This window comes from Ascaphus truei, chromosome 4, assembly GCF_040206685.1.
Source record: "Ascaphus truei isolate aAscTru1 chromosome 4, aAscTru1.hap1, whole genome shotgun sequence".
NCBI classification, from domain to species: Eukaryota; Metazoa; Chordata; class Amphibia; order Anura; family Ascaphidae; genus Ascaphus; species Ascaphus truei.
The window spans coordinates 328,129,031-328,273,209 of record NC_134486.1 but is presented as its reverse complement, the minus strand read 5'-3'; the positions used below and the strand labels follow the sequence as shown (position 1 = coordinate 328,273,209).

Below are 144,179 nucleotides of genomic sequence, written 5' to 3'. Positions count from 1 at the left end.
CTCCAGGTGATTCCCACGGGTGTCCGTGGTCCCCAATGTGGTCCAAGGGTGGTCCCCGCTGGTGTATGGGGGCCCTCAGGTTGTTCCCATGGGATTCTGGAGGCCCTCGGTCGGTTATATCCCCAATCTGATTGGCTGTAGTAGACCATGTGACTCCCTTTGGATGACGTCACATCCTTTCTCACAAAAACTCAGTCACATGGTCTAATACAGCCAATCAGATTGGGGATATAGTTCCCACGATCTGATTGGCTCAAGTACCATGTGGCGGCGGCCATCTTGCTTTTGATGACAGGGAAAGGAAGCACAGCCATTCTGATTGGCGGGCTTCATTTCCTTTACATGACGTCACAAAAAAAATCACATGGTTTTCACTGGCCAATCAGAGCCATGGGAACCATTTGATGAAAATGTGATTTCATAGGACTATAAAGCTTATGTCGCCTCATTTTTAGACCAAGAAGCCGAGGAGGAAGGATCTCCTGTACCAAGAGGAGGACAAGGATGTGCCAGACGAAGATACAGATGAAGACCCCAGAAGACCCAAGAAAGTGACGAATTGGATTACAAATTACAGAAGAAGGAAAAGAAAGATGACAAAGACTTGGGGATTTTTTTTTTTACCTGGTTCCTTTTGTGCATTGGTTCGAGAGCATGCGGTGTCCCCGGGATTCGGAGGATGAAGTAATCTAAAGGTAAGTAAAAATATGCAATGTATGTTATTTTTCTTTTACAGGTTTTTTTATTTTTATTATAATTTAATTTTGTTTGATGCCCATTCATTGCCCCTGTATTTATGTATGTATCTATGGATATACATACATACTGTATATACAGGGACAATCAATGGGTGTTTGTGCAAATGCTTGTTTTTATGTATTTTAAATGTAGTTTGTTTGTTTGTTTGTTTAGAAATGTTTAGGCAATTTACTTTTTATTTTTATTGAGTAAGTAATTTTTTGTGGGTTTTCAATAGTTTATTTCTGGGGGGGTGCTTGCTTTTTAATAGTGGTTTTTTTTGGTAGTTAGATTTTGTCTGATGGTGGTTACTTTGAGCTTTCATTTATTTCATAATGGTTTTGTTTTGGTGTTTTAATTGAGAATTGTGGAATTTATTTTAGATTGGATTAATTGATTGGTGGTAATTTAGATCTGTTTACATCTTTATTTCTTTTTCATTTCTGATTGTTTGGATGGAATTGGATCTTGTTTGTGATTGTGTATTTTATTTTGACCATTGACTGGTATAGTTGTAAATGATGCACAGATTATATGGGCATCATTTACCCACTGTGCCATTCAATTATTTTATTGGCATTTGTTATCTATTTAATTGGCTATGTGGTGTACTTTATTTTGCTATGTGCTGTTTGATTTTGCTATATGCTGTGTTTGATTTTGCTGTTTAATGATTTTTATTTGGCTACTGTATGTAATGTTTTTAATTTGGCTATTTTTTGATTTATATTTGGCTATGTAATGTGTTTTATTTGGGCCTGATTTTTTTAATCCTTCCACATTTCTTGATATATTGGTAAATCATGAACATATTATATGGGCATGATGTACCTATGAATGGGTCAAGGGTGGGTATAGTGGGTCCGGGGTAGGTGGTTTGGCCTCCTGGGTGGGTAGCGGGGCAGGGTGGGTTAACCCATTAATTACTATAGCGTTTATTAACCGCTAAGGTGATTAAGGGGCATGGGGCCATTATAATGTATTTATTATGTATTCTTGCTGACATCGGAGGACAGGGACCTGCAGTAAGCTGACGAGGATGCCTATCATAATGCCAGGGGTTTGTAGAACGGTTTTTATTTACTTTATTTATACTTGCTAATGTTGTGATTAATAATGGGCAAATAATCTATTATCCATATCTGGATAATAGTTATTTTGCCCATTATTGTACTGCATGTGTTTGGTGGTGGGGGGGGTGATTTAAATGTAGGCCATGGGGACCCCGGACGCCCACGGGGCCCACCCGAGGACCTCCGGACGCCTACAGGTGCTACCTGAGGACCAACGGTGGACACCGGCGGGGAAGAACCGGGGGCCCCACAGCTGTGGGGGCCCCGCAGACCGGCAGGGACCACCCAAGGGCCCCAGACACCTGTGGGAACAACCCGAGGGCCCCCAAACACCAGTGGGGATGACCCGGGGACCCCCAGACACCCGCGGGAACCACCTGTTGACCCCATTAGGGCCCACGGACACCCGCAGGTACCACCTGGATGTCCACGGAGCCTAGCGGGCACCACTGGGAGGCCCCCATACACCTGTGGGCACCCCCTGGGGTGCACTGTGGGGCCTGCAGACACCTGTCGGGACCACCTGGGACCCCTGGCAGCATGGGGTATTAATCCTGTATGTAAAATAATAAATAATGGATATATGGGGGGGGCACAGGAGGTGGGTTGTGTATGGTTGTTTATTAAATATTGTAATGGTTTATTGGGGGGCTAAAAGGTAGGTAGTGGGGCTGTTGTGTGTATTGTTTTTATTGTGGGTAGCAGGGGTGGGTGAAGGGGGTATTGGCCCCAATGATGGGTGTTTATGCCTACCGTGTGGTAGCGGGAGGGGTTAACACCTTCATTACCTTAGCGGTATTAACCACAAAGGTAATGAAGGGGTTAAGTCCGCCCTCAATCCCCCGCAAGGCCTAAACACCCACCAAGGGCCAAATACCACCTTCACCCACCCCTTTACCCACAATAAACATGGCACAGGTTGTTAACCCTTCATTGCTTTAGCGGTTAGCCTATAAGGTAATGAAGTTGCCTGTAAATGCATTTTTCATGCATCAGATTCATGCTGGGGGGCTCCGGTGGTAATATTAATGGGTATCAGCTCCGGAGACCCCCGGCATCAATCCGATGCAGGAGAAAGGCCTGATTTTTTCTAAGTGCCGTCTTGCCGCTTATCGGCTGCTTCTCCCCACCTTCTTGCCAACTTTTTGTGGCGGGACGATTGGGAGAGGAATTCGTCATTCTAGAGCGGCGATCAGCTGATCGGGGCTACTAGAATACAGGGAGTTGGAAAAGCTGGCGATGAGAGGCGAAAAATGGCTTATCGCCGAGCGGACAACGTTTTTTTTTCCGGCAAAAAAAGGCGATTTTTGTTCTTATCGCCAGCTTATCAGGGCTTATTGAATGGCAGTAGGCTTTTTTTTGCGAGAAGCTGGCGATAAGGGGCTTATCGGCGCTTACTGCATGAGGCCCTGTGCATTTATTTATCGCACACTAAGACATGAGACCAAAAATGGTATTCACTAAGAAAGAAGGCCATTTTTATTCAGGCCGATAGAATGTTTTTTGTATCAGTGCTATCACGCTATAAATCCTATAGCGCGATAAGTGATTGCAGCCTCGAACAGCTGCATGGAGGTGCTGCGTCTCCACCCACGGCTCTTACAGGTGATCGTGCAATAAAAATAGGTATTTTGATAATAGTGTGTGATTTCAGCCTGGGGACATGGTCAGCTCCAGAGATCTGTGTTCTCTTGGTCAGTCTCTCCTGGGAGACTCAAGAACCTCTGCTCTGTCTCCAAAGTTCAGCTCACACGTGAGCTAAGGAGTCACTTCCTGTCTCAAAGGCAGGCTTTTTCTACCACCTGTAATCAGGCAGGTGGTGTTAGTTAATTTGCTACCAGCAGTTAACCACCACACTGCTGGATTAGAGGCACATTTGTGAACAGGGATAAGTCCCCTGTTACATACCTCCCCTGTTTGTGGGAAGCTCGGGCTTACCACGGCCAAAGCCCATCCTTCCACTCTCATTCGAGATCTTTCTGTGACTTAAATGAGAGTGGATGGAGGAAGAGAACCCTCTGTCCAGCTGGGATTGGAGCCCTTTCTCCAGTTTATTTTTGTCTCCTCCCGAAGGTGCTTGAGATCAGCACTCCTCAGTCGCTCGAGGAGGACTTTTTCCAAGTACAGTCTTTTTTCTACATGCGCGGTCATGAGATTTCCCTCGCGTCGGGTGCTCGTCTTATTGTAGGCAGACTGTATAGCAGCAGTTGCAGAGCATTTAAAAACAGCCCTTTGAGTTTTCTGCTCTTGAAGCTGTCTCTCTGCCCTTTTCCCACTCAATGGGGTTGCTAGATCAGCCTCTTTGAGATTAAGTTGCAATTCCATACCCACTTCCAGAGAATGTCCCATCTTTTCAGCTTCATCAGCTAAGGATTCTTCTGGTTTTAATTCAGCACGTGTACCTTCTTTTGTTACCTGTTGGGTGGCTGAAGGTTTTGCTAGTGCTTGTTTAGGTGGTTCAAATTTTGCAACCTTGTCTTTCAGATGAGAGGTATTCCCAGCTCTCACTGTACCCTTGTCTTCATGGGTTTTTGAGGCTGTGGGATACTGACGCTTAGTCAGGGTCAATACTTGTCCTTGTAGGACTGTAATCTCATCCGCGAGAGATCCCTGTTTTTTGAGTGCGTCTTGCAAGTCTCTTCTCAGGGAATTTATCTGCACGCTTTGCTTTCTCTGAGCTTGCTTCCACATTTTTATTGCATTGTGAAGCACTAGGAATTTCTTTGCTCGGGCCACAGTTACTTGTTTCAGTTTCTGGACCTTCTTGTGCTCCCTTTTGTGCCGGGTCACCTGGGTTCTAAGCTTGGCCTCTAGCGATGCTTTGGTGATGCTCAGGGTAGCCTTCAGTTTCTCATGCTGCTTTGTGGGGACATACTGGGTCATCAGACGTTCCTGCAGCACTTGAATTTCTTTAACAGCCTGCAGATTGTCTTCCTGCAGAGTTCACTGCTTCTACTGTGCCTTCTCGAGGTGCGTACACAGACCTTGCAGTTGGTTCTGCAGTCGGTGCTCTGCTTCAAACTTCTCACCTTCTAAAAGTCTATTTATTTCTTTAAGCTCGTGCAGCTTTTCATTTTTTTCCTTGACGTCGTTTGTCAAATTAAAATGTTCTTCTTTGAGTTTTAAGTTTTTTCTTTGTAATCTTAAATGTTCTCCTTTTCAGTCTCTTTACTATTCAGAGCCTCTTTGCAGTCCTCCTTCCATTTACGCACATCTGCTTTGAGAATGACAGTCTCCTGGCGTGAGACATCCTTCTCTAGGTTGAGGGTCTGAAGCTCCTTCTGGGAGACTTGGAGATTTGTATTAAGATTGACAATCGTTTCTTTAGAAATGTCCAGCTCCTCAGTGAGACTGTGTAGTTCCTTTCTGGAAACTTCCAGGTCTGTGCGGCAGCTGTTGGTCTCATGATGTGAGGCATCCAGTGCTCTGCGGAGTGTCTGAACCTCTTTCTGAGATACGTCCACCTCTATCCGGACACTGTTGACCTCCTGTTGTGAGGCATTCAGCTCTATGCGAAGAGTGTGAACCTCTTGCTGGAAGACTGTCATCTGCTTCAGTGCCTCCTCATACTTCCGCTTTAGCGTAGCCACCATTTTATCAGATTGGCTCTGCTTTTCATCTATGGCGGAAATAGTAGCATTTGCAGTATCTAGCTCAGTCTTGAGATCGTCCAATTCTGTCCCGGCTAAAGAGTACATTGCGAGCACATATTTCTGTAGCTTCACGTTATTTTTCTGTAGCTCTGTGTAACCATCTTCCTTTTGTTTCAATTGTTCACGGAGCATATCACAGTCATGCCTGGCATTTTTCAGGGCATCTTCAGGGCTGGTCAAGGGATCGTCATTCACTGGTTCCGGCTCCACTTCCCTGGGATGGTTGGTTGAGGGTTCCTCACTGTTGGCACCGGACAGACACTTCTTTGGGGTACACGACTTCTGCCTTGGGCCCTCTGGATATTCGGTTAACCGCGGGACGAATTCTACATTTTCTCTAGGCTGCAGGGCAACTCGCCCCCCCTTTTTCTCCACAGGATCTGCGGACGTGTCTGTTCCTTCCACGGTATGTGAAGAACCGCTTTTCTTTTTCTTTTTCCGCCTTTTTGTTTTGGATGACTCCGTCCCATCAGGAATACTGGGGTCTCCCTTATTTGAAATTTTAGCAGCGTCACTGGATCCACCCGGCTTTTCTTGCAACTGTAATAGCTGACGGAAATATTCGGTGATCCACTGCTCCCGCGCTGTCTCCTGCTGATCATATTCGCCATCAAAGGGAGCGGTCTTTTCTGTTCGTGCCGAGTTCAGGACCCCCACCATTCTTGGGGTGTTTTGTGGGTGTGACTCGGTTTGGGTTCCCCGTAAGAGATGTCTTCCTCTTTATTGGACTGGAAGGGCCACTCTTCCATGGGGTAGGGTTCATTACAGGAACGCTGCATCTTGTCCTCCATTTTTAGGCTATCAGGTGTAATTTTCTTCCTGACCTCAGGAGGTGCTATTGCAGCTGTTGCCACTGTATTTGCTAGAACCCCCAATTGTGGTAGTCCAACAGGTGGGCATATTTTGCTTGTAGAGGTCGTAGCTCTCACAGGCATCTCTGTAGACTTTTCTTTCTTGGGTAATTTTTACAATATCAGCAGTACTGTGCATGCATTTTCTCTTATCGGGTATACAAGATGTGCAGTTGCTAGGTAAAAACGTCTATTTGCTTTACACCATTTACTTGCTAGGTATAATCTCTCATTAGGTATGCTGAATGTGTAGTTGCTAGGTAAAAACTTCTGTTTGCTTTACAACATTTACTTGCTAGGTACAATTCCTCCGCTTCAGCAACAGAATTTGGTTTTCTGCTTGAGTTCAGTAATTTTCAGTCTCATCCTTGGGTATTATGGCATTCACACTTCACACTTTGGGTGTCTTGTTTTGCTCCCAAGATATATAGGCAGACTTTTTTTACTTGCAAATTAAAAAAACATTCTTTGCAGTGGAATATTTCTTTCACTCCAGGCAGGGTGACTCAACACTCAGCAATTGGCTTTGTAATACCTTTTACACAGTTCAGCAATCCCTTTTTCCCCTCTAGGGCAATTTTACACTCAGCAAATTCCCCTGCTTCAGCACAGTCTTACATCAATTTTTCACACTTTTCTGCATATACTCCATTCACAGCTGGTAGTCCTATGCGATGTGGCAACCTTTATTTGCAAAATCAGTACCGTTCGTGGGTCACCATCTGTATTCACTGCTTCAGCAAAACTTTTGAAAACAACAAACACCTATCCCTTTTTAAGGGCTGACTCACTTCTTGAACCCTGACTATGGCTGGAAGGCAAAACCCCTATTTCAATGACCATATTACACTTTGTGATAGGCAAATAAGGTTTAGCTGCTTCAGCAGTCTCTCTCCTCTTGGGATTGGGGAAAAGAGTCCATCTGTGGTTTCAGTGCAGTGGTGTGTATCACTTTAACTCTGGTCTCTGCTGCCTGAGAGTTTTTTTTTTTTTTAAGTCGCTCAGACTGTTTGTAGGCAAAAAGCATAAAAAATTCACAGAAAAAATCTCCGGTCCTTTCTAACTTCAAAGACGACCTCTCATCCCACTTCTGACACCATATGTAGACGGACGTTCACAGAGGTACACAATTGGAGACTTTTTAAGGTGAAATTATAACGAGGCTTTATTGTGCCTTTTCCTTAACATCAGGAAACCATCCAAACAAGGGGGAAACAAAGCTTCTATTCACTTGGGAGTGGTTCTAGTGAAATACTATGCAATTCACAAATCCCTTAGATAAGCATGTCTCCCAACCCCAAACACATAGCATGAAATGAACAGATATAAAAAGTCTTGTAATAAAAGTCTTATCTGTTCCTTGCTGTAGAGTAAGCTTCTCTGCTCTCCTGGAACCGCACCCGTGTGTGCACAGAAAATGTCAGCATCCAGGTTTAGAAGTTTCCCCTGTGTCTTGGAAGCAGCTCTTCTGTGTCTTCTGGCAGAGCTCAAGACATGGTCAGCTCCAGAGATCTGTGTTCTCTTGGTCAGTCTCTCCTGGGAGACTCAAGAACCTCTGCTCTATCTCCAAAGTTCAGTTCACACGTGAGCTAAGGAGTCACTTCCTGTCTCAAAGGCAGGCTTTTTCTACCACCTGTAATCAGGCAGGTGGTGTTAGTTAATTTGCTACCAGCAGTTAACCACCACACTGCTGGATTAGAGGCACATTTGTGAATAGGGATAAGTCCCCTGTTACAGGGAGCAAGGGGTCTCCTGAGCTGAACGCATTGATTTAAGCCTCGGGGACCCTCTGCTTCCCGAGTTACAGGCCCTGGTATGGGATGCCGGTATCTCCTCCATTATTTAAAACCCCCAGTCATGTGACGCGGCCGATTAAAAAATGGCTGCAATACCGGCATACCAGGGCCTGTAACATGGGAAGCAGGGGGTCCCTGAGACTGAAATCAAAGCAGTTCCATTCCGGAGGCCCACCTCCCGCACACTATTGATAAAAATGACATTAAAGCAGATTCATTACCATGGCGGCTATCCACTACGGCAACGTAGGGGTTAAAGCACAATAGCACCAATCAGATCGGGAGATGTATATCCCCAATCTGATTGGTTGTGGGAAACCATGTGACAGAGTCAATTATTGGAAAGGATGTGACGTCATCCAAAGGGAGTGACATCACATCCTTTCCAATATTTGACTCTGTCACATGGTTGACTACAACCAATCAGAGTGGGGATATACATCACACAATCTGATTGGTTGAAGTAACAAGTGACGGAAGCCCTCTTAGTTTTGGTGACGTCAACTTAACGGGAAAGGAGGCACAGCCTTTCTGATTGGCTGGCTTCACTCCTTTTAATTGACGTCACATCCTAAAAAAAAAAAAATTGTCACATGGTTATCCCAGCCAATCAGATTGGAACCATTTCTGACTCAAATGTAACATCACAGGTCTTATATACGGCCTGTACGCTCATTTGATGCCCGGAAGGGAAGGAGCAACAGCTCCTCAATATTGGATTACAATGGGTACGACATGCAGAAACAGAAGAAGAAGATGCAGAAGCAGAAGAAGAAAAAAAAGATACAGAAGAAGAAGATACAGAAGAAGAAGAAAGACCCCCGATTTGGATTACAATTAACAGATGAAGAAAAGAAAGAAGAAGAAAACAACTTACTGTATCTGAGGACCTGGCTTTGTTCGAGAAATTCCTGAGACCCCGGAAATGGGGGGGTGAAGACATCTAAAAGGTAAGAAAAAATATTGAATGTACTGTATGTTATGTAATTTTGCATGTTTTGTCATTGTATTTTTTTTTCCATTGCCCATTGATTGCAAAAATATTTATGTATGCCCCTTTAGGGCTATACATACATACAGTGACAAGCAATGCCTTTTTTGGGAAAAAAATAGGTATTTATCTCAATGTATTGCACTTTTTTTTTTCGCCACAGGATTGGTACCACAAGCCAGTGGGGACCACCCGAGGACCCCCTGGACACCCAGACACCTGCAGAGACCACCTGGAGGACTCCAGACATTTGCGGGACCACCCGAGGACCCCCGGACACCGATGGGACCACCTTGAGACCCCCAGACACCCGTGGTGACCACCTGAGGACCCTCGGACACCGGCAGGGACCACCCAGAGACGCCACTGGCCTCAGGATTAGATACCAGTGCTGGAAAAAAAAACATGCTTTTATGCATGTCTTAATCTTGTTTGTGCCAGGCTTTAGCTGGTGAAAACATATGGCGAACTTTTATACAACAATAAATTTATCACAGCTTTGTGAATAGCTGTTACTGGCAACAAACGGTGCTTTTGCCTTTTTTTTGCCTATTGGACGACTTTTTTGTCTCTGACTGTTTAGGGACGTAAAAAAGCCATTATAGCGCGCTACTGCACTGTTATCACTGCTTTGTGAATAGCAGATCAGGCAGTAGCGCGCTATAAGGGAATTTATCACCCACTAAACCACTTATCACTGCTTTGTGAATAGGCCCCAAAGTCTGGATCAGCCTGCAGCCTCTTCCGCTGTTCGTGTGTCTGAACTGTATTCAATACATTTCATGCTGATCCCTGAAGAGGTTCCCTCCTGTGGTTGCAAATGTGGTGGAAGAAGACCTCAGTTACAGTGGCGACCAACTTTATTCGAAGTTGGCTAGTTCCGCGAATTTCGGAATATCCCGGTGATGTGCGGTTTAGTAACGTTTTCTCCCGGAGTGTATTGCGTTATTTCGCACCCGTGATTTAAGCATTTTATTCCCGCTGGCTGCAATACTGCAATGCCATGTAAAAATGCATGGGGGCGTTTGCGAGCTGTTGTCTCTGAAGTCTAAAGCCTTCGCGGTTCAACCTACAGTACACAGTCTGTGCGTGCGCGCGCAGTATATAGTAAAATTGCATATTTAATTTTATTTTAAAGTACAGTACTGTACTGTACATGCTCGGACCCTGTTGGGGTGAAGTGAGGGGGTTCCTAACATCTGGGGGAAAATGAATTTTAATTCTATGGTGAGTACTGTCTTGTTGCGGTATTATTTTGGTGGGGCTGGCTGGATACTTCTTTAGGGGGCTGACCATTACTGTACATTAAAACTTTTCTTTTTGTTTTTTCTCAGAAAAGAAAACGGCTAATGGGGGGATTTCGATGGATAATATTGTACTGTATGCTGATGTTTTCCGGCCGTACAGTGTACTGTGTAATAAACCCGAATAAATAAAACTATGCATTTATTCTACATGTTCAGTATCGTTTCATTATTTGTCTTCTACAGTATACTGTACAATGCTATACAGTGCCTAACATCTGGGGGCAAAAATAATTTTATTCCTAGGTGCCCTAGAACAGAAGTTCCCACGCCAATTGCCCGTGAACTTGACCGCGGCCCTAAGTAGTTCCCACGCCAATTGCGCGAATATAATGTAAAATAACCCGTTCTGTGGGTCTGAGCGGGTTGAAATTTACCTGGTCCTCATGCGGGAGGACCCTTGCCATAGTGGCAAAATATCAGCCTTCCAAGACCCCCGAAACCGGAGATACAAAAAGACAGTTTAAAAGCACATTACCAAAGTGGCTTTTTTTCTGCCATGCAAGTCAATGGCAGAAACTTAAACTTTAACATCACCCTGACTCCGTTCTGTTGCCACGAGAGGGTCGCAATTTGCCATGCAATCCTGCCGCAACTAGGACTACATGGTCACCGAATCTGAGCCCTCTAGGTCGAACAGAACCGGAGTTGTGGGTTCCAAGTTTCTGCTCATTCTGACTTAGCCGGTTCAAAGCTTTCTCCGCCATTGCGCTCAATGATAGGACCCTCCTCGCTGGCGTGACCCTTTCTCGCCGCCATTACTGCTCGGACCCTGTTGGGGTCAAGTGAGGGGGTTCCTAACATCTAGGGGCAAAATGAATTTTATTTCTAGGCGCCCTAGAACAGAAGTTCCCACGCCAATTGACCTAGTTCCCACGCCAATTGCCGTAGTTCCTACGCCAATTGCGCGACCAGGCAGTAAAAAAACAGTGCAGCAAGCCTCGACATTTGTTACACAGGCAAAGGAGCAAATGGAGACAATGTGAGGCAATTCAACATGTTCTTTTATTGGTGGAGGTCAGTACAAAAACATTTATTTACAAATACTGTACAATGTTGAAACATTTAAAGTGCACAGCAATTCTAACCATCAACACACAATAATACATACTGCAGCCTTTATTAAATTCTTCTGCCACAAAACATTTTTGGTGCATGGGGCAAAGGGAGTTAAAGTGACTTGATTTTTATGTACTGTATTTGGGGGTTGTCTTTGGGGGTTTATTCATCAAATTATTATGATGAACTGCCTTTTGAAATGACACTGCTGTTAACTATTTCAGCCACACACCTCCAGAGTTTTTAATCCCTCCATAGCCAAGCGTCAATCGGCTGAGTCACCCTAGCCTACCATCCCCCTCTCCCCACTGGGTCGTTGATCTTCTGCATATTGCCATTGTGTTCTTAATCCGCCCATAGCCGAGCTACAAACACTCAGCACGCCTGCGTCTAATCACACCATCCCCCTCCCCCAACCCTTAGAGGCCTGTTGTTTGAATGGTAATGCTTTGGAAAACCCCCTGTCGAATTTGAAATGTAAATCTGATGTGCACAGCACTGTGAGAATTGAGAGTACACTGAGACAGTATTTCATCAGGGTGTGAAAATATTTGTCAGTCACTATGGTTTACAGTCACATGTTTTTAATACAATACAGTACATTCTTTAATATCTTTAAAATAAAAATATATAAATCCTGGTAAAATATTTTATAAATAAACAAATAAATAAAATAATTCATTGGTGCACTGTAGGGGTGGCTGTCAATGATTATGATTCACAGGAAAGTGAATAAATATTTATTTTATTTTATCAGGAACCAAAAAATATAAATATAAAAATAATCAGGAATAATACATACAGTAATGCAGTCTTTATTAAGTTATTTTGGCAGCTTGAAATTGGATAACCATTTGGAAAACCTTTTGTAAAACATGGGGAAACATGAGTAATGCACATTTATAAGAATATTATTTAAAACTACAGTATATACAGTACAGTACTGTAATGTACAGTACTGTATAATATACTGTACTGTATATACTGTATAGTAAAATTATTTTTTCTTTAGTCTTTATCTTTTCCTCATTCTGTCTGCAGTACAGTACTGTAGTTCATTGAGAGAGGAGAGGTTTTGTGTACATCATTGCTGCTGTTTATATACTGTACATTTGACTGTACAAGCAGATTTGACTGGACACAACGCCCCCATCCCCCTAGGCCACCGTTTTTCCTGGAACGACAAGAAAACCAAAAATTAGTGCAGTTACTGTACTGTATTATGGCAGAACTACTGTAGGTGGCTGGTGCAGCTTTCTCTGGAAAGAAAAAAATGGGGCAGTTTGTAGGCAGTTACTGTAGTACTGTCAAACTAGTGTACTGTATACTGTACTGGAACTACTGTATACTCTGACTACTGTTAAATTCTATGTACTGTAACCTGATGGCTGATGCTGCTCTCTCTGTAAAGAAAAAACTAACTACTGTATACAGTACTCTTACTATCTGGAAAGAAAAAATCTGTGCCATACTTACCTGTAACATACTGTACTTACAATACTACAGCACAGTACTACTTTCCTGATGCTTGCCCATTACGCGCGATGACAATGGGCAACACAGTGGCAATATGGTCTATATATTTATTACATCGTTCCAAAAACTCAGTATGCCTTTCAACAACTCGTCCTTTTTGGAGGGTTTCGCCACTTTCCGGATATGGTCCTTCAGCTGATGCCAGACCATTTCGATCAGATTGAAGTCTGGCGACCTGTCATTGGAAAGAAAGGACAATTGGTTTAAGAGCTAAAAACAGTGGGGAACAAAAATGGGATACGGTCTACTGCACTTACTCCGCTGGCGTCTTCACCCAGTTGATGCCGCGCTCAAGGATATGCGCCGTTGACGCAGTGTGCTTGGGATCGTTGTCCTGGTAGAAGCGGTGACCATTGGGGAAGTCGCGTGTGATGTATTGCACTATCTCGGGCACAATGTTGTCTTGGAAGAAAGCTTTATTCATGATTCCTATAGCAAGAAAAGAAAAGTGCTCAAAAAACTGCACAATAGTACAGTACAGTGCATACGGTAAGGCAACACTAGTCAAGTACAGTGCATTAGGCGACATTATATTTGATAAATTTTACCTTCAAAGATGACAATGCATCCAGGTCAACACCTAGAGATGGCACCCCACACATGCAGCTTCACAGGGTGTTTTGGCCGTGGCTTCAAAGATAAGCGGCCTTTTTTGTGGAACGCAAATCTTGCAAATCTCTCCAGCGACACAGTAGACTCATCAGTGAAGATGCAATCCTGGAATGTCTCCCCGTTGTCGATCCATGCCTGGGCCTGGACCACTCTTTTGATTTTGTTTGTGTCCCGTATCATGGGGTACGCTCTGTAATGACAAGGAAAAATTTTTAGCGGCACAGTGCAGTACAGTTTGCTAAACAACACTTTTACCTCCTGTACTGTCCAGTACTAACCTCACACGTCCATATTTCCATCCAATGCTGCGTCTCATCTTCTTTATGCTGCTCTCAGATACAGTCAGATTGTACTTTTCCTGCAGAGTGTTTTTAACCCTTAATGCACTCCTCTCATCATTCTCCTCACTTATTTTGTCCACCAGAACAGTTGTCTCCCTACAATGTAAAGAAATTATATTGTTTTATTAATATGCAGCAATATAAAATGTATGTAACAAAATAAATATACTGTTGTAATATAAATATACAGTACATCCTATACAGCATATACCATTGTAAGATTAATTGAAATATACAAAAAATGTATACTGCTGTACTATAAATATAAATAGACAAAATATATATACTGTTGTACTATAAATATTAATATGCAAAATAAATATACTGTTGTAATATAAATATAAATATACAGTACATCCTATACAGTATATACCGTTGTAAGATTAATTGAAATATACAAAAAATGTATACTGCTGTACTATAAATATAAATAGACAAAATATATATACTGTTGTACTATAAATATTAATATGCAAAATAAATATACTGTTGTAATATAAATATACAGTACATCCTATACAGTATATACCGTTGTAAGATTAATTGAAATATACAAAAAATGTATACTGCTGTACTATAAATATAAATAGACAAACTACTGTATGTTGTAATATAAATCAACAGAAATAACAACAGTATTAATGTAGATACAGAACTGTACTGTAGATGTACAGTACAGTTTTCTATATTTTTTTTTTGTTAAGTTTTATAAATATACTTATGCGTTTGTTACCCTTGGTGCCTTTTTCCGGTCTCTGTTTTTTCCTTGTGCATGATAGCTCACGGTGTTTAATGGCACAACGAGGCCAGAAGTAGCTAACCAGCATTGGATAGTAGCAATTCGGTGTCCGCTTGTGTACATCTCCTTAATTCACATGCTGAGATCCTTTGAAATCTTTTTAACAGGCATTGCTGCGAGTGGAAAGAAATACAAACACAAGAATGTATATTCGATGTTTAGTCAATGTGTATTCTATGTGCAGTCAATACACAAAATGGATGGAGTATTTATACGGTAATGACTCACACGCCCACTTTCAACACCTGTACCTGGCCGCCATGCATAAAAGGTCACACACTTTGCATAGGCCACCACCCCATGATCTTTATCTGTACTTGCCCTTTTCCAGATACTGTACTGCATTGTGCCACCTGCTTCCATGGAGCATCCCCGGTTCTATGGACGCAAGAACCCTCTCACCTCTGCCGTGCCTGTCATGCTGAAAAAGTGAAAGGCAGGAGCCGTTTCCACGCCAAGGGCAAAGCGACAGGCTAAGGCCAATAAAGAAAACCTTCTGCTGACCCCAAAGGTTAAGGGTTTTCTTAGACGTAAGCCTCATTATGTGAAGAAGATATACGGTGATGTACTCTCGACGCAGAACGAATGGCAGCCAACCCATCGGACCCGCAGACCACTTCCTCCCATATGCTTCGACGACTCTGCTGTAGCTGTCCCGGAAATCTTCATCCCGTCTTCTCCACCCCCATCTTCTCCGGTTCCATCTGACGACGGGTCACTGTCTCCTTTGCGCTTAGACGACTCTGCTTCTCGCCCGGAAATCCAAAGGTCACCTTCTCCATCCCTCTTCGACGACGCTGCCGCTTCTCCTCTACCGGGTATCCACAGGTCACCTTCTCCACTCTCCATCGATGCCGCTTCTGTCCATGGAACCCCCATCTCATCCTCCGTTGCACCCATTTCCCCAGATGTCCAGACGCCATGCACAAGAAGCAGCTTGTTGGACCGGATGCTGAATGGGATAAGTGTGGATCTCCCCGGGAATTCTATTGTGCTGGCAAAGATAGATCTGCTTCTGGAGACCATGTTAAATGTGGAGCAACGGATGCTACAAATGGAGCAACGGATGGATCAACGGATGGAGAAGATAGAGGCTGACATTGCGGGCATACATTATTTGCTCGGTGCTAATGCCCCTGTTTCCCCGACGCCGGAGCAGGAGGGTGACATGGATGTGATGAATGGGACCTTCGACCCCCTTCCATCACCAAGCGCCCCCCCTCCACCACAAGATGTAGTGTACATGTATGCCGTTGAGGAGGACATGACAACCCCGTCAAGACCACGCCAGGAGACAACACGGCGACCACGACCGTCCCAGACATCCTACCATCGCCCGTCGCCACAAGCACACCCGTTCCCAAAAGACCTACAACCGCTCGCATCGAAACAGTGCCCGACATCACCCTGTGCGATCTGCCACCGGGGCTCAGGGAGAAGTATAGGGTGATGAGTGCTGGTGCACCCCACAAGTATGCCTTGATCATTTTTAAGCACCATGTTCCCTACACGTTGTACTGCGAGTGGGTGTTCAAAGTGAACTACAAAGGAAATCGCGTTAAAAAGGCCCTTCCTGCCAATTTAAGGAAAAACATTGTGGAAGAAATGCGGCGCTTTTATACAGTTACAGATCCTGTAATGAAAGGCGTTAGAGACTGCATTAATGGCGTTTTGCGCCATGCAAGGAATCGGCCATGGCTGGACAATGTGGAGGACTGTCAGTGAGACCATACTGTTGTGCTGAACTGTATTGTACTGTACATGTTTTGCCCTACAGTACCTGCTGTACTTAAACAAAGGAGATGTTGTTGTGTGTTTTTTTTCACAGGACATGCACAACTCCAGTCTCTGAGGGCCGCAAACAGGCATGGTTTTCAACATTGCCCTGAAAACCTGCCCTGTTTGCTGCCCTCTAGGACTGAACTGGTGCAGGTCTGACTGACAGTGTTGCGCACCATCCCACTGTACTGTTCTGTATACAGTACTGGGTTTCTTTAATAAAGGAGATGTTACTTAAAATGGCACTTTAAGTCCCTTTGCCCCATGCACCAAAAATGTTTTGTGGCAGAAGAATTTATTAAAGGCTGCAGTATGTATTATTGTGTGTTGATGGTTAGAATTGCTGTGCACTTTAAATGTTTCAACATTGTACAGTATTTGTAAATAAATGGTTCTGTACTGACTCCACCAATAAAAGAACATGTTGAATTGCCTCACAATGTTTCCATTTGCTCCTTTGCCAGTGTAACAAATGTCGAGGCTTGCTGCACTGTTTTTTTACTGCCTGGTCGCGCAATTGGCGTAGGAACTACGGCAATTGGCGTGGGAACTAGGTCAATTGGCGTGGGAACTTCTGTTCTAGGGCGCCTAGAAATAAAATTCATTTTGCCCCAACAGGGTCCGAGCAGTAATGGCGGCGAGAAAGGGTCACGCCGGCGAGGAGTGTCCTACCATTGAGCGCAATGGCGGAGAAAGCTTTGAACCGGCTAAGTCAGAATGAGCAGAAACCTGGAACCTACAACTCCAGTTCTGTTCGACCTAGGGGGCTCAGATTCGGTGACCATGTAGTCCTAGTTGCGGCAGGATTGCATGGCAAATTGCGACCCTCTCGTGGCAACAGAACGGAGTCAGGGTGATGTTAAAGTTTAGGTTTCTGCCATTGACTTGCATGGCAGAAAAAAAGCCACTTTGGTAATGTGCTTTTAAACTGTCTTTTTGTATCTCCGGTTTCGGGGGTCTTGGAAGGCTGATATTTTGCCACTATGGCAAGGGTCCTCCCGCATGAGGACCAGGTAAATTTCAACCCGCTCAGACCCACAGAACGGGTTATTTTACATTATATTCGCGCAATTGGCGTGGGAACTACTTAGGGCCGCGGTCAAGTTCACGGGCAATTGGCGTGGGAACTTCTGTTCTAAGGCATCTAGGAATAAAATTATTTTTGCCCCCAGATGTTAGGCACTGTATAGCACTGTACAGTATACTGTAGAAGACAAATAATGAAACGACACTGAACATGTAGAATAAATGCATAGTTTTATTTATTCAGGTTTATTACACAGTATACTGTACGGCCGGAAAACATCAGCATACAGTACAATATTATCCATCGAAATCCCCCCATTAGCCGTTTTCTTTTCTGAGAAAAAACAAAAAGAAAAGTTTTAATGTACAGTAATGGTCAGCCCCCTAAAGAAGTACCCAGCCAGCCCCACCAAAATAATACGGCAACAAGACAGTACTCACCATTGAATTTCCCATTCAGCTTGCGCCGGCGCCGGTCCACTGCCAGTCCAGCTTTCTTCATCATCCACGTCGATAGTTGGCAGTGGGACTAGTCCACCTGTAGTCAGCAGGTGAGGCTGGAAATCGCTTAGGTACATGCAAGCTTCATCAAAACTGCACGCCAAATCCAGCTCAGCCTCAAGCTCAGGGTTGTCACTGACAGTGGGACCGTCATTGGAAGCCGGTGCTGGTGCTGGTGCATTGCTTGGCAGCGACTGTCGCTTCTTAGTTGGTTTTAACACGACCCTTTGCCTTTTGCCGCCTCCATGATCATAGATACGGGAAAAATCCGGTGATACACACCAATACCCTCCAACAAATTGGGGCTCAATATGGTGAAAACAGTGGTCACTACATAACCTTTTCCTTACTGCACGCTTCCACGTATGAGAAGTTGGCGAAAATTTGTAAAAGTCATAGTTTTCGATAAAATACTGATAAATTTGAGCAACTGTTGCCATCTTATCCTCTGTTGCATTAATCGCGGCCCATATCAAATACGCATAACTTCTGTCAGGTTTCTGGAAAGCGGGCTGCACTTGAACACTCATGGTGGGTCTCTGCAGAATAGTGTAACACAAACTGAAACTGGTCTTTGTCTTTCTTTAATATGAAAAGCCTAAATTGATACATTTTTGCAACCTCTTCCTTCAGTCTCAAGGCCAAGGCCAAGTTACAATAGCACACTGTGGTACAGTATCTTTTTTAAACGAAACACCTGCAAGCCGACACATTACTGATTCGGCGCATTACAATTCATGAATTTCTGGCATCTGGCGGACACGCGAAGCATTGCAGCCTATTAAAATCCGAACCATTATCAATAAACACATCAACCGCGCGTCAGCCGGGCATGACCCTGGCTGGGAGCCCGGCATGCTCCGGGTGAACAGCGTGGCATTCCAGGAACATGCCAGGTACAAGCCGGTGATTACTTCGAATAAAAGCTGACGCTGCTGTAAATACCATGAGTCTTCTTTTTTTTTTAAATCAAAATCTCTGAGCTGCAAAACTGGAGCAAAAGCAACCTGTAGGATTTTTTTATTTGACAAATCTGGTGCTGTTTTTTGTCCCTGTTCTTGTGAGGTTTCGCTATCCTGGCGGTCGCAGACCATCTCCTCATCCCAACAAACCTTCCATGACGGATACCCAGGATGCGCGGTTTCGTGGTCCCAGTACGCGCACACTCTGATCTCCCGCCTGCGGATTCAGATCCCGCCCCCATCTGTCACACGACATGTACGTTCGGCCAGCCTCCCCGCTGACGCGCGAGTCAAGCTCCGCCCCCGCTCTGGGGAAAGTCAGGATCGCTTTCGGAATGACGCACGTTCTCGGTTCCGCCCCTTGACCTCTGTAACGCGCGCGGGTCGGCGCGCGACTGGTCCCGCCTCCTCTTCTCCCAGGAATCGGTGTGGGAGTGACGGTCGCTCTAAACTCCGCCCCCTGGCCTCCGTGACGCGCGTGGGACGGTGCACGAGCAGTTTCAGCTTCATCCCCGATCAGGCTGCATTATAGGGCACACCTGTGTGCACCAGCAGCCAATCGGTTCTTATTTCCTGGTTCCGCCCTGGCTGGCTATTGGAGGCTCCTCCTATTTATACCCTCAGTCTGCTACCATTCCTGGCTGAGCATAGTCATTGTGACGCCGTGCCTTGCCACATCCTTGTTCCTGAATCCTTGCCTTGCCTTGTATGCTGATTAACTCTTGTTGTATGAACCCTGCTAGCACTTTGGACCCCGCATCTCTCCACTCCTGATCCGGCTTGTACGACCATTCTCCTGTCTCTAGTCCTAACCTTGGCTAAGTACTCCAACGATCCGACACTCTCCAATCCTGAACCTGGCTACGAACTACGACGATCCAAAACTCTCCGCTCCTGAACCTGGCAAGTACCTTAACCATTCTCCAATCTATAACCCTGACCTGGCTTGAACGACTACTCTACATCCTAGGCACGCTCGCGTGGCTATGGGTCGGCGTTATCCAATCACCTACCTCAGCACCGTGGTCGCGCTTAGTTTGTGGTGAGCTACGCGTTACAGTATGTGTGTACATGCTACCCGCTATTACACCCCCTGCAAGGCCATCCTTTTTTACCGTCCCCCAATAACAGAGCACCTTCACATAGAGAAGCACTCTCTCACCACACATTACCATCTGCAAGTACCCTTTATATAGGGTGACCAGATTTTGAAAATAAAAACCGGGACACACAAAAAAATTATTAATACAACAAATAACATTACTAAAAATGAATATTATAATGATATTTATCTAATAGTGACACCATTGATGCTGTATTATTCACTCTACCTCTTCCCCTTCTCTCTCTACCTTCTCCCCCAGCAGGGCCGCCAACAGAAATCATGCCCCCCCCCCAAAGAAAATGTAATCGCCCAACCAAAAAATCTACTCGCCACCTAGCCCCGCACCTAGCTCCACACCTTAAAAAAAGAAATTTAATAAATTCCTAGTTAGAAATAATAACAGGATTCATTTTTTACATAACAGTTTATTTATTGTATTACACTTATACTTGACTACAATTAGTCTGTTACATAGTTACGTGTGTGTGTGTGTGTGTGTGTGTGTGTGTGTCGGACGACCTCACTAATCGAACAAAACTAAAAAAGCCAGATGTGAATGATTCTGAACCATTAACCAGTGTCTGGATGCCCCTCTTCACAATTTCTAAAGCAGCAATCCTGCCTGGGATCTTACCTGATCCGTAGTCCCTCAAGGTACTATACTAGAGGGGAGGTGTTCCCTACCTGTCTTCTGATGTCTCCTGTGTGAAACTTGAGGGTAAGAACTGGAAGAAAGCAGTATAGGTTATTTTGGTGTTGGTATATGGCAGTTAAGATAAGACAGAGGGAGAGGGTGAGGGAGAGAGGGTGAGGGAGAGAGGGTGAGGGAGAGAGGGTGAGAGGGTGAGAGGGAGGGTGAGAGAGAGAGAGAGAGAGAGAGAGAGAGAGAGAGAGGGTGACAGAGAGAGAGAGAGTGAGAGAGAGAGGGTGACAGAGAGAGAGAGAGTGAGAGAGAGAGGGTGACAGAGAGAGAGAGAGTGAGAGAGAGAGGGTGACAGAGAGAGAGAGAGAGAGAGGGTGACAGAGAGAGAGAGAGAGAGGGTGACAGAGAGAGAGAGAGAGAGGGTGACAGAGAGAGAGAGGGTGTGAGGATTCGGGGATTGCGTCCCTTGCGACGCGGCTCCTCCTCTCTACATAATAGTACTGCAGCGGCTGCTGCCCACGATCTGCCCCCCCGCTTGTGCGCGCACCCCCGCTGTTTACAGAGCGTGTGCGCACCCGCTCCTCTTCTACCAGGTCACAGACCTTAGCTCCGCCCCCTCGGTCACGCCGCGCCTCCGCTGCGCGCGGCGTGCACGAGTGATGTCGCGCAACGAGCCCCAGCTGCGAGTCAAGATTGCTCTGAGCCCTCTGTCACCTGCAGCCTATCCTTTGCATCTGCAGAGGCTCTGCCTCCACTCCGCCCCCTCTCCTACTGGTTCCTGTCTCCTATAAGAAACTTCCTCTTCCTGTCATACCTTGCTGAACATAACTTTGTGTAGCCTTTGCGTGTGCCTGTCTTGTCCAGCCCAGTCTTGTCTTGTTCTCTGCAGTTAACCTCTCGTGTACCGACCTGGCTTTGCATTTGGATTCTCTCTGGCTCTTGACCCCTGGCATACGGATAACGACGACGAGTACCTCTCCAACCCCAGACCACAGGCTTACAGACTCCAACTACGTGTACCACTCCAACCCACGGACCCCGGCAAGTATTGGATTAACCCTTTCTACATACCCAGACCCAGCAACGCTGCAAACCACCTTCTGGGCTCGCCCCCTGCTACTGTGGGTGTGTGGCACAGTCCTTCCCACCTCAGTGCCGGGGTCAGGTCTTGTTTGTGGGCTCGCGCAAGCGTTACAGAGAGAGAGGGTGACAAAGAGAGAGAGCGAGAGGGGTGACACAGAGAGAGAGGGTGACAGAGACAGAGAGTGCCAGAGAGTGCCAGAGGGTGACAGAGAGAGAGAGAGAGAGGGGGTAACAGAGACTGAAACACACACACACTCTCTCTGCCACTGATACACACATTCTCTGCCACTGATACACAAACACACAAAGTGGACTACGAGAGGCAGTGACGGATGTGAGTGACAGGACAGGGGGCGGGGGGAAGAGAGGAAAGGCCGGCGATCAGAGCAGGCAGCTCCCTGCCTCCCCCTGCACCCACCGCCCGCCAGCAACCGCGCATCACCACTGCCTGCCCCTGCGCCCATCTCCCGCACCAAGGGAACCTGGGGGGAAGGGAGTGCCAGGAGGCAAAGGTACAGGGTACAACCAGGGTACAACCCCCCACCCCCTACCACTTCCTATCACCCCTGGCTGGGACCCGGGGCAGATGGGGGGTGACACCGCGCAGCCACCAGAGGACAGAGGAGCGGGAAGACAGAGGAGCGAGAAGACAGACACACACCCTCACCCACCGTGTGCTCTGTACAAAGCGGAAGCCCCGCCCCCGGCATCCTCTGACCTGCAACCAATCCCCTGCAGCCCGGCCGGCATTCTAAGCCCCGCCCCCCGGCATCCTCCTTCATCCAATCCAGTATTTCCTACTCAAAAGGCCCGCCCCCCGGCAGCATACATTCACATATAAAAAACCTCCCGCATCCTCCTCACCGCCGCCGCCGCCTCATCTAGATACCGGGACCACGGCCAAAACCCGGGACATTTCCGGGACAGACCGGCAACCGGGACAGGACAGAAAGAACGGGACTGTCCCGGCAAAACCGGGACATCTGGTCACCCTACCTTTATATTTGTTTTTGACTCCCCCATTAAAGTTGAAGAAAATAAAAGTTCTCTGTGTGCTCTCAAAAGGGGATGAGTTAAACCACTGGACTCACTCACATGCCACATGTGATCCTGGTTCCAGAAGAATGATAAAAACAATACACCAGAACTTATTGCTGAAGTTTAATATGTCGAAAGTGATAGGTTAAAAAGACTTTTGGTTTTGAGAAAAGTGCAAGAAGAATGTATTTTCCCCAACATTGATACTGCATATTAGAAACCATGGATTAAAAATTAAATACTGTCTGTCATAGTGCTGTCCAATGCAATAAAATAAAAATCCCTGAAGTATTTATAGTTTACGTTGATTTATTCTTATCACCCTTCAGCGGGTTCTCTGAAACAGTGATCCGTGTACCAGTAGCAATTCCCAAACTATTTAGTGGAGTTCCACAAAACTATTCAACATTTTCCCAAAACAGTTTAATATATAACCACTCTCCCTTCTTTTCTCTGATTTTCGTTTCATATGTTCCTATCCTGCCTCAGTTTTTCAGCTGGGAGGTCTGTAGCAAATATAGACCTCCTTTTTGTTTTAATACTGTTGTGATTACAAATGACAAAGCTGCAAATGCAGACTTCCTTTCTTCTGCTCTTAGTGAGAAGTATACCAAAATATATGAAACAAACAAATTGGGTATTAAAGTGCTAGTCCAATGTTATGAATATAATTCATTACATCCTGTAAAAAGTGCCACTAAAGGAAAAAATAAATATATATAAATGAATTATGAAGTCTTGTGGTTGAGGAGGAGGGAGCAAAGGGCTGGATGTGAGAATTTCCTGTGTAAATTCCCCAGTCAGTGTTTAATGCTCCTCCTCTCATCAGCGTGTGATTAATATAGGTGGGGATCACCGCTCTCCTCCACTTCTCTCAGACAGCTCGGCTCTCTGCTAAGCAGTAGCAGCAGCACTCAGGAGGCCAGTGTGCGGCCTGGGGCTCAGCTGCCACCGCAGTGTCATGAGAGTCCCTGTGCACAGGCAGCTGCAGTGCTAGCAGCAGAGCGCCCAGGGGCTCCCCACCAGTCCTGAGCTACAGACACCCGCTGTGCCAATGGGGAACCTGCTGAACGGAGTCAGCTTCAAGGAGCCCACCACCGTGGAGGACTGCGACTCCACCTGGGAGAGCGACTCCGGGGGCGAAGAAGAGGGGGAAGGAGAGGGGGCAGAGGAGGACATGGAAGGGAAGCAGCTGCAGCAGCAGCAGGAGGAGGAGGAGGAGGAGAAGGAGGACGGCGGTGGGAAAGATATGGGTGGTCTGTCAGAGGGAGCAGAGGGGAAACCCACCCCAGAGACAGAGCAGGTACAGTACAGACTGTCAACCACCATGTGCAAACCTTGCAAGCACCCCGTGCCAGGTGTGTGTAATATGTATGTATACAGTGTGTGTATGTATGTATATACTGTATATTTTTTTATTATTATTGTCTGACGGCTTAGTTAGTGCTGTCTTTGCTATCATTGGAGCTCAGTGGTAATGCATTTATGTAGGAAATGTTATAGCATACAAAATATAAACGATTGGCTTTCTGATCCTGTGCCTCTGTAGTGTGGAGCAATATGGTCCCCCACCAGAACAAACAATATACTAAATACGGTAGGTACGGTATGTGTAGGATGCAGGACGTGTGATGTAATAAACTCTTGGTTTGTAAGCTCCCCGGGGCAGAGATTTCCTTTCCTGTTGTCTGATTTTATGTTTGTTGCACTAATTGTGTATTTTAATTCCCCCGTATTATAACTTTTGTAAAGCGATGCGTACTTTGTTGGCGCTATACAGTTAAGAATATACTGTACCTGCACAAATTATTAGTAGATTATTATTGTACATGATCAGTGTCCTGTATTTGCAGCACTTATTTAACATTGAAACTCAATGCAGTTCGCTTGTGTTGTGTGAAATAACTGCAGATTTTTTTTTATAATTGTATTTTTATTCCGGGTAACATTAGCACCACAAATATGGGGATCAGGTTGTTGATGTGCTAGATGGGTGACGTTTTATCATTTGTAGTGGTACTGTAACTGCTTAAAGCATTACGGCAAATTGTATATGTATACAAATTGCTTTACATCTACAGATATACATAGAGTATACCTGGATTTAAATGGGTTATGAAGTCACTAGATGGCTCCAGATGATCAATTACCGGCACAAACCGGGCTTGTTCTTGTACATCTCCAATCTCGATTCATTTTATCTGAAGGGTTGCCAACACTGATGCAAATAAGGGACAGAAAAGTCCAAAAAATGAGATCTTGTATAGACTGCCTGTGATCTGGTGCCTTATCTTTAGATGGGTACATGGTGACCAAGACCAGCTCCTGTTCACAGTCTGGATGCTGCATGCAGCGAGGAGATAGATAGGGGAGTGGGTGGGAGGTGTAGTAGAGTGATAAGGCAGGAACATGCCAACACAACATAGGGAATGTAATGCAATTATTGTATGGCAGGTCTCATGAAATACAGTAGCTCTTCTCTGTTTGTTTAACCTCATTTGTAAATGGAGAGCAATTTTTTTTTCTTCCCATCTTCTACAGTAGATATCTTCTTAGCCTCTTTGAATGCATAGTTCGGTAATAATTACCGAAGGTGGAGGAGTTTAACTCACCAAGTAATGCTCTGTCCTTAGAAAGGATTATTACTATTATAGGCTAGATATTATATTTTGTGCTTGACATGATTTTAGAATTCTGGATAAGAAATGCCGCATTCTGTTGCTGCCGGACCCTCAGCACTGAAAAATGTAAGAAACATAAAAACTTGCTCTCTAAGGGGGTTATTAATTAAACTGTGATAGTGTGAATTGGGGCACTATCGTACAGAACTCCGATTGACTTCAATGGCAGCTTCTGTGTGATCTGTGTCCTTTTTGGCACTCACAGTTGATAATTAACCCCATTAGGGCCTTGTACACTGAAGCGGCCATTTGGACCGTTGTCAGCTGAAATGGGGAATTTCGTCCAAAAATTGCCCTATTGGCCACTTCAGTGAATATAGCATAAGCCCTTAGTGTGGTACCTTTTAATAGTTCACAACCTACAATGAATTTATATTTTCCCCCAGGGTCATTGCTGAGACTTTCATTAAACTTTTTTAATTTGGATCAATGCAATAGATATTATTTTTCCTCTATTTCCATTTTTAATAGAAATAAATATTTGAGGAATCTTTCATTAGTACACATGATAGAATTATATACTGTAAATGCAAAAAAGGTTTGCTCCTACTTTAAAACCATACTGTCTACAGACTCTACACCAGGCCTGCACAACTCGTAAAGCGAGAAGGGCCGAAATGCTCCAAGGAAAAAAAATTTGGGCCGCACGGGTAAAATCATCATCATCATCATCATCATCATCATCATCATCATCATCATCATCTCTCCTCCAGCACCTCTCATCATCATCCTCATATCTCCCCCAGAACCCCTCACTATCAACCTTTGCGATACTCCCCATCTATCTCTCATACCCCCATCTCTCCCCCTCACCCACACACATAATAACCCCCTGCACACCACACACATAATACCCCCCTGCACACCACACACATAATACCCCCCTGCACACCATACACATAATACCCCCCCTGCACCTCACATCCTTTCCCCCCCCTGCACCTCACACCACTCTCCCCCCCTGCACCTCCAATCACCCCCCTGCACCTCCAATCACCCCCTGCACCTCCAATTACCCCCCCTGCACCTCCAATTACCCCCCCTGCACCTCCAATCACCCCCCTGCACCTCCAATCACCCCCCCTGCACCTCCAATCACCCCCCCCTGCACCTCCAATCACCCCCCCCCCCCTGCACCTCCAATCACCCCCCCCTGCACCTCCAATCACCCCCCCCTGCACCTCCAATCACCCCCCCCTGCACCTCCAATCACCTACCCTGCACCTCCAATCACCCCCCCTGCACCTCCAATCACCCCCCCTGCACCTCCAATCACCCCCCTGCACCTCCAAAACCCCCCCCCCCTACACCTCCAAAACCTCCCCCCCCTGCACCTCCAATCACCCCCCCTGCACCTCCAATCACCCCCCCTGCACCTCCAATCACCCCCCCTGCACCTCCAATCACCCCCCCTGCACCTCCAATCACCCCCCCTGCACCTCCAATCACCCCCCCTGCACCTCCAATCACCCCCCCTGCACCTCACATCACCCTTCCTGCACCTCAACTCACTGCACCTCACCTGCACCTCACCTCAATGCACCTCACCCCCCTGCACCTCACCTCAATGCACCTCACCCCCCTGCACCTCACCTCACCCCCCAGAACCTCACCTCCCTGCACCTCACCCCCCCTGCACCTCACCTCAATGCAGCTCACATCACCCCCGGGACCGCGGGGAATCACCGCCATTTTTTTTTTTTTTTAAAGTTTTTTTTTTTTTTTAAATCTTATCAAGGGCCGCACAGAGAGGCCGGGCGGGCCGTATGTTGTGCAGCCCTGCTCTACACCATCACAAAAGTTCATTTTTTCCCGCCCATAATACCTTTTATTGGAAATCACAAGATTTATAAATTATTAGTCATCTTAAAATAATTAATTGGTCCTTTTTTAGATGTCTTGCCATATATACCACATGTAGCTTGTTCTTAATTATACTTTTTTCTATTTTAATATATGGTAACTCCTGGATGACCTGCTTTTGGAGCTGATGATGTCATTTAGATTGTAAGCTCTCCGTCGGGAATTTCCTTTCCTGCTGTCTAATTTTGTGTGTTGTACATATTGTACTATAATTCCCTGTAACGTATTGTGTCTTTTTTTTTTTTTGTAAAGTGCTGAGTATACTGTGGGTATTATCAGGCACTCATCGAAGTAAAGCAATTACAGGTAAACCTCTCTGCAGAGGAGACAAAGCGATAACCCCCTGATTAAATCATGCACAGTATTGGCAGGCTTTACAGACTATCTGTAATAATAGTGCATGTTTTAATGCTCTGCATGTAGCTTTCAGAAAACTAAGCACTGTACATGTTGAGGCTCCACATATTTTTCGTGATTTAACAGCATCTTCAGTGCAAATTTATATAAAAACACAAATCCAAGGGGAGTTCATTTGGATCGGCCTGACTCGAATGGTCTTTCCACTGTAAGAAGTAGAGATACAAAGCAAATAATTGCGTTAACCATAGTAATGTTTCAGAAACATTTAAGGATTATGTAGGCTTAGTATTTTAAAAAAGAGAAGTGGTGTGTGGAATATTTTTTCTGATTTAATCCTCTTTATAATAAGTATGACAAAAAAAAGATACAACAGGAAAATAAGTGCGTATTTGTCACAGGTCCCCTAATTGACATGTATATTAAAGATTACATACATAACCCCCTATGGGATTACAATTCCTGTTTGTTTATGAGGTTAATTTTGGTTGTTATTGCGCAAAGCAATAACCCTTTGGTAAATGTTGCAGTTAGAGAAACTGCCAGTTTGACTCCACCCACATTCTAGAAGGTGCCCACTCTGTCATCCAGAGTGGGCGTAGGTTGTCTTTGGTGTCAAATGACGCTGCAGGGTCACGTGCCATCGCCATGGCAACGTGACGTCACCCATGTCGCCGACGACAAAGTAAGGGACGTTGCAGAGGCCTCATGCGATCCTCTCTCTCTCTCTCTCTCTCTCTCTCTCTCTCTCTCTCTCTCTCTCTCTCTCTCTCTCTCTCTCTCTCTCTCTCTCTCTCTCTCTCCAGAACACCTCCAATGTAACCATGGTGACCTGTTACGCCACCATGGCCTATCAATATTGGTGGTGGGGGTCTAAAGCCTTAGACCCCAGGACGATCCCACATTGCAACAGGGAGTTTGTTCAGTGTGTAAATGTATGGAGTCCCTTTTATTATTTTCAGTATGTCGGGTATGTGCACTTTTAGTGGTAGGTCCACTGATAATAATTTTATAAGACGACTAAAGCCGTGTAGACCTTCCTGGACCAACTGTGTTGGATCCAGGGAAGTATTCACCATGAAGACCTGTCTGTAGTATGTAGCCATGTGTAAGATTGGTGTACATATCTCTTTCTCATGCTGGCAGTAAACCTGGTAAGTATGCAGGATTGCCAGCAACAATCAATGGAGGTTTGCCCTCAAACCCTGGTGAGGTTTCATATATCCCCAAAGGAAGTGACAACATGCAATGTGCCCCCACTTAGTGGTACAGAGCAGGTTTGTTCTCTGGGGGGTGATATAAGACACAGCACTGCCTAAAGTTAGAAGTTCAGTTTCCTGTTGTTGTGCTGCCTCTGTTCAGTGAGAGGCACGGGAAGGTTTGCAACAGTGTTGCAGTGTCTCTTGTTAGCGGTGAGCATACGCAGCACATTGGGCAGAGTTAGAGGAGCTGACAGACAGAGCAGCTCAAGAGAGAGATGCAGAGGTAGAGAGAGGAGCTTACAGCAGACAGAGAAGCTGGGGAATCTCTCTGAGAGGATAGGTGGAAAGCAGCTCTATTAGGGAGAAGGGACCTTCCTAATGGAGTGCTGCACAGAGATGAGCGGCTGAGTTGCTATCTGTGGACCATCTCCCTGCGGAAGCATAGATCCTGATGAGGTGGAGGCGCTGCACATGATGTAAGTAGGACTCGCACCCACTACCTCAGCTACCTGTCCTGATGACATCCCCTAATACCATCAAGCGGGAGACTCAGGAGTCCTGTTACTTGCAGGTGCACCACCATACACGATCACGTAATGGGGACCGGTTAGACCACACGGGCCAATGTGAGATTGGGGGGGTCAGACAAGGGGGTCCACCCGTTACAAGTAAATAAAGAATGTCAAGTTATTGTTCAATTAAAAGTCTCTGGCGCCCTTTATCATCTCAACATCTACTTCAAAGCCTACACATCCTGCCTGCTGGACACCAGTCCTGAGATCAAGTTAAAGAGTCCAGTGCACAACACCTGCACTTCTATATTCACTTGTGCAACCACCCCCTTTTGAGCCGGGTAAGGAGAGGGGTACAGTACATACATACTGTACAATACATACATATATCAGGGGTTCCTATAGATCTGAAATTCTCTATTTATAGCTCCGTAGACCTTCAGTTTCTTACATAGGTATTTTTAGTAGTTTGTCGTCCCTCCCCTTTCCTGGGGACACAAAATGACCAACATGAAGCTGCAATGGATGATGTTGCAGTTTCCTATTGGATGACTGCCGGTGCCATCTTTCCTAATCAGGAAGTACACAGGCAGCTAAAACTGTCAGTATCTCTGGAATCGTGGTAGGTGTTGCCAGGGCTGGAAATAAAACAATCCAGCTTTGGAGGACCCCTGGTTCCAAGTGTGTGTGTGTGTGTGTGTGTGTGTGTGTGTGTGTGTGTGTGTGTGTGTGTGTGTGTGTGTGTGTGTGTGTGATACAAGTGATAAAGAATATCACTTGTGAGCAGATTCATATGTCTTAGACAGGTCTGCAACCCTGCCTTTCAACCATTATCTCCAAGCATACAGTGCTCCCACTGCAGCAAGGGATTCTGGGAAATGACATGCAAATGAGCACACCATGTGTCACTTTTTGCCTGGAATATCCATTCACGTGGAGCCCATTTAAGCTGATGCATCGTCATCCACACAGCTTTTAAACACAGCATGGGACTAGCAAAGCCGGTATAAACCACTCAGCAGGTTTCAACCTTGATGGGTATCATCAGTGTGAGGTTGGTTTATACTTGCCTTGAAATATTTATAGGCTGGGAAGGTTTACCATATGCATTTTAAGTTACTGCAGTGGGAGCACTGTATGCTTGGTGATAATGGTTGAAAGTCAGGGTTGCAGACCTGTCTAAGACATATGAATGTGCTCACAAGTGATATTCTTTATTGGCTATATGCTAACGGTGGAGGTTCTATCTATCTATCTATCTATCTATCTATCTATCTATCTATCTATCTATCTACTTTAAAGTCTCTGCATTTTCTGTATGTTTTGGGTACAGAACTTCTGGTTTTGGTGCAACTGTTTCAAATAACTGAATTACAGATACATTAAGGTGTATTGTGCTACATAGTATAGCACACTATAGGTAAGAGTCTAAATGTCAGCATCTATTATGGTGGTGTTGTTCAGGGGAGCGCAAACTTTTGAAGCTGCGCCCCCCTGCCTGGCCTTCCCCGGTCTCGCAGCCCCTCTCCTACCTGCCAGCTGCGTCAATTGACGATCCGGGGTCACGTGACCTACGGCATCATTTGCCGGCGGTCACATGACCCCACGTTGCCATGGAGACACGTCTGAATCCCGGAAAGTGTTACTGTTGCAGAGGCCTCACGCGATCCCTGGCATTTAATTTAAATGCCTTGGGGAGGAGCGCGGGACCTGCAACAGTAATACAGTACTTACCGAGATTCAGACGTGTCTCCATCTGCAACCGCCCATGCCCCCCCAGACAAATCTCCCGCCCCCCAGTTTGTGCACCCCTGGTGTAGTAACTAGAATTACCTTTGCTATGCTTCAGTGCAAAATCTAGTGAGTGAGACTAATAGTTGTGAAGCCCCCTTTCCCCCCCCCTTAAGTGATAGTGGGGTGGGTAGGTGTTTCTGACTACTCCTCTGTGTGGTGCGATACCTGTTTGGTAACCAGGAGAGCTGAGCTTCCGCCTTGGGGAACCTGGGGTATGTGTATTATGAGTAACCCTGTACTCGGTGCAGCGCCTCCACCTGCGATTGTTCCCAGCAAAGCGGGGATTGTTCCTCGCAGGACACCTACGAATAACCAGCACACCGTTCGTATAATAACCAACACCTTTACTTGTGCACACATGAACCATGTAACAGTAAAAGAATAACGGGTGTCCCTCTCTAGAGGAGACACTGAATATTGCGTCTCGCAGGACGCTTCCCCCTACACCGGGTGATCCCACCTCGTGTCCAATGATCCCCACACAATGTCCCGCACTCTTTCAGAGAGAGGATATGTGTGACTGCGCAGTCACTGAACTAATTGTATTGTTAGTGCACTTGTAGAAAAGGGGGGGTTACCTGGAGGTGCTCGGGCCTGCAACAGAACTTCGCAAAGGTTCGATGGACGGAAGGAACACAGGAACTACCATCTGGGGCGATCCCACCCGGATAGCCTCGGCAACAACGATGAGGATCGATGCCCAACCCTCTGGATGGACACACAACTTCTGATGAGTCCCTACTTGACTCAATGACCTAGGATGATGCTCGCTGTACTATAGGCCGTCCGTACAGCACAGCAACCTTGAAGGGCTTCAGGGGAAAACTCCTATGGGCCCTACGGGGAACCTGTCCTATGCAAGTGGGTCCTTGGCCCCCTGCACCCGCACTATCTCTTCCCGTACCGGCCACGTGCCCTCTGCCTCACTCCTACCTAACCATTTGCATCCCTGCAGCAACGCACTGCAACCTTGAATGGTGATCTCTTGTCAGCCCTCACAGCACTGACCGCTGTGACCTGACAAGAATGCACCCACGCACGAACCTAAGGGCAAGGTCCCTAACTTGGGGTCGTCCCTTATCACTTACCCACTAACCTGTGGGGAGTTGGGGCCTATCTGGGACCTGGGGGCCCTTACCTGGTACAGAAGCCACCACTTGCTCACTGCACCCTTCCTTCACCTTCCTATTCCCAGCTTCAAGTAGTGCCCACACAATGTATCTATCTCCCTCCTTGCTTCTGCAGAGTCATCCTCCAGCCCTATTGGCTCCCTGGGGTCATGTGGCTCTGCCCCTATGCACCCTGGGGGCTGACACTCCTGCACTGCGCATGCGCAAGCTATTTGGGGCCTCCCGCGCTAGCTGGGTCCTGCGCATGCGCAAACAGTATTAACAATGGCGACGCCCTGCTCCTCGAGCCGCCAGGACCCTCGCGACGCGACCGCGGCCTTAGCAATGGCCCGATCGTGTCCCCGGCAACCGGCCTGCTCGCATAGATAGCGCGCTACTCTCTGCTCCGGCCCCCACCTTTGGAAGCAGCCGTCGGGTCCGTCGATGGCTCCGGCGGCACCCGCGACCACGCTGCTCCAAGGGAGGGGGGTCTCTAGGAGCTGCTGGAGACCAGGGCTACACTTGGAAGACAGATATTGCATTGCTGGGATTGGGGAAGGCTTTTGAAAGACATCTTTCAGATAGATGTACAGAAATAGAGAGAGTGCCACCTGCAATACATTGATTTGAACAGTGTGTGAAGTCTGCAAAGAAAATAAATAGCGGTTTAACTCACTAGGCTATTTAGCTATCTGTAAAGTTTCAACATATAACAACTATTCAACATTGACTTTCAGAATCTGGCAGCTTAGCACAGTATGTCAAAATACTTCTTTAAATCTCTTATATCAGTAGCTGGGCAACAGGTACTGAGAAAGTGGAAATGGGGTTTCATCACTATGAAGTGCCCTGTGACTTTGTTTGTGAGATTTTTAACAAGCTATAGTATGCCGTCTGAAGTGATTCTGGCGGTTTATGGGGTAGGATTCTGAAGATGGAACGGAAAGAGTGAAGAATGCCTCTCATAGGAAATAGGCATTGACAACGGCAAATGACTTGTAAGGGAAATGAAAAGAAAAGTTAAATCAGTTCTGGATATTTGAAGAGTTCCTTTTTTTTTTTTTTAAACAACTTTTCGGAAGGAAATGCCACATTTTCAGCCCCATGTATGTGGCGCAATTAAATATTAGGGAAGTGTATTAGGTTCATTTATAAAAAAGCTAAAACCCCAGGACCCCAGGTTCTCATCTTTCACGTAGTTTTATTTAACTCGGTCCCTCATAGATCTCAGTTACAAAATATTCCTAAAGGTTTTTTCTCCTGCGGGAGATGCTCTGTCTGTAAATATTCTAAATCTATAAAGAAAATCTCAAGTGGTGATGTCAACCATCGTGTTGGAAGTTTCATTAATTGTCATACTAGTCACGTAATTTATCATCTTCAATGTGGTTTTAAAATGTCTTACATAGGTCGCACTATCAGACCATTGAGACTCAGAATTCAAGAACATATTAGACTTATTGTCAAAAAAGATTTGTCACACCCTGTGTCACGTCATTTTTCATCTTGTCCTCAGGGGGACATTGCTAAGTTTACTTTTTCTGGGTTAGAACATGTGAGTGTACATCCTAGAGGAGGTGATAGATTGCTTAAACTTAATATGAGAGAAATGTTTTGGATTTATGCTATGAACACTTTATGTCCTACCGGCATTAACGTGGAGTGGGACCTTAAACATTTTCTAGTTTAAAGAGGAAATATCTTTATTTTATTTCACATTTTTGTATTTATTTAGATGTGTATTATTTATTTTTTTCTTTATTATTTACATTATTATATTGATAGTTTGCACTTATTTTTCTATATTTTTATATGTTTACTATTTTTATTTATTTGATTACCGATGGCGATTTCTATATTATAGTTTCTATGGATATATTGTTATTTCTAATAATTTTATTATATATTATTGGGTTTGATTATGTATTTTTCTTCTAATTTCCAATTTTTTATTTTTTATTTTCATATTGTAATAGATTTATTTAAATGTATAATCTTTCTTTGTTACATTTATTTTTTAGTTACATGTTAATGTTGCCTCTTTTGCTACAGTGATACTGGTTCTTTATATAACATGTTGATTATTTACATGCTAATTCAACATGGTTATATTTGTTTTTAATTTTTATGTTTGATTCGTCTGTTTTTAACATGTGTTTTCAACTGCTTTGTATATAGTCCACAGTGAGCCTTGATATGTGATTACCTATATTGGGTTTAAATACTGATGTGCCTCCATGGAAGCAATCAGTTGATTATTCAGCAGGCGTGTTTATTTTTGCATACCCTATCGAATGCCTCTAATTAGAGCTTTAGGTTCACTATATAAGCTTCACTGTGGGCTAGACCAGTCACTCTTTGACAAAGTCCTATTGGTGGACAAAACGCGTCAGAGGTTTTCTCTGAAGCAGAAGGATTAATGTGAATGCACTTAATAAACAACCTTTTCTCTTGATTGCGCTTGGATACCAGTTTTTGTACCCCTGCGGTAGCTGTGAACCGCCTGAACCTTTTCCTCTACTTACCATTATACCTGTCTGGAGCACGCTTCTCAGCGCACCTGATCAGCATCTCCGTTTCTATTATCCTGAGGACTGAACTTGACGAGTCAAGATTGTGAGTACTCCTGTCTTTCTGAGAGTCTGTGACTGTGTATGAGACGCCGGGTTTAGTGAGGCAGTGGCGGAGAGTAGTTGCGGTTAGCCGCAATATACTGTAGTTCCACGCAGGGAACACTGCTTTTCTGCTTCATCTTTTCTCCTTACCACACTCTAGCCCCTTCCTGTTGGTCAGTCTTGGGTACACAGATTCACTCACTCACTCACTCACTCCTTTACTTATTTATTTTATTATCTGGACACTGATCACGAGCACTATTTGGAGTCATTTACATATTTGTCATGGAACAGAAATACCCCTGTCTGCCTTTTCTGTTCAACCCCCCTCTCCCTTGGCAGTTCTGCTTGCTAGCTGTACGTGGATTTACTTTCCTTGCAGTTACTCCTAGTGCAGATGGAATGGATACATTAAGTAGCCTTTTTCCTTCCAAGCTGTCACACCCCTGGTTGCTCTGGCAACATCTCCAGTCCTCCAGTTAATGGACTTTACCATTTTCTCCCCTGTCTTTTTGCTGACAGTAGTGCAGTCTCACTCCATTTTAGTGTGACCCTTGCCCCTCACTTCCTTTTCCACCATTACCTCTGGATGAGTGAGCACTGCTGTAAACTCCTGTATGGTAGGATTATCTTTTCACCTGCCGTTAACTACCAAGCACACACAGAGAGACACTATCCCAAAATCTACATCTCTACACAAGTACCTGTTTTTTACCCTGCTTTCCACAAATAAAGTAAAGAAAAGAAACAGACTTGTTGTGCTTGGAAAAGAGGGCCGAGTTGACACTATCTGGGCTAAATCATCTACATATGACCCTGGCTTTCAGAATAATATTCATTATTGGGATACATTGTGGATTATATGTGCACGATCAGTTACTTGGAGTTTACTCCTTTTTTTTTTTTATCTTTCAAGTGTATACATCAGTTATACATAATACTATAATGTTTTTCTTGTGGAACACTGACGGTGTATGGAGTACGGTACATCCAATTTTGCAGGCACATTGAGGCCCGGCCCCATAGAGCTAACAATGTAGCTGTTGTGGCTGAGGCACAAAGAGATTTAGTGGCTTGCCCAATTTCAGAAAGAGCCGGCTCCAGGAAAGCTACAGTAACTGGGTTAACCTGCTTCAAACGCACGGACATGACCACCAAGCTAATCTATCAGACCTTACATTTATACTCTCATCGTTGTAAAAACTAAAGACTTGTTTGTATTGTGCACCACTTCAGTAATGTCATGCAGTGGTTGAATTAAGCTTTTTTTTTACCCCCTTTTCTTCATACAGTACTGTATTATTTAGACATGCTCACGAGGGCATGTCATATATACATTTCGTAGAGTAATGTGGTGTTAGTACACATTCCTAACAAAGGCATATTTCTTTGCTTGTGTCTGATTCTATGCAATGACCAGATATAAAAGCCACATAAATTGCAAATATAAATGCTGTACCTGATCCATAAATTTAGAGCATAAAAAGGCATTCGAGAGGGGGGGAAAAGAAATCGGTCTCACTGTCACCGTCTGTTGAATTACACAAACTGCTAGTGTTAGCTGTAGTGCGCTAGTAAAACTGTCGAGCATTTCAGCAGCAATGACTAATCGTTTTAGTTTTATTACTAATATATAAAACGTATTGGTATGAGAATACTGCGCAGCACATGTTCACACAACACAGCAGACAAGTGCTCTGAGCCCTGCGTTTTTGTTTTGAAAACATCTTCAGTGTCCTGACCTTCTCCTCGCTAACCTTGACTGAACTTCTGCTCCATCACTCGTTTCTCCCAAGAGGGCATATGACATGCACATATCCTCTTTCTGCACTACATATTTCTCTCCTCGTTATCACATTGCTCTTCTGTTATCAACATTTACAGTATATATGCCACCACCAGTCGAAGACTGAGCCTCTGATTGAGCCACCTGTGCTGAAGCAGGGATATCTTGAAAACTTGACCAGTTGGGCTGAAGCTGAGCACCCCTATTTTAGTGCACCCTAAAGCCCCATGGGTTGCCTTGATCTGCTTTCAAACAATTCCTGAAGTTTGATAGAAAAAACAATGTTCTTCCTTTTTTTTTTTTTTTTTTAAGTTAAACAAACTTTTCTCACTTTCGCCTAGAATCTCGGGAAGTCAGGCTTTCATGCTGCAAGTTACACGTACATAGCACTCACTAAAGTTGTCGCTGACAGTGTTTAAGTCCCTTGTCCTCCTGGAATGCTCCTCACGTTTTCATGCTGTTGATCATTTTTATTTTCTCTTGACACCACCTTCCACCCGAGTCTGTAAACATGGTAGGTCAGCATTACAGTTTTTGTACCTGCAAAGGGGCCATGCCTTGGTGGGGCTGCAAGGTTAAAATGAAAAAAAAAATCAGTGAGCAGCAAGTGCAGGGTTTAAATGGCCTGCCCGAGTATCCCCCCTCTCCTCATTGGCACGTGTGCGCAAATCCTGCAACCCTCGTGGTGAGGGGGCGGGGGGGGGGGGGAGAGCCAGCTCGCAGGCACAACAGCCTATATGTGGGCTACGGCCCATGCAGGCCTCTGCCTTAGTTAACGCTTTGGCCAAAGAGTTTAACTAAATGACACTTATAACAAGACAGACAAGTATTTAACTATATTATTTGTCACATTGGATATAACATTGGAGATTGTCTTTTGTTCTATACATTTGGTCACAAACCCAATTTGTCCTTTTGACACAACTATATATGGTATGGTGGACTCAAAGCTTGCAGGGATTTTGTGTGTGTGTGTGTGTGTCAGCATCACCATTCTCCTCTCATGTTCATACCATAGGAAATTCCTCATGTATGATCCACAATACACCGTAATTAACATACCCAGTGTCTTTTTTTGCATCTTATTCCCGCAATATTTCCCAACTCTTGTCAATTCCTATTTGGTGACCTTCCTGCGTCTTTATTTTCTGCAGTTTATATTATATAAATATCTGTTGATGTCTTGCATGCATTTTTTTTTTTTTTATAACTCTCATTTTTATTTGGTATTACAGAGCATACATAATATCACCACCTATTGGCATACGTTACAGAATACCCAATTTTGTCATCAAAACAGTGACACGTAGACAGGACATGAGACAGACGTAACAAACCACACGTAAACCACATCACTAAGACGGACAGGACAAACTAGACTGGGGTGAGACACATTAGGGTGGGTGGGGGTGGGGGGCACCTGTAACTGCTGCATCGGAGCGGAGGATCTGCTATTAGCTCTATGTGTACGCTAGGGTGTGTTGTGGATATCCCGGTGGTTCTATGTTCTCCGTCGCTATGTCATCATCTCGTCTGGTCTGCTTTGTCCAAGGAGAACGCATTTATCTATATTAATGCAAAATTGTGGCGGCGTCCACCCCCGGGATGTCTGTTTGGGCCAGCCATGGGGCCCATACGTTTAGAAATTTGGAGCCAGAGTCGTTGATCCAACTCGTCAACTGTTCCATCTGGCAGACATGCCAGATTCTGTTCCTGATTTTAGCTATAGTGGGTAATTCCTGTTGTCTCCATACTGCTGCGATCTCACACCTCGTGGCGGTTGCGAAATGTGCAACCAATTTGAGTGTCGCGTTAGACACGTCCTGAGGCCGTCTGCCCACGAGGAACAGCCACGGGTCCAGGGGGATCTCCAAGTTGAGGATTCTTTCTAGCCAATCTCTAATAGATTCCCAAATCGGGACCACTTTCGGGCAAGACCACAGCATATGTTTTAAATCAGCTGTTTCCCCACACTGTTTTGGGCAGAGCGGGGAATAGCTCTTGATAAATTTAGATAATTTCAATGGGGTATGGTACCACCGCATTAGGACTTTATATGCGTTCTCCTTCAACGTGGCACAATTGAGCATGCATTTTTAAGGTTATTTTAACCCACCTTCAAGGCATTACATTCCTCTGCCTTCCCTTGAATCTAATTTTTGACACTTGACACTTTCTAGCCACTGTTGTCAGTCAATCGTTCTAAATAAGTGCAAATATTTGACATAGTACAAAGTAAAAAAAAAAAAATCGTGTGTGTGCTGAGCACGCGCATTTTAAGTGAAACTTCTTTGTCTTTGGTCACTGTTTTTTGTCACAAATATTGCATTTGTGATGGTGATATTTTTTTATTAAAATTCTAAACAATGTCCGTGGCAAAACGCAAAGAAGTTTGACTTGGAACGCGCGTGCTCGGCACACCTGTTTTAGCTATTTGCACTTATTTAGTTATACTCGGTGCTTGACAAATCGCCCAAAAATCTACTCGCCGAACCAAAAAAAATCTACTCGCCACCTAGCCTCGCCCCACTTTTAAAAAATTGAATAAATTCCTAATTAGAAGTGTGTGTGACTAGTCTGGGTGGGTGACTGGCTTTGACTGACTGCCTTGGTGGCCCCAATACATTTTTAAAAGACCTCCACCACCCCAATAAGCACCCAAGGAGAGTGGGAAGCCCTGCGCGCACCAACCGCCGGACTTTGTCTTCGCTCCCCCCCCCCCCGGAGGGGAATGCGCTGGGTCCAGCACCCACCTGCCAACTTTGCCCCCCCCGCCCCCATGCGCCTAGCTCCCGGGCCGCAGCCATGTGAAGCGGGGGGGAAGCGCCAACGCGTCTGACCTAGAGCTGTCAGCCAGCCTTTCTTCCCTGCTCCCATCTCCCTGCCCGTGTGGGCGCCATGTGAATGTGGGACAGAGGGGAAGCGCCTGGCAAGCCCGCACCCACAAACCTTGCTCCCCTCCGCGCAGCAGCCATGGGAACCGGGGGAGGCCAGTTTCACCCCCCCACCCACCCCGCGCCCTCCCGAGCCTACCTCCCACCCTGGGCAACAGCCGCAGGGAAAGCGCCAACGCGCCTGACCCAGAGCTGTCAGCCGGCCCTTCTTACCTGCTCCCATCTCCCTGCCCATGCGGGTGCCAACGGAACGTGGAACGGATGGGAAGCACCTGGCGAGCCCGCACCTGCCAACATTTTTCACCCCGCGGGACCCCCGATTCGCGCCCTCCCTCCCCCCCCCCCCCGAGCAGCAGTAGCGGGGATCAGGGGCAGGGGGGTATAGAGAGACAATAAAATAAGGGAAGACGAAGCTTGCTCTGAATCGTTTGGCTGGCTGCACGCCAAAAATAAAAAGTCCTGGGAGCACGCCAACACGCCCAATCAGGTAGGTGGATTTTTTATTTATTTATTTTTTTCTCCAGGCGCAAGCAGGGGAATTAAGAGAACCACCGCACGGATCGCCAGTGGGCAAAAAAAAACGGATTTGTCGAGCACTGGTTATACTAAGTGTGTGTGTGTGTGTGTCTGCGCCTGCCTCTGGGTGCCTCTGTCTCCCAAGTGCAGAGTCCAGTTCCCACTGCGCATATGCGCCAGACTCTGACCGCCACTGCGCATGTGTGCCAGAATCCGGTCGCCACTGCACATGTGGCAAGATCAGCCAGTGTTTTTTTGCGCAACGGCAACGTTTTCCCCATGAAAAACCCTGTAGGCACCAGCAAAGAAATTTAACTTCAAAAAGACAATCCCATATCGAGACTATTCCCCCAACTCGTTTTGTGTGCACTGCTCATACACTAAATCTTTTCCAAAACTTCCAACTCTACTGCCATCTCTCCCCTAAAACATTGTTTTCCCTCAGTGTTCCTGGAAACTCACACTCTGTATAGTATTTGCCAAGCACCTTGTCTCACTACCGTAAAATCAAATCTGAAAACGCACTTTCTAAATGAAACATTTCAATAGCCTGTTCTCATGATCACTGTACTCTTTCATTTTGGAAAGTACTGTGGGTTCTATATAGGAAACAAATGTAGCCATACCTGGCTTGGCTATTGGTCTGCCCTCCCTGACATGTGTTTCCTGGTAACAATGCGGGCAGTGTCAGGACTAATCCAGGGATTTTCCTCACAGTAAGCGGCTTCCTTGAGTGACGGGGGAGGGGGTGGGCCAAGGCCTGTGTTCTGCCTAATTCTGGGCTCAGACCTTGTTCCTTTCTCCTTTGTACTTAAGGGGCTGCACTACTACTAAATTTAGCCAGTGTGTCTCTTCCCTTGAAAGAGAAAGGTAGTCACGCAGAGGCGTGCTGGGATCTGACACCTACTGTCCCGCCCCTTTGGCGGGTGAGGAGTGCTACCTTTCCCTTGTCTATTAGGGAGTCGGGGAAGAGCAAGGACTGCCCCGGGTGCCCTTGGCCTTGGGTGGATGTCCAGGGACCATCCAGAAGGTGAAGCCCATGGAGTGTATTCTGTATCCGATGTATGCTGTACAGAGGCAATAAAGTGTTCCTGTGTTCAATTATACTCCTGCCAGGGTGTGCAATCTGGGGGAGTGGAAGTAAGTTCTCCTGCGGGGATTGCCTTCACATCTGCTGGAGCCTGCAAGAGATTGAGGCGCTGTACCTAAAGAGATAAAGACCGGTAATGTACCCCAGAAGCCTGTCCTGTTCTTATTTGACTGCTGATTGAAAACCAGAGACGAACATGAAACACAGACAGAGCTCAATGCACATCCAGCGAAACTTCATACACGGTACAGTGCCTAAATATACATGTATTGATATCTATTAAATAAAATGGTCTTTTAGCGTGTATGAAGTTTCGCTGGATGTGCATTGAGCTCTGTCTGTGTTTCATGTTCGTCTCTGGTTTTAAATGTATATTGCCATGCTCAGTAGCACTCCTCTGTGACACTTATATGCTTATATATATATGTTGTGGCTATTTTGGGGGTTCAATATGAGCTTGTGGGTGTTCTATATGTTTTACTGCTGATTTGGTCAACTTTATACACCCAAGGCAAAGCCTAGAATGGTTAAATGTTGATTTGATGTGGTCATGCAGACCACCAGTTTCTGATTATGTAGGAAAGAAACTAATTTTAGATTGCTGCTCAAATACCAAGAGACCTGCAATGTAAACCATATTGCAGAAACTGCTGGTTCAGACAAAATAACTTACATCAATTTGCTTTGTGTCTAGGGAATAGAGAAATTGTTTATTACAGTAGATCGAGCAGATTAGGTATGGGAGTACTGTATTTGGATCACATTGATATAATAGCACAACAGTTGCAGATAAAGTATAAAATAAATTTGGCACTATAAGCTAGAGGTGGGGCATTGAGAATATCCCATTCACAAATGTTCTAGCAATAATTTGTACAATATTTATAAAAGATATGAATACTGTATTTAGAAAATTACTGCAAAACCAAGAATGGAAACATGATAAATAATATTGCCACATGACAGCTATACAGTAATACCTGTACTCATCAGTCTCCGAATCTGCTTCAGTTAACCAATCACTGTCTGACGTGACAATGGGCCAGCTGCAGACAGGTAGTATCATGCAAATGATCACACAGCAAGTGTGTCACTTTTACCTTATGTTGGAGATGTGTGCAGAGGTTTTTAGCACACAAGATGTTTTTAAGGTGAAATAAAAAAAGAGCCTTTTTGCACCACAACTTTCAAAACATAAAATAGCTTTCACCAGCAAAACAGTGTTACAGGGAAACAAAAACAACCTAGCTCCTATTGGGATCTCTGACTAGACAGCATAGTCCCTTTGTACAGGTTGGGGGGAGGGGGGCGGGAGGGAGGCTAAGCCCCTTACCAACAACAAATATATCAAACTTGGTAATATGCAAGTCTTTACCTTCGGGACCTCCGGCTTCCTCCTCGGCTGGGGTGAGGGTGTCCCCAGATCAGAGATCGCTTGATGTTGCTATCAAGCAGGCTTTTAAAGGCCTAATGAGGAGAGGTGAGGAGATCAACGAAGACACCCTGCTTTAGAATTAACCTCCTCGGTGCTGTATTAGCTTATGCAAGCAGGTTTCCCTGTCTCCCTACCTAAGAAAGGATCCACACTCTTGCACTTTCCTCTCCCCTCTATGTGAAAGCTGGTACTTTAACATATTTAAATCCCCCTCCCTTGTCACGCAAGCCGAATCAGCCATGGCGTCCTACTGGCGTGTGTATGCAGGAGATTGAAACCCCACTTTGTTTATTGCTGCTACCTTTACAGGTATGTACCTCAAAAAAACCAACGGCATTCTAGTGGTGAAATTAATGCAGCTCAGTCTTGAGGAACCCCATGCTTCCCGTCTGTGTAAAAACTGAGGAGGATCAAAATAAAAATAGAGCAGGTGGGCCTCCTTCTTTTAAAGGAGCACTAATGGCGACGACATTTTTTAAATATTTTTTTAAATAGCTGATTTCAGCTCAAGGGACCCCCTGCTCCCCGAGATACTTCCTCCATAAGTGCTGTCTGTATTTCTACGCAGTTTAAATCGCCCACATCACGTGAGCTAATAGGAAGAAACTAGGGATAACGTTATGGTTTCCTATTGGACCGTAGGACACCGGACCTTTAAACCGCCAGATTGAACTCCTACCGGCAGCACCTAGGTACAGTAAGTATCTCGGGAACCAGGGATTCCCGGATCTCAAATAAACGTGGTTCAGCTGCTTTAAACCTTGGTTATGGAAGATCCAGAATAAGGGGACCCATTCAAAGACAGCTGTTTTTATGTCCCTTTGAGCTCATCAGTGTGAGCTTTGTCTGTGATTCTGCATTGTGAAACAGGTGCTGGTTGCAAAAAACACAATAGAGTTTGTTAAAAATGGGACTAATGATATATTATAATTCATAGCCAAACAGGGCATGAAATGTATGTATATATACATATCTCGAGATATCGATATAGATACACACAGCCGAACCCCGTTATAACGCGGTGCTCGGGGTCCACATAATGAGACCACGCTATAACCGGTTATAATATATATATTTCACTGTTGGGCTGTTATTGGTCAGAGAAGGGTCATGTGACCCTCCTCGGCGCGAGGAAGTCAAATTGCCGCGCACGTGTTCGCAGCCTGATGAAGCAGGGAGAGGAGAGAGCTGCAGATGCCGGGTAAGCCAAAGTATTGAATGTTATTTAAAACAACAACAAAAACCCTTGGAGTTGTTTATAAATCGGGAGCTTATAAAGGAAGAAATCGCAGGGCACTGTATAAATCGGGAGCCGCACTCAGACCGCGTTATATGCGAATCCGCGTTGTAGCGTATCGCGCTGTAACGGAGTTGAGCTAGATAGGTGTGTGTGTGTTGTGGTTATGTGTGTGTGTGTATATATATATATACACACACACACATATAATTTTTTTTTTTTTTTTTTACTGCGCATATACCTCTCAGAATCTCAAGGGAGGAGTGTTAAGTATGTAGTTTAGTCAGCAGCAGATTTCCGTCGCTCCTAGGCACTAACCTGGTGCCACCTCCTCCATGTTGCCGCCCTCTGTCTTTGAAATCACAGCGTCAAATGACACTGCAGATGTCACTAGCGTGACGTCACATAGCTTCTCGTTGCCATGACTTGATTTGACTCCGCTGCGCAACGAGTATCCATGTGACGTCGCAGTGTCATTTGACGCTGCAGAAAAAAGGTGGAGGCAGGAGAAAGGTGGTGGCGGGAGCAGGTAAGGAACTTCCCATCAGGGCCGAGGTTGTGAGGTTGATGAGTTGCAAAACAGCTACTGACACTGGTAAGTTGAACCATAAGACACCATGTATTGGAGGTATCGTGGGGTCTGTAAAAATGATGTATACCTGGAAATTCTCCCAGCCCCTCAAACACATCTTTGTATACAGTAGTTAATGTAGCTGATCTTTAGTGGTGGGTGCACCCTTAGTGACTTTTCTTACTAAATCTAGCTACACACAGGCTTGCTTTCCTAAAAAAGTAACCTCTGAAACATCTCTAACAAGGTTCAAGGCAGCCATTTTGTGGTGAGCTTGTGTGTAGCGTTTGCCCTTGTTTGTGTTGGGAAACCTGGCAATAAGTCGTCCCTCTGCACTACGGCAGGGGCCTCATGGTGGGTGCGAGCCTCTCTCTCCCCCCCCCCCCCCATTCCCCCACTGCAGGACGTTCTGCATTGCCTCCCTATGCTCCGGGGGGGGGATGTAATATGGAAGGGAGGTTATATGTATAGAATGCGCTAGAAGGCTGAGTTTTTTTTTTTAAATAAAGGAAATAAATAGAATTTATAAAGAATTAAATTATCATCATGATAATAAAAAAAAATGGGGGGGGGGTCGATACTAATATGTATTTCGTTATAGGATTTTTTGCAGCAATAGGCTGGTGGTGGGCCTGCCAGGCTCGGTGAGGCACACCTGGTATGGTGAGTAGTGGAAGTCACGAGCCACGTAAATACCGTTGGGGCTCTGTACTACAGTCGGCCTGGCAGGTGGTAAAAAAGAGTTTATAAAACTCAGGTTAAAATATAAATAAAGCTGTGGCCTTGTTATTCCCCAAACACAACGTGTCTGTCATTATTTGGGGGGAGGGGACAGGTGGGCTCCTAACGCGCCATGATTTTTAAAAATACATTTATTACACTCTGCACCATATGCAGGACATGCTTTAGGGTGGTGTTTTCTACCACATCAGCTGCATGGACTTTTATAAGACAATGGGTTAGTTGCTCACTTGCAACTGATTCACCTGCGTGTACTGTGCTACATGCTTTCTCTTTGAGTTTTGCATTGCATGTATGCTATTTTCTATGGAGGTACCAACCATAGCTAGGTTATGTATGTATGTATGTATGTCTTTATTTGTATAGCGCCATTAATGTACATAGCGCTTCACAGCAGTAATAGTTACAATCATATAAATAACACATAAGAAATAACACAAAGGGAAGAAGTGCTTCAGACTTAAGTAAGTTCAGACTTAAAGGGTTACCAGGTGTCCGGTTTTGAACCGGACAGACCGGTATTTTGCCCCTCTGTCTGGTAAAAAACGAGCGATTAATACAGGACGTGTGTGTCTCTGGTATTCTCTCTCTTTGGACATGCGGCAGGCAGTGCGGAGGGTGGCCGGGTGCAGGGTGCCCGCTCTTAACTCTGACTGAGAAGCAAAAGTGGAGCAATGGAGCCATCTCCCGCAGGCCGCAGCGTCTGGTAACCAAGGCAATGGAGCCACGCGGCATCATCCTCCCCCCCCCCTCTCGCTCAGCAAAAGAGAAGACTGACCAAGGGGAGGGCTCCACGTCATTACGGAGCGTGCACAGCCCCCCCATCTTAATGCTGGGAAATGTATTTTCCTTCCAGCTTTACCTGTGGGAGGGGAGAGAAGAGCTCCACTGTGTGTCTCCAGCCTCCAAAGAAAGCTCTGAGATGTATATAGTGCCACTGTCTGCCAGAAGGACCTCCACAAGTAAGACAACATTAGGGGGAGAGGATGAGGAAGGAGCAGGAGGGGGTTGTGGTTAGGGAAGAGGAGTGTTGAGGGAGGGGGGAAGTGGTTAGGAAGGAGGAAAAGGCGGGAGGGTGGTGGTTAGGAAGGAGAAGGCGGGGGGGGGGTGGTGAGGGAAGAGGAGTGTTGAGGGAGGGGGGTGGTGGTTAGGAAGGAGGAAAAGGCGGGAGGGTGGTGGTTAGGAAGGAGAAGGCGGGGGGGTGGTGAGGGAAGAGAAAGGGGGTTGTGGTGATGAGAGGAGGGGGGGGGGTGAGAAGATGAGGGGCGTGCAACAATCTTGGAAGTAGTGGGAGAGGAGCATTAAGGTCAGTTGTTCGCCATGTATGTTTGCAGGTATGTTATTTCTAAATCTCACTCCAAATTTGCACCATTTCATATTCTATTTTGTAAAATCCCCAAACCCCTCTCCAGAATTTTTTACGAAATAGAATATGAAATGGTGCAAATTGGTGCAAACTTGGAGTGAAATGTAGAAAAATGACGTAACGTTCTGATCATTTATAAATAACATACCTCCCAACCGACTTCCGAGCGAGCCGTATTTTTCACCATTGTGTCCCGTATTTTTGGAGAAGCCACCTGGCAACCCTATTAGCTATGGGTTGAGTCCTCATGATTTCCTTTGAACATTTCAGTGGCTTTTTCTAAAGTTAGATCTGTGGCTTCCAGCAATTTATCTACTACACTGTATACTAAAAACAATCTTGCCTGTGTAGCCCTTGTACCCCCCCTCCCCCTAAGGGAGATTGAGGTGAGGTATGCTTCTCTAGCTACTTTCAGGTGTGGTGCCGTACTGTACCTGTGTGGCAAGAGAAGGGCTGAGTGCTCTGCGGTGTTGTGGGGAGAACAGGTAGGACAGGTTTTCAGGGTACCTTAGTTCTTTGGTGCAGTGCCTCCTGTCCGCATGGATCCTCTGGATAGCAGTAGGATGGCCCAGACTGACTCTTTCAGCTCAAGACAGTGAATCACACTTCTTTATAGTTCAATTGTATTTATTGCAGTTAGATCAGATGTGCAGAGCAGAGGCATTCTTCTCCTAGCTTCCCCTAATGAAGGTGCACTGATTAGGGCTTGAGGCCCAGACCAGGCCTTCAGGACTCCTCCTCTGTCACCTAGTGAGACAGAGGGTAGCTGTATTCACTCCGCAGGGGGAGGAAAGAGAGACACCCACTTTAGGAAAGTGCCAGTATATATAGCCTTGAGTTTGTTTGTAACCCTGCCCCTTAACAGAGCAGGTTGAATACTGATAGGTCATCACATCCTATGTGTGACCCAATCAGTATCCTTGCCTCAGGCTAACACTTTCTGGCTGTTGCAGATCCCACCCTTGGATACCTACAATTGTATCCAATGCTGCAAAAAGCATACAATGCCTTAGAGAAGGAATTAAGCCATCCACTGCCTGCACCTAACAGGTCTTACACTGGTAGGGCCCAGGAAAAGGCATAGCTGGGAGGCTATGCTACACCTGTCAGGCACTTTTTCTGATCTTTAAACTCAGAGTGAGCTGCTCTTTCCTTTAATTCAGTGACACATTTGGCTATGCCCTGGCTTTCCTCATAGGTGTGAGTCCTAAACTGGTGCCTTTCAAAAACATTTATTTTGGGTTCAAAATATGCTTTTAAATGCCTGCATCACTGTTGGAAGTGTATTTGCTGCAGCCTCTTGCTGTGTAAGGCTGCACTTATATTGCTGGCGGCAGCGACGCGATGTCGTGTCAAAACAAATGCATTGCTGCCGTCGCTTGCGCTTATAGTAAGTGAGACGGCTTGGTCGCTATTGCTGGAAGTCATCTCAATTTGATTTTTCCAGCGATCCTAGCCTGACGGCGCCGTTGCGTCGCCGGCACAATAAGCATTGCCTATTGCTCATTGTATTATATACCTCAAGTGCCTCACCCCCAATGGAATGTTTTTATAATACTGTGCAGTATTTGGCTTTTCATTCAGTCCTGCTGCCGTGATGTATAAATGTAATTTTTGTGACCATCTGCGCCAATTCTCCGCCAGATTTCCGGTCATGCACACAGCCTGGGGAGGTCTAAAGTGTTCCATGTTGTATGCACTGTTGGACGCTTAGCTGCTGTATCAATCAGTAACAGGGTGTCATTACTCACAAGTACACAGATGGATGTTGACGTCAGGCCCTCTGTCTTATCCAGAGGAAGACTGCTCACTCAGCTCATCCGCATATAAACACTGGCTACTGGGAAGTCTTTTCCAGGCCTCTGTAGCAAAGAGCATGTGTAGGGAAACCTTACTTCTGAGACCAAGTTAAGTATGTAGTTTAGCATTAAACCTTCTGATCTTTCTGGCTGTTTCTCGGGGACACGTCCGCATACTAGGAGCCTGTTACTTCTTAAACTGTGTTGTAAATCAAACACTACATGCAGACTGCTTGCTATCATAGTGTTGTTGAGACTGCAGCCATAATAGAACTCAATAGTTTCCACTTTCAAATTTCAGATTTCCTGGTCAAGATCAAATTTCCTGTTGAAATTTCCGTGTCCAAAAAGACGACGAGCAGTAGATTTAATAGCAGTTTAAACTTGTAGGAGGACAAGAGATGCCTCTCTGTGATTTCATGCTTTCTATCTGTTCTAAACGTGTGTGTGTGTGTGTGTGTGTGTGTGTGTGTGTGTGTGTGTGTGTGTGTGTGTTCTAACTTAAAAAGTGAGTGGCATGCTAGTGCAAGCCCCATCTCATTATGGTGACATATAATAAATATATCATGGAGCATAGGGCATTTTCATTTCGTGGTGGAGTACGCATTATGGGCAGCCGCAAAAGTTAGGGCTACACAAAGTGCTGCGCTCCACAGAAGTTACCTGGCATTGCACCAATACCGTCGGATTACATTCCGTGTATGCACCATTTCAAAATATATAAACAGACCGCACTGTACACCAGAACATACTATATAACCTGACAGTATAAGTAGGAGGGTAGGGAAAGAGGGTGTGACACATGGGGGAGGGTTATAGGGGTGACAGGAGGGGGGCATTGTGGGACAAGGGGGGATGACAATGGGGAGGGGCGGCGAGAGGTTGACGGGGGAAGAGTGGAATGGCAGGGGGGAGTGGTGTCTGGGGGGCAGTGGCGGACAAGGAGGGATGACAGGAAGGGGCAGGTGGAAACCAGGGGGGTGTTCCTACCTTGCTCTCTAGCCACAGCCAGCACCTCATGGAGCTCTCAGCAGGGTTTAAACTCGCATAGGGACTGTGTATGAGTATAATGTTGATGATTTTATTTATTTATTATCGGTCACAGTAATGCACATTAAAACATTTTTAAACCACTGCCTGTCAAGTTTCAAATTCTCTGGACATTATCATGAAAAGGTGTGTACTACCTACAACAAATGTAATACTGTATTTTCATGTTTACACACACATGTAAAGGCATGCGCACATGCAGACACGCTCAACAGTAAGTAAACACACGTTCACACACGCTGAGTAAAAATACTTACTCCAAGTGTGTGAGGCTGAATAAGTAAAATAACAGCACATAATAATAGCATGTTCTTATATAGCGCTGATAGTTTTACGTAGCGCTTTACAGAGACATTTTGCTGGTACAGGTCCCTGCCCCGTGGAGCTTACAATCTATGTTTTTTGGTGCCTGAGGCACAGGAAAAAAAAGTAACTTGCCCAAGGTCACAAGGAGCCGACACTCGGAATTGAATCAGGCTCCCTTGCCTCACACTCAGTGCCAGTCAGTGTCCTTCTCCCCAGCATTTCTGTTTTTTGTAGGGATGAGGAAAAATATTTCTCTAGAAATTCAAAAGTCGCAATAGTCCGAGAAGAATTATAAAGCAGTTTGTTATGGAATCTGTGGTTGGCGTTTTTGGGAATCCCTGCCAAAGTGCTTTTACGTAATTCTGTCTAAAACTGGACGCTAGTGGAGTATTTCAGGGTGAAAAAGAGGAAAAATGTGAACAATAAAAAGTGTGTCTGCACCCCTAACATCAATAGTTTTACCCCTTACACTGTGGCGATGACCTCGGGAAGCTTCCTCACTTCTTCTCCCCCACCAGTGACAGTGGGGAGCTGGGTTACTACATGGACTTTATGCAGAAGATTGCACATTTGTATAAAGTTCAGGTGCTGTGAATGTCCTAAGATGATTTCTCTCTTTAATAATTTCCAAAGGAGATAAAAGTTGTGCCAGATACTGGAGGTCCTTGGGTTCTCTGTGTTAATGGTGATAGGTGGGGGGAAATATTTATCTTGTCATCTTATTTTCAGAAACACGAGTTCCTCAAAGAATTGGGCACATGCTTTGCCAAATACAGTACATCTTTTGCATTGCCATTCATTTGCATGTCTGTCATGAATTTGTCTTTATTTTTTCTAGTTTTTAGGTAACCTGCCAATACTTTGACAGAACGATTGGATTTTTTGGTATTATTTATGTTTTGACATATGTATCAAGTCTTTACTAATTCCCTCTGGACCATTGTATTATATTTTAGGAGCGACATCTGCAACAGAGCAAATTAATATATCACATAAATCTGTCTGCTTCCTATTTTTCAAGTTGAGCAATACAAATGAAACCCTCATAACATTTTAGAAGGAGCACCACTGAATGTAATATGTTAGTTTTTTTTTTGAACAGTATTATATTTTGTTAATCCTTTACAGCAAAAAAATGATTAAATAGTTGATGTAAAATGTATGGGGTAGTGTTACAGTGACAGTAATTAGAATGCGTTGTCTGAAAGCATGATAGGATCAATTACAGATGCAGAGTAAGGATTATTATTATTATTGTTTGTTTGTAAAGTGCCAAAATATTCCATAGCCCGGTACAGAATGACATCAATTGCATAAACAGAATTACGTAAATGTAAGGACAAATAAGCGCAAACAGATACAGAAGGTAATCCTGGCCCTGCTCCTGAGAGTTTACAATCTAGGGGGAATAAGGGGCAATGTTGAAACAAAAGGTAATGTGGCTGCTCAATCTGGGATGGTGTATGCCTCCGGAGGGGGTATGGTCCAACCATTAAGGTTTGGGGTTGTTAAATTGCATGGATATTGGTTCAGCCGCATAACTGGTACCAATGGGGTTAGGGGTATGCCAGATAGGCTTCCATGAAAAGGTGCGTTTTCGGGGAGTTTTTAAATGTATGAAAGCTGGAAAAAAGTCTGATGGTGCGTGATAGAGAGTTGGAGAGCGAGGTGGCAGCATGCGAGAAATCATAGGTGGGAGTGAGAGATGGTGGTAATAAGGAGGGGGGAGGCAGATATCATGAATATATAACTATAATGCAAAGATTCAGCCAATAACTTGCACACTCTGAGTCAGTAAACCGTCTTAGAGATGTAATCAAAAAGGGGTTTTACTTTGCTTCGGTTATGTTCTCAGTTACAGCTTGTACAGCTTAACAGCACCCAACAGGGAAAACACGCTCAAAAAACCTGGGGAAGCCTCAATCAGTCTAGTCTGATCCCGAGAGCAAGGGCAATTCTTGGCCAGGGCACCAGCACTGTTTTTTTAACAAATATATTGTATCTGCCATCACAGTCTCCATGGGTAATGAATTCTACATTGTAACTACCCTTACTGTAAAGAACCTATTCCTATTGTTGCTGGTGAAATCTCCTTTCCTTCAATTTAAAGCATGACCCGTGTCCTTTGTACTACTCTTGGGATGAATAGTTCTTTTGAAAGCTCCTTGTACTGTCCCCGAATATATTTGTATATAGTTATCATATTCCCTCTTAGACGCCTCTTTTCTAATGTAAATAAATCTAATTTAGCTAGCCTCTCCTCATACGTCAGATTGCCCATCCCTTTTCTTAATTTGGTGGCTCTTCTCTGCACTCTCTATATACCACCACCTATCTATTGCCTTTCTATGTTCAAACTGCAAAAGAGATGGTCCATTTAATGTAACGGTCATCAGATCAGATCATTTAGCCTTTCAATTTCCAATGAAGACCGAAATTTATCTTGAATGGGTTCATTTGACTGAAGCCTCTTTCACAACTTGCTGTTGATACAGGCAAAACAGACACAATTTTTAACAAATTTCCTGACATAGATTTCCTATCAATTCTCGATGCAGCTTTGACCACCAGATCTTTCAGAGCCAGTTCCTGACAGACTAAAAATTCGTACCACTCTCCCAATGATCTCTGAATTAAATTCTGCTCATCTTTGCTATTATTTAACAGGTGCTTGTAATGTGTCACAGTGGTAGATATTTCAGACACACCAAATGTTTTCTTCCTGTCTGCTTCAAATCTTTGTCGTTCCTGTTCTACGCCTATCAACTGTACAACTTTAAAACACCATTTTAATGAAGTTGCATTGAGGAGTTCATTCTCCATTGTGTCTTTCATCTCTTCAAGCTTATTATTTGTTTCCTTAACATACTGTACCAGTACATTTGCCATATGCAAGCCATTTGAATTCTTCTTGCCACTGGGGATTGTTGGCATTTTTGCTGCTGTGGAAGAGGCTGTTGAGTTATTATGCTGCACAACGCCATTCTCATTCCTGATCGTTACCTGTGTTATGCTACTGTAGTTTCATTAACGCAAATACCACTAGATTCACCTTTCTTACAGAACCATTAGATTGTTGCCTATTACAGAAGCCAAAAACATAATAGGAAACCATCAAACTTCTTTCTGTGTCCCTAACAATGTCTGTTGTCACAATGAGGAGCCTGGAAGGATGGTTCAAAAATAACAGTAACTAAAGTATGAAACCTTCCAATGACCACACAGACCCCTCCTCCCCCCCCCCCCCTATTACCCACACAGAACCTTCATCACCTTAACCACCCAGAACCTCCCCCCCACACACACACTACCCACACAGAACCTCCTCCCCACACATAACTCACACAGAACCTCCCCCACCTTAACCACACAGACCCTTCCCCTCCCACATTACCCACACAGAAACTCCCCCCCCACCTTAACCACACAGAATGCCCCCACCATATTACCCACACAGAACTTCCCTCCCCCCACATTACCCACACAGAACCTTCCCCATACATTAGCCACACAAATCCTTCCCCACACATTACTCACACAGAATGCCCACCATATTAACCACAGAACCTTCCCCATACATTACCCACACAGAATGCCCCCACCATATTAACCACACAGAACCTCCCTCCCTCCACATTACCCACACAGAACCTTCCTCACACAGAACGCCCCCCCTATTACCCACACAAAACCTCCTCCCCCACATTACCCACACAAAACCTCTTCCCCTCTACACACTAAGCACACGGAACCCTCCCTCCCCCACATTTCCCACATAGAACCTCTCCCTCTCACATCAACCACACATAACCTCTGCCCTCCCTCACATTACCCAAACAGAACCTCCCCTACCTTAACCACACAGAACCCCCCCACACACACACATTAATCACACAGAACCTGCCCCCTCCCACATATTACCCACACAGAACCCCCCCCACCTTAACCACACAGAACCTTACCCACACATCGCCCCCTCCCCCCACCTTAACCACCAGAACCTCCCCCTCCCACATCACCCACACAGAACCTTCCCCAAATTAACCACTCAGAACCTCCCCCACCACAATTACCCACACTGACCTCCCTTTCACATTACCCATACAGACCCTTGTCTCAATAAAGGCATTACCGTAGCTGAGCGGAGACTAAACTTGTCAGACCATGTGCTGTATGGCACCAAACGGCAGGAGCTGTCACTCACCTCCATAGCCTCAAGTCAACAGTCCCACTATGCTTTTGCGACGTATGTACCTTCAGGCGCCAAATCTTTCACTTGTCTGCTGATAATCGCCACTCGTCCTGGATGATGGGGGTGGGGGAAAGTAAATCAATGAATGAGCAGCTTCTGAATTGCAGGGCTGAGACCCATTGAAGTGTTCTCTAATGCTGAAAATAAGTTAGTGCATGTTAGTAATTTCCACTAATTCCAAATGAATAAGGCGTGACAGGCCTGTCACTTGTATATATTTACCTTGCCCTCGGAGCCTGCGAGGAAGCTCCCCCTCTGATCCCGCCCCCCTAACACACATAAATAAACACACAACAAAGGTCTGGAGGTTCAAGGCCACGGCTTTATTTACACAAATAATAATAAACCTTGGTGAGTGCTACCTCTGCCAGCGTGCTCTCCCCCCGGGTAAAGGCCATTGGCACCCCAACCATGGCCCGCACACCCACCAAGCCGGGCGCCCGTTGGCCCGGCTGTTAAGCGATACTGGGCTCGGAATCACGCACAAATGAGCCCTGTCCACTCGCTCGCCACCCGAAGGCTTTAGGGGTTATCTGCACCATAGAGCCCCCGCTGGCAAGGTTACCGTGCACTCACCCCCCCCAACAGCCGCCGTGACGAAGGCAACACCTGCCTTTAAAATGTCCACCTCAGGTATGTCAACATTAAAGTCCTTCTTTTATCCACATTCTGAAAGGGGGGGAAAATACAGCATATACAATATAATTAAACTCTGTCATGTTTATCACACAAAGGGCCGGGTGAGGCAATGCGCATCCTAGCGCTACAGGTGAGGGGACCCCGCAAGGGGGGGGGAGTTTAGGTGGGAAGAGGAGGGAGCCTGGCCCCAGCAGTCATGAGCCCTGTCGCTGAGGGGCTCCAAGCTGCCTTCTATGCATATTGATGATTTTTTTGTTTTGTTTAAACTATTACTCCTATTTATGTATTGCCCATGTCTACATTAAATGATTAATGCAGAATGTATATGTTAAGAATCTTATTTGTTCAAACACATTTCTAGTCTTGGTGAATTGAGACCTCAAGCACCATAAAAAAAATAGTTATTTGTTTGATCCATGACATCTGACAAATGTAATAGAACAAGCAGATTTTCTTGTAGTATATACAAGTCTTTTTATCCTTCCCTTGGTCTTCTCTCTGCTGAGCCATTTCTTACTTATCTTTTCAGCCTTTGCAGGCTCATGCTAATCTCTCCAGATGTAGTAATTCTATTTATGCACCATGAAGGATTTGTACTTTTCATACTGAAGAGAAATTGGTTTCCCATAAGGAATAGGTTAGAAATGCACCAATGTGCCAGCCAGCTGCCTAATGTGCAGTTTAGTGCAGACAAATGCATCATTTCAGATGTGTTTATACTAGAATAGAAATAAATATTGTATATAACTAAATCTATCAAACATATTCGGATTAGATGTCACACACAAAACACAAATGACAATAAGACATCATTTGTTGTTCTAGTTCTAGTAATTGCACTTTATGACCCCAGGAGCACCAACCTAATAGCACAAATAAAACGTCCTACAGTTTAACCCTTTGAGTTGTGTGATCGCGCTGTCTGATCTAGGAACGGAAGTCTTTTCCTCCTTCCATTCCTATGTATTGTAAATCCCATTCTGGACACTGAGTATTCATTTGATGACGTAGCTCCTATATCATGGAGCCGTGCCAAACCCCATGATGTAGCTACGTTCTAAGGCAACCAAAGGGTTGTTGTTGTTTATGTTATTATTGCAAATCCTGCAGAGGCGCACGGTACATAACAATCATGTGCAGGGCAGTGCTCTGCAGATTTTTGTTATTTGTCCTGGAACAGGATTGTTTATTTTCTGTGTACCTTTGCAGCTCTTGGGGTACCAGCCCTCCCCAGTTAAGTTACATTCTTTCCCCTGCTCTGAAACAGCCAGTGCCTGTGTACATTGCAACATTATTGTTACAAATAATCCCCTTTAAACAGCCACTAGTCAGTTGCCCTGGCAACCTCCCAATGCTCAGAGTTGAGAGTGGTTTGGCCCTCTCACCCTGCCCTTTTCTGGTATTATGCCCCTTAGCTAGTTCCTGTCTGCAAAGGAAAGTGTGCTCTCTCTTTTCTACAGCAGCCAAAGTGAGTAGACACATCTTCCATTGATCCCTCAGAAAGGAAATCCTTTTTACCTTCCCCTCAGAGAAACACTTCCACATAGGTGTTCTGCTTTCTCTCATAAGGTTATTCTCCTGACAAGAGAAATTTGCTATCACAATCCACATACAAGAACTTTTATATTTCTGTTAACTCCTCTCAATAAAGTTAAAGAAAATAGAAGGACTTTCTGTGCTTTAAAAAGGAGGTGAGTTAAGCTACATGGACCTACTCACATGCTACAAGTGAGCCTGGGTCCAGAATACTATTTAAATCCAGCCAACAACCTTTTTAAAAACCACGGCAAAAGGGGAAAAGACGTGTTCATTTGAGCTGTGGCAAACATGTAATCACTGAAATTAACAAAGGTAGGGCACTAAGTAATTTATTTTAGACTTCAGGGGACTATGTAAAAAAATATATATATATTATATTTGGCGCACGTTTTCTTATTCTTTTTGTAATGCATGTTGACACATATTGCATTGGGAATTATTTGTGTCTACTTGCGTTTGGCCGTTTACACCCCCAAAAATAAAAAACATGGTGATCCAGTTATAGAGCACAAAAGTGGTGCATTTGTGCACCACAACAACCTATAATCCACCGCCTACCGCCATTGTTTTTCTTACTGATAAAGGACGCATGTACTGTACCGCACACCACATCAAAATCGTTTTAATACATCGCACTAATATGCATTCATTTGTCACTTCTCTTGCATCACTTTTATGCCAAAATTGCTTTTATATGTCTGTAGCCATGCCTCGTTTTGGCTACCAGTCTGCCCTCCCTGTCATGCAAGCCCTGGTAACAATGCCAATCATGGGTTTTCCCCACAGAGGCAGCTCCCTTAAGTGACAGGGGGGACGTGGGACAAGGCCTGTATTCTGCCCAATCCCAGGTTCAGACCTTGTACCTTCCTCCCACTGTACTTAAGGAACTGCACCACTAAATGTAGGCAGTTGTCTCTACCTTTGTCTGCACATTGGCATCTCCTGTTCCTCTTCCCCTTGGGGAGAGTGAGTGATTACCATTCCCCTGGCCCTGCTAGAGGGTCAGCAAAGAGTAATGACTGCTTCGAGTGCCCTGGCCCGGAGTGGAGGTCCAGGAACCTTCCAGAGGTTGGAGGCCCTTTATCTTCAGCACAAAGATCATAGTCGTCCCCTCTATTTTTTATTTTTTTGAAGTGAAACTTATTTAGTGGCACCTGTGATGGGATAAAACTGGATGGATGTGGGGCGAAATGTGAAACGGAAGTGACGTCACGTAATGGACGCCGCTCCGCTCACATGTCCCCTGTCACATGATCGCCGCCGGCGCCGCTCCTAATCGCCGCCGCACCCTCACCCTCCCACACACCCCACACCCAGTTGCTCCTAACTGCCGGTGTTCCGCCGCCCGCTACCATGCCGCGCCACACATGCGCAGAAGCGGCTGGCAGCGGCACCGTTCCCCGCCCTAACAGCCTGGGAATGGGGGGGTTTGAGCGCGCCGCCGGGGGGTGGGGAAGGGGGGAGCTTGAGCGGCCACGGATGCGCAGAAGCGGCTGGCAGCGGCACCGTTCCCCGCCCTAACAGCCTGGGAATGGGGGGGTTTGAGCGCGCCGCCGGGGGGTGGGGAAGGGGGGAGCTTGAGCGGCCACGGATGCGCAGAAGCGGCTGGCAGAGGCGCCGTTCCCCGCCCGCTGCCATGCCGATGGACAGGAGGAGGGAGGCTGGCGCCGGCTCCTAACAGCCTGGGAATGGGGGGGTTTGAGCGAGCACACTGAATGACCCCCCCAGACCCCCACACACATTGACTGACCCCCCCAGACCCCCACACACACTGACTGACCCCCCCAGACCCCACAGACACTGACTGACCCCCCCCAGACCCCCACACACACTGACTGACCCCCCCCCAGCCCCCACACACTGACTGACCCCCCCAGACCCCCACACACACTGACTGACCCCCACACACATTGACTGACCCCCCCAGACCCCCACACACATTGACTGACCCCCCCAGACCCCCACACACACTGACTGACCCCCCCAGACCCCCACACACACTGACCCCCCCAGACCCCCACACACACTGACTGACCCCCCCAGACCCCCACACACACTGACTGACCCCCCCAGACACTGACTTACCCCCCCCCAGACACTGACTGACCCCCCCAGACCCCCACACACACTGACTGACCCCCCCAGACCCCCACACACACTGACTGACCCCCCCCCAGACCCCCACACACACTGACTGACCCCCCCCAGACCCCCACACACACTGACTGACCCCCCCCAGACCCCCACACACACTGACCCCCCCAGACCCCCACACACACTGACTGACCCCCCCAGACCCCCACACACACTGACTGACCCCCCCCAGACACTGACTGACCCCCACACACACTGACTGAACCCCCCAGACCCCGACACACACTGACTGACCCCCCCCCAGACTCCCACACACACTGACTGACCCCCCCCCAGACCGCCACACACACTGACAGACCCCCCCCAGACCCCCACACACACTGACTGACCCCCCCCCACACACACACACCCCACACACACACCACCCCCCCCATACACACACACCACCCCCCCACACACACACACCACCCCCCCACACACACACCACCCCCCCACACACACACCACCACCCCCCCCACACACACACACCACCCCCCCACACCTCCCCCCACACACACACACACCCCCACACACACACACACACCCCACACACACACCACCACCCCCCACACACACATCGCCCACACACACACACACACACACACACACACACACACACACACACACACACACACACACACACACACACACACACACACACCCCACCCCCCCCCCCACACATCCCCCCCCCACACACACACACCACCACCCCCCCACACACACACACACACACCACCACCCCACCCACACATACACCCCCCCACACATACACCCCCCCACACACATACACCCCCCCACACATACACCCCCCCACACATACACACACACTGACATACATACACTGACTGACTGACAGACAGACAGACACACACACTGACTGATACACATACACACACTGACTGACACACATACAGACAAGGAATTCACACTTAGTGCAAATAGCTAATACAGGGGATGTGTGCCGAGCACGCGCATTATAAGTCAAATTTATTTGCGTTTTGTCAATCAAATTGTATTTTGATTTTTAATTAAAACATCACCAATACAAATACAATTTCTGTGACAAAAGTCAAAGAAGTTTCACTTACTATGCGCGTGCACCGCACACACGTTTTTTTTTTTACACTGCTACAGAACAAAATCTTTGTGGAGAAGAAAAATGTTTCTAAAATGAACGGATGTCTCATCGTGCAATTTTCTGGCATACTTTTTATATTTAAGAAAAGAGACTAATTTAAAGAAAAGTGTGTGAGTTCTTTGTCACAGCACGTTGAGCCCCAGTCTTCATATGAAAGCTTCTTAGTTCTGCAAAAGCAGCCCCAGATTTTGTACATTTTATACAATGTTTTTCATGTACTTTCAATTAAATGTATACAATCAAAGCATTTTCTTCCAGTGTGGTGATAGTAGTCAAATCTAGTGCCATGTGGTATGAAGACAAGACTGTGTTTTTCACAGCCAACTGCTAAGCTTATTTCACACCAATACTGGCACATTTCTTTGAACTAGACTGATGGTAATGTTTGAATTTTTTATATTTATTTTGTAACCCCTTCGCTGTCAGAGGGGCAAGCAACAAAGGGGTTAAAATGCATGTCCATGTACATTGATAGACAATAGAAAGTTGGTGCACACCAGATCAAAAATATCAGCCTTGGCGCCTGGGATTAATTTAAGTGTCTTTGGTATAATCGATTATTTGTCACAGCTCTTTATTAATGGAATACATGGTCTATACAGTACTTCCTTGTACATTGTACTGATAAGTTTAGCAGCATTTTGCATAGTACTGCATAATGCATGTTTTTCATTTGCCTGAAAATGTCCTATCAATAAGATAGACAGTTTAACCATGTCCTTTCTTCCTTCTCTTGCCCTCCGGTACGACCTTACAGTAAGACAGTGAATGTCATTACAATGAGTTTGTGGGAGTCACAGATGTTGTTTTAAATATGACCTAGCATTGCTCAGTGCAAGCACATTCAGACAGTGTGTCGTACCCACATCCTACAATAAACCCCCCCCCTCCCACACCCTACAATAACCTCCCCCCCACACCCTACAATAATCTACCCTACAATAACCTCCCCCCCGAAACCCACACAATAACCTCCCCCCCACACACTGCAATATCCTCCCCCCACACACACACACACACACTACAATAACCTCCCCCCCCCACACCCTATAATAACCTCCCCCCCACACACCCTATAATAACCTCCCCCCCACACCCTATAATAACCTCCCCCACACACACCCTACAATAACCTCCCCCCCCCCACACCCTACAATAACCTCCCCCCCACACCCTACAATAACCTCCCCCCCACACCCTACAATAACCTCCCCCCCCCACCCTACAATAACCTCCCCCCCCCACACCCTACAATAACCTCTCCCCCCACACACTACAATAACCTCCCCCGCCACACACACACACTATAATAACCCCCAGACACACACACTGTACAATAACCCCCCCCCCCCACACACACACATACACTACAATAAACCTCCCCCACACACACACTATAACCCCCACAGACACACACACTGTACAATAACCCCCCCCCCCCACACACACACACATACTACAATAAACCCCACACACGCACACTGCAATAGCCCCCTGAGGATGAGTAGCAGAGGGGGGGGAGCGGAGGGGGCATCTGAGGAGTGGAGGTCTGACCGAGCGGCTGTTGAAGAGTCTCATAATGTAAATATCTGGAAACGCAGGAGAGTAACGTGGTGTTTTTGCACCCAGGGCAAGTTTCACCAGCTGACAAACAGCACACAGACAGACACTGAGGCACACTGACAAAGCAAACTGTAACTGACAAATTTGCACACAAACAAACACAGCATACCTTCCCACAGTAACTCCTCCCCCTGAAGTCACGGAGAGCAGGGCGGGCAGAGCTCTGCAGCTCCCTGCCTCAGTTCCGCCCCCGCCTCTGCTGCCTGCTGTCTCTTCTCCCCCCTCCCCCCTCGGCTAGACGGCAGGGCCAAATGTTCTGGATCAGCCCCCAAGAGCGTGGGCCCCGGGCTGTAGATACGCCCCTGCTCACAGACCCTAAGGCCACGTCCATGGATAGTGCGACCGCGCAATTAAAATGCCATAAGGCAATGATCGCGGCCATAGATTGCGCATGCGTCAGCGCGACAGGGCGGGCCCAAAGGATCAACTACATTTGATTCTGCTGCGCGGCTGCCGGGTCACCTGAGCAGTTCACCCAACCGTCATGGGCATGCCTCCCCATCGTGTCTACCCAGGCCACAAACCGCTGCAGCCGTGCGTGACGTCACGCTGGCCGTGGCCTAACGTGCCAGATTCGCAGAGGGGCCTGTCAGGTGTCATGCTAGAGGCCGGTGGAAGAGAGGGCCCTCTGATAGACACCTCCCGAAGGCCCCCTTGGCAGCTCTCTAGCTTGCCCCCCACATCCTCCAAGGCTGCAAGTAGGCACACTCTGCTCCCCTACACCCTGTTTTGCTCACCCTGCCCCCTGTTCCATATCAACCTCCAGACCCATACTTCTCCCTGGGCACATAACTACCCCCCACCCCCCATGCTCTACTCCCTTTTTTTGTCCTGGGCCCCAAGAGTTCTGTTGGCGACCTTGGCTGTTTGTAACAAAAATAAAGAGCAAAGCCGTGTTCATGGTGGTAGAGCAGGAGTTCTTGGTCTTTTTGCCCTTTCATTTACACAGCACATAATAATGTAAAGTATTTCTAGAAATGTGGCCACTTTTCAGCTACACCCCCCCCCCCCCCTAAAAAGCACTGGGAAATGTCATAACCATATCTGCTGAACCTAGGGTATGCCAGTGATAAGACTAACAGTCAAACCTGGCAATGGGGTGAGAAGGAAAACACCAAACGGTTAAAGAGGCAATCCAAGGCTACAATTTTTTTTGCATAGGATTTTATATAGGATTGTAGCAGGGGGTCTCCAGAGCTGAACCCCATTTCATCTCCGGGGACCCCCAGCTTTCAGAAATACTTGCCTCCAAATTAGGTGCCGGTAGCCGCTCTCCTCGGCTACCAGGGTTCACAGTATGTCCTCTGTTGAGAGATTTCACATCCTGCAGGCCAATCGAAGCCTTGACGCCATCGGTGCAGCTTCCTATTGGCCCATGTAACACAGGAGCTTTAAACTTGAAAGCCCTACCGGCACCTACTTCGGAAGTAAGTATCTCTGGAAGCAGGGAGCCCCTGGAGCTGAAATGAATGCGGTTCAACACATATATATGTGTAACGGGTCCCTCTAGTCTGACCCACCCAATCTCATATTGGCCCCTGTGGTCTATCCAGCCCCCATTACATGGTCGTGTCTGGTGGTGCACCTGTTGGCAACAGGACTCCTGAGTCTCCCGCATGATGGTGTTCGAGGACTGTCAATCCAGACAGGCAGCTGAGGTAGTGTGTGCGAGTCCTACCTATATCACGTGCAGCGCCTCCACCTCATCAGGATCTCTGCGTCCGCAGGGAGATGGTTCTGATGAGGAACTCCTTCTTGGTGGTGACTTCCACTGGAGAGTAACTTCACACTCACACAGTGGGATTGTCTTTGAACAGGGCATCTTTATTGACGATAGTATGGGCAGACTGCCCCTTGCAGCGGTTAGCTCAGCCGCACATCTTGCCGTACTGTCCCTTGAAAAGGTACGCCCTCCCAATGGAGTGGGAACCCCTCTCCCCGCAGGGAGATCACCCCTGTGCCATGTCCCTGGACACAGTGTGGCCTTGTCAGGCTTGATGCTACTTGACGTAGAAACGGGCCACTAGTTACTGCACTAGTGGGCCCTCCATTCACAAGTCTCAACACAGACTTATTCCTTCCTCCAACGCACTAACTTTGGGCAGTGCTGTGCCTTATATACCTCAGGAAACAGGCACATCTCTGATGTCACTAACTGTGGACTCAGAGCATGTAGCCACTCCCATCCATACATAGGACACCTCACCAGGGTGTGAGGGCAAACCTCCATGATTACTGCTGTCACCCCTGTAACTTACCAGGTTTACTGCCAGCAGGAGAGACAACTGCAGACTATTTTACAGCATGGCTACACATATATATATATATATATGTGTAGCCATGCTGTAAAATAGTCTGCAGTTGTCTCTCCTGCTGGCAGTAAACCTGGTAAGTTACAGGGGTGACAGCAGTAATCATGGAGGTTTGCCCTCACACCCTGGTGAGGTGTCCTATGTATGGATGGGAGTGGCTACATGCTCTGAGTCCACAGTTAGTGACATAGTCAAAATATATATATAGTCAAAAAAATAAAAAAATAAATAGATGATATCGTTCTGTGGCTAACGAAATGCTTTTATTTGTGCGAGCTTTCGAGATACACTGATCTCTTCTTCCGGCGATGTTACAATGAATGAAGCAAAAGGTAAACTTAAAAACAGTGTCTCTTGGAATGTTATCTGTGCTGTTCCTTCCCCCGGTGTGGATGTGTTTTATGGCTAGAGGTGTTAAATGGTTACTGAAAGCAAGTGAAGAAAGAGTGTGTATGTGTATCAGTGTGAATAAAAATGAATGGAGAGCCCACAGTATATACAGTGCTTTACACAAGGTGTGTGTGGAGTGGGACTGGATATAAATGGTGTGGGTGGGTGTGGAAATGTGAGAGTTAGTAGCACAACTAAAAGTGTATGTGGATACTAAGTGGTCCCTATTGGTGTATAGGGATGGAAAAACAAGGAGTATTAGTATGTGTGAGAGACAGCTGCGTGTGCATACATATAGCACAGTATGTACAGACATGGCCTTTAGCGCTTATGGGACGAGAGTTCACTACTGTCAGTAATGACTCATAAAATTTCGATCTCTGTTTAGGCCACTGCTAAGTGTCCCGAACAGTTGCATAAATTTGTATTCATGCAACCGTCTCTCTTTCGGGGTTTTAAGATTACCTTTGAGTATGGCAACCCTCAGATCGTTCATCTTATGGCCAGAGTCAGAGAAATGTTCGCCAACAGGACTGTCTCTTGTACCGCGTGTGATGCTGTGGCGATGCAGGTTCATTCTCTTGTTTAGCCCCTGCCCTGTCTCACCTAGACAGAGACACTGTTTTTAAGTTTACCTTTTGCTTCATTCATTGTAACATCGCCGGAAGAAGAGATCAGTGTATCTCGAAAGCTCGCACAAATAAAAACGAAATGTTAGCCACAGAACGGTATCATCTATTTATTTTTTTGATTATTGAAGCTCGGCTAACATGGTACTGATACCTCTACATGTATGTATGTGTATATATATATATATATATATATATATATATATATATATATATATATATATATATATATATATATATATATATATATATATATATATATATTCCGAAAGGGAAATTACACACACAGTAGGTAAGGTACAACAATTGTATTGAAAAAGATCTATAGATCTATATATCTATATCCTCCAGACCCATATTTCCTTCTCCCTGAGCACATAAAACCAGCATTGCTACTGCATGTCCCTTTTAGGAATTGTTGAGGAGTCTCCCTCCTTTTAACACTTCCCCCCCCCCCCTGTTTTTATTGTTCTATCAATACATTATAATTATCATTGTTTTTGGCATGCCCGTGTGCTCCCTTTGGGAATCTTTTTTTGATATATAACATTTGTGCCATCTTTTTCAATTCAATTTTTGTACCTACTGTAATGATCCCTTTGGATTGTTCCTTTAGGAGGAGGGTGGATTATTATTTAAATCCACATTTTCAACCAACAGAAAATAATCTTGCCCGCAGCACTTGTTTTTGAGAGCTGTTTTAAAGGTGTTGTAGGGTACTGGGAGTTGGAGCATTATTAACCCCTTCAGTGCCCTATAGTCGTACTGCGTACATCATTAAGGGTGACACCATGGAGGCTCTAATGACATACGCTGTACATCATGGAATTTTGATAATTTTCTAGGGGTCTCCTCCATTGGGGGACCTTACGCGTCCTGTTTATAGCAACGGAAGCAGGTAGCAATTGCTTGAGTGGTCACGTGGACTCTCCAGCACTGAAGGAGTTAATTGGAGGAATCCATTCTCTAAACCCAGGTTTAGCGAACTCCCGTCATCAAGGTCAGGTTTTCAGGATACCCCTGCTTCAGCACAGGTGACTCGGTCTTCAACTGAGTCTTCTGACTTCGTTCTGATGCAGGGATATCCTGAAAACCTGACCTGTTGGTAGCTCTTGGGGACTGGAGTCTGCCACCCCAGCTCTAAACAAAACCAGAATTACACCAGTGGTTCTCAAACCTCTCCTCTGGGACCACCAGCCGCCACTCCAGGTTTTGGGAAGAACCAATGCCCTTGCATCCTTGTGACTGCACCTACGTTGCATATGAATAGAATGCTGGGTGGTTGCCTCACAAGCCCCGTCTGGCTTAGAGCCCAGAGGAGAGCTTTGGAGTTTTTTTTATTACAGGATTTACATTTTCTAGCGCGAAACTCTGACGTAGACACCATCTTTAAGTTCAGATGCCATCTATTATTGTGGCAATGTATTGACTTTTGTGTTTATATTTATTTCAGTTAGTTAATGCCTCTTTTTTTTTTTTTTAATTTTCAGAGTGACAGCAACACAGCCGAGCAGAACATCAAACCAAAGAGAAGCTTTTATGCGGCACGAGATTTGTACAAGTATCGACACCAATACCCAGTAAGATGATTGAATGACAATTTCTTACATGCGCATCTCCATCCTCTGTTTAGCTTCCTTTGAAAATAAGCCTGAAACCAAATATTCTGTGATGTTGACTTTTATGTTACGACTGATACATCTAATAGTTATTGGATTTATATCAAACATTAGGCTATTGTTTATAGCAGTAGTACGACTTACTGGGTCTTTAGTCATCCTTTCCCAAACAACTCTGCAGATGTCACATGCCTTCCTGCAATGGGAAACAAAGATGCACATTGCTCCTGTTACACTCCTCTGTCCACTGCCGGTGCTATAGTACAGGGGTGCTCAACTTCAGCCCTCCAGCCCCCTCAACAGGTCAAGTTTTCAGGATATCCCTGCTTCTGCACAGGTTGCTCAATCAGAGGCTCTGTCAACGACTAAGCCTCTGAGTCACCTGTGCTGAAGCAGGGACTGTTTTGAGCCACCTGTGCTGAAGCAGGGATATCTTGAAAACATGACCTGTTGAGGGGGCTTGAGGACTGGAGTTGAGAGCCCCTGCTAGAGTATACAAATAGATGACACCATTATTACCTTTAATATTGCTGTTATCATTATTATTATTGCATGCCTGCTATTATTAGTAGACCTATCTCCTCTTATCTCCTATTTGGAGTTTCAGATGCAACGGTCCATTAATACTGTACAGTAAGTCTTCCAAAAAAGTAGCTGACACTCTGCTGCCCATAAAGATTGCAGCGTTGCTGTAAAACCTACTGTGTCTTGAATTTTTTCATCCTACAATTTCAAAGGATTTTATTAACAAAACTGGCGTAAAACACTCATAGATTTACAAAGAGTATGTGTATCCAGATGTATTCATTTCATATTTTTTTTTTTCCAGCAGAATTTTAAAGATCTTCGTTGTCAAAATGACTTGTGTAATCTCAGATTTTACATGAACAAGATTCCATTTAAGCCTGATGGTATGCTCAGATTTATACTATATATTATTTTTATTTGAATATGCTGCAGATCTTTCATACGAAATGATTTAGGTCAATATTACTAAGTGGTGCTATGCCTTAAGACGTTTGTGTGTGTGTGTACCCCACTGTATGCACCACTTTCTGTTGGCAACACCTGCATGGAGAATGCATGGGTTAAGAAAGAAAGAACGTATGAATGATCTTTCAAAGTAGGAACCATATATTTTACAGTCACTTACCTAATAATAGCTGTATTCTTGGATGTGTCGGCCAAGTCATGAATAGGAGACACGGCTATTTCAATGATTTGCCAAGTATTTGTGGACTTGGCAGGGAGAAAGTGTTAAGATTTCATAACTCCCCAAGTAGCAAACCAACTAGTAAACATCTGTCAGAAGCTTTGGTTGTTGAGCTTGGTATAATATAGGATATAATTGTAGTTTAAAGATGCAGTCACTTGTGTACAGTGCTTGATTGATCTTTTAGTAGCCAGAGTGCAGCGAAAGATGTTTAATGAACAAGTTACTCGGCAGTGCAAGATTTTGGCACACCTGAGCAATTGTGAGGGGAACGGCACTAACATGGCCGGTTGCATGAAAACTTGGTGGTCTTACTGTATGAAATGTACCATGCAATTTTGAAAACGAGAGGTAACTCTCAATGTATTACTTCCTGGTAAAACATTTTATAAATAAATAAAAATAAAATTTGCCCTTCTTCCATTGTTTTGTTTTTGGGCCCATATTTAGTAAGTGCTATTGAATACCTGTCCTCTCAATATCCGACTGGCACCATCTCTCCTCACCTTTTAGGACCTTTCTTAAAACACACCTCTTTATCGAAGCATATGGGTTGCTCCACTGGCTGATACTATACATCTCACATGCACTAACCATGGCCCCTTGCAGACACACACCAGAAGACCCTCTTACTGTCTCTGTAAGTTATCCTCACTTACCAATTAGATTGTAAGCTCTTTGAGGCAAGGACTCCTTTTCCTATTGTTTAATGTCTGAAGCACGTATTCCCATTGTGTTATATTATGTCACATGTATTGTAAAGCGCTATGTACCTGGGTGGCGCAATATATATACATATATGCTGTCCTGGGACAGGATTATTCATTTCTGTCCCCGTCCCCCCCTTGCAGCTCTGCCTGCTAACTTTCTATATTTCAGTTGCATGCTTCTCTGCTCTGAAAACACACAGTGCCTGTGTAATTGATACATTTTGTAACATGTTCCTTCTCCACACAGCCTGTAGCTGGTTGCCCTAGCAACACCCCAATTCTCCTAGCTGAGAATGGGTCAATCCACCCCCCTGTCTCTGTTGATAAGTTGGTTTGGTCCTGAGACTATTCCTGTTTCCCAGGCACCCCTTCCTTTCTATCCTAAGCAGGCTGAGTGAGTACCTCTTATGTTATCTACTCACTGGCAAGGCCATTCTGTTTTTACCTTCCTCCAACTACAAAGCACCTTCACCCTAGAGAAGCACTCAATCACCACACCAAACCATCTACACGTGCCTTTATATGTCTGATGCTTTCCCAATAAAGTTAAGAAAATATAAAGCTGCTGCCAGAATCACTCTACTCTTTCCTAGATCCGTCTCAGCATCTACCCTCATGAAATCCCTCTCCTGGCTTCCGATCAAATCCCGCATCTCACACTCCATTCTTCTCACTTTTAAAGCTTTACACTCTTCTGCCCAACCTTACATCTCATGCCCTAATTTCTCGTTATGCACCATCCAGACTCTTGCGTTCTTCTCAAGGATATCTTCTTTCTACCCCCTTTGTATCTAAAGCCCTCTCCCGCCTTAAACTTTTTTCACTGACGGCCCCACACATCTGGAATGCCCTTCCCATCAGTACCCGACTAGCACCCTCGCTATCCACTTTTAAGACCCACCTTAAGACACACTTACTTAAAGAAGCATATCAATAGCACCATGGATAATACTATACACGATACATAAAGCTTGGCCACCTGCAGACGCACTTATCAGAACTCTCTCCTACTGTCTCTGTACGTTCTCCCTACCTAGCAATTAGACTGTAAGCTCCTCGGAGCAGGGACTCCTCTTCCTTAATGTTACTTTTATGTCTGAAGCACTTATTCCCATGATCTTTTATTTATATTATCTATTATTTATTTGATTACCACATGTATTACTACTGTGAAGCGCTATGTACATTAATGGCGCTATATAAATAAAGACATACAATACAATAAAAGGACTTTGTGTGCTTTCAAAAGGGGACGAGTTAAGCTATCTGGCCTCATTCACATCCTACACGTGGTCCTGGTTCCAGAATACATACATGCATGCATACATACATACATACATACATGTCAGAAGATGACTTGCGTCACTTGAATGGACCTTTTTTCAGACCTGGAAGGGGTCTTGTAGTATAGCACCATTTGGGAAGTATGGGCCTACATGTTATCGCCTTAAATCTCATGGGCCTGTATACAATATGTTCAGAAACGGTGTAATGAACTTTATTGATGCATTAGGTTCCATTCGCTTCTCATCACATTGCATAGGAGCCATAAAGTCACAGCACTGTGCAATGCAGAGAACATTTTGAAATGTACTCATTAAAGTGTAATAGCTATTGTTTCTCATTAATAGCTATTCAGTGAAGCTTAACGACCCATAATGGTTATTGCACTTTAGTGAATAGACCCTTTTATCGCAACTATAAAAAATTTAAAAAACTGTACCTATGCCTTTTTTGATTTCACTTATTTCTTTTTTTTGCACTTCGAGAATCTGCTGTGCATGTGGAAATTTGTACCCATTGGTTAGATTTTCGTTTTTTAAGGCACATTTTTCTAAAGGGTTCAAGTAAATGAATGACCTAAGCAAAATCTTGGCAATGGGACATTGTGTATTTTGTGTCCGCATTGGAATCAGATTAATGGGGGCACCATACAGTAGCTGCAGATTAACACCGGAGGTTCTGTATAACCCCAGGTCATCTTGGACACCAGTAGGAAGAGAGGGGCAGCTTTGTATCATCAGAGTGTCTGCGATAAAGGCCAGGGTGGTAATACTTGGCTGTTCTACAGCCCTGATTTCTTGTATATACAAATGTTTGGACTGCCAAGGTCTTGATATTTGGTGCAAACGTGGTTAGGTTTAATGAACCAATAGCACCTATAATGCAGAAAAAGCAGGTTTTTCTTTTACTACAGTATACAGGCATACCCCGCATTAACATACGCAATGGGACCGGAGCATGTATGTAAAGCGAAAATGTACTTAAAGTGAAGCACTACCTTTTCCCCACTTATTGATGCATGTACTGTACTGCAATCGTTATATACGTGCATAACTGATGTAAATAACGCATTTGTAACAGGCTCTATACTCTCCCTGCTTGCGCACAGCTTCGGTACAGGTAGGGAGCCGGTATTGCTGTTCAGGACGTGATGACAGGCGCATGCGTGAGCTGCCGTTTGCCTATTGGGTGATATGTACTTACTCGTGAGTGTACTTAAAGTGAGTGTACTTAAAGCGGGGTATGCCTGTATGTGTAACTTTATTCATTTTATTCTACCATGATGGCAAATTGAACAGTGAAATCCTTCAGTATACACTGTATAAGTGACTTTTTCAGCACTTAATAATCTGTGAAACATTGGGTTTGCACAACAACAAATATGACACCAGCACTCCTCGCGTATATTAAGCGTCAGTAAGTAGGGTGAACGGTGCAATAGGGGAAAGCAAACAACAAACAAATTGTAAAGAACTGGTAAGCAAGAGGGGCCAGTAGACCAGTAAAGTCCCCTGTATAACAGCACTCGATCACACTACATGGTTATGTAATATAGTGTGTCCAATGTGTGTCCAATCGAGGCAGGCAGGTGTTTTAAAAGGAGTCTGGTTTTAATCTAAAGTGTGTGTGTGTGTGTGTGTGTGTGTGTGTGTGTGTGTGTGTGTGTGTGTGTGTGTGTGTGTGTGTGTGTGTATTCTGTAAACTGTGATAGCGCCAGTCCGGTGCTATTGCATGGAAAGCCCCATTGCTGTCAGGGGCGCTATTGCACTTTGCAGTGTATGGGCCCTTGTATGGTATCGTCCTGTCATATGTGCAGAATTATTGTACAAGTAATGTAAAATGGCATTGAAGTCTGTGGTACCTAGAGCTTCGTGTTGAAAAAACAAGAAGAGCATATACAATGTTTGTCGTGGAGCCTTTGAGGTCTACAGTATGTCATCTTTTATGCAATAATCACGACCAATGTAGCCTGGTACATGAAAGCTTTTCGTTTCACATACAGGCATACCCCGCATTAATGTAGGTCAGGGTGCCCAACTCCAGTCCTCAAGTGACCCCCCTCCCCCAGCAGGTCAGGTTTTCAGAATAACCCTGCTTCAGCACAAGTACTGTTGCGGCTAAGCTTAATCTAAAGCTTAACCGCAATTGTTCGGGGCTTTTTTTTTTTAGCCGCCGAACTTGGCCGCGCGCCAGCCGCATCTCGCGGTCGCACGCCGGCCGTTTCTCCGTTCAGCGGTAATGGCACTGAACAATGTAAGCGCCTGCGGCGCCGAAAAAAAAAAAAAAAGCCCGCGTCTGCACGGGCTTTAAAAATATCCGCGGTGGCGGCCGCTTTAGACTCAGGGCGGCCGCCACTTTAGCTCCATCAGAGGCTCTGACGCAGGCATATCCTGAAAACCTGACCTGTTGAGGGGGCTTGAGTCTTCATCAGATTATAATCACCTTTATATCTTGACCCCTGCTGTGCACAGCCCAAGCAAACAAACTGGTGCTGTGGAACATTTTCTTGCAGCAGTGAAAACTTTTTTTTATTAACATTATACAGTACATGAGTCTTTGCGACCAGACAAGATATGACAATTCTATACAAGTCCCATAAAAAGCGTAACTGACGGTAATCCACAAAATAATTAGAACTTTGTCAATTTATTTATTTTTTTGCATGTGTGTGTAAATCAATAAGACATCAACAATCTGGTGATATTAAAAAGTACCACAACCAAAAAATGTGTTTTACTCAATTTCTGTCTGCCTGAAGAAGGGGCCTTTGTGGTCCTGAAAGCTTGCACTCTTTTTAACCATGGGTTAGCCAGTAAAGGTATTGTACCCTACTTTTGGATATTCAATTTCTTAATATCTCTTGAAAACAATTAGGAGCATTGAGGACCTCCTGCTTTGATTTGTTAACCTGAAATGTCGTCACTGCTGCGAGCATCCCAAAGCACATCCTACATTCCTAGAATATAGTATTGTGATACATCATTCCAAGTCCACAGCTGTCAATTTGTATGCGCATATAAACGACCAATAAAACAATCGCCATCTGTCCCTGATTTCGTTCACAGAACGTGAAATCTATTTTTTTTTTCAAATGGCCTAAAAGTTATGTCAGGCCAAGTTATAGATTGGTCTCCCACCAGCTACTGTTGTTCTTTCAAAATGAAATAACACAGTATCTTAGAGCTGCAAAACATTTGGCCATATCATCAGTTTCCCTCCATGCACCTCAAGAATTGGAGAGGCATTTTCTGCAAAGACACCTGAGGCTGGAGAATAAGTAGGGGTGCTGCCAAACTAACATGAACCCCGTCGAATGGCAGCTGCACTGTCAGGACATACCTGGGATGCAGAAGGTCGTCTCCATAATTGGCCTGTCCTGGAGAGATGGTAGACTGCTACTGTATTTCAAGCAGTACAAAGCTTTTCTATTTCCATCTCTAATCCTATCCAGATGTTAGTAAGTACGTTTTTCACTATTGTTATATGAATATAAGGCATTATGTGTCTGTTGGTATTTAATAGCAGTCTTGGTAGCCTTTATTTGTCTGGAGAATATCCGCAAATAAGGAAGTGTGGCGAGTTGGAGGAATTTGCATTGAAATAATCCTTTTATTGTAGAACTTTATAATTCATATAGATCAGGGGTAGATAACTCCAGTCCTCGAGCTACAAACAGGTCAGGTTTTCAGAATATCCCTGCTTCAGCACAGGTTGCTCAGTCTTTGATTGATTGGTTAGTTGATTGCTTGCCTAACACAAATGGTTGGTGTGCGTGTCCAGATCTGTGTTACTATTACTGTTTGATTTCAAATGCTGTTTGTATTAAGTGTGGAGCTAGAACCAGATATATTTGAAACCCCTATAAAGTAGTTGGAACAAGAGAGGTGTGAAACAAGGTATATACTGTATAACTACAGTAAATTGTTAGTTCGTTGGATATATGGAGTATAAAGTGCTATCTAACATACTCTAACAATGAGCAGGATTGAGAGTGCCACTCAGTGCACATCTTATCACATGTATGTGCACTTGGGGCTGCTGTTCCCAGGAGCATACCTCTGTGAGAAGTGTGAGCAGGTGGTCTTTGGAATCTCAGATTACTGATCTGAAGAGGCAACGTGCAATATTGAGGGACATTGATAATCTTGAAAGGAGTTTAGTGCTCGGTGAGCAGGCCCTGGATGGGACTAGTGGTGCAGAGGGTGGAGCTGTGAGTGAGGACCAGGAACAGATAGGTAGCTGGGTAACAGGCAGAAGTAGGGGGAAGACGCAGGCCAGTTAGGCTGACCCATTCCAATAGATTTGCCAGATAGTGAAGATATTGGGAGTGTCAGGGCAAGAATCACACGGCTGGGAGACACTGATTCCTCTAGCAGCCACAGAGGCGACTGTAGATATTCAGAGACCAAGAAAGGTTGTGGTGGTAGGGGGCTCCATTATTAGGAAAGTAGATAGGGCAATCTGTGAACCGAACAGATTGTTGTCGCTAAGGGCTCATGTTCGGCACATTGCGGATCGGGTAGACAGATTGTTGGCACTGACCCGGCGCCAGTCTTGGTACACGTTGGCACCAATGACAAAGTTAGAGAAAGATGGAGGGTCCTAAAAAATTATTTCAGGGATCTAGGCAGCAAGCTTAAGGCAAGGACGTCCAAGGTAGTATTTTCTGAAATACTACCAGTGCCATGCGCTACCACACGGAGACAGTCAGAGATTAGGGAGGTTAATGCATGGCTAAGAAAGTGGTGTAGGAAGGAGGGTTTGGGTTTTTTAGAGCACTGTGATTCTTTTTCTGAGAGGTGCGTGGTAGGGATGGATTGCACCTCAATGAAGAGGGCTCTTCTGTGCTAGGGGGGAGGATGTTTAAAAATGTTGGAGGCCATTTTAAACTATGAAGGACGTGGTAGCGGCAAGAAGTAGATAATGAACTAGACAGGATAGGAATGGGGAAACAGCTAGGAGTCATGGAAGTAGACTGGGGACAAATGGGAGTTTGGCAATCAGGGAGACATCCATATTAAATACAGATAATACTAGAAAACTTCTAAAGACTAAATATAATTGGAGTAGAAAGATAATATCACAGACTGGAAAAAAAGCTTAAATACATGCTTGCTAATGCAGGAGCTTGAAAGATAAAATGGGGGATCTTTAATAGCTACAAGAGAGCAGTATCATATTATAGGCATTACTGAAACATGGTGGGATGAAACTCATGACTGGGCAGTTCAATTAGAGGGTTATTCCCTTTTTCGTAAGGATCGATCAAATAGAAGAGGAGTATGTTTTATATGTGAAACTGGATCTAAAACCTATTCTAAGAAATATGTTTATGAAGGGAATGATACAAATGTAGAGACCTTGTAGATAGAAATTAGCAGTGGAGGTAAAAGTTCAAGCAAAATGTTTGTAGGGATATGCTATAAACCACCAAATATCTGTGAGAGAGGAAGCCAAAATGTTTGTAAATGGAGAAGGCATCAAAACTAGGTCATTTTTGCATAATGGGTGATTTTAATTATCCAGACATAGACTGGAGCAATGAGATTAGCATTACAATGAAAGGACACAATAGATAAACTGGCAGATACCAAATCCAGCTGTAATGGTGGATCAGTGAGTCCCCAAATTGCGTGCACTCGCAGCCATACAAGTGTAAATATAGTAATAAGGTATTATAACTATGTGATTCTAAATGCTAGAACAATAGAACCCCACGGAAAATAAAACAAATTCTAGAGAATGTGTCTTAGTTAAAAATATTTTTTATTAATATATAATATTTAAAATACAAGGGGTATATATAATTTCCCATAGGGGGCGACAGTTGCTGGACCGACAGTAGCCGGTGATAATAGGATCACTGAAAGGTGGATAGTAGTATTGCAGATATCTATAATCCCTCACTCTCTGAGGATAATCTAGGATTGACTGTGTCACCCCTTTTAGTTACACCACCATTTGATCGGCATGGGTGGTGTGACTGGGATATTTCTGTCACATGTGCTCCAAATCCAAATGTCTAGCACAGCGGAGGTCCCAAGTGGTGGAGTTTAGTATTAATCCTCCAATTAGAGAGTGAAGGGTAGGAAATCGGAGGCCGACCAATACCCCTACCTTACTTGGAGTGTTCGTATCTACTCTTTGTTTGCTTCTTACAACGAAAAGAAACTTTGGGGGTGCTTAAAGACAATTATATGACCCAAATTATTGAGGAACCGACTGGAGGAGGGGCAATACTGGATTTGATAATATCAAACAATGTTAAAATAATAACAAATATTGAAGTCTGGGAACATTTGGGAGACTTTACTGTTTAGAATGCAGATTTTAATAAATTGAGGAATAATCTACAAGGAATAAATTGCGATGATTTGTTTTTGAATGGAAAAATGTGGAAGATAAATTGGCAGTATTTAAAACATTGTTAGATAAGTGTACTTATGGGTGTACTGGTATATATACCCTAGGGTAATAAATATAAAAGAAACAAATTTTACCAATGTGGCTAAATAAACAGGTAGGGGAGGAAATGGAAAAGAGTTAGGCATTTTAGATTCAGAATTATAAGGAATGTAACAAAAGTTGCAAAAGGGTAATCAAATTAACAAAAATTGAAAATGAAAAAAGGATTGCAACAGAAAGTAAGATCAACCAAAAAATTTTATTTAAGTACCTTTTTAATAACAAAAAAATGAGAAAAGAAAATGTAGGACCCTTTCAGTGGGAGACGGGCAGGCAAATTATTGGAAATAAGGAAAAAGCAGAGGTATTAAACAAATTATTTGCTATTGTATTGTATGTCTTTATTTATATAGCGCCATAAATATACATAGCGCTTCACACTAGTAATACATGTTGTAATCATATAAATAACAAATAATATAAATAACAGGTCATGGGAATAAGTGCTTCAGACATAAGAGTAACATTAAGGAAGAGGAGTCCCTGCTCAGAGGAGCTTACAATCTAATTGGTAGGTAGGAGAAGGTATAGAGACAGTAAGAGGGAATTCTAGTAAGTGTTTCTGCAGGGGGCCAAGCTTTATGTATCATGTGTCCAGGATTATCCAGTGCTATTCATATGCTTCTTTAAGCAAGTGTGTCTTAAGGTGGTCTTAACGGTGGATAGAGAGGGTGCTAGTCGGGTACTGAGGGGAAGGGCATTCCAGAGGTGTGGGGCAGTCAGTAAGAAAGGTTTAAGGCGGGAGAGGGCTTTAGATACAAAGGGGGTAGAAAGAAAACATCCTTGAGAAGACCGCAAGAGTCGGGATGGTGCATAGCGAGAAATTAGGGCTGAGATGTAAGGAGGGGCAGAGGAGTGTAAGGCTTTAAAAGTGAGGAGGAGAATTGAGTCTGAGATGCGGGATTTGATCGGAAGCCAGGAGAGGGATTTCAGGAGGGGAGACGCGGAGACAGAATTAGGAAAGAGTAGAGTGATTCTGGCAGCAGCGTTTAGTATAGATTGTAGGGGAGACAGGTGAGAGGCAGGACAGCAGGAGGTTGCAGTAATCGAAATGGGAGAGAATGAGGGCCTGAGTCTGAGTTTTAGCAGACGAGTAACAGAGGAACGGGCGTATCTTTGTGATATTGCGGAGGAAAAAGCGACAAGTTTTAGAAACTTTTTGAATGAGAGGAGAATGTGAGAGGAATCGAGTGTGACCCCTAGGCAGCGTGCTTAGGCTACTGGGTGAATGATCGTATTTCCAACAGTAATGTGGAAGGAGGTAGTAGGGCCAGGTTTGGGAGGAAGTATAAGGAGCTCTGTTTTTGCCATGTTAAGTTTCAGTCGACGGATGGCCATCCAGGATGATATTCCAGACAGACATTCAGAAACTTTGGTCTGTATAGCAGGTGTAAGGTCAGGGGTTGAAAGGTAAATTTGTGTGTTGTCAGCATAGAGGTGATATTTAAACCCAAAATATGTGATTAGGTCACCTAGAGAGAGTGTGTAAAGAGAGAAGAGAAGGGGTCCCAGCACAGAGCCCTGGGGTACCCCCCCAGAGAGATCGATAGAGGAGGAGGTGTTGGCAAAAGAGACACTGAAAGTACGATGGGAGAGGTAAGAGGAGATCCAGGATAGAGCTTTGTTCCGAATACCAAGAGTATGGAGAATGTGGAGGAGAAGAGGGTGGTCCACGGTGTCAAATGCTGCAGAGAGGTCGAGTAATATGAGCAGAGTGTAATGACCTCTGTCTTTGGCAGCATGGAGGTCGTCGGTTATTTTAGTGAGGGCTGTTTCAGTAGAGTGAGCAGAAGCCATGACGACTGATATGTAGAGGGTCTAGAAGAGAATAGGTGTTGAGAAAGTGTAGCAATCGAGAGAATACAAGACGTTCAAGGAGTTTGGAGGCAAAAGGCAGGAGAGAGACAGGTCGATAGTTAGAAGGACAGGTAGGGTCAAGTATTTACAAGGGAAGAATCAATTGCAATAGTAGTGCCGCAGGAGGAAGCCACAACTTCTTTATTAACGAACAATTGATTACCTGAGGAAGTAGGTCATAGGCGGCTTGATAGAATGAAAGTAAATAAGACACCTAGCCCCAATGGCATGCATCCAAGAGTTCTTAAAGAGCGAAGTTCAGTAATAGTCAAACCATTACATTTAATATTCAAGGACTCCATTTCCACAGGCCCAGTACCACAGGATTGGCGTAAAGCAGACGTGGTGCCTACATTTAAAAAGGGGAGCTAGATCACAACCGGGGAATTTCAGACCTGTAAGCCTAACATCAATAGTGGGGAAGCTACTAGAGGGTTTAGTACAGGACAATATTCAGGAACGAAAAACAAAATTGCTAATGGTCAGCAAGGCTTTATCAAGGATAGATCATACCAAACTAACTTTATTGGTTTCTTTGAGGAGGTAAGTAGGAATTTAAACCAGGTTAATGCAGTTAATGTGGTCTACTTAGATTTTGCAAAGGCTTTTGATATTGTATCACACAAAGTTAATGTACAAAATAAAGCAAATTGGAATCAGTAAAAATATTTATACAGTACCCGGATTGAAAACTGGTTGAAGGATAGATAACAGAGAGTTGTCGTAAATTGAACTTATTCAAGTTGGGCTAAGGTCGTCAGTGGAGTACCTCGGGGATCGTACTGGGACCCCTGCTTTTTAACTTGTTTATTAATGACCTTGAGTTTGGCATCGAGTGCTACACTTAGAGGTGCTGCTGATATACCATCAGGGCAGGCTTTTGCAGCGAGAGAATGGGATATAAACTAAGGGGGCCCATGTGTGTAGTGTCCAAAGGGGGCTCTAGGGTATCTTAAAGACCGGACTCCCCGTGAATGAAGCTATGACATGGACCCCCTCCACTCCAGACTATATCTCCTCATGTGCGGTGTCCCAGGGGGCTCTATGGGATCTTGAGGAACGGACCCCCCACCGAAGGGAGCTGCAGTGTGTATGGCAGAACAATGTGCTAAGAAAATGGTGCATGTGCGGTGTCCCAAGGATCTCCACCCCAAGCGAGCTGTAATGGAAACCCCAAGACTCCACTGATTTTCAGGGGAGCTGCTTGGTCTCGCTGGACTCATGAGTCTTGATGGATATGGCTGGACAGCCATCTGAGGGCTACCGACAAGACTAACTGACCCTGAGCCGTGATTTGCCCAGCCCCGGTCGATCGTATGGGGTGTTGGCTCAAGGTGTATGGACTCTGGAATGGGCTCTCAGGGAGCTGATGGAAGCATCCTCTCCAGCCCTGCGGAGTGGGAAATAACATCGACAGGCTTACCTGATTCCACACCGGCTGGTGTGCGAAGTCTTTAGCCTTCCTGCTCCCCAGCTGGTTCCTGCTCCGATCTGCACCTTGGAGGAGGCGGGCCGTTGCCTGGACAGTCACGGTCCCTTTATGCACACCACGTCCCTGGGGCTTGGCTCTGCGAATGAGGTATGTTCCGCTGCTGGATCCACGAGACATCGGAAGGACGGTGAGGGTGCGTCCATCCCCGAGGAGCCGGACAAGGCCTTCACCGCTACCGAGGTAGAAGCCCTATCGTCCATCTCGAGCCCCGAAATCCATCAGGGAGTATTGATTTGTGATGCGACCCCAACTGGTTGGATGTCCCATGAGGAATGCACCAGTCATCGCTGTGGTACAGAGATATCAGTGAGGCCCGAGATCAAGCTATGGCCTATATGGCTGCCTCCGCAGAGCAGACGGACGAGGTGATCAGCACGGAGGGATCTGCGCTAGTGGTAACGGCCAGTACTACTTCTACTACTCTGAATCCTGTGATTTCCCCAGCGCTGCCAAAGGAAATAGACTCAGAACATTTGTCCGGGTAGATGGATCCTGCGACCGCCCCTGCTGTCCAGGTGAGTACCACCACGGAGGATTTCTTTTTGCGTCAGGGCGCGGAAGCAGGAGCATGAAAAGGTTATACCTTCCGCCACCTGAAACCTGGGGTGCCTTGCCAAGTCTTCGGCTGTGACTGTTACCGCTCAAGTGCGAGGACAGTTAAATGCCCTATTACGGATGACCTATCCGGTTGTCAACCAGGTTGGGACTCGGTACACTGTCGCTGCTTTTGCTAGGGAGGACACTGCATGTCCACCAGAACGAAACTTTGAGATGAGTCCCGCCCCATTCTGCCAGTTCCCCCAGCCCTGAACTTGGTCTCCGAGGGTCTGAATATGGTGACAAATGCCGGCCACTGTCCCCTTGACCTGTGTCCCCTGTAATATCCGTGGCCCCTTCTCACGTTGTGGTCTGTCCTGGGACCTCTTCTCTTTTCTCTATGCACACTCTCTCTAGGTGACCTTATCACATGTTTTGGGTTCAATTATCACCTCTATGTTGACAACAAACACATTTTCTTTTCAACCCCTGACCACACCTGCTGTCCAGACCAAAGTCTATGCATGTCTCTCCGCTATATCATCGTGGATGGGCCTCTGCCGATTCAAACTTGACATATTGAAGATGGAGCTCTTCGTGCTATCACCCAAGCCTGGCTCATACACCCAGTACCACTAGCACGCTGCATGTGTCAAATTTGGTTTTCCCTCACATACTCCCTCACGTCCCTCTTACATTCACAATGTAGCTAAAGAAAAATTTAGAGAGAACAAATCTCCAAATAATGGTGCTATAGAAAATCTTAGTTGTCGATATGGAAAAAGAGACTATATAACCCTTTTGTAAAATGGATGATAAGACTCTGTGGGTAATGTCTGTGCCGCTTGGAACCCAGACCAGAAATAGGGCAGGCAAGGAAGAGACCACCCTAGGCAGCACCAAGGATAAGTTCAAATCTTGCCTCAAGCCCTAGGTTAGGTAGGTGAGTGCACTTAAACATTTCAATGAATTGCAGTACTCAGAGACCTATTGTATCAAGGGTAATCGGTACAACCATCCGGGCGTGCATCCCACTGAGCAGAATAGGTACTGTAGAAACTAACACAAATAGAAGGAGCACAGCAAAACAAGAGAACTGGAGGCACTGGATCCAAAATAGAAAATGAGTTTTAATGTAGCATCAAGCCAACACAAGTAAAAAAGAAATCTCAGCCGCGTTTCACGCCGTAGCTGGCGTTTTATTTCTCCGTAAGATTGCAAAGATATGCCTTTTTTCTCGGTCGCGCTACTATTAAAACTCATTCTCTCACATCTTGACTATTGTGACCTGTCTCCCTTACAATCTATCCTAAGCGTTGCTGCAAGAATCACTTCACTATCTCCTAAATCTGTCTCAGATCCTCTCCTGCTGAAATCCCTCTTCTGGCTTCCTACTGTATTAAATCCCATCTTACCTACAAAATTCTTCTTCTCTCTTTTTAAGGCTATACACTCTGCCTCCTTATATCACAGCCCTATTCTTGCGATACAACTGCTTGCATTCTGCTCAATAATGTCTTCTGTCTACTCCCTATTTTGTATCTAAAACCCTCTCCCACCTAAAACCGTTCTCACTTACTGCCCAATACCCCTGGAATGCCTTTCCCCTCAATATCAGACTAGCACCATCGCTCTCCACCTTTTAAGGCCCATCTTTAAAAAAAACCACCTCCTTTATTTAAGTATTTGGGAACCTCCCTTTTTGTACTATAAATCTCATATGCATTTACAATGACCCCTTGCATATGCACTCACCAGAACACCCTTCTACAATCTCTGGACTTTCTCCCTACTTACCATCTAGATTGTAAGCTCTTAGGGGCATGGGCTCCATTTTCCTAATGTTTACTTTTATGTGTGAAGCGCCTAGTCCCATTTTCTAATATTTTGTCAAATGTATTACTGCTGTAAAGCACTACCTGTATGTACATGGGTGGCGTTCTACAAATAAAGACACATACATACATACATACTTACATAATTGAATGACCTTAATAGTTAATTGCAATATAATGTGCTTCAACGTTAGTTTGTATTCATTTAAACATATCAGTCGTCGTGGATTTTCAAAGTTTTTTTTGTTGTTGGTCTTTGACTAGGTGTTTATATTGAAGAAATCTTAAATAAATGGAAGGGTGACTATGATAAACTGGAACATAATCACACCTACATACAGTGGTAAGTATTGGTAAGCTATAACTATATACTAATAACATATACAGTATGACCCTTATGTATGAAGGCAAAAGTGGTGCAATTCTGGGGCAAAAGCATTGCTCCAGAGGATTCAATGAAATAATAATATTAATTTCAATATTTTTACTCATTCAGGGTGGATTACTGGCACACGTCTCATCTGTTTGAAAAAATGTATCGACTGCCGGTGCTCACGGAGATAAGATGAAAGTCATGCAAGACCCCAATAAGTTCACATGGAAAGGAGAAGATATCCAGGCACACAGTCTTCTCATTCAGTATGAATCAGTATAATGAGTGTGAATGAGAAGACCGTGTGCCTGGATATTTTCTCCTTTCCATTCCAATATTTTTACATACCCTGGAATTGCACCACTTTTTATTCCCCTAAAAGGAGTGTATAATGTATGCATCGGAACCATAATAATGCATTCTTCTTTTTACAGGCTTTTTCCTCTAAGAGAACAAGGCTTGAATTTCTACGCTAAAGAACTGACCTCCTATGAAATTGAGGTAAAACACACATCTATGGAGGAGCGATTCTGCAGAAAAATAATATATCGAATGAATGACCTGAGGAGACCATTTATTGTGACCCAAGGGCAGGTTTTTTTTTAAGCTGTGGAGCTGGGCAAAACGGTCAATGCATTCGCCAATTGTACATTTAAAAACATTATTATTAACCAAGTTTGATTCCCTGCTAAATGTTTTGCTGAGCTTCAATGGGCAAATAATGCACCAAATAAGTAAGCTTTCAGGGAAATATTGCCAGACCGTGAGTGGAACATTGCCTAGGGGGAGCACTCGGGTTACCGATGAAAATATAACCATTTATTAATAATGACACTAAAAACAGGGGAGAAAGAATAAAAGGGTGGGGAACTCCACATCTGCTCCCCTAGAGCAGGGGTGTGCAAACTGGGGGGGTGCGCCCACCCAGGATTTTTCTAGGGTGCGCGGCGGTTGCAGAGGCCCCGCGCTCTTCCCCACAGCATTTAAGTGCCGGGAGATCACGTGAGGCCTCTGCAACCTCAATTTACCGAGATTCAGATGGCTGTGTTGACGCATCATCGTGGCAACGTGGCGTCAAATGACGCTGTGGGGTCACGTGACATTGCATGATTCCGTGGCGTCATTTGACGCTGGGAACAGAGGTAAGGGGAGCGTGAGCACTGGGGGGCAACAAGCAGGGAGGGGGAGCAGCTGCTCTAGAGGACAAATAAATGACTAAATCTGACAATTGGAAGCAGTATGCACGCAACGCAGTGGAGCACTGCAGCAGAGACCGAAGACGGTGGGCGGCCGGTGGCAGAAGAGGAGGACTGAAGACGAGCGGAGCGGCATTGGAGGAAGACAGCGGATCAGGACAGCAGAGGCGTTACACGATGGGCGGCAGCAGCAGGAGAAGAGCATTGGCACCATGTGAGCAGCACAGGAGAACAACCGGGGAGGAACGCACACCAGCCGCCCGACCCGGAAGTCTTTACTAACTTCCGGTGTCTGCCGCTGACACAGCGCAGCTCTTCCCAGTTTATTCTCCTGTGCTGCTCACATGTGCCAATGCTCTTCTCCTGCTTCCGCCGTCTTAACGCCTCTGATGGCCTGCTCTGCTGACATGGTGGTCCTCTGTCCTCTCTTCCTAGCTGTCTTCCTCCGGTGCTGCTCCGCTCTTCAATCCTCCTTCTGTCACCGCCCGCCACATCGCCAGCTGCTAAAATCAACTCTCCGTGGTTGAGTGCATTTGTTGAGCCGTGTGTGTGTATGTGTGTATATATATATATATATATATATATATATATATATATATATATATATATGTGTATATATATATATGAAAAAATCATCTCAGTTGGCACACTGTAAACATAGATAAAATGCTGATGCTTGCCCCATATGCACATGTAAAATTAGAATTTACCAGATTGGAGTCCGGAAAAAACGAGACAGCACACAGTCTTAGTGATTCCAATGCAGATGTAATCAAAGTAACATGGCACCACCTCCAACGTTTCGGTACACTCAACGTGACCTTCCTCAGGGACGTGCCTATATATATATATCCACATCGGGGGAATGACAAGCACAGATAACATTCCAAGAGACACTGTTTTTAGTATACCCTTTGCTTGCTTCATTCATTGTAACATCGCCGGAAGAAGAGATCAGTGTATCTCGAAAGCTCGCACAAATAAAAGCATTTCGTTAGCCACAGAAAAAGAAGCGCCAAATCCTAGTGCATTACTGTGCAAAATCGATATATTTAATTCCCAAAAATCTCAATAAAATGAACTCACAAACATAGAACAAATAAAAGCATGTTATGAGATATACTCATGCTCCTAGGACCAGGAAACACTGCTTTGCTGCGGAGATGAGTCCGTGACACCACTGGATCCAATGCTGCCTTTGTTGTTCACCGCCTGCAGGAACTAACGTCATAGGCACTCCGCAGATGATCTCCGCAGCAAAGCAGTGTTTCCTGGTCCTAGGAGCATGAGTATATCTCATAACATGCTTTTATTTGTTCTATGTTTGTGAGTTCATTTTATTGAGATTTTTGGGAATTAAATATATCGATTTTGCACAGTAATGCACTAGGATTTGGCGCTTCTTTTTCTTCTATTTTTCTATGCAGGTGGAGAGGGAGGTCGTTGTACCCTTTTAAAGAAGCTGCCTGTTTTTCCTGTTAGTGCTACATTTACTCCCCAAATACTGGACATATTGGTTTGGACTCTATAGGACTATCTGCATTGAGCAGACAAATGAAGGTTCACAGCACCACGTATTTTATTTTTATTTTTGAATTGTTTGTTTATTAGACATTGATTTATATGCATTTTTGGTATATATCCATTTTTTAATCATATATTTTATCAATTACATTTTTATTAATTTATATTTATTTAACATTTAGTTATACGATTAATTTCTGGCAATTCACACAATAGCGCAGTCCTCTATTATACATATATATATACCTGTGTATATGTATATATATATATATATATATATATATATATATATATATATATATATACCAAACACACAAAAAGGGGATGTTGCTCACACTAAAAATAAGTGTCTAAACCAGAACCTAAATATCACTGATTAATTGGGTATCAACAGTAAACCCAAAAGAGAATCAGGAATAAAATAATAAAGGTAAACTGTTGGTGCTGGGGGATGAAAAGTAATATAAAACACACAAAAGAGAACTAAGACAATCCCCTAAATAGCACTCTAAAATATACCACACAAAAATAATCAAATTAAACTGATGTGAAAAGAACTGGATGCTCCGTCAGTACAGAAAATGAACAAGATTTTATTATTAGAACAGCAATGAACACTAACTTAAAAACATAAACACACAAATGGCAGCTCCAAAAAATGACAGGCTATGACTCACTAGAAAATATAATAAATGCTAGCTGGTGATCAAATAACTAAGATACATATATATACATATATATACATATATATATATATATATATATATATATATATATATATATATATATATATATATATATAGCAACTGTAAATATTACTGTATGTTCATTTGCATGTCTTAGACAGGTCTGCAACCCTGTCTTTCCCCATTGTCACCCAGCATACAGCACTTCCACTGCAGCAAGGGATTCTGGGAAATGACATGCAAATGAGCACTCAGTGCCACCTTTTGTCTCAAGCTCGTATTACACAAGCCAATCCTCAAGCCACTGCATGCTGTTTTAAACACAGCTTTTAAACAGAGGCTGGGATGAGATGCAAAGCCATTAGACCTACTCACATACATGTTTCAACCTTGATGGGTATCATCAGTGTGAGGCTGGACTTAATGGCTAACAGGTATATATATATATATATATATATATATATATATATATATATATATATATATATATATATATACACACATACATATACACCTATATTATATACTAAATGCGTTTTTTTTTTGTTTTTTTTTACATTTAGGTAACTATTTGCATGATACAGCAACTGGGTGCATTGCAGAAATTCAAATATTTTATTATTTTGTGGGTCTGTTCATATTATTTATGCTTTGAATGACTGTCTTTTTCCGTGCAGCAATTCTACTTTCCCCTACCCTTTCCTTTTCTCTTTTGTTTGAAAGGAATTCAAAAAGACAAAGGAAGCAATGAAAAGATTCCTTTTGGCGTACAAGATAATGTTGGCTTTCTTTGGGTTACAATTGACGGACAAGAGTCGAAAAATTTCAAGGGCTGCAAACTGGCAAGAGAGATTTCAGCATTTGAATGAGTATGTTGATTGGAAACCCATCTTTCACTTCATGCTTCTCTGATCACAGACCTTCTTATTCACACTGGCCCCAATAAAACAAATGATTATGTAGGAATTATGCCTTCTTTTGACTGCCTCATCCAGACATTGTTTTCAGCTCCACTCTGGTGCTTTGTTAGGTATTTAACACAGCATTTAGGGCCATATTTGCTAAGCGGTGCTAAATCATAACACCTCTTTCGGGCCATCTAAATTATTATTTTATTTCTTTTGAGCCTTCTTTTGAATGGACCATAAATCATTTTATTCAGTGCCATATGGTAAACCTGTGCCTTAATGTTTCCCTGAATCTAAACGTTGTACAGTACTGTTTTTCTCCACACATATCTATATACAACCACAGTTCCATGTTCTTGTTAAAGACACAATCATTTAAACGTAAGAAATGGTGCATGTGTGACCATGTGAGCACCAGTCCGACTTACATGGGTGGTGTTGGTTGGATTACACTTAAATGCTGTAACACAGTCTCCTGCCGGGTCAAACCATACTTATCGTCGTACAGTATATGGTGACCACACAGTGCCCCAAAAAGTTGCCCACAATATTACCCAACCGAATAGTTTTTCTCTAAAGTAGAGGTGTCTGTATTTAAGAGGGTACTGGAGGTGGTCAATAGAGAACTGCAGCTTTTGCTATTAGTTTTTGGGCTACAACATTTTAGTTTTTTTTTCCGTGTTCCTTTGACAGGTAAAACATGCAGGCATCACTATTTTATATTGCAATATATTGATTTTAATAAGGAGGAAACATTGGATGTTGTATGTGGTTCATATTTTTATTTAGGGGGAGAATACCAGCTGAACAAGAAGTAATTATTTTACATGCGACCACACTGGAACTACTTATTAATTGTCTTTCAAAATTGTGACTATACAACGCCATACCTATTTTCTTTGTTGCCCAAACACATCCACTTTTTTCAGCTATATAAATTGTCCTATTATGTGACTATAAAACGCCATACTTACAAAATTGTGACTATACAACGCCATACCTATTTTCTTTGTTGCCCAAACACATCCACCTTTTTCAGCTATATAAATTGTCCTAGCTATTATTATAGTTATTGTCACATTATTATTATTATTATTATCTTTTTTTTTGTAAAATGCAAACATATTCCAAAGCGTGGTACAATGGGAGATACAGAGTTATGTATATTACATAAACAGAGTTGCATACCAAATAAGGACAAACAAGCTCAAACAGATACAGAAGGTAATTAGGGCCCTGCTTGTGTGATCTTACAATCTAGAGGGAATTAGGGCAATGTTGAAACATTAACGTGGTTTGGTCAAGCTGCACAGCAGGTCCCAATAAGGTTGGAGGTGGGGAGGGGCTGTTGGGGGTATGCCAGGTAGGCTTCCTTGAAAAGGTCAGTTTTTAAATGTCTACAAACTGAGGGGAGAGTCTGGTGATACGTAGTAGGGAATTCCAGAGAGAGGGTGAAGCACGTGAGAAGTCTTGCAGGCGAGATTAAGAGGAGGTAAGAAGCAATAGGGAAAGGCAGATGTCATGAACAGAACATAGAGGGTGTTTAGAGATTATATTTGGGGAAGTTGGCTGTGATGTAAGAGGGGGTAACGTTGTTGCGTGCTTTGTAAGTCAGAACTAGGGTTATCAATTAGATTCTAGAGGATATGGGAAGCCGGTGTAGGGATTTGCATAGTAGCACAACTGAAGTGGAGCAGTGCGTGAGGTAGATGAGTTTTGGATGGATTGAAGTTGGGACAGGCGGACAAGGGGAATGACAGCTACAGATGTTGCAACACTTACTGTCCTTGTGGCCCCAGAAAACCGCGTCCACAAGGACAGCGAGGTTTGCGGCCCTGAAGGATTAACACTGCGGTGGTCAATGCTTCTGAATGAGACCCCCCACCTCGTTAATCCTTTGCTTGATGGGAGAGAGAATACCGATATTCACATTTCAGATGCGCTGCGTGGCCATCGGGAGCCGTGTCCCCTCAGTGCAGCTAAGATGCAGGGCTGTGTTACCTTCCTCCTGGATGACGTGGATGCTCCACATAATGAAGGGGAGGCTATATGGCCATGTTTGGTAATCTAAATCATTCAAGTGGACTGGACACGTAACACTTTCCAGAGAGACTGGCACACGGCTGCAGATGGCTGCACACCTCATCTGAAAGGGGAGTATTGGTATTCTCTCCCTGCAGATGGCCCAAAAGGACTAACGCTGTGGGGTCACATCCGGAAGCATGGAACCAACGAGTTAATCCTCCCGGCAGTGAGAATTGCAGCTCCCAGAACAGGAAGTCTTGCTACATCTGTAGGAGAAAGTTGCAGTGGTTAAGGTGGGACAAGATTAGTGAATTAGGATTTTTGTTGCTTCATCAGTGAAAAAAGGGTGTCTCCTCGCGATATTTCGGATATCCTCTGGGGTTGCATCATACCTAACAATAGGATGTTTGCAAGCAATGGATTTGCCAAATGTAAGATTGCATTAATATTAGTGCATTACAAATGTTAAGGCTGCTTTATGTTGTTTTTATTTTTTTTATCTCTAGCCTTCACTTATTTAATTGCTTCTGATCTCTTCAGTGTAGCTCTGCAGGGATCAAAAGTAATTAAATAAAATTGAAATAGAAAAGCATCAACGATTTACTGCTCGTCCGGTACTGCAACGCTGAACTTTGGTTTCATGATTTATTGGTGAAAAGTCTGCGCAGGAAGTCTGCTGTTTGGCTATGAAAGCAAGAGCTGTTGTAGGGCCATAGAGGAAGGGATAAACAATTCACACTCAAACAGTTATATAGAAGGTATGTCTGTGAACGGGAGAAATACATGAAAGATCTAATTTCTTTGCATACGTTACTATTGGCTGGAAAAAATATTTACATTTTTTTTTTTTAAAGTATAAACTTTGGAGTTTTTTCCGGAGTAAACAATATTTTAAAAAAAATTATACTAGTTTAAAAAAAAAGGATAACAATTTGCAGACTTTATTGTATTGTATGTCTTTATTTATATAGCGCCATTAATGTACATAGCACTTCACAGTAGTAATACATGTGGTAATCAAATAAATAACAGATAATATAAATAACAGATCATGGGAATAAGTGATTTAGACATAAAAGTAACATTAAGGAAGAGGAGTCCCTGCCCCGAGGAGCTTACAGTATAATTGGTAGGTAGGGAGAACGTACAGAGACAGTAGGAGGGAGTTCTGGTAAGTGCGTCTGCAGGGGGCCAAGCTTTATGTATCATGTGTTCAGAATATCCACAGTGCTATTCATATGCTTCTTTAAGCAAGTGTGTCTTAAGGTGGGTCTTAAAGGTGGATTTATTTATTTATAAAATATTTTACCAGGAAGTAATACATTGAGAGTTACCTCTCGTTTTCAAGTATGTCCTGGGCACAGAGTTAAGACAAATAATACATGGTTACAAATACAGTTACATAAATGAACAGGGTATACATTATATACAGTACAAGACATTGCATGCACAGTTAAAGAAAATATATATTATGGGCGTATGAGACAGTTACAGACCAGATTAAAATGTGAGACAGCCTTAGATTTGAAAGAACTTAAACTGGTGGTGGATGTGAGAGTCTCTGGTAGGTTGTTCCAGTTTTGGGGTGCACGGTAAGAGGAGGAGGAGCGGCCGGATACTTTATTGAGCCTTGGGAATATGAACAGTCTTTTGGAGTCTGATCGCAGGTGATAGGTGCTGCAGGTGGTAGGGGTGAGGAGCTTGTTCAGATAGCTGGGTAGCTTGCCCATAAAGAATTTAAAGGCAAGACAGGAAAGGTGAACTTTGCGCCTAGACTCGAGTAGTGACCAATCTAGTTCTTTGAGCATTTCGCAGTGATGTGTGTTGTAGTTGCATTGGAGAACAAACCGACAAATTGAATTGTAGAGGGTGTCAAGTTTGCTAAGGTGGGTTTGAGGTGCCGAGCCATATACTATGTCTCCATAGTCAATAAGTGGCATTAGCATCTGCTGTGCGATACGCTTTCTGACCAGGAGACTTAGGGAGGGTTTGTTCCTGTAAAGTACCCCTAGTTTGGCACAGGTCTTGGTTGTCAGGGTATCAATGTGCATCCCGAATGTTAAGTGGGAGTCAAACCATAAGCCCAGGTAGTTAAAACTAGTGACAGGGGTTAGGGTGGTGTTAGCGTTGGTTCTAATCAGGAGCTCAGTCGCTGGAAGCTTTAAAAATTTAGTCTTGGTCCCAAATACCATTGTTACAGTCTTGTCTATGTTTAAAAACAGTTTGTTTTGGGAAATCCAGTTTTCGAGTCTCAAAAAGTCAGACAAGTATGTGTTGAAGGTCAGAGATAGAGGGTGCTAGTCGGGTACTGAGGGGAAGGGCATTCCAGAGGTGTGGAGCAGTCAGTGAAAAAGGCAGACAACGGGTTAAAAATGTTAAACTGAATTCAGTGGGTTATTTTAAAGGTTCGCTGCAGGTTGCAGATGCCTCTTTATTTTAATAAAACGCTTCTCTCCCTCTAGATTCCATCTTCTTAACACTTCATACTGTAACTACAGGAATTGACAGCATTGAGTAATGTACAGCCGAGCTTTCAAGCAGAAAATAAAATCACGTGAATATTCACAGCATATAAATATGACTGCGAAACATGCACTTTATTAGTGATTCCCAAATAACGTAATAACTTATTCCTAAATACTCGCTGTATTTCCTGGGAGTTGTCATGCCATTTACATGTGGGGTTTTTGTTGTTTGTTTTGCAGATCTCAGCACAACTATTTAAGAATTACTCGCATATTGAAAAGTCTTGGGGAACTTGGCTACGAGCACTTCAAATCTCCGCTGGTGAAAATCTTTCTTGAGGAGTCTCTTGTTGAAAACACAATCCCAAACATGAAACAAAGTGCGCTAGAGTATTTTGTGTACACTATCAGAGACAGAAGGGAAAGGAGGAAACTCTTGCGTTTTGCCCATCGTCATTATGAACCTGTTGAGCACTTTATTTGGGGTCCATCAAAAATACAAAAGGCCGAGGACACCAAAGCCGTTAAAAAGACAACGCCTCCTACTGCGTCTCATAAAAAACATCCCCACATAGAAAAAAAATCAAGGGATGCCAAGTGCTTGCGTGCACCTGAAAGCCCAAAGGGTCAGTCTACGGGAGAACAAGCAGCAGGAACTACCAAGAAGGAAGAATTGACCAGACCAGCGGCATCTGAAGTTAGCTCTGTCAATGAAACAAAATGCAACGATCATGGGAAATTGATAGCTGAAAATGATATCTTGAAGTCTGAGGAAACAGCCTTGAATCCTGCCAGTGATGAAACCATTTCCCCGGGCCCAGAAGATGATCAAAGTGGACAGGAACCTGAACGTCTCGACAGGAAGTGTGATATTAAAGAAATTGTAATCGTTTTGTCTTCCGAGGAGGGTAGCAAGGATTGCTTGTGCAGTTTATCACCCGTTACTCCTAACACTGTCGATCTGACTACATCTCCTGTAAAAAATGTAGAAACTGACCTTAAGCAAAAAGAGGAAGCCAAATAGAAAATCCAGAATTTAGGGCCAAAAATGTTTTTTTCATGCAATTGATTAAAAAAAATTGAGGCATATTGTTGACTAAAGAAAAATACAAAATTTCAAAGTAGCAGTTCGATTTAAGTTTAATTTAAAAGTATTCAGACTCTTTTTTTTTTTTAACCCTGAGGAAATGTAGAGTCCTGTATTTATCACTGTATTTTTATTTTTTATTTTTTTAGAAATGGCGGTGCTGAATAAGGATTTTATACATCTGAATAATCCCTCTATCCCCAAAGTACCACAAGACTGTCTGGCTGGGACTCAAACTGTGGTGCTGCTTTGCACTTATACAATACATTATGTAAATATGTACTGTATGTCATTATCTGCACCCAATGTAGAACCATTTTTGGTAGGTTCAAGGTGCCATGTGAAACATATATACTGTATGTCAAAGTGTGTAAATGCCATTTCATTTGTCACTGGATTTATATTCTACTTTTTGTCATGTAGATAAAATGTAATAAGTATTTAAGTTTTAGATATGATGCTATTTCGGTAACGCTCTTAATTGACTGAAACCCATGATTAGGATAACATAATATTAAAATTAAAAAATTAGTCTTTTGGAGCTGAATCAATAAACAAACACAATATTAGCTCCATATTAGCAATGTAATTGTTTAGTGAATCGAGCCATACATTTACAGCTTTTAACTAACTTTATTTAATTATTTTTTTGGCACGATTGCAACTTTTAACATGAGTACCACAATATAAATTGATGTATTATTTCACACATGATAGTATGTGTGCTAAAAAAAACTTGTCCCCAACGCCTACTTAGCATTTAAAAAACAATTGTAGTTCTGCACAAATGGGAGACATATAACCTGCTATATATTATTGCATGATGGCCAATGGACTGAAATGAGTAGCACAATATAAATAGTGATGGCTTATTCCACACACAGTGTATTTAAATATGCACCAAATAACTGCATCCCAATTCCTTTCATTTTGCAGATAAAACATTTGCTATCTTTTTTAAGCAGTCAAATGTTGCAAATGCTTTAAATTGGCATTTGCTATATACAGTACATTATAATGAATTGATGCCATTTACCAGCATTTTGAGTACAGGCCTTTATTTGCACTGCAGCTCTTGAAATGGGGGTAAAGATATTCCATACAAGCAAGTGGCACTGTATTTTTTAAGATCGTAACATTAAAATGACTGAATTTAAATCTCTTATCCTAGCTTTTCAATTGGTGAGATAAGCTTAATGTAACTGCAGCAGAATATAAAATGCAATTACCTACATTTTGTTTTCGCACCATATTAAAATATAAAATACAATGTATTTTAAATACTATGCATTTTTATATTGAACAGAGGGACTTTTTATAACAAAATAAGAAAAGAATGATACTTATTACTTTTTCAATATTTAAATTAAATTATATCAAATCGCATCCTTGAATAATTACTGTTATTCTTTTTCCTTGTAAACATTGCGCAAACATTAACAAAAATACTCACATTTTATAACCGTCCAAAGAAAGCTATACTGTGCATGCATCCCTTATTACTAATAGATTGTTTTAAGTGCTTAACACAATACAGATGTGGAGCGATACAAGTTCCCCCTGCATCTCGCATGTAGCGGGTAGACCACAGCCCAAGTGCGGCCGTGATCGCAGCCAAGCACTCTCACGGCCCAGCTCAGAGGGTCATTTAAACTTGCAGGAGATACCAGCACCCAATACAGAGACCTGTGCCTCGGGAAGCAGGGGGCGCCAGGACCGCTGAATGTGGCTCAGCACCCGGTTCTTCAATTCTATGTACTAAGAATAATAAAAACAGCATGTCCGGCTTTAAGAGCTGTGCAGAGAGAGGGACCGCTTCTCTCTGTGCAGCTCTTCCAGACTGGTGGCGACCGGTAGGATTGACGCAGGGACCCCACTGTGTTAATTTCTTGGGGCAGCCAGAGTGCTGGGCTTTTGGACATGGTGACGCTGCGGTCAGGCTCCGATCAGCTGCAGTTTCCTTGCCCCCAAAACAAACTTAGATAACACTGCATCTGTATGTTCGTTGCACTGAAATGAAACCTCATACACAATTTGTTTTCCTATTATATTAAACATTTATAATTTAACAATGAAACACTAAAAAAAAATTATTTAGTAACAAAACAAAACCACAAATATCACAGAATGTATAATACATATTGCTTTAGTCATAGGATCATACCTCAGAATATAGTTCTGTGGATTTTCAATGCTGCCGCAAGTACAGTTGAGATACAAGGTATTGTTATGTATGTTACCTGAACTGGGGATCTCTTAAAATGGAAAACCTTGTTTTCGTGTCTCTGGAAGATGCTCGGATCAGGAAAATGTGGGTGACATCAAAACAGCTGCCTCCCGCATCAGGTTATGGGTCGATGAATAAGCTAATGTTTTGCACTGGTACTTTCCTGGTGATTACTTTATGAACCAATGTATTCTAAGTCATAAGAAAGTACGGCTCTTCCTATTGGAAACAATGCGCGCTAGTTGTGGAGGGACTGCTTATTTAAAGACACCAAAATAATGTACAGTAAATAGGTGTATCTCTAACATTGAAAGTGTGTGGTCAGGGTGAAAAGTAAACTTTTTTTTTAAAATACATTTGGGGCCAAAGTATGACTTGAGATATACCGTGTATTGTCTGCCAGGTCATGATTCCATCTCTAATCCTGTCACGTTTGTTGTTTCACAAGACCCACTCCAGCTTGTCATATTTCACTTTCGTTGATGTATTCCTTTATGCAGAATCTACTGTGAATGTTCTGTTTTTCCTCCAGTGTTTATGGGTTAATGAAGGCCTGTTGTGTGCCTTTGTCCTGTTTAGCAACTACAAAGACACGGGAATGATTAGAGAACAAGAGATCACCCTAAACGAAACATCATTTGTTAATAATAATAATAAAAATATCTTGTGTATGGTTCAGAACCATCATGTTGGTTTATTCAGCTTTTACCTGAAATGGAACATAATATTCAGCAATATAGGCAAACATCCACTGTTTTACCTAAATTCTGTGAGCAATTATTTTTGTCAGACCCTATTAGAACACCATCAGCTGTAAATGTGGGGTCCTTCATTCAACTCCTTATTTTACTGTGCGTTGTTGAATTGGGCAGAAATGTACAATAGAATAGTTTAATGCTTTGCTCATCTGCTTCAAACAGTCACTCAGACTAGTTAAATATACTCTTGCATGCATGGTGTGGAAACGGCCATATAAACAGTCATATATAAACCATGCAATGTATTTATTTTTTTTCCAGTATTTCTCTGAGCATCTTTGCTTGAATGCTATACAACTTTTATAGGTATCCTGTGCTTGTGACTATAGATTGGATAACCTATAAGAAGTACACAAAGTGAACAAGTGACAGGCGAATGTACTGTAGATTTTGAAATATGTATATCGGTATGATCTGTGCAGAATGCTGTTATTTTTTATTGTAGTCCTTTAATAAACCTAGGGGTCTATTTATGAAAGTTTACCAGCAGCAATAGAAATAGGATTAATTCAATTGAAAGCCAGGGATGTCTTTGATGAATTTGGTGCAATTGTTCTGCACTGGTTTGCCCTAGTTTTGCAGCCGGATGACTGGTAAATTTCCTCCTAACATTTATCAAAAGAAATGTTGTCAAACATTATGTTGCTTTTCAGATGACAAACTTGTCATTCCGATGCCAGAATACATGCGCAAATTCACAGCAACATTTTTTAATAATTGTATTTCTTTTTCGCAGTTACATAGTAGATGAGGTTGAAAAAAGACATCCTTCAATATGAAACCTTTGCTAAATTTAGACAACAGATTCCTATCCAGTTAGAGTATATTGATCTCCAGAGGAAGGAAAACAAAAAACTCCAGTAAAACATTATCAAATCTCAAATGGGGAAAAATAAATTAATTGCTGCAGGTATTACATTGATAATTACTTCTGCCAGGTCGTCAAAAAAAAATAAAAATATATATATATATATATATATATATATATATATCAGAAGAATGACCTAGGCGCACGGGGAGACAAAAGAGAGAAAAAAACATAGGGTAGTATGTCTTAGAAGTTTAACCAATAAATGGTAAGATATGCTCTCACAGCGTGTTGAATTAATTCAGGCGTTTTATCCACCCTGGGATCTAGAACTCTGTCAGTATATTAGGAACGTCTTTGAATCTGTGTCCTTGGATCCTACGACACTTCTTTTCAGCCAAGTCTCCTCGGTACTTGCGAGACTTTAAAGTCCTAGTATTTTCTTTCCACACACGGCGTGTGTCACTGCCACAGCTCTCCTGTATAGTCCACGCCCTATGCGTTTCTCCTTGCGGCTTCGTCAGGGGTGGAAGCCACAAGGAGAAACGCGTAGGGCGTGGACTATACAGTGTTTAGTGGCACATTAGTGGATGGTAGTGTTAAGAGCTACATGTTTTTTTAAACGTTTTTTAAACATTTTTTTAAACTATTTTTGGTATACTATTGATCTTGGCATAAGTGACGCCCCACGTGGGAGTGCAGTGCTCACGCGAAAGCTCAGTGACGTCACCACGTCTGACGGAGGTACCGGAGGAGCATAGAGGACGGAGGAACCGGTTGCTGAATGCTGGAGAGCTGTGGCAGTGACACACGCCGTGTGTGGAAACAAACTACTAGGACTCTAAATTCTCGCAAGTACCGAGGAGACTTGGCTGAAAAGAAGTGTCATAGGATCCAAGGACACAGATTCAAAGACGTTCCTAATATACTGACAGAGTTCCAGATCCCAGGGTGGATAAAACGCCTGAATTAATTCAACATGCTGTACACTTCTAAGACATACTACCCTGTGTTTTTATCTCTCTTTTGTCTCCCTGTGCACCTAGGTCATTCTTCTGGTATCTTTCCTTTACAAGCTTATGGAGCTGTAGACCTAATTGGCAGCAGACAGAGACAGGGACAGGTAGATTGTAAGGGTTAAATACCCCCTACTATATCTATATGTGGTAATAATTGGTTAGATATCCCTATGTGATTGCGCTGTATGTTTCTTTTTTCATATATATATATATATATATATATATATTAATCAACGCTGTATAAACGCAAATCACAAAAAGCAATAATAACTTTTATTGGATTTTTTAAAATAAAAATGTATTTCAAGTTTACACCCCACATTATAATCCAAAATATATTTCATATTCTTCAGGCTACGCTTATAGTCACGGCAACGCAACGGTCAGGCTATGGAAAAATCAAATAGAGATGACTTCCAGCGATCGCGACCAAACCGTTGCGCCGTCCCTTCGCACTTACTATATACGCACGCGACGGCGGAAATGCATTTGGTTTGCCGTGCTGTCGCTGGCACTATAAGCGCAGCCTTAGAGATACTAACAAACCACTTTGCTCCTTCAGTTCTAGTTTGTACACTTCAGCACTGAAAAAAACATGCAGTAGGTAAGAAAGTTACCGTTTGTGCAAGGGCATATTTCACTTAATTGTTTTAATGTAATATGAATGACATTTGACATATTCTTGGGATTTTGCACACAAGAAATGGACCAGATCTTGATTATTTTAGTGTAGCATGTGTGTTGTAGTTGGTAGAGTGAAATTAAATGTTCCTATGGAGATGCATTGGGAAGATGGAGCCGTATTATAAATCAGGGGTACTCGACTCCAGTCCTCAAGCTCTCCCCCAACAAGTCAGGTTTTCAGGATATCCCTGCTTCAGCACAGGTGGATCAATCAGAGGCTCCGTCTTTGATTGAGCCACCTGTGACGAAGCTGGGATATCCTGAAAACCTGATCTGTTGGGGGGTGGAGGGTGCTTGAAGACTGGAATTGAGCACCCCTGTGTTAGGTAGTTAAATTACAACAGTATTTTTGTCATGGTAAACTTGAAAAAGAGAGGAAGCGTGGCCCTGTGGTACAGGAACTATACCTTCTTTAACCTGGCAGCTGGTTTGAAACCCCCAGTCATCTGTCATTGTGGTTATGGGCAAGTCATAGTCTCCCTCTGCCTCGGGGTGCCAAAAATAGATTGTAAGCTCAGTGGGGCAGAGATCTATTGTGCCTGTGAAACTCTAATGTGGAGCACTGCGTCTGCCATTTTCCTTTTTCTCTCTGTCACTATTTTAAAAATAGAAGTGATTGCAAACGTGAATCTAGTTTTATGTACAGTATTTCCTTTGTAAGGGCAATATGTCATTTGCAATGTATTGGCCTGCTATGTTGTGTATTATTGGCATTATAAATGACAGAAGGCTGTGCATGTATGTACCAATACCATTTGTATGTGGTAGGAGTTGTAACCAGTTTCTGGATTTGTACTACAAAATTAACATTTTATAATTATGTAAATGTATGGCAAGGATATGCCAAAACGTAAAACCAAGCAATAGTTTCTGTTGCTTATTCTGTATTTTTTAATATTGTGTTTAAAGGTATATATTTGAAGTTACTTTTATGTAAAGATTTTTTTTTTAACAAATGTACACCGTAGTCAATACACGTTAGAACAACACGTCTACTGTAAACAAAAATAAAGTCTAAATTATGAGTGAAAAAATCATTGTAAAGATTTCTAAATAAATGTAAAAAAAAAAAAAAAAAACATTTCAGATGTCATGCAGGGTATTATGTCACCATACCATTCTAACGCTGTACAGGATCTATGATATCTATATTACAGTCATAAATGTTTTCCAATAAAATATTTTTTACAATGAGCTAAAGTTTTCCTTTAAACATGTTAACAAAGATTCTAATAAAATATATGCTTTTAGACGTGTGTGTGTGTGTGTGTGTGTGTGTGTGTGTGTGTGTGTGTGTGTGTGTGTGTGTGTGTGTGTGTGTGTGTGTGTGTGTGTGTGTGTGTATATATATATATATACACATACATAAACATTTTAAGTTACTGTATGGTGGGTGAAAAAGGCAACAAAAAAACTCCACCGTTGGCATATAGCCAATAAGGAATATCACTTGTGAGCACATTCACATGTCTAAGGCTGAGGCCCCAGTATCTCCGCTGCACGTGCGCCCGCGAGGCTGGCGGCACGTACAGCCGATTCCCCGGTCTGCAGTGGGCTGCAGGAAGAGAGACCGGGGGGGGGGCGTGATGGGGGCGCAGCCATGACGTCACCCGGCAGGTTCGCCCTCATTGGCTGAACCGCCAGGGGGTGTGCCTTAGCGCTCCGTCGCGAGTCCTGCTATCAATTATTTTGAGAGCAGGAGCAACTCTCGCCACAGCGCTGCGGCCCCCCTCGCAGCGGGCCCGGCGCCATTGAGGGGAGGGCTCGTCCCCGCAGCGTCCGCCACAGTGGACGCTGCCAGTAGTCAGCGGGGACCAGGCCTTAGGTCTGCAACCCAGCCTTTCAACCATTATCACCTAGCATACAGTGCTCCCACTGCAGCAAGGGATTCTGGGAAATGACATGCAAATGAGCACGCAATGTGTCACCTTTTGCCTGGAAAATCTATTCACATGGAGCCTATCTAAGCAAATGCATCGCCGTTCACACAGCTTTTAAACACAGCATGGGACTAGCAAAGCAAGTCAAACTACTCACAGACATGTTTCAACCTTGATGAGTATCATCAGTGTGAGGTTTGTTTATACTTGCTTTGCAATATTTCTAGGCTGGGTAGGTTTACCATATACATTTTAAGTTACGGCGGATGAAAAAAGAACAAAAAACCTCCACCGTTAGCATATAGCTAATAAAGAATATCACTTGAGCACATTCACAGGTCTGCTACCCTGCCTTTCGACCATTATCACCTAGCGTGCTGTGCTAAAAAGCTATGTGAATGGCGATGCATTTGCTTAGATGGGCTCCATGTGAATGGACTTTCCAGGCAAAAGGTGACACATTGTGTGCTCATTTTCATGTCATTTCCCAGAATCCCTTGCTGCAGTGGGATCACTGTATGCTAGGTAATAATGGTTGAAAGGCAGGGTTGCAGACCTGTCTAAGACATGTGAATGTGCTCACAAGTGGATATATATATAAATATATATTTATTAGAATGTATATTCAGTTTTAAAAATGTGTGCTGTCAGATTTGACCTTTAAATAATAAAGGAGGCTAGGAGAATATGCACTTGTTTTTCATGACAACCTCTGAAAGGCTGAGTTAGTTATACTGTAGATCTGACTAAACACCAAGGAAGACTCCCACAAAAATGTCCATACTGACGGTTTATGTAAATGTCACACACTTTAACTATATGCAACTGTCTTTCAAAAACATACACACTAAAAACTCCCAGAGATTTATACCACACTGTGCCCAGTATTAACACCAGGTTTGCATATTGGGGCAAAGCCCTTCCCTAACAGATTTTGTGGTGCAAATGAAAAGTGCAATCTTTTTAATTGTATGCTCTGGAAGCATAATATACAGTAGGTGCACTCATAAGGAATATTGTTTTTACATTTGTGGAAATAGTGTTTTAAAGTGTATTCCTTTTTAAAATATTCAGAACTCCCATAGCTACATTTTCTACCAAAAAAAAGCAGAGCTACACTCAAGGGCCGAACCCTCCCCTTCCGCTTCACTTCCAGGCTCAGAAGGGCGGTTACCTGATCCATCTGTGCCTGGGGGTACGTGGTACAGCTGTGGCAGGACCCTCTGGTACTGAAGGGGAGATCTCTATCATCATCTCCCATCTCTATCATCTATCTCGCCCCTAGGCTCTTGCCTGAGTCGGCCGCCTCCTTGCTGCCGCCCTCCTGCTCCTTTGGAATCCCAGCGTCAAAGTGACGTTGCACGGTGGCACGTTGCCATGGAAATGCGACGTCATTTGACGTCCTGTTGGTGCCATCATTTGAAGTAACTGTAAATGGGGGTAATAGTTTGCAATCTGGACACAAAAGATAAATCCGCAATAATCGATATAAAGGTTAAAGCGGCAATCAAGCTATTTTTTCTTCTCTCTTCATTTCATGCAGGATTGAAGCAGGGGGTCTCCGGAGCTGAACCTCATTCATTTCAGCTCTGGGGACCCCCTGCTTCCGGAGGTATTTACTTCTGTAGTAGTCACTCCAGGGTTCATTATATGGCTGCTTTTCAATGTTCTCGGGCCTAGGGAGCCGTGACGTCACCTGGTGTGGCTTCCTATTGGCCCATGTGACTGCAGGAGATACCTCTGCCACCCCCTTTGCAGGTATGTATCTCTGGGAGCAGGGTGTCCTCTGAGCTGAAATTAATGGAGTTCAGCGCCGGAGACCCTCGGCTTCAAATCTGTATTAAAAAAATGAAAATGAAAAAAAAAAAAAAACACTTGTTCGCGCCTTTAATCAGACTCTTAAAACAAAGATGTTTGTGGGAAATGTATCAAGGCAAATTTGTGTCATTGTATCGAGGCTATGTTTCCAGTTGTGCACCATGTGCTTCACTTTGCGATTTGGGGTGAGGAGCTACTGTACATGACAGATTACAATGAGATGTATCAAACTGCATCTTAGTGTCTTTTTTTTTTTTCTCTATCTTGTATTTGCGCAAAATAAAACAGTAAAGTGGCGTACACTTTTCTGACTAACAATTTGAAGCAATGTGTCAAAACAAACTTCTGTAAGCACATTCTTTACGTTGATGCATCTTCCCGTCATGTTACTGCCCCAAACGTTTATGAATTGCTTTCATAGGATGAAGAAAGCAAAGGAGTTTATGTATCGAGGCAGAAGTGGGGCAATTCTGGTGCAAAAAGATTGCTCCAAATGTACTGTATCAAATACAACATCTGATGGAAAACAATAGACCTTTTATTTGCATCTGGTGCATTTTTTTTGTCTTGATAATTTTACTCTAATTTAGTTATTTAATAAAGTCTCCTGCTTGCTAAACTGGTGCAAAACGAATGCACCCGATTTAGCCATGGAATTTATTCCTTTGTTATCAATGGGATTTCTATAATTTGGTAAATAGAGGTCTGTTATTTTTATTTTTTTCTTGCTGGGTTTGCCCTGGTTTTAATGTTGGGAGACGTTAGTAAATGACCCACTTAAACGTGAAGACGGAATCCGTGTCCTGGCTGCAAACTGGTAAACTGAAGTACAAGATCAGCATCAAATCTACCAAAGGAAAAGGTCCCAATAGTTGCAATGGAATTTGCTTTAATAAATATGATTTATTTATTTTGTCCAATTTTGCAGCCAGGAGACTGATACTTAGCCCCCAAGTATTGTACATTGATGTATTCATTCTGTTCATATACATGGCCATGTTGTAATCCGTATCTGGGCTCAAAGAAGTCATTGAGTATAGTCATAAAATATGAAGACCTCCAAATTAACATGTTTGTATATATATTTGCTAATTACTATCAGGGATTCTGATGTGGTGTTAATAAACATTCATATTGTAATTGTGGAATTGCTTGATTGTGTGTACAGTAATTGTGTGTTACTACACTACAGTCTGACAATGTGCACAGGTATATGAAAAACAGGCATCGGCTGTCATTCCCTTTACTTCCGAAATTATGGACCTGTTTAATACTATTTTAGCCATAAGGTTGATATAATGAGGGAGATATTAAAGCTGAAATCTTTCTTCTTACCAGTGCAAAGTCCTGTTGCTGTTGGTTGTAGTAATTTTGTTGTTGTTTGCCTACTGTTTTTTAAATGACCATTGCCTTTTACACTCATAAAGACAACAGAGGGTGCCTGGCGACAGCAGATGCCAGTGAAAAAATAAACTGGTAAAAACAGCAAATGGTAAGGGTTTTGAAAACATGAAAAGTAAGTTCCAGGTGACTGGAGAAGAGCATGCGTAGTCCCACTTCACAAAAATGGGTGTAGGGAAGAGACAGGTAACTACAGGCCAGTGAGCCTGACATCAGTAGTGGGGAAATTAATGTAAACATTGATGAAGGGAAGGATTGTTGAATTTAGCATTGTTTTCTTTGGGGGGGGGGGGGGTGGGTTGCTGAATTCACGTTAAATGAACCAAATTCTTTTTTTTTTTTTTTGACTGGGTAACTAAGATCAGGGTGAAGTAATAGATTTTAGTAAGAGCATTGCCTCTATCTCACGTAGACAACTGATAAACAAGTTTCAATGTATGGGATTGGATTCTATGGTGGTTGAAGGCTAGGCGACAAAGAATTGTGCTAAATACAGTACATTTACAGGAGGTAGAGGTGGCCAGTGGAGTATCTATGATCTGTACTGGGGTTTGTGTTCTTTAATATCTTTATTAGAGATATTACAAAATGTCTGGAAGGGAATGAATGCCTTTTTTTGTAGATGACACAAAGATCTGCAACAGCGTTGACACTCCTGGGGAGGGGAAAACAGAATGAATAATTATTTAGGTAGATTGGAGCAATGATAAAGTGTGGAAAATACAATTTTATGGCAAAAAGTGCTAAATAATGCACGTGGGTTACAAAAATCCAAAGGCAGAACAGAGGATTTATGGCACTATAATGTCAACTACTGTAGAGGAAAGGGAAGCCTGCAGGATATTAGATTTTATAGGGAGAGGTCTTAGCAGCAGACAGAGAGTTAGTTATGCCACTTTACAGGTCATTGGTGAGACCTAATAGATCAAAAAATTGGGACAGCATATATTGACACAGGGCTAATTCAACCTAAAAGTGTGGCTAACACTTAAAATCTGCAGATACGAAAATATATAGATATAAATACCCTTAGAAAATGTAATAGAGATCTACTTACTAGTCGTTCAGCATTTGTTTTTTTGCTGATCAGAACAGCAAAGACCTCACTGCGTTCAGTGGTGGGAAAACACATCCTAATAAAGCCCCAAACTGCACCTCAGTGTGTGCAGACAGCATGGGTGATAAAGCTGTCAATAATTGCGGGAGTTTCCAAAGTTACGTCCCCCAATGGTTTGACGGTGTGGATGAAAAACATTGTGGGGAGCGACTTTGGAAGCGCCTGCTGTAATTGACAGTTATACTACCCATGCTAAAGTGCAATTTGGGGCCTTACTAAGTGCACAGTTCCCACACTGGCTCAGGAACCACTATACTACCTGAGATCCGCCATTGCATATTTTTTGGGGTGGGCCCTGTGGAGACACCTCACAAACCTATAGGGCAGTGTTTCCCAACCGGGGTTCTGCAGCACCTTGTAGTTCCTTGAGAGGATCAAAATGGTGCCACGAGATTTCCCCATTCTCCCAGAGAGGGGAGAAACCAGGGTAGTTGCTAGGGGGCTGGGCTGTTTCCTCCAGTCTGATTGGCTGCATTACCCAGCAGCAGCCAATCCATGGGTGGTCGGGAGACTGGGGGGTGGGGCCAAGCAGAGGAGGAGGAGGGAGCAGCATGGGCAGGGGAGAGGCGAGTCTGTCCTGGTGTGTGTATGTGTATGTGTATTTGTTCTCTCCTGCTGTGTGTGTTTGTTCTGTCCTGTTGTGTGTCTCCTGTGACTGCCTGTCTCTGCCCTCTCTGTTTCTTGTGACTCTCTACCCCCTCTGTCTCCTGTGACTACTGTATTTGCCCCCTCTGTCTCCTGTGACTCTGTGTCTCCTGTGACTCTGTCCCCTTTGTCTCCTGTGACTCTTTCCCTGTCTCTTCCCCATCTGTGTCCTGTGACTCTGTGTTCTTGTCTCTGCCTTGTATCTTCTGTGACTGATTGTCCTGTTGTGGGGGTGGCTCAGCAACTGAGCACCGTAATTAGGGGTGCCTAGGGAGAAAGAAAGTTGAAAAACATTGCTTAAGGGGCCACAAACCCTCTGTTGGGAATTACTGATTTACAGCATAATACTTGGCAAGAAACACTATATTACCTTAATACAGTATGTGAAGCTTAGGGGATAGAAGGGGGATATGAATTAAAGTTTCAGATACAGATGTACAGTAACCATAATGCAGAACATTGCATTAATTGCATAGAATTTTCCCATAGGATTCAAAGGCAGTGATAAAGCAGAATAACACAGAATACCCAACATAACGCACCAGCGGGTGCAATAACCCTTGCCACATCTGTATGTAGCCAAGTGCCCCTGGCTATAGCCTTCTACTGGTCTCAACACTATAAGTCCTGATAGGAACAGGCAGTGTTGGGGTTAAACTCCTGCGCAGGTCCTAGTCTGGATGGGTACTATGGTGCCTTATCCAGGGGCAAGCCTAAATCGGCAGTTGGAGTGTCATACCTGGGGAGGATACTGACTGGGTCACAGGTATATGGTGTGATGCCTGTCAGTACCTGGACCTGTCCTGTTATGGGGCGGGGTTACATGCCTTTCCCCCCGGGTATAAAAGCTGACACTCCACCAAGTTAAGGTTGGTTGTATATGGTATGAAGTGATACCCTTTTCCCTGCAAGAGGGTAAAAGAGATTGGGATGGGCTCTTGGGGCTTCAAGCCCCTGAGGTCTGCTCCAGGAACGGAGATGTGCCATGCTGCTATACAATAAACCTGCTGTTGGACCACCTAGTCTGTGGTTATTGGGTAGGAGTATTGCCTGTGGGAGCCATCCTGCATTCAGCAGGATCCTCATGGGATGGAGGCACTGCACTGTGAGAGATGGAGAAAGGCTGCCCTGTTTCTGCTCCCAAACACCAACCGAGGAGAAACTCAGACCTCCTGAACCAAGCAGATGAGCAACAGCACCGGAGAAACACCCATGTAGTGGCCAGATCTTCTGTGGCAGGGGGGAACAGGTGCTACATGTATATGTAGGATTTCAACAAATTACTGGAGGGAAGCATATTTCAAAGAAAGAGAAGTGCTAGAACAAGAGTTCACGCTGTAAAGCTGGAGGATGGCAGACTTGAGTAAGTACTTTGTCATGGAAATGGTGGTGGATTCATGGAATGACCTCCCAACAGAGGTAGTAGGAGCTAATACAGTAAGGGAATGAAAAAATGATTGGGATAAGGTTATCCTAAATACGAAAAAGAAAGCAAAAGATCAAATGAGGTCTCAAATGTTACAGCAGATAGGAAATGGGCAGACTAGATGGGCCAAGTGGTTCTTATTTGCCATCAAATGCTATGTTTCTAAGAAAACGATCAGGACAACATGACCAATTAGATTATGTTATGATTTCATTTTTGTTTCCCGGGGGGCCTTAAAAGAAGTCTCCAGGTTACACAGAAAATATAATAAAACATGTTGGCCCATATTTACTGAGCTGTGCTATTTCATTGTAAGTCTTCTAGCACTAGAAGACATCCACCGGTGTATTCGGTACTTAGAAGGTGTCTTATAGAATATTACTGCTTAGGAAAGAGTGACCTGTATGGGTTCTCTGGGTGACGGAAGTTCCTTGGAAAGTTGCTACAATGTTATAAACCTGTCTCAGGCCATTCTCCTTTTTTCTGTATATATGTTTTTCTGTAATGTACTGACACTGGTTTGGGGGAATTATACCATAAAATGAATCAGTTTAGACTTTGACTATTAAGCAACTTTGGCTCCTGAAGGAACACCTGATTTTTGGCACCAATATCATAATAATGTTTTTCTTTTGTTTTAGTACAGAAAGGTAACACCAATGGGGCTTATTTACCAAAAGTCTTCAGGCTTCAAACTGGGGGAAACTAATTGCACCAGATTTATCATAGGAGCAACTCCAATTGCTTTTAATGAGATTCCTTTTCTTTGGCAAATATGGTGCTGCTCTTTGCACTGTGTTTGCAGCTGGGAGAAGTAAATAGACCCTTGTGTATTGTGCAGGAGACTAGAAGTTGTTGGGTGGGCTCAGAGGGAGAGCACTCTGCCAGACAGAGGGTAAACTGCTCCAGGGACACCTCAAATTGTATTTTTAGTGGTGACAGGGAATCTGTAATGATGCACGGAACACGCCCCCTGCGGTGTGTTCCTACCGTACCTGTTTACTTCTGATCGCCGCCCTCTAGCTGCGAGTCAAGATCCTGTGTCTTTAAGGATTCTAAAGCATTCATCGCCATCTTGCTTCCTTGCAAATCCTGCCCTCTTCCTCCTGACAGGAAGTAAGCCTCTCTTTGACTTTCTCTTGGCTATTAGTCATTTGCTGCCTGCCCATGTGCCTGCTAGTAGTACTATCATTGCATGTTGTTCCTGCCTGGACCTCCTTGGGACCTTTACTCATCTCCTTTGGATTCCGGAAGACTGGGACAGTTACTCATTTACTACTGAGGTTAGTTTACCGTCGGGAAGTGTAGGTACCTGCTTAGTAGGGTTCACCTTGACGTGGTAGCAGGCTTATAATTCCTTGGCCAATGGATTAGACTAAGAACCCTTATGTTATATTTAGTTTCGCTGCACATTGCTGTTTCTAGCACTATGCCTTTAAGGAGGCTGGATGTCCTCCAAGAAGCAACTCCCTTGTGGGTGTTACCTTGTGCTCTGGACTCTACCTCCCCTGCTCCTCATTTGTGGCTTCCCACAACCCCCACGTTGGTGCCTGAGAATGCGCGCACTCCTGCTCTACTGGCAGAGCATGCGCGCACATACTGCTGGATCAGTCGTGTCTCTGAGCAAGGCACTGCACCTCCGGACGCATCGCGCATTATCCTGCACGCGGCGCAGTCACGTGACTACGTGCGCCGATCCCAAGCTGCGCGGCACTCACTCCCTTCGTATCCCCTGCGGCCTCCCCACCTCGCTAATGGGTCCTTCCCTTTCCCTGCGCTTGTGTGTAGGAGCACAAGCGTGACAGAATCAGAAGGAGGGCCGTGAGTATTGGTTTTATTGTTTCCTATAGTACTGCTAATGGGAGGTGGAAGCAGTACTAGGTAGATTTTTGCGTTTTTAACCTATTACTCGCCCATTCCATGACCATGTAGGAAGCCGCTACTGTGCTTGTAGCTTGCTCAGCCAATGTGTGGTCATAACATCCCTTATCACATTTACATCATTTATAATTAATACCATTTTTTTAATGTTGTGTTTATGTGTTCCTCCATGTAATTAGCAGACCTTCTTATTTATATAACTAAAATTAGGTATGATGGATTCAGTGGTCATAAAATGATATTATTAGTATCACTTTAATTAATCCATTTACATTATGAGCACAGGGACTTTCTAATACAAGGGAAAGATTGTGTTTCAGTGTTCAGTTAGACGCTGGGCGTTACTTCCTGAAAAAGCAATGGTTTGTGAAATGTGTTGAGGTTACACTTGGGTTCATTCCTAGTTCCGGTCTGTCTCACTCTTAGCCTCGATGAAGCAAGGTAATGAGGCAGGTTCCTACTGTAGTCAATGATTTCTTTAGATATTTTACTGTCAGTGTGTATTATTTAATATCTATGATTTTTAATACTATAATAGTTATGTTCGTTATGTTTTTGTTACTTGGTCTGTATCAAGAGTGTGGCCAGAGACAGAGCTCCAAGGCACAGATCCACAGACGTTCAAGGCTCATGATGGACTGGTATCAAAATCATTAACAGCTGTTATTTTCCCTGAGATTAATACATACAGTGTCCAGAAAGCTAATTATATGCAAACACGCAGCCGTTGTAATATATATATATATTCTGTCCACCTGTCACTTGAAACCCCTTACATACCTTCGCTACATCGATGACATCCTCCTGATTTGGACCTCTGGCGAACAGTACCTCCTACAGTTCTATGACAACTTCAATACTTTCCACCCGACCATCAGCCTCAAACTCACCCATTCCCCGGATGAAGTACATTTTCTAGACACCACCATTACTATAAAGAACAACCAACTACAGACTTCTGTATACCGCAAACCTACAGACAGAGCCAGCTATTTGAGGGACAACAGCTTCCACCCGACACACACCAAACATGCAACCATCTACAGTCAAGCCATACGATACAACCGGATATGCTCCGACACAGCAGACAGAGACCAGCGGATTAAAGCCTTGAGATCAGACTTTATAAACCGTGGATATAACCACAGAATTGTAGACCAGCTAATTCACAAAGCCACCAGAATACCAAGAAGTGATCTCCTTGAATACAAACAGAAGGAGACAAGCGACAGTGTTCCTTTCGTGGTCACATATAACCCACACCTAGGAGCCCTACGCAAGATCGCCAGGAAACTACAACCCATCCTCCAGGAAGATACAAGACTGCAACAGGTCTTCCCTGAAGCACCCTTATTATCATACAGACAACCCCATAATCTCAAGAATATTATGGTGAGGAGTAAAGTATTCAGCAGTACAACTGAATGCGGGACAAAACCATGCCAGGACCCAAGATGCAAAACCTGCGTAATGCTCTACACAGCGGACACAATACAAATACCACACAAGAATCGGGAATACAAAATCAGAGGAGGGTTCACCTGTTCCTCCAGCAATGTCGTGTACCTCATCATGTGCATGAAATGCCCAGGGGGCTGCTACTACATAGGTGAGACAGGACAGGGGCTAAACAAGAGAATGAACCTGCATCGCCACAGCATCACACGCGGAACAAGAGACAGTCCTGTTGGCGAACATTTCTCTGACTCTGGCCATAAGATGAACGATCTGAGGGTTGCCATACTCAAAGGTAATCTTAAAACCCCGAAAGAGAGACGGTTGCATGAATACAAATTTATGCAACTGTTCGGGACACTTAGCAGTGGCCTAAACAGAGATCGAAATTTTATGAGTCATTACTAACACTAGCGAACTCTCTTCCCATGAGCGCTAAAGGCCATTTCTGTACATACTGTGCTATATGTATGCACACACAGCTGTCTCTCACACATACTAATACTCCTTATTTTTCCATCCATATACACCAATAGGGACCACATAGTATCCACACACACTTTTAGTTGTGCTACAAACTCTCACATTTCCACACCCACCCACACTATTTATATCCCTCTCACTCCACACACACCTTGTGTAGAGCACTGTTTATACTGTGGGCTCTCCATTCATTTTTATTCACACTGATACACATACACACTCTTTCTTCACTTGCTTTCAGTTACCCTTTGACACCTCTAGCCATAAAACACATCCACATCGGGGGAAGGACCAGCACAGATAACATTCCTAGAGACACTGTTTTCAAGTTTTCCTTGCTTCATTCATTGTAACATCGCAGGCAGAAGAGATCAGTGTATCTCGAAAGCTCGCACAAATAAAAGCATTTCGTTAGCCACAGAACGGTATCATCTATTTATTTTTTGATTATTGAAGCTCGGCTAACACGGTACTGATACCTCTACATATATATATATATATATATATATATATATATATATATATATATATATATATATATATATATAGTACATCTCACTAGTATAAGCTTAACCCCATGCTAAATTAGCACTGCCTTGCGTTTATTTAAAATAATATGCTGGCATTACTCCCATCCAGAACCTGATATATACGTTTTGGAGGAGAGGAGTTAGAGAGGTACTAGTTTTTGTTATGTACCAAGTGACTTAAATACCATCCCAAACACTCCTTTATGAAACACGCAGAGAGATACCTGTGAACAAAACAGAACACCGCTGAGATACTGGGAATATATGCTAATTTGAATATACTTTCTCTCTCATCCCTTAAATTTATCGGACCTTTGTGGATAGGTATTGTTATGGGCAACGTATCTTTTAGCTTTCATTAGCACTAACGTCTCTTATACTTAACGCAATGCCCTTTCCGACTGAAAACAGGATTAGACCTAACAATACTGAGCTTTGACGTTGCATGTTAATGCTTAACAAGGCCCTACTTTAGGTTCCACATGGATTAAATGAGGATCTTAAATTATCCTGCTTTCTGTGATAAATGTGTAGTTCTCGAATCTTTGCAGCTCTTTTGACAACAACCTGTGTAATTAACATAGTTGTCTTCTGTGCCTCTATATACATAGTTACATAATTACATAATTACATAGTTACATAGTAGATGAGGTTGAAAAAAGACATCCATCCATCAACTTCAACATATGCTAAATGTAGATGACAGATACTTTATCCTATATCTATACTTACACTATATTGATCCAGAGGAAGGCAAACAAAAAACCCCAGTGACATATCTTCCAATGATATCTCATAAGGGGACAAATACATTCCTTCCTGACTCCAAGAATTGGCAATCGGATTACTCCCTGGATCAACATCCTTCCCAAATTTACTTATTTGGTATATCCCAGTATAACTTTAGTTTCTAAAAAGACGTCCAACCTTTTTATGAACAAATCTATTGTATCTGCCATCACAGTCTCCATGGGTAATGAATTCCACATTTTAACTGCCCTTACTGTAAAGAGCCCTTTACTTTGTTGCTGGTGAAATCTCCTTTCCTCCAACCTTAAGGGATGACCCCATGTCTTCGTTGGCTACTTTCATTTAATTTTGATATACAGTACAGTACAAATACCACTGTTTTTTTTTATGTTTAATGCTGTCTTGAAGTTCTCTCTTTGGGTACTACAGTTCTAAAATTTTAGTAGAAACAGTATCAATAGTTTTTCTCCAGGTTGAATATGATACATGTGATATGATGTGTGACCTAAGTTTTCTTCTACAGTACCTCACTAGATGTCTTTTGATGACTTTTTGCAGTACTGTCCAGGAGATTTCCCCATCTACCTGTGACTTAAGGTATAGTAATTATATTAAGTATGTCCTGTTGAATCTTTGATTTGTTGTCAACAGTCTTTCAGATACTATTCGTACCACATGTGATTTAAGGTATTTGAGGAAATAACGAACGACCTATCCTTCACGATATTGTCTGTGTTGTATGATACTATCTGCGGAAGTTATCTGTAACCACGTGACTTAAGGTACCAGCCTCTCTTAACAAAATCTCCTCACCACATCATAGTTCATACACAGTGGGAGGAATATTTCTGGACTATATACAAATAGCACTAGGGTGGTGATCCATTTAGGAAGAGAATTGGACAGTGCTGTTCAACAACAGTTACTGTCTGTACTATCAACCAAGGACATTATATGTACACCTTTCCTTATTCTGAGCATTATACTTTCACAAATAGCCAGACTCCAAGATGCCTTGAATACAATACAATCTCAAGCAAGTTGATACCTTTTTCATCCTTTAAGAGACTATCATTTTGTGTTCAAAACTTGGACGCACTGATCATTGAAACTTAGTTTCTTTTTTTTGCCTCTCTTAACAAAATGTGTTTCTAGTATAACATCAACATGCTTAAAAAGAGCTGTTCCACTATATATTCTTAATCTATGTTACAGGTGTGACGTCAGGAGCTAGGTTATGTGCTAACTGCAATCTATAAATAGAGACACTTAAAAACATATAAAAACATGTATGAAGTTTGATGAGGGGTTTGGTTCAACTACTGATCTACAGTTGAAGCCCTCCGTTAGGTCGTGGGTCCCAGGGGCGCTCCGTTGGCTTGTCTGCCGGTGAATCTGTGCCTCTCCACGATGTGCTGTCATCCGCTATAGCTTTTAAATGTCAGGCTATTCGCACGCACACTTTGTGTGCACGCGGCGCAGGGGGGGGGAGTTACTGTACTGGAGCCGCGTGGGACACCACACCTAACAGGGAGCTGCATCTTTATAATCATAAAACGATAGGATTCAGGGGACATACTATAATAAACTATAATAAATTCTACACTAAATTTAAATTTGGGTATTAGGTCTATTCACAAGACTCGTGGCTTTATTTCTGACCTTCATATTGTCACAGTATATGTATATAAATTAGAGGGTTAACTGCTTTATACACTTTGTAATGATACCTCTTGCAAAAAAGCTCAGTAGAATTTCTTGTTTAACAAGAGAATATTCTGTTGATAAATATCTACAGTATGGCCACAGTGACAAAGTATGTTACTACATTGTTGCCAGTTTGGAGTCTTTGACTCTTACTACTGTCGTTACATAGAGTGATGTTTATAATCTGGTTGTTTCAGTGTGTGCAATTGTTTGGTTTTTGAAATTCTCTGATAAGTTACTTCACATTTAAAATTAGTACAGTAGTTATTTAGTTGTGTATATTTACAGTCTTAAGGTTTGGTTTGTGTAGATAGTTTATTTAGGGTTTTGATTTTAGCTTCAATACACACAATTAGCTTTCTGTTTGTTTTTCTCTCTCTTGTTTTTCCCCTTGTAGTTTTTATCTTTTTGCACATCATCTAAATAGTTAAATTTCCATACGGATGCAATGATGGTTGATTAAAAATACAATAGCGCTTGATTTGGGGATGACTTAAAGACGTGTAATTATTTCTACCCTGTGTGAGAGGCTCCCATTGTGTGCGTCTGTGCTGTTTGTGTGTGTTTCTATCCTGTTTTGTGTGTCTGTCCTGTTTTGTGTATGTATCTCTGTCCAGTTCTGGGTGTGTTTTCCATATGTGTATCTCTACTGTTTTTGTGTGCCTCTGACCTGTTTTGTGTCTGTGTCTGTCGGCCCACCCTGTTTTACATGTGTTTCTGTCTGTCCTGTTTTGTATGTGTGTATGTGTTTGTCCTGTTTTGTGTGTATCTGACTGTCCACTTTTGTATGTATATGTCTGTCTGTCCATCCTGTTTTACATGTGTGTCTGTCTGTGCTGTTTTGTAGCAGAAAGATCAAGCTCAAAAGGTATTCAAATTTGTCAACTCCAGGTAACTACAGTATTTGTGTGACAATCTAAAAGTTCCAACAGCTTTTGTCATAAAATCAAATGTGTACATTAGTTATGTGCATGCCTATAATACATGCCTGTAACTAGATATCAATATTATTCAAGAGTGTAAAAATAATTAGCAGTTCTAACTTTTATATTTAAAATAGTTTTAATTGAGCATTACGAGTATTTTAATGTACTATTAATTTTTCATGGGTTTAGATTCCAACTATTGTGGAGGTGCCTCAGCACCTGAGCATTATAAACAAGAAGCCACATCCCTGAGATGCTGGAACTTTCACAGACACTGCGAGCGGACACTGACTGCAGACCACGGATGTTCGGCGAGCATGGTTAACTCCATGGGATCAGAGACTGAGTGCTGTTGATTTTTCTTCCTTTCTTTATGCTTGTCAGTGGATTATATGAGAGGGAAGTACCACAAGTGAATGGACTTCAAGAAGAGCCATGGAGATCGAAACGTAGCCCCATTATACTATATTTCAGTCGGTTTTAAATTCTGTCTTTTTATTAAGATGTCTGTTTATTGCTATAAGTTTGTATTAGTCTCTTGTATTAGTCTCCTGTATTAGTCTCTGTTTCTATGTCTCTTAGCTACAGTATGCTGTTTTATGTATGTACAGTATGTATGTCTTTATTTATATAGCGCCATTAATGTACATAGCGCTTCACAGTAGTAATACACGTGACAATCATATAAATAACGAATAATACAAATAACAGATCATGGGAATAAGTGCTTCAGACATAAAAGTAACATTTCGGAATGCTGCGAAGAGCTTACAATCTAATTGGTAGGTAGGGAGAACGTACAGAGACAGTAGGAGGGAATTCTGGTAAGTGCGTCTGCAGGGGGCCAAGCTTTATGTATCGTGTATAGTATTATCCACGGTGCTATTCATATGCTTCTTTAAGCAAGTGTGTCTTAAGGTGGGTCTTAAAGGTGGATAGAGAGGGTGTTTATCGGGTATTGAGGGGAAGGGCATTCCAGAGGTGTTGGGCAGTCAGTGAGAAAGGTTTACGGAGGGAGAGGGCTTTAGATACAAAGGGGGTAGAGAGAAGACAACCTTGAGCAGAACGCAAGAGTCGGGATGGAGCATAGCGAGAAATTAGGGCTGAGATGTAAGGAGGGGCAGAAGAGTGTAAAGCTTTAAAAGTGAGGGGGAGAATTGAGTGCAGGATGCGGGATTTGATAGGAAGCCAGGAGAGGGATTTCAGCAGGGGAAATACTGAGACAGATTTAGGAAAGAGTAGGGTGATTCTGGGAGCAGCGTTTAGACTAGCTTGTAGGGGAGACAGGTGAGAGGCAGGAAGGCCGGACAGCAGGAGGTTGCAGTAATCGAGACGGGAGAGAATGAGGGCCTGAGTCAGTTTTAGCAGTCGAGCAACAGAGGAAAGGGCATATCTTTGTTATATTGCAGAGGAAAAAGCGACATGTTTTAGGAACGTTTTGAATGTGAGAGAGGAGTCGAGTGTGATCCCTAGGCAGCATGCGTGGGCTACTGGGTGAATGATAGTACAACCAACAGTAATGTGGGAGGATGTAGAAGGGCCAGGTTTGGGAGGAAGTATGAGGAGCTCGGTTTTTGCCATTTTAAGTTAAAGTCGGCAGAGGGCCATCCAGGATGATATTGAAGAGAGACATTCCGAAACTTTGGTCTGTACAGCAGGTGTAAGGTCAGGGGTTTAAAAGTAAATTTGAGTGTCGTCAGCATAGAAGTGATATTTAAACCCAAGATATGTGATTACAGATGCAGCGGCCATCATTTTACGAAATCACGCAGTTTATAGCTCAGAATACCCATGTGATGGAGCGGGATTACTTCCAACCATACCGCCGTAAAACGCGAATGCATAAAAAGTTATTTTAGTGTTCTGGCGTTTAAACACCTGAAATTGACACAGTAGCACAGTACTGTACACATTACATTCATTCAATTTATTTAATTACACACAATCCATAAAATTCAAACAAAGCAACTGCGATAAATGCGTGTGCCTGGGGCGATTGGCCGCATTCATGCCATGTGGAGTACAGCAGCACACACGAAAATGGCGCCATGATGCCTTAAAATAATTGTCGCTGCATCTGTAGGTCACCTAGTGAAAGTGTGTACAGAGAAAAGAGAAGCAGTCCCAGGACAGAGCCCTTGGGTACCCCCACAGAGAGATCGATAGAGGAAGAGGTGTTAGCAGAAGTGACACTGAAAGTACGATGGGAGAGGTAAGAGGAGATCCAGGATAGAGCTTTGTTCCAATTACAAGTGTATGAAGAATGTGAAGGAGAAGACGGTGGTCCACGGTGCCAAATGCTGCAGAGAGGTTGAGTAATATGAGCAGTGTAATGACCTCTGTCTTTGGCAGCATGGAGGTCATTAGTTATTTCAGTGATGGCTGTTTCAGTTGAGTGAGCAGTGCAGAAGCCAGATTGTAGAGGGTCTATGAGAGAATGGGTGTTGAGAAAGTGGAGCAAGCGAGAGAATACAAGAAGTTCAAGAAGTTTAGAGGCAAAAGGCAGGAGGGTGACAGTTCGATAGATAGAAAGAGAGGTTGGGTCAAGCTTGCTGTTTTTGGGTAATGGTATAACTGTTGCATGTTTGGAGGAAAAGGTACCAGAGAAGAGGGAGGAGTTTAAAATATGTGTGCGTGTAGGAGTTATAGTAATAACAAGAGGTTTAAGGAGACAGGAGGGAATGGAGTCGAGGGCAAGTGGTAGAGGGAGAGGAGAAGATCAGCAGTGACACATCCTCCTCTGAGACAACGGAAAAAGAGTCAAGGAAGGCAGGAGGAGAGTTAGGAAGATGTGTAGGATGGGAGGAGGGAACATAAGGGATGTCCTGACATATGGATTCCCCCTTTTCCTTAAAATAGTCAGCAAAGTCCTGAGGTGAGATGGAGGAAGAAGAAGAAGAGGCAGCTGAGGGAAGTTTGAGTAGAGAGTCAAAGACAGAAAAAAGTTGGCGTGAGTTAGATTTGTGCGTTTTGATTAGTGAAGAAAAGTAGGTTTGTTTAGCTTTAGAGAGGGCAGAGTTGAAACAGGATAGCATACATTTGTTGCGAAGAAAGTCTGCGAGAGTGTGAGACTTCCAACAGAGGTGTTCAGAGGAGTGAGTGCAGGAACGTACTGTAGTGTGTTTCTACTTCAGGCAATTTCATATAGACATGTTTCTACTTGAAGTCTTTTCACTTACTTAGGGTTCTACTTGTTGGAGGAGGGTATGTGATGTTTTATACTACATGCATACCTCTTATATATTGTGGGAGAAAACATGATGATCACATTGGGATACTTTCCAATATATAAATAACTTTTTTCTACATAAATACATTCCTTGGTCTTGTTCTTGGGAGTGCTGGAGGTTCATTCTATGTTTGGTTTCTCTGTATTTTGAATTGGCGAAGATTAAGAAACCTCTGTGCACCATGTCATATTTAATGCTCTCTTGTGGTGCTGTCTAAATTCGTTATTATAAATAAGGGTGCCTTGTGAGAAAAAAGGTTGAGGATCTTTGATCTACATATTTCTGAGACACAAGTTGGGTTGGGGTTTTCATTTTTTACAGTCCCCTTTATAAAATATGTATAATGATAGTTTTGATTAATTGGGGGATCAATTCGTGGGTACATTAATAAGGATCCCCCAAATCAGCATCTTCTGTGCCAAATACCTGCAGATTGTTTTATTTGTGCCTAATTTAAGACAATATTATGTCCGTGAAATTATTAGTATTGCTGGCAGAAACTGTATCGCAGTGAAGAATAATGAACCTACAAGAAATGTATTAAATTGACATTTTATGTGTTTTCTAACAAGCTCAGGTGGGACTAATGGAAACATTGGAAGGCACAAAATAGGGAAAATTGCTTACACAATATTTCTGTAATGATAGAAACCCATCAAAAGTTCTCTGAGGACTTTAAAATAAATATAACCGTGGATTCTGAAGAACTGTATTGTTTTTCTTAATGAACTAAAGGTGATTTTTGCACTAGCCGCTCTTTTGTAATTGTTTGTACACACCTCTGAAGACGGGAGAATAGCAAATGCAATGTAATTGCTCAAAAAGGGAACAAGTCATGAAATTCAACTATAGGCCTCTAAATCTTTCTAGTGCACCTTGTAAAATGTTGGAATCAATTACAAAGCGGGAAGTATCAGCATTTCTAAGAGCAGCACAATTGCAAAGAGTGTACATGATGGTAATAGAGCTAATAGATCATTGTAACAAAACTACGACAGTTCTTTGAAGAAAGAAGTACGATTTTGGGTCAGCTAAAATATCTTTGCTAAATCCCCTTTGGTTTACAGTAAATCTACAGACTAACTTTGGTCCAGATCCTCAGAGCTCCGTTACCTCAGGGGTCAAAACGTCTTGTTATCAAAATTACTAACTGACGTTATGTTCTCTGAGGTTAACACGAATCCACAAAGCTAATTATATGTATTTAACATAGGCTTAACATCATGTGAAGTTACCACTGCCTCACGTTATCTTCAAATATCATTACCTTAGTGGCTAACCGCTAAGGGTTTAAGTAGCAGTACCCGGTTTGTTGGTGGTAGAGGCGGTGGGTGAAGGTTGTAGTTGCCACAGAGTGGGAATTTAGGCCTCCTGAGATGATTGCGGGAGGGGTTAACCCCTTCATTAGCTTAGCGATTTCCCACTAAGGTATTGAAGCTATGCTTTTTATTTTAAGTGTAATAGCATAGTATTGAAGCCGGGAGTCTCCGGAGCTGAACCACATGACTTTCAGGTCCGGGGACCCCTTGCTTCCTCAGGTACAGGCCCCAATATCTCCTGCAATTTTAAATGTCTGTGTCACATGTGCCGTGCCGCTGAGATAGCGGTACCCGATACTGTATATAGGAGAGAGAGAGACTGGGACTGTAAGGGTGGGGGGAGTGTAAGGCTGAGAGGTGGAGGGGGTGAGAGCAAGATGTGGTTGTGCCACTGGTTTACCTCAATCCCTAACAAAATATTTTTTCAATGGGATTTTGCAAACAAATGTATGTTCGTCAATGTATAAATGAAGCATGTTCGGGCCACATGTGAGTGTGAAAGATAACCCTTTTTTCAAAACATCTTTTTCAATGTCTGTAAGTACATATTTTCTAATGTAAAACATATTTTTTGTATCTCCTAGGATTTTGTCCTTGTTCTGGTCTTTTTCTTTCTCTTTTCTCCTCTTTTCCCTCTGAATCCTCCACTCTTTTCCTTCTTACTGATGAGGCTGTGTTGTGTTTGTTTATTAGGCTGTCCCTCTTCGCTTTCGTAAATGGTTTCTCTTTCTTTGGATACCAGTCTAAAAAGGAGAATGATCTCGTCTACGTATTTTTAATTCCTTGTGTTCTCCATTGTTTTATTTGTCTTACTTCATGCTCTCTTCTATGTGGGAAATATAATTATGATTTATTTCCCATCTTCTATTATATGGTCTATCATCTTGTTCTCTTTTATTGTGTGATCTATCATATTGTTCATTTTCATTATAGGATCTATCATAATGATCCCTTTTATCTTGATACATTACATTTTGTCTTTCATTCCTCTCCTATTACTGAATATCCCATTGAATGATCTCTAATTACCCTTTTAGGGGGATCATTTCTTACTCTTTTTACTGACCAATTATTTTGTTGTTGGACTTTATTATAGTTATGTTTGATCTCATTTGCGTTGTCCTGTTCCTTCTCTACAATTTTGTCTGGCTTCCAATTACATTGCTTATTATTATTATTGTTATTATTATTATTATTATTATCGTAATCCCTTTTATCGCTAAAATATTTTGTCTGTTTAATGAATATTATCTATTTTTCAGCTTACTCGATTATATTGGTGACTTTCATCTCTAATGTTTTAAATTCTTTAGGATCTCTAAATGGTTCTAACTGTTTCTTTAGCTTCAGAATTTCCCCATCCAATCTCTCAAGGGATTTTCTCCTATATTGGATGAGAAGTCTGGTTAACTCAAAGGAGCAGTTGTCCAGTATTCTGTTCCACGCTTGTAAGAATACTTCATTACTTAAGTCTAAAGTTGTAAGTTTCAGAATTTCCAAACCTCTTGGTAGACGTTTGTGCTCAACATATTTTTCTAATGTGACTGTATCCCACCATTACTTCATTTAAGCTAATAGTAATTTCTCTAATGCAAAAAACTGTGTGTCTAAATGATCAACTTCTACATCTACTGTATGTGATTCGTGTCAATACCTTCCATGAATATTTTGGTTATATTAAGGCATCTAAGTGCTCGATTGCTAAATAAGGATGTACTCATTGTGACGTGGTGAGCTGCTGGTATGTACGAGAAAAAGTGGTAGAAAACAAAAACAAAAATACATACACCAAGCACTAAATCTACTAGAATTGTGCAATAGTTAAACAGATTGTGATTGGCAATTGTATGTTAGCAGAACATGTGTCCAATATAAAGGGAGGACTAACCACACACAGTGTCTATAACCATTTCAAAATAAAACATGGGCAAGATCCCAATGGTCCTAATTGTATGGGAATAGATTGCCCCCCAAACCCAATTGGAGAGGTGACAACAGGATTAACCAGATCTTTAGGAGGGAGAATTACTGGATATATAATCTTAAAACTTTATCCCTGATAGCCTTGTAGGCGGACGCTCACAGAGGTATGCAAGGGAGACTGATTATAGTGAAATTAAATAAGCCTTTTATTGCGCCTGTTTCCTTAACATCAGGAAACCATCCAAACAAGGGGTAAACAAAGCTTCTATTCACTTGGGAGTATTTCTAGTGAAATACTATGCAGTTCACAACTCCCTTAGATAAGCATGTCTCCCAGCCCCAAACATATAGCATGAATTAAGCAGATATAAGAAGTATCATAAATGAAAGTCTTATCTGTTCCTTGTGGTTTGGAGGGAAAATCTTCTCTGTCCCTGGTTCAGCTCCCTTTTCCTCAGGGTGTGTCAGCATTCAGGTTTAGAAGTTTCCCCTGTGTCTTGAAAGCAGCTCTGCTGTTTCTTCTGGCAGGGCTCAAGACTGTTTGTCTTCAAGTTCAGCTCAGGTGTGAGCTAAGGAGTCTCACTTCCTGTCTCAAAAGACAGGCTTTTCTAAGCCATCTAATCAGGCAGGTGGTGTTTGTTAATTGACTACCAGCAGTTAACCACCACACTGCTGGATTAGAGGTACATCAACTGAACAGGGATAACCCCCTGTTACACACGCACATAAGCTATTCATACACTCAACATACACTGAGGTATTAAACAAATTCTTTGCCTCTGTGTTTACCAGGGAAAAATCAAGTTCAATAGTAGTGCCGCAGGAGGAAGCCACAACCTCCATATTAATGAACAATTGGTTAACTGAGGAAGAAGTTCATAAGCGACTTGAAAAAATTAAGGTAAATGTAATGGGTATTCCACCCCACCCAATCGCAGATATAGTGTGAGTGCGGAGAACCTACAGTTACCAGGTGTGGTGCTTTACCTGTTAAGCTCACAGGAGGGCTCAGCTTTCGCCACGGGGAACCTGGGGCAATTATATTAGGAGTAACCCTGTACTCGGTGCAGCGCCTCCACCTGCGATGGTTCCCAGCAGAGCAGGAATTGTTCCTCGCAGGACACATATATACCACTCCACATAAAGTATGTAAACAATCAATGACTTTACTTGCAGCAACCATAAGCAGATGCACGTATACCAACAGGTGTCCCTCCCTAGAGGAGACACTAACAACCGCGTCGCGCAGGACGCTACCTTCCCTCACAAGCCCCACCGGATGATCCCACCCAGTGTTCAGTAACCCCGCACAGAATTACCCCACCCTTCAAGTGAGATGTGTATGTGTGACTGCACAGCCACTATGTCCCGTGTGAATGTGAGAGGACTCGTTGGTGCACTTGTGGATTACCTGCCGGACACTCCAGTGCCCGGGCCTGCCAAGGAACTTCACAAAGGATCCGAAGGCTGATGTCGGCTGAATGCAGGAGCTACCATCCGGGGCGATCCCACCCGGATGGCTACTGCCACGACAGCGAAGGTCTGAGCCCAAACCTCTGGATGGACACGCAGCTTCTGCTGTGTCCCTAACTGGCTCTAGAAAGTAAGTGGCAGGGTCCATAACCTGAGGGCTGTCCCTGACACAACTCACTCTACTGGGTGACTCAGGGCTAGCTGAGGCCTTGGGGGCTACTGGCCTAGTGCAGGGAGTCACTGAATCCTGCACCCTACCTCCTTCCCCTAGCTGCTCCTGGCGTTGACTGATTAACGTGCTCCAAGCCCACGAAATGTATCTCTTTGCTCCTGCAGGGCCATCCTCCAGCCCTATTGGCTCCCTGGCGTCATGTGGGGCGCTGCAGAGGCTCATGGGACTTGTAGTTCCTTCCAAGAGCCTTCCCTGGTAGGTTAGGGTTCGCGCGCTCCTTTCTGCGCATGCGCAACTCTTATGGGCTGCCTGCAGCTCCCTAGCTTTTTCCCTACTCTGCCCCGCACATGTGTGATCACGCCGCATGCGCGCGCACCCGCAATCGCGGCCCCTGCTAACCGGGTACGCCGCCGAGCCTCCTAAGGCTCTCACCGCTCCCTGCTCCGGCCCCCATCTTTGGAAGCAGCCGGCGGGTCTCTAGGAACCACTGGGGACCAGGGCTACACTCTCCCCCCGGTGAAAAATCCAACGTCCCCGCTTGGGGAACGACATAACCAGGTACAAATGTTATATAATCAAAATGCAGTGCATAGAAAATACAACTTATCACATGGTCTTTATATGACTTGGTACACCACATAACACCCACAGTAATTACCGAGGCCAGCTGAGTGATTGCTGCTTGCTGAGACCATTCTTGGAGTGCCCCTAACTGATCATGTGGGGGTACCTCACTTTGACTTTTGTGAGCCTCCACCATGATAATCTGTTGACGATCGTGCTCAGGGGTAACAGTCACTAGCTCCTTTATACTTCCTCCCCCTGGTGGAAGGAATAGTGCAATGTCTCTTGGCCGGACCTTTACCCAGCCATCCGCCTCGCACATGCGGTATATCGGGAGGTCCTGACCTTTTCCTCTGTCCACGACATGACGAACAAACTGCTCCGTGTTGTGCAGGAGGAAGGCAACGATTGCCCTAGCTGACACGGCCCAGTCTCTGCTGGCTCTATTAGCCACTTTTGAAGTCATGCCTTCGGGATACATCACGAGCTCAGGGGCTTTGGACAGACGACCTTGGTGATCCTTTGCGGAGAAGTAAGCACCGGGCAGGATCTCTTCACCGGGTATCTCCATCACATCCTGCAGGGGGTAAAGGGTTTTAGCCTCACCGCTGCATTGACTCTCAGTGGCCAACAGGTCCTCGGGGACGCTGTCAGTTTCCACCCGGGCTGTCGTGGGACCTGTACCGGGCACTTCTGGGGCAGTCCATTAACCTTCTGCAAACTCGGGAGCATGGGATCCCAGTCCTGGGACCATTTGGGTTGGAGCGCACGGGCTCACACTCAGGTCATGAGACTTTTCTACGGCCTTTTCTACGGCCGCCTCCATCGGGGCCTGCGGGGAGTAAGGAGGTTCCTCACCACTCCACTGGCTTGCGACGTGTTCCTCTTCCTCTGGATGTCCCTCTGACATACTGGGAGTCGCCACGGCCATGGGACTCTTCCACAGCACCGGCCGCACCTGCACGTGCTGTCAGAAGGGGTCCGGACTCGGCTGCTCCTCTGTGTCATCGCTGGGGTGGTTCGCCGGTAGGCGCATATCCACCGATGGGACGCCAACCTCTTCCTCAGAGGATATCACGATCGGATCCTCCGCAAGGGAGTCACTGGGTTCTTCTGTGATACAACCAGTGGGTATTGATACAAAACGGGCCCGCTCCGGTACTTCCACTGCGGTCGCGCTCTACTCCGCCGACGGCTCTCTCGGCTCCGTAGTTGGATGGGCCTTGGTTCTTCCCGCTTGGTTACAATCGGGAACTAGGACAGCCTTGTTTTTCATCTCTGCCACCTCCATGATTGAGGTAGAGAGGATAACGGCATCTTCCTCTGTGGGTTCTGTAGGCGGGGGTATAATAGGCTTCAAGAACCAGGCACCGCAACAGTCACATTGGGGCTCCCACGCCAGTGCGCCTCTAGAACAGTCACAGGTGGGGCTTATACACTGTATATCCGGTTCTCTGTCCACCTCGGCTGTCTTGAAGTCTAGCGGTAACTGAGACAGATCGTCTCCCTGGACATAGGCTTCTTGCAGGCAGGGACACATTAATGCAAGGACATCTACTCCTGGCGCGCGCCAGGGCACATACACATTAGGGTGTACCCCCTGACAGTCCATCTCATCCTCGGAGGAAGGATAATCCATTTCTGCAACAGTGCCCTCCTCCTCCTGGTGAACAGAAGTGGCTGATGGCTGCTCAAAACACTCTCTCCCTCTGGTGGACTCTAGAGGAGGGGCGCTTTCTATCAAGGAGGTGTTCGGGCTCTGCACTACGTCACTCATTCGACGGGGGTGGGGCTTAGGTTTTCCCACCGATCCCGAACAGTTTTCTGCAAGGTCATTCTGCACCTCGAGCGTGGCACCACGTGCACACTGCCGACTTGGGGAAAGTTGCCATTGCGCTAGGTCAGAGTATACTAAAGGGTAGCCCTCAGGGGAGCACCCGGGCATAAACAACGCGGACGTGCCTCTGAAAGGCATATATCCCCTGAGTATGTCACCACAAAAAGCAGCAAGCTCCACGTTGACGTGGGGTCTTGATCTATATCTATAAGAATGGCGTACTGCCACCCGGGGACTTTATGCATAGGCTCATAGATTTTCTCCTCTGATATATTGGCGGGAATGCCTTCTAAGGCCACCACACGGCGGGATCTTATCTTGCATCAAATGGGCAATGGATGGAAGGGAAGTAAACATAATTATGCCCCTTTACAAAGCACTTGTAAGACCACACCTTGAATATGAAGTACAATTTTGGACACCAATCCTAAGAAAATACATTATGGAAATAGCGAGAGTGCAGAGAAGAGCCACCAAATTAATAAAGGGGATGGACAATCTAACTTATGAGGAGAGGCTAGCTAAATTAGATTTATTTACATTAGAAAAGAGGCGTCTAAGAGGGGATATGATAACTATATAAATATATTCGGGGACAATACAAGGAGCTTTCAAAAGAACTATTCATCCCACGGGCAGTACTAAGTACTCGGGGCCATCCCTTAAGGTTGGAGGAAAGGAAATTTCACCAGCAACAAAGGAAAGGGTTCTTTATAGTAAGGGCAGTTAAAATGTGGAATTCATTACCCATGGAGACTGTGATGGCAGATACAAAAGGTTGGACATCTTTTTAGATGGGAAAGGTATACAGGGATAGACCAAATAAGTATACATGGGAAGGATGTTGATCCAGGGATTAATCCGATTGCCAATTCTTGGAGTCAGGAAGGAATTCATTTTTCCCCTTAATGGGGTTTTTTGTTTGCCTTCCTCTGGATCAATAAGTAAGTATATGTAACGGTGTTTCTGGCCCGGCCTGACCCACCCAATCTCACATTGGCCCCTGTGGTCTAACCGGCCCCCATTACAGTGTAGATATGCCTGATGGTGCACCTGTTGGCTACAGGACTCCTGAGTCTCCCGCATGATGGTGTGTGGGGAGAACCCGTCCAGACAGGCAGCTGAGGTAGTGTGCTGAATCTCACCTATTTCCAGTGCAGCGCCTCCACCTCACCAGGGCCCCTGCGTCCGCATGGGGATGATCCTGACGAGGAACTCCTCGGTGGTGCAACCTCCTGTGCAATCATTGGACTCTCACACACAGGGGTTTCTCTGATCAGCTCCATCTTTATTGTCACGGTGGGCATAGCTGCCCTCCACAATGGGGTGTATTTAGCCGATCATCTCGCCCGTGCTCCCCTTTGATAGGTATGTCACCTAGATGAGGGATTCACTATTCCCGCAGGAATCACTGCCCTGTGCCAGGTCCCTGGACACAGTCTCCCATGGAGTTACTAGAACATAACTAACACTCTGCAGAACTTGAACTCCTTCCTGAACCTTGCAAGAACTTTCCAGCAACTGTACTCGCCTTGAACGCTGACAGAACTAACTCTTTGACACAGTGCTGTGCCTTATGTAACTTCTGAGGCTGACACACCTCTGACATCACTAACCATGGAGTCAGAGCATGTGACCAGTCCCATCCATACACAGGGCACCCCACCAGGGTGTGAGGGAAAACCTCCATGATTACTGCTGGCATGCCCACACTTACCAGGCCTTGCTGCCAGCAGGAGAGATGACTGTAGGCATTTTACATGACCGCTACATATAGATATAGGATAAAGTATCTGTTGTCTAAATTTAGCATAGGTTGAACTTGATGGACCTATGTCTTTTTTCAACCTCATCTACTATGTACCTATGTAACAGAATTTACTACAACTCACGCTCCTCAGATTTCAGAGGCTAATAAAAAAGAGGAACCCTGTGTAGCTACATCTGGAGCCAGTGAAGTATAATATAGAGATAAGATAATCAAACATGAAGGAACATGAAGGTAAACAGAAAGAAAATTGGATCCTCGCTCTTATTTACAATCTAAGTGGTCCAATGGGAGAGATTCGGAAACAGCAGGAAAAGTGTATATACAATTAACATCTTAGAAAAAGGCAAAAAGAGGAAATGTTTTTTTGTTTGTTTTTTCAGCAAGATTATACACCCTTGGATGAAAACATAGATTTTATAATCCACCTTCGTCAATTACACTTAGTTTATCATAAGCAAGTATTAAGAAAAACTAAATCCAGAAATCTGGCAATGTCAAAAGAAATAAATGAAAGTTTGGTCTTGTTTATCCCATTTCTTTTTAAGTGTTCAAGTAAATGTGTGTGTTAAAGATTGACAATTTCTAGTATACAGTACATAGAGCTAAAGATGTAAACTATTGAGAAAAAGAGCATTCCAGTCAAATCTTATCAATTTATTTTTATAACAAGCAAATCCAGTGACAAAGCACCAAGAGGTCATAAGATGGAGCCTTGGTGAGAACCATGTATGTATGCCGAGTGTTCATTGCAGTTTGGGACCATTTTAAATGAGAATAAGCAAATGTGCTTGTTAAAGAATAAATTTATTTATTTATTTATAAAATATTTTACCAGGAAGTAATACATTGAGAGTTACCTCTCGTTTTCAAGTATGTCCTGGGCACAGAGTAAAACAAAATAATACATGGTTACAAATACAGTTACATAAATGAACAAGGTATACATTATATACAAGACATTGCATGCACAGTTAAATGGGAGCTTCAGTACAGCTCAACCCCATTATAGCACAATCCGTTATAACATCCGCTTATAACGCAGTCTGAGCATGGCTCCCGATTTGAAATCCCACATTTCCGTCATATAGATCTCTCTCCTCACTTCATAGGGCTGTGTACATGTGCTGCTCTCTCATCATCTCCATTACATTACGTCTCTCTCTGCTGTTCTCTCCCGTTGTGTGCTGCGTCATTTTTTTTTTTTTTTTTAAACATTCAATGCTTAATGCTTAATGCTTTATTGACTACCGGACACATACAAATTGAACATTAATACTGCACCGACACAGTTTATTCTCACATTTGCCCATTATGAACGGGGCTTTTTTCAGCAGGAGTCCGGCTGGCGCCACAACGGAGCCGCGAGCGAGCCGCATCTTCCCCTTCCCGCGCGTTTAATAAAAATGCTCCCCTCCCCCGAACCCCTCCCCTGCTCCCCCTGCCTGCGCGCAGCTTTGCACAGCTTCCCCCTTCCCCTGCTGCCTCTGCAGCCTTAGGGGATGCCGGGGAACCCAGGAACGCGTGACCGGCGCCAGGGTGACGCGCCGGTCACGCCAGGGAAAGCCCCAAACGAGCCGCCGGCTAGCCGAAAATTTCCCCCACACTGCGGTTACGGCCGTATTAGAATAAACAGTGTCGCCACTGTACATTTTGTATAAAACACATGCAGGGTTCGAACGCAGGACCTTGTCATACCAATACCTTACCTCTTACCTCTACACCATAGGCTTGGTATGACAAAACATAACCTATAAATATATTTATCCTCTACAGCACATTGCCACAGAGTACATGTCAATGCAAATATTATGTTTATTCCTAGATGTTTGTGACATCACACAGCTCCTGTGGTATAGAGGTAGAAACCTTAACCAGCAAATGGAAGGGCCTGGGTTCAATTCCTGTATGATATGGTATAATTGATAAATTGATAAATTATTACATTAAAATAATCATTTATAAATTATTATTTTAATTATATTGTCTAATTTATAAATTAGACCTACCCAGGCTCGGGGACAATAACCCCTTCCCCCACCTCCACAATCAAAACAATACACAGCCCCACAATAAACATTACTGTATTTAATAAATAATATATAACCCACCCCCTGTGCCCCCCCATACAACATGATTTATTCTTTGACATACAGGGTTAATACCCCAGGCCCACGGGAGTCCCGGTGGCCCTGGCGGGTGTCCGTAGACCTCACAGTGGCCCAGCAAAAGGTTTCAAACAGGGTCTGGAGGCCTATGGGTGGTCCCCATCAGGCGCCGTGGGCCTCCAGGTGGTCTCTGCGGGTGTCTGGGGGTCCCCGGGTCAGCCCCACAGGTGTCTGAGGGTCCTCAGGTGGTTCCCACGGGGGTCTGGGGGCCCTCGGGTGGTCCTTATGGGTCCACAGTGCCCCCACAGGAGATGTGGGGCCACCGGTTCTTCCCTGCATGTGTCCCCCGTGAGTCCGCAGCTTGGTACCCGTGGAAAGTCCGAGGCGACCTCAGGTGGTCTCCAGAGGTCCCCGCAGACCTAAGGAACCAACCCTGTATGTCAAAAAAATAAACCTGTCCAATACATTTAAATACATAAATACCCCCCTGCCACCAAACACACATACAGTACAGTAATGGGCAAAATAACCACTATCCACATATGGATAATAGATTATTTGTCCATTATTAAACACATTAACTACCCTAATAAAATAAATACAGCTCTACTAACCTCAGCAATATCAATCACCTCCATCAGCAAGTACCCTCTGACCTCCGTAGCCAAATAAATACATAGCAAATACATTGTGATACAACGTAACCCCTTAATCACCTTATCGGTTCATAACCACAAATGTAATTAAGGGGTTAAGCCACCCTGCCATGATACCCACCCTTCACCCATTCATTTGTACAGTGCTTCATCATGCATATATATATATATATATATATATATATATATATATATATATATATATATATATATATATATATATATATATACATGATGAAGCACTGTACAAATGAATAAATAATATATAATATGTAATATATATATGCATGAATAACCAATATACAAATGAATGGTTAAGGATATACATACAGAGATACAAATATCTCCCAATATCAAACAGCACCAAGCCAAATCAATATCTAATAAATGCAAATTAAAACACTCAATTTGACAATGTGTACATGATACAATTAATATGTGCATCATGTATACTTTGCCAAGCAATGCTCAAAATCAAATAAACTATTCCAAACAAGATATAAATCCAATCATTAAATAAAAACAAAGCAAATCAACATAATTAAATTACCATCGATTAATTTATCCAATCTCAAATCAATTACAATCAAAATCAATTACACAGTTCAAATCCTGAAAACAAACCATTCAGAAAAATAATCTATGTCAAAGTAACCACCATGTGACTAAATCTAACTTCCAAAAATAAGCCAATTAAATAATCTATACCAAACAGCCTTTAAAATAACATTTGTAAAAATAAAATGTACATGACAAACACATTTTTACGCAAAGCAGCAAATTACAATTTAAAAAACATCAAAACAAGGCAAGCAAACATTAGGCAAACAAGTTTTTATTATACCTGTAAGTATGTCCATCTATAGTTTACATACATTCATACAGGTGCAATAAAAGAGCATAAAAAACAATTAAATAACATTAAAAATAAACATACAAAACATCCAGTGACTATCCCTGTACGTATGTATATCCAGTGACATACATAAATTCAGGGCCAATAAATGGAATTAAAAAAAAAAATGGATGAGATGAAAAAAATTCCAAAAAACCTGTAAAAGTAAAATAACATACATTTCTTTTGTTTACTTACCATTAGATGAACCACTCACCGAATCCCATTGAACCGGATGTCTCGAAGATATAATCCAACAACAGGAACCAGGTAACCATAAAAAAAAAACACTTACAAATCCAAAAGTGTCTGTGTCTTCTTTCTTCTATTTGTAATCCATAGCGGGGGTCTTCATCTGTATCTTCTCCGTCTTCTTCTATCTTCTTCCGGGTCTTCTTATCTTCATTGGCCACGCCCTGCTGTTCTTCTTCTTCGGGAGGTCCTTCCTCCTCGGCGTCTGGCTTCAAAATGAGACGAAATAGGCTTTTATAGGCCTATGACGTCACATTTTCGTCATATGGTTCCCACGGTCCTGATTGGGCCGTGAAAACCATGTGATTTTGTCGGGAAAAATAAATAAATGATGACGTCATTTAAAGTCAATGATGCCAGCCAATCAGAATGGCTGTGCTTCCTTTGCCTTTAAGATGATGTCACCCAAACAAACATGGCCGCCCTCAAATGGTACGGTAGCCAATCAGAGCGTGGGAACTCAATCACGGGATTGTTATATCATATTCCTCACTCACCTTGTGTTTTGGACTTTGTGATATGTACCTGGACATTTATCTGCCACCTCTCCTATTACTTGGCAGTTATGCCTCAGCAAACATCTATTCTTTTCACTGAATTACAGCATATGACTGGCAACATTTGTTTCCTTTATATTGTATTTTACAATTGTTTTTTATCTTCGTAATATATCAATATATCTGGGTATTTGCTTGCCCTGTTTTAATAAAATAGTTTTACATTTGATACCTCTACACACTTTTGTGCTCTATTTTTCTATTGTATTTTATAGCTGGCACAGTCCCCTAGACCCGCTGGTCGGTGGTCGCAGAGTCTGCTGGGACTGCCTGGGTACTTAATCCCAGGAGAGGAAGGAAGGACGTGAGACCGTGCTCAAACAGGGATGTCCTGTCCTTAACATTGGAATTACAGATGAGAGATTCTTTGAGCTCTCGTGGGGATGAGCTCCCCTAAGAATGAAGGACTGTAAATAAAACCTGTATAGAGAAATACTACGTCTCCTGCCTTAATCTGGGACTAAAAGAGACTGCAACATTGTGTGGGCATCACAATATATATATATATATATATATATATCACATCACGTTTTAAGTCATGGTGGGTGAAAAAGGCAAAAGAAACCTCCACCGTATTGCATATAGCAAATGAAAAGATCACTTGTGAGCACATTCAGATGTCTTAAGCAGGTCTGCAACCCTGCCTTTCACCATTATCCCCAGCATACAGTGCTTCCACTGCAGCAAGGGATTCTGGGAAATGACATGCAAATTAGCACACAATGTGTCACCTTTTGTCTGAAAAACGATTGTTACATGGAGCCCATATAAGCTAATGCTCGCGGTTAACACAGCTTTAAAGCACAGCATGGGAATCAGATGCAAAGCCAGAGAAACCCTTCACAGATGTTTCAACCTTACTGGGTATCATCAGTGTAAAGTTGGTTGTACTGCTGGCTTTGCATTTTCAAGACTATAGGGTTTACCATCACTTTTTAAGTTATGGTGGGTGAAAAAGGCAACAAAAAACATATCATATATGTGTATATGTGTATATGTATATGTATATGTATATATATATATATATATATATATATATATATATATATATATATATATATATATATATATACTGCACCGACACACTTTATTCGAGCAAATACCCGGTATGTACCTGGCAGATACCTGGAATGCGCCACTCCTCACCTCTGACAAGCCCCGTTGCATTTGCCTTCCCAGCCTGGGTTCATGCCTGGCTGATGGGCGGCTGATCTGTTAAATGATAATGATTAGGATTTAATAGGCTGCAATGCTTCGCGTGTCTACCAGATGGCATAAATTCATGAATTGTAATGCAGTATATATATATATACTGTGCAGTATTGCAGCCAGCGGGAATAAAATGCTTCAATCCCTGCTTGGAAAATAACTCAATGCACTCGGGCAGAAAACAGTCACAAACCTCAATACACCCGGGTATACCCGAATTCGTGGGACTAGCCAAGCTCGAATAAAGTGTGTCGCCAGTGTACAGTGTTCGACAATCCTATACATTTACTCGCCCGGGGCGGGTGAATTTAACCCCAGGGCGAGTAACTATTGGCCCAAGCAGCGCACGTGTTTTGTTTTTTAAATTTTCCCTGCTCGCGCTGAAATTTCCCTGCTCGCGCTGGCTGAAAAAAAAAAAAACTCCCCCTACCTGACAGATGATTGGCGCGCGCTCCCAGGCTTTGTGTCCCCGCTTCCCCCGGTCCCGTGTCAGAGAGCACGGCGGGTGATGGGAGCGGGGGATGCCCCCTCATGTCCCCGCTTCCCCCCGGTCCCGTGTCAGAGAGCACAGCGGGTGATGGGAGCGGGGGATGCCCCCGCATGTCCCCGCTTCCCCCCCCCGCTTCCCCCCGGTCCCGCGTCAGAGAGCGCGCCGGGTGATGGGAGCGGGGGATGCCCCCTCATGTTCCCGCTCCCCCCCCCCGCTTTCCCCCGGTCCCGCGTCAGGAGGTGGCAGGACTATGTGAGGGACTGAATGTGAGGAATCAAGGAGAGATCAGAGTCAAAGATGACCCCTAGACAGCGGGATTGAGATGTTAGGAGATTGTGGTATGGTTGACAGTGAGGCTGAGTGTTGTGTAGCAGTGGCAGTGGAAAGGGGAAATAATCTTAATTTGAGATTGCTCAAATTGCCCATTTTATTCTAAAACATCGCCACTTTTTTCCTGGCTTTTTTCTCGAATGCCATGCACTTCACTGGGAGCATGCTGCATTCATGTTGCGTTCTCAGCCACGGGTCATGCGCGGGTCATGCGCGGTTGACGCGCGGTTGATGCGTTTATTGAGAATGGTTCGGATTTAATAGGTTGCAATTCTTCGCGTGTCCACCAGATGGCAGGTATTCATGAATTGTAATGCGCATGCACTTCAGTAATGTGTCGACTTGCAGGTGTTTCGTTTAAAAAAGGTACCACAGTGTGCTATTGTAAATTGGCCTTGAGACTGAAGGAAGAGGTTACAATAATGTATCAATTTAGGCTTTTCATATTAAAGAAAGACAAAGACCAGTTTCTGTAATTCTCAAGAGACCCGCCGCCATGAGTGTTCAAGTGCAGCCCGTTTTCCAAAAACCCGACAGAACGTACGCGTATTTGATATGGGCCGCGATTAATGCAACAGATGATAAGATGGCAACAGTTGTTCAAATTTATCAGTATTTTATCGAAAACTATGACTTTTACAAATTTTCGCCAGCTCCTCATGTGTGGAAGCGTGCAATAAGGAAAAGGTTATGTAGCGATCCATGTTTTTATCGTATTGATCCACAATTTATTGGAGGGTATTGGTGTGTATCACCGGCTTTTTCCTGTATCTATGATCATGCAGATGGCAAAAGGTGAAAGGTCGTGTTAAAACCAACTAAGAAACGACAGTCGCTGCCAAGCAATGCGCCAGCACCAGCACCGGCTTCCAATAACGGTCCCACCGTCAGTGACAACTCTTGCTGTCTGTCCAGCAAGCCTGAGTCGGATTTCGCGGGCAGTTTCGAGCAAGCTTGCATGTACCTAAGCGATTTCCAGCCTCATCAGCTGATTACAGGTGTAGTAGTCCCGCTGCCAACTATCAACGTGTATGATCAAGAATACTGGACTGGCAGTGGCCCGGCGCCGGCACCAGCTGAATGGGAAATTCTATGGTGAGTATTGTTGCCGTATTATTTTCTGTGTTTATTTTATTTTGACAATATCAATATTGGTGCGATTCGATTCAAAAGTCAAGCGATTCTCCTGTAAGCAATATCATTGGCTGAGCGGCTTCTACAGTACTACAGATACTGAACAATTGGTGGAACGCTAGGCGCATGCACATTGGAACCTTCTTGAAACGCATATGCGTGTCATCACATCGACGGTAGGCGCATGCGCATGTGAACAGGAGACGCCCCCCCAAGAAAATTATTGGTGGGACTGGCTGGGAACTTCTTTAGGGGGCTGACCATTACAGTAAAACTTTTCTTTTTGTTTTTCCTCAGAAAAGAAAAAAGCTAATGGAGGGATTTCGATGGATAATATCGCTTTGTGTAACAATGCCTGCACATTGCTGAATCGGATATAAAAACCCACGTACCGGAGTTTACAGTTTAGTGGCCATTGTTATTGATTAGGATAGAATACTGTGCCTGAAACAGTATGCTGATGTTTTCCGGCCGTACAGTATACAATACTTTTTTATAAACAGTATACTGTGTAATAAACCAGAAAAAATAAAAAGTATGCATTTATTCTACATGTATTACAGTACATACAGTATGTGTCTTCTATACAGTACCAGTACATACTGTACAGTACAGTACCTGTTTGTGTCTTCTATTTTTTTTTAATACTCTTGTGATGTGCAGTACTGAGCATGCCTACAGTATACAGTACAGTATGCCTGAACAGTAGTGTACATTTTAGAAACACTGTATTTTGTTACAGTATCAAAGGAGCCAATGGAACAATTTAAAACAATTCAACATGTTCTTTTATTGGTGGAGTAAGTACAAAAACATTTATTTACAAATACTGTACAATGTAAAAACATTAAGTGCACAGCAATTCAAAACATCAACAGGTGTATGGTTTACTGCTAGTGAAAACATTTATTTACAGAAAGTAAAAACATTTACAGTCAGTCAGTATGGTTTACAGTCACATGTTATAAAAAAAATTCTTTATTCATAAAATATACAAAACGCAACATCTCCTTTATTAAAGAACGGCAAGTCAAAACATTTACAGTGGGATGGTGTGCAGAACAGTCAGTCAGGCCTGCACCACTACAGTCCTTGAGGGCAGCAAACAGGCCCAGATTTCAGGGTAACCTTTGAAAACCGGGCCTGTTTGCGGGCCTTGGGGTACTGGAACTGTGCAGGTCATGTGTGTGTGTACAGCAAGTTAAAACATTTCTGTATAAATACAAGTTAAAAAATACACAACAACATCTCCTTTATTTAAGTACAGCAGGTCAAAACATGTACAGTACAGTTCAGCACAACAGTATGGTCTTACCTGTGATTAAAAAAAATTCTTTATTCATAAAATATACAAAACGGAACATCTCCTTTACACAAGAACGGCAAGTCAAAACATTTGCAGTGGGATGGTGTGCAGAACAGTCAGTCAGGCCTGCACCACTACAGTCCTCGAGGGCAGCAAACAGGCCTGGTTTTCAGGACAACCTTGAAAACCGGGCCTGTTTGCAGCCCTCGGGGACTGGAACAAAACATTTAACAAACATTTTCAACAGTTGAACACTCACTCAAATGCGCATCCCACCAGATTGTCCTTCCATGGCCGATGCCTTGCATGGCGCAAAACGCCATTAATGCAGTCTCGAACGCTTTTCATTACAGGATCTGTAATTGAATAAAAGTGGTGCAATTCCTCCAGAATGGTCTTTCTTAAATTGTCAGGAAGTGCCTTTTTTAGGCGATTTCCTTTGTAGTTCACTTTGAAGGCCCAGTCGCAGTACAACAAGTAGGACACATGGTGCTTAAAAATGAACAAGGCATACTTGTGGGGTGCACCAGCACTCATCACTCTATACTTCTCCCTGAGCGCTGGTGGCAGATCGCGCAGGGTGATGTTGGGCACCGTATCGATGCTAGCGAATGTAGGTCTTCTGTGAGCGGGTGTGCTTGTGGCGGCGGGCGAGAGTAGATTGTCTGGGAGGAAGCTTTCCTCCTGTCTTGGTCGCCGTGTTGTCTCCTGGCGTGGTCTTGACGGGGTTGTCATGTCCTCCTCAATGGCATAGATGTACACTAAATCTTCTGGTTGAGGGGGTGCGCTTGGTGATGGAAAGGTGTCGATGCTCCCATTCATCACATCCATGCCACCCTCCTGCTCCGGCGTCGGGGAAACAGGGGCATGAACACCGAGCAAATGATGTATCCTCGCTATGTAAGCCTCTATCTTCTCCATCTGTTGATCCATCCGTTGATCCATACGTAGCATCCGTTGCTCCATATTTAGCATGGTCTCCAGAAGCAGATCTATCTTTGTAAGCATAATGGAGTCCATGGGGATATCCACACTTATCCCATTCAGCATCCGGTCTAATGAGCTGCTTCTTGTGCATGGCGTGTGGACATCTGGGTGGATTGGTGCTACGGAGGATGAGATGGGGGTTCCATGGAGAGAAGCGGCAGCTTCGTCGAAGAAGGGTGGAGGAGGTGACCTGTGAATATCCGATAGAGGATAAGCGTCATCGAAGAGGGATGGAGAAAGTGACCTCTGGATTTCCGGGCGAGAAGCGGCAGAGTCGTCTAAGCGCAAAGGAGAAAGTGACCCGTGGATTTCAGAGGCACCAGCGGCAGCGTCGTCGAATAGAACTGGAGAAGATGGCCTGTGGGTTTCCGGGAGGGCGGTGGCAGCGTCGAGGACGAGGAGTGGAGAAGACGGGCTGAAGATTTCCGGGACAGCAGCGGCAGAGTCGTCGAAGCATATGGGAGGAAGTGGTCTGCGGGTTCGATGGGTTGGCTGCCATTTGTTTTGCGTTGAGAGTACATCACCGTATTTCTTCTTGACATAATAAGGCTGACGTCTATTAAAACCCTTAGCCTTTGGGGTCAGCAGAAGGTTTTCTTTATTGGCCTTAGCCTGTTGCTTTGGCCTTGGCGTGGAAACGGCAACCGCCTTTCGCTTTTTCTGCATGACAGGCACGGCAGGGGCGAGTGGGTTCCTGCGTCCGTAGAATCGGGGTTGATCCATGGAAGCAGATGGCATAATGCAGTATCTGGACAAGGGAAAGTTCAGATAAAGATCATCGAGTGGTGGGCTATGCAAAGTGTGTAACCTTTTATGCATGGCGGCGAGGTACAGGTGTTGAAAGTGGGCGTACTCTAATGTGAGTCATTACCGTATAAATACACCATCCATTTTGTGGATTCACTGCACATTGGATACACATCGACTAAACATCGAATATACATTCTTGTGTTTGTATTTCTTTCTACTCGATGCCCGTTAAAAAGATTTCCAAGGAGCTCAGCATGCGAATTAAGGAGATGTACACGAGCGGACACCGAATTGCTGCTATCCAACGCTGGTTAGCTACTTCTGGCATCGTTGTGCCAGCAACCACCGTGAGCTATCATGCACACGGAAAAACCAGAGAACGCAAAAGGGCACCAAGGGTAACTAACGCGTAAGTATATTTATACAACTTAATTTTTATTTTCATATAAAATATTGTACTGTAGATCTATAGAACTGTATCTAATATTTTTGTTATTTCGGTAGATTTATTTTACAACTGAATATATATTTTTTATATTTATATTTAAATTATAACAGTATATATATTTTTTATATTTATATTTATATTACAACAGTATATATTTTTTTAATATTTATATTACAACAGTATATATATTTTATATTTATATTACAACAGTGTATATATTTTTTATATTTATATTACAACAGTATCTATATTTTTTATATTTATATTTATATTACAACAGTATATAATTTTTTTATATTTATATTTATATTACAACAGTATATATATTTTTTATATTTATATTACAAAAGTATATATATTTTTTATATTTATATTACAACAGTATATATATTTTTTATATTTTTATTTATATTACAACAGTATATATTTTTTATATTTATATTACAACTGTATAAATATATTTTATATTTATATTTATATTACAACAGTATATATTTTTTATATTGCTGCATATTAATAGAACAATCTACTGTCTGAAATATTTTTGTTATTTCAAATTTTATTTATATTACAACAGTACAGGCATACCCCGGTTTAAGGACACTCACTTTAAGTACACTTGCGAGTAAGGACATATCGCCCAATAGGCAAACAGAAGCTTGCGCATGCGCCTGTCAGAACGTCCTGAACAGCAATACCGGCTCCCTACCTGTATCGAAGCTGTGCGCAAGCGGGGAGACTATAGAGCCTGTTACAAATGCGTTATTTACATCAGTTATGCACGTATATGACGATTGCAGTACAGTACATGCATTGATAAGTGGGAAAAAGGTAGTGCTTCACTTTAAGTACATTTTCGCTTTACGTACATGCTCCGGTCCCATTGCGTACGTTAATACGGGGTATGCCTGTATATATATTTTTTATATTGCTGCATATTGATACAGTAGAACTGTGCTGTAATACTGTAATGCTGTGCTTGTGGCCTACTGCACTGTAACTTACCGGATTGTTTTTCTTTACATTGTAGGGAGACAACTCTTCTGGTAGACAAAATAAGTGAGGAGAATGATGAGAGGAGTGCATTAAGGGTCAAATACACTCTGCAGGAAACTCACAATCTTATTGTATCCGATACCAGCAAAAAGAAGATGAAACGCAGAATTGGATGGAAATATGGACGTGTGAGGTTAGTACTGGACAGTACAGGAGGTAAAAGTGTTGTTTAGGAAACTGTACTGTACCGCTAAAATGATTTATTCCTTGTCATTACAGAGTGTACCCCATGATAAGGGACGCAAACAAAATCAAAAGAGTGGTCCAGGCCTAGGCATGGATCGACATTGGGGAAACTTTCCAGGATTGCATTTTCACTGACGAGTCTACTGTATAGATGGAGCGATTTGCCACCTTTGCATTCCAGAAAAAAGGTCGCATATCTATGAAGCCGCGGCCAAAACACCCAGTGAAGATGCATGTGTGGGGTGCCATCTATAGGCGTGGACCAGGATGCATTGTCATCTTTGAAGGTAAACTATATCAAATATAATGTAGCCTTATGCACTGTACTGTACTAGTGTGCAGTTTTTTGAGCACTTTTCTTTTCTTGTTATAGGAATCATGAATAAAGCTTTCTTCCAAGACAAAATTGTGCCTGAGATAGGGGAATACATCACACGCGAGTTCCCGGATGGTCACCGTTTCTATCAGGACAACGATCCGAAGCACACCGCGACAAAAGAGCATATCCTTGAGCGCGGTATCAACTGGGTGAAGACGCCAGCGGAGTAAGTGCGGTAACCGTGTCTCATTTTTTCCCCACTGTTTTTACTGTGTACTGTATCTCTTAAACTAATTGTCCTTTTTTTCCAATGACAGATCGCCTGACTTCAATCCCAGATCGAAATGGTCTGGCATCAGCTGAAGGACCATATCTGGAAAGTGGTGAAACCCTCCAAAAAGGATGAGTTGGCGAAAGGCATACTGAGTTTTTGGAACGATGTACTCACCGTGGAACGCTGCAATAAATATATAGACCATATTGCGACTGTGTTGCCCATTTTGATTGCGCATAATGGGCAAGCATCAGGAAAGTAGTACTGTACTATAGTATTGTAAGTACAGTATGATACAGGTACAGTAAGTATGGCACAGATTTTTTCTTTCCTAATAGTCAGAGTATACAGTAGTTACAGTATAAACTAGTTTGACAGTACTAACTGCATACACAATGCCATAATACAGTATGCACCTACAGTACAGTAACTGCTCAATTTTTTTCTTTCCAGAGAGAGCAGTACCAGCCATCTGGTTACATAGTATTTAACAGTAGTCAGAGTATACAGTAGTTCAAGTATAGACTAGTTTGACAGTACTAACTGCCTACTAACTGCTCAATTTTTTTCTTTCTAGAGAAAGCAGCACCAGCCATCTACAGTAGTACTACACATCACACAATGCCATAATACAGTACGCACATAACTGCACTAATTTTTTGTTTTCTTGTCTTTTCAGGAAAAAAGGATGGCCTGGGGGGACGGGGGGTGTTGTGTGTAGTTTAATCTGTTTGTACAGTCAAGTGTACAGTATATAAACAGCAGTAATGATGTACACAAAACCTCTCCTCTCTCAATGAACTACTGTACTGTACACAGAATGAGGAAGAAGATAAAGACGGAAAAAATCATATTACTATATATATATATTATACATTATATATTATTAAATAATATTATTATAAATGTGCATAATTCATTTTTCTCCATGTTTTACAAATGTTTTCTAAATGTTTATCCAATTTCAATCTGCCAGAAGAACTTAATAAAGACTGCATTATGTATTATTCATGATTATTTTTATATTCCTGATAAAAAATATTTATTTACATTCCTGCTAATCATAATCATTGACAACACCCCCCCCCCCACACACACACACACACACCTGCAGTACACCAAAGAAAAATAATGAATGACAAAACAACATGAATCAGTTAATGGTTTTTTTAACTCTCAATTCTCACAATGCTGGGCAAATCAGATTTACATTTCAAATTTGAGAAGGGATTTTCCAAAGCGAACAAGGGTTGGGGGGGGGGGGTGGTTGGGTGAGTCATGCGCAGTAATCAGCTAGCTCCCATCTCAAAGAGGATTCCACGCAGGCGCAGTGAGGTGACGCTCAGCTATGGACGGATTAAGAACACAATGTCAAGCTTCAGAAAATTAATGACTTTGTGGAGGGGGGGTTGGGTGAGTCATGCGCAGTAATCAGCTAGCTCCCATCTCAAAAAGGACTATACGCAGGTGCAGTGAGGCTTTTTAGCTCGGCTATGGACGGATTAAGAACAAAATGTCAAGGAGGGGGCTACAGGGTACAGCTGCATGAAGTTCAAAGATAATGACATACTGTACTTTAATTTCAAAAGACAGTTCATCATAATAATATGATCCCTACACCCCCAAATACAGTACGTAAAAAGCACAGAAATCAACCATGTGCAGTCAAACGCACAGGGTCGCAGTCAAAAGCTACAGCACAGATTGAATATCGTAATACAGTATCAAGATGGTTTTTGCAGGCTTGTAGAGTAAAAAAATTAGAATAAAAAAAATGTTTGTTTTTTTTGGTCACTCACTCAAGCAAGCAATGGTGGGCGAAGTTACAGGCGCATGCGCAGTAATCACCTGCTGTCAAGCAGGAATGTGATTGAGACCAGACACACATTCAAAGGAATGGTGTGGGAGAGATGTACTGCATTGCAAAGAAGATAAGACGTTGAAATACCCTGCAGTGCAGTTAATTATCCTGAGCGAGGGGAGAGCGCTGTATATGCCGAAATGTAACACTATTACAGTACTGTACACACCTATGCGTTTCAACAATTTTCAAATGAGACATACTGTACAGTACAGCACTGCAAATGCATGTATACTTTAAATATGCAAATTTACAATTACTGCGCGCGCACACACAGACTGTGTACTGACGTAGGCTGAACCGCGAAGGTATTAGACTTCCAAGACAACAGCTCGCAAACGCCCCCCTGAGTTTGTACACGGCATTGCAGTATTGCGACAGCGAGAATAAAATCCTAATATCACGAGCGCTAAAATAACGCAATTCACTCCGGGCAAAAAACGCACCTGACCGGGATTATCTGAGAGCCGCAGAGCTAGCCGATTTAGACTCAGGTCAGCCGCCTCTGTACATACTGTGATGGTGAGGGGGTAACAAGGTTCTCAATTAAAGGTTAAGTCCGTTTGGTTACCATGTACAGGCATACCCCGGTTTAAGGACACTCACTTTAAGTACACTCGCGAGTAAGTACATATCGCTCAATAGGCAAACAGCAGCTCACGCATGCGCCTGTCAGCATGTCCTGAACAGCAATACCGGCTCCCTACCTGTACCAAAGCTGTGAGCAAGCGGGGAGACTATAGAGCCTGTTACATATGCGTTATTTACATCAGTTATACACGTATGTAACGATTGCAGTACAGTACATGCATCGATAAGTGGGGGAAAAGGGAGTGCTTCACTTTAAGTACATTTTCGCTTTACATACATGCTCCGGTCCCATTGCGTACGTTAATGCGGGGTATGCCTGTATTGGGGTTGAATAGAATTTTTTTGTTTTTGCCTTTCCAGGGATGCCAGCAAGCAGGGATTGCAAGGGTAGGAGTTTCAAGGGAAGTTTGGCGTAGAGAGTGTTGTCAGAATGTGTCTAGGTAGTCCGGGTCCAGAGTTGATGGATAACCCAAAAATGTACCCGGGACTCATGCTTGATTCCCGGATAAATATTGGCACATTGTCCCGACAATATCTCCCCTTTTAAATGCTTGCGCGACTCACCGCTAGAGTTCCCTGCTTCAGCATAGCCCAGGAAGGTAAATGGGGCATAGGGATACAAAGTATCCCGGTAACAATGAGGGGTCCCTAGTTTAAGGGCGATATCCAGTTAATGCCCAGGTAACTCAGAACCGGTATAGAGGTTCTGGGGTGCTCCAACCATATAGAAGGTTTTGAGGGAATTTTTAAAGTCCAGTCCAAGTCTATTTTATAGTGTGTGGGGAATATAGGCTAGTAGAAAATAAAGTGCAGCTTTCTATTCTATTCCCCATAACCAGAGACTTAGGATATTTAAAGTATATTTTATTAACAGTTGTTTAATAGTGTATGTACTGTTGTGCACGATATTATGAGTTGGGACTTTCAGAACCAATGTTCTGACAGGCCACTGGGCTACCAACTTGGTGCCAGTAAGTCTGCTCAGACATCGGACATGAAAGCCACCAGAGGATGCCTAATGTGTGAAGACCATCTGGGTAACAGGGAAGGGCTCAAGTAGCCACGTCCTGGGATGAATGGAAGTCGCCCGGACTACCATTTTCCCCACCAGACGTGGAGGAGCCCGACTCAGCGGGTGACATCTGAATAGCTAGGGACTATGTGGCAAACTTGCGCCTTTCCCTTGGAAGATTCAGAATCCCCGCTTTACCGCTTCGCTGTGATTGGCTGTAGTATTCTGTGAATGAACTCCAAAATGCTATAAGAAACCTCTCAGCCAATCAGCCGGCAGATTCTCAAGCGCCAAAACAGCGGCAGGGTTTTTGAATGTGGAAAAATATGCTCTTGCGCAAATAGCAAGGCATTGGCTTCAGAAAAACCAACCCAGAAAATTTTCTAAGCCCAGCTTTTGGGGACCAAGTTCTCAAAAACAAACGTAGCAGTCACGGCTGGGATTTCAAGCCAATTTTAGTTCCAGGATGTTTGGAGCTAAGTCCCAGTCAAGCAAAAGCAAGTCCTCCAGAGAGAAGGGAGCAGAGGCACCTGGAATTTCATGCCGATTTGAGTTCCATGACATTTTGGGCTAAGTCCTGGTCAAAGAAAGACTCTTGTTTAGAGTGCCATACAGCTAGGAATGTCTAGTTTTTTTACCCCAGTTCCCAAGTAAGTGTTTCTCTTCTTATGTAGTTTGTGTATCATGGTATGTATGCCTTTTCCTGCGAATAAATCACAATTTATTTCACTTTACCTGTTTTGCTCAAGGTATGATCCTGATAAAAAGATGTAAATGATTAGTCTTCCATGACACATACCTACTGTAAATGCCCCCTAGATGATGCCTATGACATTTGCTTTTCCTCCCACCTTATTACCTCTTCTCACTCCTGCCTGCAAGACATCTCCTGTGCTACCCACTCTCTCTGGACTTCCCAACCATGTACCATCAGACTCTCCCCCAGCCCTTAGATGTTTGAAAACTTCCTGAAAACTTACCTTTTCAAGGAAGCCTATTTACCATACTTCTAAGATCCAACTTCCCCCTCCTCTTCAACTTTATATGGACCAACTGTCTGACTGGACCAATCTCCACCCTATGTAATATCCCCACCCAGAAAAAAACCCTTAATGGCTTCAGCTGTCAGACTGGGTCATATTCTAACCTGATCCACACCCTGCCTTTACCTTATTGTTTCAATATTGTCCCTCACTCACTCTAGATTATAAGACGTCACGAGCAGGGCCCTCATTACCTCTTTGTATTTGTTTGTGACTGTTTTCCTCCCTTGTACGGACTGTAACTGTTTATGTAATATACAAACAGTAACTGTACACCCCATTGTGTCACGCTTTACAAATAAACGATGATAATAATATGCTGGGGGGGGGGGGAAATTCTGAAAAATTAAATAGATAACAAGCTACACCTTTTGATTTACAGTAGTTTCAGGCTCCCTCGCCTACAGATGTGTCCAGACTCCCTCACCTACCGACCAGTGCTCAGTTTCTCCCTCCTTGTAAATAAATTGCTTTAATAAAAATTACTGGAGGTTGGCTAATGGCTGATTTTAACACATTATAAGCAGTTTGTTGTGGGAGGCTAAAAATAGATGTTGATAACAAAAGAAGCAGTGGGGTTAAATGGAAACAAAAGTCACTGGTGCCACTTCCCATTTTCTTTAAAAAAACAAAAAAAACATGAACCGAAACTATTGTACAACAATAAGTCATCCAGTTGATTTCTACAGTATTGTTCAAACTTCCAGTTCGGTAAAGAAGATAGATTTTTGTTTTACAAAAAGATGACATATTGCATGTAGCTTGAGGCAAGTTCCGGCAATAAACAGTTCAATTTTTGTCTTTGGGAGAATTGAGATTTTGTTTGTGGGAAAAACTTGAAATTGAATTGCTTGAAATGGGATTCTTTTCAGGATAAGTATGGTGGTGGTTTTGCACTAATTTGGATTCCAGGAGACCTACGTAAACAGTCCTAGAAACCACTACAGAATCGTGGAATAGGTCCAACCTGTGATCTTATTCATCATTTTATTATTTGGCAGCAGAAAAGCAAATAAAATAGTAATGCAGGCTGGCAAAGGGTTGTACAGTATGTATTGATAGGTTGGGAAGAGGTAGCACAACATATGCTGCATCCTCACCATAGTCACATGCACATTGGGAGAGATTTACTAAATGGAGACGAAGACAACATCATTTCTTCTGGGACC

General features: G+C 43.6%; 1 protein-coding gene across 2 annotated transcripts; it reads left to right on the top strand.

Moving 5' to 3' along the window:
* The first annotated feature begins 23,725 nt into the window (after positions 1-23,725).
* OGFRL1 (opioid growth factor receptor like 1) lies at positions 23,726-95,754 on the top strand. 2 transcript variants are annotated; one of them, XM_075598063.1, is made up of 7 exons: positions 23,726-24,193; positions 65,960-66,049; positions 66,921-66,999; positions 81,746-81,824; positions 82,289-82,355; positions 85,984-86,129; positions 90,899-95,754. In XM_075598063.1, the coding sequence occupies exons 1-7, from the start codon at positions 23,945-23,947 to the stop codon at positions 91,680-91,682; spliced, it is 1,494 nt and encodes a 497-aa protein (XP_075454178.1). In that variant the 5' UTR covers positions 23,726-23,944; the 3' UTR covers positions 91,683-95,754. The 2 variants fall into 2 exon arrangements, with proteins under 2 accessions (XP_075454178.1, XP_075454177.1); XM_075598062.1 differs by having other exon boundaries at positions 66,918-66,999.
* The last annotated feature ends 48,425 nt before the right edge of the window (positions 95,755-144,179 follow it).

Bases quoted from the DNA above. Each gene is read 5' to 3' on its own strand.
- OGFRL1 (XM_075598062.1), top strand. From the start codon at position 23,945: ATGGGGAACCTGCTGAACGGAGTCAGCTTCAAGGAGCCCACCACCGTG. The intron at 67,000-81,745 runs GTATGCTCAGAT...GTCTTTGACTAG, and splicing joins GATTCCATTTAAGCCTGATG to GTGTTTATATTGAAGAAATC. The intron at 82,356-85,983 runs GTAAAACACACA...TTTGTTTGAAAG, and splicing joins TGACCTCCTATGAAATTGAG to GAATTCAAAAAGACAAAGGA.